Source organism: Salmo salar, chromosome 23, assembly GCF_965601325.2.
Source record: "Salmo salar chromosome 23, fSalSal1, whole genome shotgun sequence".
Lineage (NCBI taxonomy): Eukaryota > Metazoa > Chordata > Actinopteri > Salmoniformes > Salmonidae > Salmo > Salmo salar.
In genome coordinates, this window is record NC_138313.1 from 27,898,545 (window position 1) to 28,022,111 (window position 123,567).

The 123,567-nt window shown below is 43.3% G+C and overlaps 1 protein-coding gene across 7 annotated transcripts; it reads right to left on the reverse strand.

Moving 5' to 3' along the window:
• Positions 1–40,087: 40,087 nt before the first annotated feature.
• On the reverse strand, positions 40,088–121,193 carry LOC106584331 (ELAV-like protein 4). 7 transcript variants are annotated; one of them, XM_014169498.3, is made up of 9 exons: positions 120,693–121,191; positions 119,994–120,125; positions 88,375–88,461; positions 85,074–85,314; positions 71,681–71,784; positions 67,628–67,781; positions 57,380–57,605; positions 54,020–54,058; positions 40,088–44,085 (listed from the first exon to the last, which is right to left on the reverse strand). In XM_014169498.3, exons 1-9 carry the CDS (start codon positions 120,738–120,740, stop codon positions 43,758–43,760), a joined length of 1,359 nt encoding a protein of 452 aa, XP_014024973.1. In that variant the 5' UTR covers positions 120,741–121,191; the 3' UTR covers positions 40,088–43,757. The 7 variants fall into 7 exon arrangements, with proteins under 7 accessions (XP_014024973.1, XP_082824148.1, XP_014024975.1 ...); XM_082968022.1 differs by lacking the exon at positions 88,375–88,461 and having other exon boundaries at positions 120,693–121,193; XM_014169500.3 differs by lacking the exon at positions 54,020–54,058 and having other exon boundaries at positions 120,693–121,192.
• Positions 121,194–123,567: the final 2,374 nt, after the last annotated feature.

Genomic DNA, 123,567 nt, shown 5'->3' on the forward strand with positions numbered 1-123,567 from the left:
TGCTGAGTAATGTTCTGCACATTTCAACAGCCATTCAAAATCCTTGTATGTGTCAAATTGAGCAAAGTGATATGAGAATTTGCCCAAAACTGCATATTTTCCCAACAGACCAGTATTCAAAGCATATGCTCTATTGCTTGAAGCAAATATATTGAACATGCTAATGTATTTGTAAAAGGTATATTTGATGTTTATTTGTCAGTTTAGAAGTGATATACGAATAACAGTTTAATTAATGGTCATATTTATGTAAAGCACATTTTAATTGCATTAGCCCAGGTATTCCCAAACTGGAGTACGCGCAATGCAGTCGGGGGTACGGCAAATAAAAATGTGATTCACATTTATTTTCACATTTTCAAACAGTCCATTTAGTAAGGCCATAAAAACACATACCAGCTCAGCTGGTAGTACTGCTACTACCAGCAGTACTACACATGCACCTGTCCACGACACAAGTTGTTCTGCTTCCACGAGCACATCCAATGCTAGCATCAGTAATTATACATTTGTTGTTAGCCCAGCTAGCATGGACACTGACAGTTGTGAATCTGATGCAGCCGAAGAGCTACTGCCCCCTTACCGGGGAAAACACTGAACAACAGACCGGGACGTTGGACCATCGAAGAGGCGCAAATATGATGAGAACTACATTGGTTTGGGGTTCACTTATATTGGGAGTAGTGCCTTTCCTCAGCCACAGTGTGTTATATGTGCAAAAGTACTATCTCACAACTCAATGAAACATTCACTCTTGCGCAGACATTTAGAAACAAAAAATAAGCCACTGGAGTTTTTGGAGCGAGAATTAAGACCACTTTCAAGTATTAAGACATGTACAAAAGCAACAGATATCATTAATAAGAAGGGTCTAGAAGCATCTTATATGGTGAGCTACCGAGTGGCTAGGACAGGCAAGCCCCATACTATTGTGGATTACTTAATTCTTCTTGCTGCCGCGGATATGGCTGGGACAATGCTGGGGGAAAAGGCCCAAAAAACTATACAGACAATGTCTTCATCAAACAACACTGTTTCACGACACAACAGTGACATGGCAGGAGATGTTTTGAAACGATTACTGTTTCGCATACAAGCCAGTGAATTCTATGTGTTATAGCTGGATGAGTCAACAGACGTGGCGTGCCTGGCACAGCTCCTGGTATATGTCCGTTACGTTTATGGGAGATCACTTAAGGAAGACATCCTATTCTGCAAACCACTGGAAACAGGAGTGGATATTTTTAATGTACTGGACAGCTTCGTGACATCAAATGGACTTTGGTGGTCAAGATGTGTTGGTATCTGTACTGATGGTGCAAAAGCCATGACAGGGAGACATAGTGGTGTGGTAACGTGCGTGCAAGCAGTTGCTCCTGACGCCACTTGGGTACACTGCAGCATCCACCAAGAGGCTCTTGCTGCCAAGGGAATGTCTAACAGCTTGAAGGACGTTTTGGACAGTACAGTGAAAATGGTTAACTTTGTTAAAGCAAGGCCCCTGAACTCTTGTGTATTTTCTGCACTATGGAATGATATGGGCAGTGACCATGTAACGCTTTTACAGCATACAGAAGTGCGCTTGTTATCAAGGGGCAAAGTATTGACACATTTTTTTTAATTGAGAGACGAGCTTAAAGATTTCTTTACTGACCATAATTTTCACTTGTCTGACCGCTTGCATGATGACGAGTTTCTCACACGACTGGCCTATCTGGGTGATGTTTTTTCTCGCCTGAATTATCTGAATATAGGATTACAGGTACTCTCCGCAACTATATTCAATTTGAGGGACAAAACTGAGACTACAATTAAGAAGTTGGAGATCTTCTCTATCTGCATTAACAAGGACAACACACAGGTCTTTCCATCATTGTATGATTTTTTTGTGTGCAAATGAACTCAAGCTTACGGACAATATCAAATGTGATATAGCGAAGCCCCTGAGTGAGTTGGGTGCGCAATTATGCAGGTACTTTCCCCAAACGGAGGACACAAACAACTGGATTCATTATCCCTTTCATGCCCTGCCTCCAGTCCACTTACTGATATCTGAACAAGAGAGCCTCATCGAAATTGCAATAAGCGGTTCTGTGAAAATGTTATATTTCTGGATTGGGCTGTGCTCAGAGTGTCCTGCCTTGGCAAATCGTGTTGTTAATACACTGATGCCCTTTGCAACCACGTACTTATGTGAGAGTGGATTCTCGGCCCTCACTAGCATGAAAACTAAACAGGCACAGACTGTTTGTGGAAAATGACTTAAGACTGAGGCTCTCAATTATGAGCATCCTTTCAAGCATATCCTTCCCATGAACTCATGAGCCCTTCTCATGGTGAGTTATTCACAATTTCCGATGAACAAATAAGGTTTGATATGTAAGATGGTTAAATAAATAGCAAAATTATTGATTATTATTATGTTATTATTTGTACCCTGGTCCTATAAGAGCTCTTTGTCACTTCCCATGAGCTGGGCTGTGCCAAAAACTCACACTCATTCTTATGTTTAATAAATGTATCGTATAGTGTGAGTGTGGCAGGCTTACAATGATGGCAAAAAAACTACATTTGGGAGTGCGCTGACCCTGGTGCTAGAGGGGGTACACAGCTGGAGGTTGAATGTTTGAAGGGGTACGGGACTATAAAAAGTTTGGGAACCACTGCATTAGCCTATCTTTATCGGCCATTTTCTCAAAATGAAATGTTCCCCATGTGCCAATTTCTCAGTCTTCAAAGGACGTATATTCACATTATTCTACACACAGGTTCTTTGGTCTTATAGTCAGACGTTTACAGAAACTTTTTTAATATCTTGTGTCGTTTTGATTTTGTGTCTTTATCTGTAAATATATGCAAAATATGCATCTGTCATACATGTGAATAGTGTTTTTTGAATAATTCCATGAAATAAACTGTAAAAGTCTGACCATTGAGAGTCTTATCAAAATGAAAACATTTAAATGACATTCTGCCATGAAGCAATGTGTTGAAAAACAGATTCTCGTGATATGCATATTAGCACATATTTAAGGAGGTGTTGCCTCATTTGCATATGTAAATAAATAAATAAATACATCTTTTAATACAATAATATATTGTATTTATGTATACTTTCAACTTGTAAAGTTTCAGTCTGATGAGAGTAAAGAAAAAATAAATCCCTATTAGCCTGTGGTGCCTGGCCTTAACATTATGACGATTAAAAATGAGCAACGAATGTAGGTGATTTTTTACTTCTTGTTCTGCAAAATAAAATGACTAATTCTAATGATCAATCATTATTATCAATCACTTTAATAGTTGAACTAGAACGAATACACCCTGGGGTGAATGAGTCATAAAACATAACGATCTACACCGAAAGATAGACTTAAATCAGATAGCATTTAGACTTCTCTGATAATCCAGGCATAGGAAAAATGGTCAAATACTCGTAATTGCTGCAAATGTGAAACTTTACCTAGGAATACATTACAAAGATTCCGAGTGCTGTCTAGGAATAACATTATCTTTGAAAGCGCTCACCTTGTCATCAAACCAAATACGTAGAAATTGCAGATACACTCATACGTCGAACTTTATAACTGTCTAAAAAATCTGAATACAAATCAATTGATCACATGATTTTTCCTGTAGTTAAAAGAAAAAACAACTGAAATATAATACAGTTTTTTTACAATTGCTAACAAGCGTTTACCTATACTTAAGATACTTTTTCTAAACTCTTAACACAGCAACACACCTACATCACACAATTTGCCAAATAGTAAATTTTCTGCTCAAAACCATATTCTGTTAATTAAATACAACTCTACATTTCAAGATGAAAAAAAACTTTCTCTACATACACTAACTATATCAAAACACGACAAACCCGACTCAATATCTAATAATTCTGTCAATACTCTAGCACATTTTTTCTCTCTTTATGTAGTTGTGTTGTCTCTCTTGTCGTGATATGTTTTGTCCTATATTTATATGTTATTTTTTATTATTTTAATTTTAATCCCAGCCTCCGTCCCAGCAGGAGGTCTTTTGCCTTTTGGTAGGCCGTCATTGTAAATAAGAATGTGTTCTTAACTGATTTGCCTAGTTAAATAAAGGTTAAATAAATAAAAGTCCTAATTTTTCCTCCCACATGTTCCCTTTCTGCTTCTGGCACCAGTTGTTGGTGGAGGTCATCTAAAAACAAAAGAAGGCTCTCAGTGTTGTAGGGACCAATCTGGCACTTCTGCAGGACAAAACCAGCACTCGAGATTGCAGCACACATTGTGATATTTGCTCCTCTCTGACCCGGCACATCAACGGTGGCCCTTTTCCCGATGACGTTTCTTCACCCCAACTTGTTTTTGTCAGGTTAAACCCTGCCTCCTTTACATAGATGATTTCATGTGGGGTCTGATTAGCCTCCATCTACATGACTCTGAAAGAAATCAACACAGTATGTGTAAATGCTTTTCAGTATGTCCTACTGTATGTACAAATCAACACAGTATGTGTAAATGCTTTTCAGTATGTCCTACTGTATGTACTGTAACCCATGTTAACATATAGAGTAGCATAGTGTAAAATTCACTATAGAACAAGACATTGGATTGACACCGTACCTGGACGTATTAGTGCCAGAGTTCCTTGACCTGCTCACTGTTCCTTTCAAAAGGAACTGTGTACAACTGTTTCATTTGCACTCTGTGTTTGGTCAGAGACCGAGCCAATGGTAGTCAGGCTGATGCTTTCCACATTGTGAAATACCAGGTTGTCCTCTACAATTCTGATTTATTGCATTGTCAGCAATGACCAATCCTACAATGCATGCTCTTGGTCTTCACTGAGGAGCTTTCCTCTTCCGCCAGAGGGAGGAAGATGTTGCATCCTTTAGAGGAACAAAAATACAACATACAGTGCTTTGCAAAAGTATTCATCCCCCTTGCCGTTTTCCCTATTTTGTTGCATTACAACCTGTCATTCAAATAGTCATTTCAATCTGTCATTTTTATTTGGATTTTATGTAATGGACATATGTAACCGGTGTGAAAAGGCTAGCTAGTTAGCGGGTGCATGCTAATAGCGTTTCAATCGGTGACGTCACTTGCTCTGAGACCTTGAAGTAGTTGTTCCCCTTGCCCTGCAAGAGCTGCGGCTTTTGTGGCGCGATGGGTAACGATGCTTCGAGGGTGGTTGTTGTCTGTGTGCAGAGGGTCCCTGGTTCGAGCCCAGGTAGGGGTGAGGAGAGTGACGGAAGCTATACTGTTACATTGATGCTGTTGACCCGATTCACTGGTTGCTGCGGAAAAGGAGGAGGTCAAAAGGGGGGTGAATGTAACTGGTGTGAAATGGCTAGCTAGTTAGCGGGTGCGCACTAATAGCGTTTCAATCGGTGACGTCACTCGCTCTGAGACCTTGAAGTAGTTGTTCCCCTTGCCATCTCGTGGCTTTTGTGGCGCGATGGGTAATGATGCTTCGAGGGTGACTGTTGTCTATGTGCAGGTTCGAGCCCTGGTAGGGGAGAGGAGAGGGACGGAAGCTATACTGTTACACATACACAAAATAATCCAAATAGGTGAAGGGGAAAAAATTACTTGTTTCAAAAAATTCTAAACGGAAAAGTGGTGCGTGCATAAACTCAGCAAAAAAAAAAGTCCCTTTTTCAGGACCCTGTCTTTCAAAGATAATTAGTAAAAATCAAAATAACTTCACAGATCTTCATTGTAAAGGGTTTAAACACTGTTTCCCATGCTTGTTCAATGCTTGTTCAATTGTTCAACCATAAACAATTAATGAACATGCAAATGTGGAATGGTCGTTAAGACATTAACAACTTATAGATGGTAGGCAATTAAGGTCACAGTTATGAAAACTTAGGACACTGAAGAGGCCTTTCTACTGACTCTGAAAAACACCAAAAGAAAGATGCCCAGGGTCCCTGTTCATCTGCGTGAATGTGCCTTAGGCATGCTGCAAAGAGGCATGAGGACTGCAGATGTGGCCAGGGCAATCAATTGCAATGTCCGTACTGTGAGACGCCTAAGACAGCACTACAGGGAGACAGGAAGGACAGATGATCGTCCTCGCAGTGGCAGACCACGTGTAACAACACCTGCACAGGATCAGGACATTCGAACATCACATCTGCGGGACAGGTACAGGATGGCAACAACAACTGCCCGAGTTACACCAGGAACGCACAATCCCTCCATCAGTGCTCAGACTGTTCGCAATAGGCTGAGAGAGACTGGACTGAGGGCTTGTAGGCCTGTTGGAAGGCATGTCCTCACCAGACATCATCGGCAACAATGTCGCCTATGGGCACAAACCCACCGTCGCTGGACCAGACAGGACTGGCATAAAGTGCTCTTCAATGACAAGTTGGGGTTTTGTCTCACCAGGGGTGATGGTCGGATTCGCGTTTATCATCGAAGGAATGAGCGTTACACCGAGGCCTATACTCTGGAGTGGGATCGATTTGGAGGTGGAGACATCCTCCTCCCTCTTGTGGTACCCTTCCTGTAGGCTCATCCTGACATGACCCTCCAGCATGACAATGCCACCAGCCATACTTCTCATTCTGTGCATGATTTCCTGCAAGACAGGAAAGTCAGTGTTCTGCCATGGCCAGCGAAGAGCCAGGATCTCAATCCCATTGAGCACGTCTGGGACCTGTTGGATCGGAGGGTGAGGGCTAGGGTCATTCCCCCCAGAAATGTCTGGGAACTTGCAGGTGCCTTGGTGGAAGAGTGATGTAACATCTCACAGCAAGAACTGGCAAATCTGGTGCAGTCCATGAGGAGGAGATGCACTGCAGTACTGAATGCAGCTGGTGGCCATACCAGATACTGACTGTTACTTTTGATTTAGACCCCCCCTTCGTTCAGGGACACATTATTCCATTTCAGTTAGTCACATGTCTGTGGAACTTGTTCAGTTTATGTCTCAGTTGTTGAATCTTGTTATGTTCATACAGATATTTACACATGTTAAGTTTGCTGAAAACTTTGCTGACAGTGAGAGGACATTTATTTTTATGCTGAGTTTATAAGATCTGGTGCAACCAATTACCTTCAGAAGTCACATAATTCGTTAAATAAAGTCCACCTGTGTGCAATCTAAGTGTCACATGATCTGTCACATTATCTCAGTATATATATACACCTGTCCTGAAAGGCTCCAGAGTCTGCAACACCACTAAACAAGAGGCACCACCAAGCAAGTGGCACCATGAAGACCAGGAGCTCTCCAAACAGGTCAGGGACAAAGTTGTGGAGAAGTACAGATCAGGGTTGGGTTATAAAAAAATATCTGAAACTTTGAACATCCCACAGAGCACCATTAAATCCATTACTAAAAAATGTAAAGAATATGGCACCACAACAAACTTGCCAAGAGGGCTGCCCACCAAAACTCACGGACCAGGCAAGGAGGGCATTAATCAGAGAGGCAACAAAGTGACCAAAGATAACCCTGAAGGAGCTGCAAAGCTCCACAGCGGAGATTGGAGTATCTGTCCATAGGACCACTTTAAGCCTTACACTCCTCAGAGTTGGGCTTTACGGAAGAGCGGCCAGAAAAAAGCCATTGATTGAAGAAAAAATTAAGCAAACACGTTTGGTGTTCGCCAAAAGGCATGTGGGAGACTCCCCAAACATATGGAAGAAGGTACTCTGGTCAGATGAGACTAAAATTGAGCTTTTTGGCCATCAAGGAAAACGCTATGTCTGGCGCAAACCCAACACCTCTCATCTCCCCGATAACACAGCTGTGGGTATGTTTTTCATCGGCAGGGACTGGGAAACTGGTCAGAATTGAAGGAATGATGGATGGCACTAAATACAGGGAAATTCTTGAGGGAAACCTGTTTCAGTCTTCTAAAGATTTGAGACTGGGATGGAGGTTGGAGCTGGAGCGGTTTCGCCTTGAAGAATGGGCAAGAATCCCAGTGGCTAGATGTGCCAAGCTTATGGAGACATACCCCAAGAGACTTGCATCTGTAATTCCTGCAAAAGGTGTCTCGACAAAGTATTGACTTTGGGGGGGTGAATAGTTATGCACGCTCAAGTTTTCCGTTTTTTGTCTTATTTGTTGTTTGTTTCACAATAAAACATATTTTGCATCTTCAATGTGGTAGGCATGTTCTGTAAATCAAATGATACAAACCCACAAAAAATCAATTTTAATTCCAGGTTGTAAGACAATAAATACGAAAAATGCCAATGGGGGTGAATACTTTCGCAAGCCACTGTATGTATTTGCATTGGGCCCGGTGACCGACAGTTGCTGTGGGACATAGCAACAGTAATGATTGAATAAGCCGTTGTGAAATGCATTACTTACCTGTTGGTTTGTTGAAAATTCCGGATATTGGAAGCCATGGTTGACCGTCTGAGATTAGGCTGGACTCTTTCACCAGCCTCTCAGTGATAGACCCTGGTTTATCACATGGTCTATGATGGTGGCTTTTATTTAATCAGTGACAACAGCTCTTACTCTCCTTTGAACACCACCACACATTATTACTCCTCTCCCCTACCTCTCCTTCTCCATTGTACTGGTCCAACTCAAATCAAATCAAATGTTATTTTTCACATACACATGGTTAGCAGATGTTAATGCGAGTGTAGCGAAATGCATGTGCTTCTAGTTCCGACAATGCATTAATATCCAACGAGTAATATAACCTAACAATTTCACAACAATTACCTTATACACACAAGTATAAAGGAATGAATAAGAATATGTACATAAAAAAATATATGAATGAGTGATGGTGTAGAACGGTATAGGCAAGATGCAGTAGATGGTATAGAGTACAGTATATACACATATGAGACGAGTAATGTAGGATATGTAAACATATAAAATTGGCATTGTTTAAAGTGGCTAGTGATACATTACATCAAGATGGCAAGATGCAGTAGATGGGATAGAGTACAGTATATACATATGAGATGAGTAATGTAGGGTATGTAAACATATAAAAGTGGCATTGTTTAAAGTGGCTAGTGATACATTACATCAAGATGGCAAGATGCAGTAGATGGTATAGAGTACAGTATATACATATGAGATGAGTAATGTAGGGTATGTAAACATTATATGAAGTGACATTGTTTAAAGTGGCAAGTGATACATTTATTACATCAATTTTTCCATTATTAAAGTGGCTGGAGTTGAGTCAGTATGTTGGCAGCAGCCACTCAATGTTAGTGATGGCTGTTTAACAGTCTGATGGCCTTGAGATAGAAGCTGTTTTTCAGTCTCTGCTCTGATGCAGTTGTACTGACCTCGCCTTCTGGATGATAACGGGGTGAACAGGCAGTGGCTTGGGTGGTTGTTGTCCTTGATGAGCTTTTTGGCCTTCCTGTGACATCGGGTGGTGTAGGTGTCCTGGAGGGCAGGTAGTTTGCCCCCGGTGATGCGTTGTGCAGACCTCACTACCCTCTGGAGAGCTTTACGGTTGTGGGCGGAGCAGTTGCCATACCAGGTGGTGATACATCCCGACAGGATGCTCATGATTGTGCACCTGTAAGAGTTTGTGAGTGTTTTTAGTGACAAGCCGAATTTCTGCAGCCTCCTGAGGTTGAAGAGGCGCTGCTGCGCCTTCTTCACCACGCTGTCTGTGTGGTTGGACCACATCACGTTTGTCCGTGATGTGTACGCCGAGGAACTTAAAACTTTCTACCCTCTCCACTACTGTCCCATCAATGTGGATAGGGGGCTGCTCCCTCTGCTGTTTCCCGAAGTCCACGATCATCTCCTTTGTTTTGTTGACGTTGAGTGTGAGGTTATTTTCCTGACACCACACTCTGAGGGCCCTCACCTCCTCCCTGTAGGCCGTCTCGTCGTTGTTGGTAATCAAGCCTACCACTGTAGTGTCGTCTGCGAACTTGATGATTGAGTTGGAGGCGTGCATGGCCACGCAGTCATGGGTGAACATGGAGTACAGGAGAGGGCTGAGAACGCACCCTTGTGGGGCCCCAGTGTTGAGGATCAGCGGGGTGGAGATGTTGTTACCTACCCTCACCACCTGGGGGCGGCCCGTCAGGAAGTCCAGGACCCAGTTGCACAGGGCGGGGTCGAGACCCAGGGTCTTGAGCTTGATGACGAGTTTGGAGGGTACTATGGTGTTAAATGCTGAGCTGTAGTCGATGAACAGCATTCTTAAATAGGTATTCCTCTTGTCCAGATGGGTTAGGGCAGTGTGCAGTGTGATTGCGATTGCGTCGTCTGTGGACCTATTGGGGCGGTAAGCAAATTGGAGTGGGTCTAGGGTGTCAGGTAGGGTGGAGGTGATATGGTCCTTGACAAGTCTCTCAAAGCACTTCATGATGACGGAAGTGAGTGCTACGGGGCGGTAGTCATTTAGCTCAGTTACCGTAGCTTTCTTGGGAACAGGAACAATGGTGGCCCTCTTGAAGCATGTGGGGACAGCAGACTGGGATAAGGATTGATTGAATATGTCCGTAAACACACCAGCCAGCTGGTCTGCGCAAGCTCTGAGGACGCGGCTGGGGATGCCGTCTGGGCCTGCAGCCTTGTGAGGGTTGACATGTTTAAATGTTTTGCTCACGTCAGCTGCAGTGAAGAAGAGCCCGCAGGTTTTGGTAGCGGGCCTTGTCAGTGGCACTGTATTGTCCTCAAAGAGAGCAAAGAATTTTTTTAGTCTGTCTGGGAGCAAGATATTCTTGTCCGCGACGGGGCTGGTTTTCCTTATATAGTCCGTGATTGACTGTAGACCCTGCCACATACCTCTCGTGTCTGAGCTGTTGAATTGCGACTCTACTTTGTCTCTATACTGACGCTTAGCTTGGTTGATTGTCTTGTGAAGGGAATAGCTACACTGTTTGTATTTGGTCATGTTTCCGGTCACCTTGCCCTGATTAAAAGCAGTGGTTCGCGCTTTCAGTTTTGCGCGAATGCTGCCATCAATCCACGGTTTCTGGTTTGGGAACGTTTTAATAGACGCTGTGGGTACGACATCGCCGATGCACTGCAAATAAACCCGCTCACTGACTCAGCATATTCGTCAATGTTGTTGTTCGCCGCAATGCGGAACATATCCCAGTCCACGTGATCGACGCAATCTTGAAGTGTGGAATCCGATTGGTCGGACCAGCGTTGAACAGACCTGAGCGCAGGAGCTTCCTGTTTTAGTTTCTGTCTATAGGCTGGAAGCAACAAAATGGAGTCGTGGTCAGCTTTTCCGAAAGGAGGGCGGGGGAGGGCCTTATATGAGTCGCGGAAGTTACAATAGCAATGATCTAGGGTTTTGCCAACCCTGGTAGCGCAATCAATATGCTGATAGAATTTAGGGAGCCTTGTTTTCAGATTAGCCTTGTTAAAATCCCCAGCTACAATAAATGCAGCCTCAGGATATGTGGTTTCCAGTTTACATAGAGTCAAATGAAGTTTGTTCAGGGCCATCAATGTGTCTGCCTGGGGGGGATATATGCGGCTGTGATTATAATCAAAGAGAATTCTCTAGGTAGATAACGCGGTCGGCATTTCATTGTGAGTGTAACGCCCTGGTCATAGAAAGGTTTTTTTTGTTCGTTATTTCGGTTAGGCCAGGGTGTTACATTGGGTGGGCGTTCTATGTTTATTTTTCTATGTTGGCTGGTTTCTTTTGTTTGGCCGTGTGTGGCTCCCAATCAGGCACAGCTGTAGTTCGTTGTTGCTGATTGGGAGTCACACATAAGTAGCCTGTTTTTTCCTTTGGGGTTTGTGGGTGATTGTTTTCTGTTTTGTTCATGTAGGACCAGACAGGACTGTTTGCTGTCGTTTCTGTCGAGTATTTTGTTTATAGTGGTTCATTTGATTAAATCTTTAAAATGAATACACATCCTCCGCTGCATCTTGGTTTTCTTACGACGACAGCCCTTACAGTGAGGAAATCTAAGTCAGGTGAATAGAAGGACTTGAGTTCCTGTATGTTGTTATGATCACACCACTACTCCTCTGCCTGGTCCAACTATTCCTCTCCCTTGTCCAGACATACATTTTTCTCTCTCTGCTCCACTGTGTTGTTCTGTATCCACATTGAACAAAAATCTATCCAAACAGTCCCCTTTTTACTGTGTATGTCCATGTAATTGAAAGAACTTCAACACCTGGCTATGTCTCCGATTGAGATTGTAATCAGCTGTGGTTGGTCTATTTTACACAACTTACAGTAAATCAGCTATTTCTCAATGTTTCAATGATCTGTTCATTCAAAAATGCTTACCAGGTGTTTCAATATAGCTTTTGAGCTGCTGTTGTTGCAGAAGTAGAGGCTTTCTGGCATGCTGTGTGCAAGCATTTGTTAATAAGACAAGAAAGATCCATCATTTTGCTATTGGCTAAGCGTGTATGTAAATAAAATGTAAGCATTTTAGAAATGTGTTAATTGACTGCATATTCTGTGAAAACAACATGAATTGTGTTAATGGTATGATCCACAACAGACGGATGTTGTGCTAACTGTGTTTAGAGTTTTGAAAATGTGACTACAGATTGGACAAAAGGATATTAGTGATTTAAAAAACTGTAAATAAAAAATATTTTGTTATGCCATGTATAGTTGAAGTCGGCAGTTTACATAAACTTAGGTTGGAGTCATTAAAACTCGTTTTTCAACCACTCCAGAAATTTCTTGTGAACAAACTATAGTTTTGGCAAGTCGATTAGAACATCTACTTTGTGCATGACACAAGTCATTTTTCCAACAATTGTTTAGCGACAGATTATTTCACTTATAATTCACTGTATCACAATTCCAGTGGGTCAGAAGTTTCCATACACTAAGTTGACTGTGCCTTTAAACAGTCAACATATTGAAGCAACATCTCAAGACATCAGTCAGGAAGTTAAAGCTTGGTCGCAAATGGGTCTTCCAAATGGACAATGACCCCAAGCATACTTCCAAAGTTGTGGCAAAATGGCTTAAGGACAACAGTCAAGGTATTGGAATGGCCATCACAAAGCCCTGACCTCAATCCTATAGAAAATTTGTGGGCAGAACTGAAAAAGCGTGTGTGAGCAAGGAGGCCTACAAACCTGACTCAGTTACACCAGCTCTGTGAGGAGGAATGGGCCAAAATTCACCAAACTTATTGTGGGAAGCTTGTGGAAGGCTACCCGAAACATTTGACCCAAGTTAAACAATTAAAAACAATGCTACCAAATATTAATTGAGTGTATGTAAACTTCTGACCCACTGGGAATGTGAATAAAGAATTAAAAACTGAAATAAATCATTCTTTACTATTATTCTGACATTTCACATTCTTAAAATAAAGTGCTGATCCTTACTGACATAAGACAGGGAATTTTTACTAGGATTAAATGTCAGGAATTGTGAAAAACTGAATTTAAATGTATTTGTTCAAGGTGTATGTAAACTTCCGACTTCAACTGTATAAGGTTAGTTCACCCCTGTATTCTATCTTCTTCTAATTACCGTGGAAGATGCCGTACAGGGTCTGCTGCTAGGAAGAATAATGCGAATGGGTTTTTCTCGTTGACGTTTGAGCAATCATTTTCAGTACTCTGATAGACGAATACATCAAAGCTGAACTTTGGTGACTCCACCTCCAAATCAAATCTGATTTTATTATTCACATGCTTTGTAAACAACAGGTGCAGCCTAACAGTGAAATGCTTACATACGGGTCCTTTTCCAACAATGCAGAGTTAAAGATACAACAATTTGAATAAAAAATTGAAATAGTGATATGAGGAATAAATACACAGTGAATAACGAATAAAAATAATGACAAAAAATAACATGGCTATATACTGGGAGTACCAGTACTGAGTCAATGTGCAGGGGTATGAGGTAATTGAGGTATACACACTACATGACCAAAGGTTTGTGGACATCTGCTTGTCGAACATCTTATTCCAAAATCATGAGCATTAATATGGAGTTGGTCCCTCCGTTGCTGCTATAACAGCCTCCACTCTTCTGGGAAGGCTTTCCACTAGATGCTGGAACTTTGCTGCAGGGACTTGCTTCCATTCGCCACATGAGCATTAGTGAGGTCGGGCACTGATGTTGGCCGATTAGTCCTGGCTCACAGTCGGCGTTCCAATTCATTCCAATGGTATTCGATAGGGTTGAGGTCAGGGCTCTGTGCAGGCCAGTCATGTTCTTCCACACCAATCTCAACAAACAATTTCTATATGGACCTCGCTTTTTGCATGGGGGCATATTCATGCTGAAACAGGAAAGGGCCTTACCCAAACTGCTGCCACAAAGTTGGAAGCACAGAATCGTCAAGAATGTCATTGTATGCTCTAGCGTTACTGGAACTAACGGGCATAGCCCAAACCATGAAAAACAGCCCCAGACCATTATTCCTCTTCCACCAAACTTTAAAGTTTGCACTGTGCATTTGATAGGTAGCGTTTTCCTGGCAACCGCCAAACCCAGATTCCTCCGTCGGACTGCCAGATCGTGAAGTGTGAGAATTCACTCCAGAGAACGTGTTTCCACTGCTCCAGAGTCCAATGGCGGCGAGCTTTATACCACTCCAGCCGATGCTTGGCATTGCGCATGGGGATCTTAGGATTGCATGCGGCTGCTCGGCCATGGAAACACATTTCAACAAACAGTTCTTGTGCTGATGTTGCTTCCAGAAGCAGTTTGGAAATCGGTAGGGAGTGTTGCAACCGAGTACAGATAATTTTTAGCACTCGGCGGTCCTGTTCTGTGAGCTTGTGTGGCCTACCATTTCGCGGCTGAGCCATTGTTACTCCTAGACATTTCCACTTATAGTTGACTAGGGTATTTTTTCTTTCTTTTTTTCACCTTTATTTAACCAGGTAGGCAAGTTGAGAACAAGTTCTCATTTGCAACTGCGACCTGGCCAAGATAAAGCATAGCAATTCGACACATACAACAACACAGAGTTACACATGGAATAAACAAAACATACAGTCAATAATACAGTAGAAAAAATAAAACAAAAAGTCTATATACAGTGAGTGCAAATGAGGTAAGATAAGGGAATTAAGGCAATAAATAGGCCATGGTGGCGAAGTAATTACCATATAGCAATTGAACACTGGAATGGTAGATGTGCAGAAGATGAATGTGCAAGTAGAGATACTGGGGTGCAAAGGAGCAAGATAAATAAATAAATACAGTATGGGGATGAGGTAGATAGATGGGATGTTTACAGATGGGCTATGTACAGGTGCAGTGATCTGTGAGCTGCTCTGACAGCTGATGCTTAAAGCTAGTGAGGGAGATATGAGTCTCCAGCTTCAGCGATTTTTGCAGTTCTAGCAGGGCAGAAATTTGACAAACTGACTTGTTGGAAAGGTGGAATCATATGATGGTGCCACGTTGAAAGTCACTGAGATCTTCAATAAGGCCATTCTACTGCCAATATTTGTCTATGGAGATTGCGTGGCTGTTTGCTCAATTTTATACACCTATCAGCAACTTGGTGTGGCTGAAATAGCCAAATCCACTAATTTCAAGGGGTGTCCACATACTTTTGTATATATAGTGTGTGTACATATAGTAGGGGTAAAGTGACTAGGCAACAGCACAGATAATAGACAGTAGCAGCAGCACATGTGGTGAGTGTGTGAGTATGTGTGTGTGTGTGTGTGTGTGTGTGTGTGTGTGTGTGTGTGTGTGTGTGTGTGTGTGTGTGTGTGTGTGTGTGTGTGTGTGTGTGTGTGTGTGTGTGTGTGTGTGTGTGTGTGTGTGTGTGTGTGTGTGTGTGTGTGTGTGTGTTGGGGTGTCTGTGTAAGTATGTGTAAGTGTGTGGGTGGTAGAGTTCAGTGTTTTGTGCATTGAGTCAGTGGACGAGAGTTAGTGCAAAAAAGGATCAATGCAGGTAGTCTGGGTAGCCATTTGATGAGCTATTTAGCAGTTTTGTTTAGCAGTCTCATGGCTTGGGGGTAGAAGCTGTTCAGGATCCTGTTGGTTCCAGACTTAGTGCACTGGTACCACTTGCCTTGCGGTAGCAGAGAACAGTCTATGGCTTGGGTGGCTGGAGTCTTTGCAAGGCACCCGCCTGGTATAGAGGTCCTGGATGGCAGGGAGTTTGGTCCCAGTGATGTAATGGGCCGCACTCACCACCATCTGTAGCGCCTTGTGGTTGGGTGCCTTGCAGTTGCCGTAGTGATAACCAAGAGATACTTGCGTTTCAGGGTCAATGGTGCAGCTGTAGAACTTTTTGAGGATCTGAAGGCCCATGCCAAATATTTTCAGCCTCCTGAGGGGGAAGAGGTGCGGGTGGGCCCTCTTCACAACTGCGTGGGTGTGAGTAGACCATTCTAATTCCTTAGTGATGTGGACACTGAGGAACTCAAAGCTCTCGACCCGCTCCACTACAGCCCAATCGATGTGGATGGGGGTGTGCTCGCACCTCCGTTTCCTGTAGTCCATGATCAGCTCCTTTGTCTTGCTGACATTGAGGGAGAGGTTGTCGTCCTACCACCCTTGTGTCGTCAGAAAACTTGATAATGATGTTGGAGTCGTGCGCAGCCATGCAGTCGTGGGTGAACAGGGAGTACAGGATGGGACCTAGCACACATACCTGAGGGGCCACCGTGTTGATGGTCAGCGTGGCAGATGTGTTGTTGCCTACCCTCACCAGGATCCAGTTGCAGAGGCAGAGGTTCAGTCCCAGGGTCCTGAGCTTGGTGATGAGCTTGGAGGGGATGATGGTGTTGAATGCTGAGCTGAAGTCAATGAACAGCATTCTTACATAGGTGTTACTTGTCCAGATGGGTGAGGGAGTGTGGATTGCAATAGAGATTGTATCATCTGTGGATCTGTTGGGGCGGTATGTGAATTGGAGTGGGTCCAGGGTGTCAGAGATGACCGTGTTGATGTGAGCCATGACCAGCCTTTCAAAGCATTTCATTGCTCTAGATGTGAGTGCTACGGGTTGATAGTCATTCAGGCAGGTTACCTTGGCGTTCTTGGGAACAGGGACTATGCTGGTATGCTTGAAACAAGATGGTATTACAGACCGGTCAAGGATAGGTTGAAAATGTCAGTGAAGACACTTGCCAGCTGGTCAGCGCATGCTCTGAGTATGTGTCCTGGTATTCTGTTTGCGAATGTTAACCGGTTTAAAGGTCTTACTCACATCGGCTAAGGAGAGCGAGATCACACAGTTGTCCAGAATAACTGGTGGTCTCATGCATGGTTCAGTGTTGCTTACCTCGAAGCGAGAATAGAATTCATTTAGCTCATCTGGTAGGCTTGCATCGCTGGGAATCTCGCGGCTGGGTTTCCCTTTGTAATTTGGGAAGTTTGCAAGTCCTGCCATATCCGTTGAGCATCAGAGCCGGCATTGTAGTAGGATTCGATCTTAGTCATGATTTGATGCTTTGCTTGTTTGATGGCTCGTCGGAGGTCATAGAGGGATTTTTTTATAAGTGTCCGGATTAGTGACTCGCTCCTTGAAAGTGACAGCTCAAGCCTTTAGCTCAGTTTGGATGTTGCCTGTCATCCATGCTTTCTGGTTGGTGTATACAGTGCATTTGGAAAGTATTCAGACCCCTTGACTTTTTCCACATTTTGTTATGTTACAGTCCTATTATTAAAAAAAAATTCCCTCATCAATCTACATACAATACCCCATAATGACAAAGCAAAAACCGTTTTTTAGTAACGTAACAAAATGTGGAAAAGTCAAGGGGTCTGAATACTTTCCAAATGCACTGTATATTAAAGGTCACTGTATGAACGACATTGTCGATGCACTTATTAATGAAGCCGTTGACTGATGTGTTAAACTCCTCAAAATTATCGGATGAATCCCGGAACATATTCTAGTCTATGCTAGCAAAACAGTCCTGCAGGTTAGCATCCGCTTCATCAGACCACTATCATGAGGTATTCTAACTCAGGGGAGCAAGCGAACATGCATAGAAAAACCAGTGAGATGTATATTATCTATGTCCTCGTACAGCCACTACTCCGAGAAACAGTTTTTCAGGTCCTGTTGATGGGATTGTCTCAAGTGGAGCTCATCCAATTTGTTCTCCAGTGACTGCGTGTTTGCCAATAGAACAGAGTGCAATGGCGGTCTATTCGGTCGCCGACGTAGTCTTGTCAGAATGCCTTCTCGCCTGCGTCTCTTTCACCGCCGCTTCATCTTTCGAGTCGTGGGGATTAGGGCCTGGTCTGGAGTAAGCAGAACGTCCAGAGCTGCCAACTCATTGAAGTAGAAATCTTTATCCAAGTGGAGGGTAGTGAATGCTGTCCTGATGTCCAGAAGCTGTTTTCGTTCATGGAAAATTATGGCAGAGACATTATGTATAAAAAGTTATGATCAGCATACAAAAACACACAAAATAGCAGGATTAGTCAGGAGCCCGTAACACGGCTACTATCCCCTGCATCGCCATCTTTTTCAAATCCATGCGGCTGTGATTTCACTGATGACAAAATCAATATATTGTTGTGCGTCGCTGGAAAAGCTGCAAAAGAACCAGATGTACTACTTTATCAAATATCATCACAGTGCAGAGTTAGGGATGAACCACCCTGTTTTAAAGGTTTGTTTCCTGGTTGAAGAGACATCCATTTGACTTTTCATCCCAAGTTATTTCTCTGCAGTTGATGTTAAGTTAATAAGGAAGGCCTGGAATTAAAAGGGGGGAAAATTCCTGGGCTGCTGGCTACATGGAGCGAATGGGAGGTTGATGAGGGCGGTTTGTTGGCCCATTGTCTCCTAGTGGAGTTGCTCTATGATTAGTCAGACAGTGTTCTGACTGGAGGGAGACCCCCTGCCTGCAGGCGCTGACTCAGGGAAGCCCACCACATCATTACACTCAGTTGTTGTGCCACTGAGGTAGACTCACCCTTTCATTACAGCCCTGCATTCTTCACACCCACACAATACACTTCAGGAGACCCTGTCTGTCTGTCTGTGTCTGTCTGACTGTCTATCGGTCTGGAGGTAAAACTATCCAGTCTCCACACTTCCAGACATATAGCACATTTTGATGTCCCCTTTACTTATTATAAATACAGGCTTTCTGATCTTATGAGCTTTCATGCTTTTGTGCATTTACAGTTGAAGTCGGAAGTTTACATACACTTAGGTTAGAGTCATTAAAACTTGTTTTTCAACCACTCCACAAATGTATTGTGAACAAACTATAGTTTTGGCAAGTCGGTTAGGACATCTACTGTGTGCATGACACAAGTAATTTTTCCAACAATTGTTTAGAGACAGATTATTTCACTTATAATTCACTGTATCACAATTCCAGTGGGTCAGAAGATTACATACACTAAGTTGACAGTGCCTTTAAACAGCTTGGAAAATTCCAGAAAATAATGTCATGGCGTTAGAAGCTTCTGATAGGCTAATTGACAGGTACCTGAAGGTACCACGTTCTTCTGTACAAACAATAGTACGCAAGTATAAACACCATGGGACCACGCAGCCGTCATACCGCTCAGGAAGGAGACGCGTTCTGTCTCCTAGAGATGAACATACTTTGGTGCAAAAAGTGCAAATTAATCCCAGAACAACAGCAAAGGACCTTTGGGAAGATGCTGGAGGAAACAGGTACCAAAGTATCTATATCCACAGTAAAATGAGTCCTATATTGACATAACCTGAAAGGCCGCAGACTACGGTTTGCAACTGCACATGGGGACAAAGATTGTACTTTTTGAAGAAATGTCCTCTGGTCTGATGAAACAAAAATAGAACTGTTTGGCCATAATGACCATCGTTATGTTTGGAGGAAAAAGGGGGAGGCTTGCAAGCCAAAGAACACCATCCCAACCGTGAAGCACGGGGGTGGCAGCATCATGTTGTGGGGGTGCTTTGCTACAGGGGGGGACTGGTGCACTTCACAAAATAGATGGCATCATGAGGTGGGAAAATGATGTGGATATATTGAAGCAACATCTCAAGACATCAGTCAGGAAGTTAAAGCTTGGTCGCAAATGGGTCTTCCAAATGGACAATGACCCCAAGCAAACTTCCAAAGTTGTGGCAAAATGGCTTGAGGACAACAAAGTCAAGGTATTGGAGTGGCCATCACAAAGCCCTGACCTCTATCCTATAGAAAATTTGTGGGCAGAACTGAAAAAGTGTTTGCGAGCAAGGAGGCCTACAAACCTGACTCAGTTACACCAGCTCTGTCAGGAGGAATGGGACAAAATTCACCCAACTTATTGTGGGAAGCTTGTGGAAGGCTCCCTGAAATGTTTGACCCAAGTAAAACAATTAAAAGGCAATGCTACCAAATACTAATTGAGTGTATGTAAACTTCTGACCCACTGCGAATGTGAATAAAGAAATAAAAGCTGAAATAAATAATTCTCTCTACTATTATTCTGACATTTCACATTCTTAATGTAACGTAGGTCGTATAAAGGGGACCAAGGCACAGCATGTATAGTGCTCATAATTACTTTTAATGAATATACTTTAACAAAACGACCGAAACCAGTTCCGTCAGGTGACATACACTAAACAGAAAACAACTAACCACAAAACCCAGGAACAAAAACCCATACTTAAATATGATCTCTAATCAGAGGCAACGAGGATCAGCTGCCTCCAATTAGAGATCAACCCAAACAATCCCAACATAGAAATAGAAAAACTAGAACTTAAACATAGAAATAGAAAACATAGAACAACCCAAAACACCCCCTGTCACGCCCTGACCTACTCTACTTTAGAAAATTACATCTTACTAGGATCAGGACGTGACACTTAAAATAAAGTGGTGATCCTAACTGACCTAAGACAGGGATTTTTTACTTGGATTAAATTGTGAAAAACTGTGTTTAAATGTATTTGGTCAAGGTGAATGTATACTTCTGACTTCAACTGTACTTAACAACTAATTCCCCTGTTATAGTCTAAGAGCATTTGGAGTGCATATAATTCCCTGAAAGTTTTATATTGGTGGTTGTCAGTTTGTATCCTATGTCATTGTTTTCATTCCCTATAATTTCTGCTTCAATTATCTCAGCACTCTGGCTGTCTTCTCCAGCGCTTGCTGCACTTGAGTTACTTCGCTGAGGATGTATGCCCTTGAATAAACATTACACTGACGGGCTGATATTCATGAGCTGCCACTCCTCAGCCCTCTGTATCTCCACACTCTGTCCCATGGAGCAGCGTCTAGACACCAGACACACTAGACACCCAACATCATCACAGATGCCTGCCTCTGACATCATTACGCATCCACCACTGTCAACTCTGAGCTCTACAGCCATATAAGCCCATAGCTTGTTTGTGCTCCAACATGGATCACATAGCAGGGCCCCTTCTGCCTGCTGCAGCCTGTGGGGGCCCTGGCACGCTGGGTACACTGACCCATGGGGAGGCCTGTCTCTGGGCCCTGACAGTGGCTGCTGCTGCCTGGCCCTGCTGATGGAGTATGCCTGGCCAGCTGCTGTTTCACGCCAGATTAGCCCTCCTGTGGTCAATTTGCTTTTCCTAATGTCAGGTCCCCTCTGCTGCTGGATCGCCTGTCGCATAGCAACGCTGGCTGCAGCCAAGAAGCTCAGCCATGCATGTGAAATTCCACCTGCATGGTAGAGGACGGGAGGGCCGGTGTGAACTGCCTCCAAATGTTGTATGGTGTGCACGCTTTCTACTGCAGGAACACAGAGGTGGCCAAGAAATCACTGGAAACCAGCGATCTCTCTCTCCAAAGCTCATTTCCACTAGACCAACTGGTCCCCCCTCCAGACTAGCAGAGTTGATTTAGTGGGTGTAGGGCTGGTGGTGTTTCCCTCTAGCTGGTGCAGCAGCGCTGTCTGTATCCCTCCCGCAGTCTTTGGGCTCTGAGCTGTGGGCTCTGATTCAGTCTATCTTATAGAGTGTACTGCTGGATAGGTTTGAGGCGCTGGTGGGTTATACATCTTCCCTGGATGTACAGTACATGCCAGAATGGGTTTGCCGGGGAATAGGTGCGATAGCTGCATTTGATTACATTTGCAAGGCATGAGCTCACAGAAGGTCAGTGAATCAGATACCAGTTCAATACTACACACTTTAATGCAGGGCCTGTGGTAGTTGTCTGGGCCGAATGCAGAGGAACCCTTTTATTTATTTACATTTTTTGTAGTATTTACTTACCCTTTTTCACCACAATTTCGTGTTATCCAATTGGTAGTTACAGTCTTGTCTCATCGCTGCAACTCCCGTACGGCCTCTGGAGAGGCGAAGGTCGAGAGAGGGGGTGCATCCCCCGGAACACAACCCAACCAAGCCGCACTGCTTCTTGACACAATGCCCACTTAACCCGGAAGCCAGCCGTACCAATGTGTCGGAGGAAACACCGTACACCTGGCGACCGTGTCAGCATGCACTGTGCCCGGCCCGCCACAGGAGTCGCTAGTGCGCGATGGGAGAAGGATATCCCTGCCGGCCAAACCCTCCCCTAACCAGGACGACGCTGAGCCACCCCATGGGTCTCCCGGTTGCAGCCGGCTGCGACAGAGCCTGGACTTGAACCCAAGAGGAACCATTTTTTTGTGTGAATGTGTTTAAGAATGGGACCACGCCAATGCTTAAGAGCTGACTTTGAGAACTGGCAATCGTCCTCCTCGTTTCCTAAAGAGGAAACATTGTTGCTGAGCAGATTTCAAAGCAGGGTGGTACCATAACAAATATCCTGTCACCATTATGTGGTTGCACCAGCAGACATCTTACTCTGCTAAGTGAATTACATTTAGTAGACTTAAATCAAATAGACTGTATATGTTATCTCTAACTTGTACTCAGGAAGTGCTTCAGGAGTTTCTTCTCCCTGTTTTCTATTTATTACACCATTGGTAGACAGTGTGATCAAGAGGGTCAAAGTTTTAGTGTACTCCAGCGCTGTGCATTCAATTGGATTATAATTGACCCACTGCCTGTGAGTGAAACCCTCTGTAAAAGGTACTAGCATCTAATTGTGAATAATCCACCAGGAGACCAGTTCATATCCATTAGCGCTTCCCCTAGTCTTGGTCAGAAGAGGACTAAAAGCACTGGTGGTCTGACAGCTCTCTGCTCTGCCTAGTGGAGTGGGCTGTTGATTCTGGTGACCAGTGCCATTGCACTCACTCTGCTTTTTATAACCATGAGTGTCCAATTCAGACTTTTTCCTACTGACAGATTATGTAAAAACCCTGTATTTCAATGTGTTCCCACAGATGTCATTACATTCACTGCGTTTCAGTTTCACTATGTTTGTAGCAGGGAAAAGATGAGGGGATTGTAATGTCCACCAGATGAATAAACACCAAACAAAGCAATACCACAAGCTTCAGTGAGGGTCCAAAATCAGTGTAAATGTAAATTGCAATCTAAATTCCTGTAGAGTAGTGATGTGGCCAGGCCAGAACATGACAGAGGGGGCCTACAGACAGTACTGTGGTTAATTAGACCTGGAGGCGAAGATGAGGTGAAATGATGTTGAGTCTGTTGACCTAGAAGGGAAGTGAAGCATTCAGGCAGACAGTGGTGACAGCGGGAAGGAAGAGGGTGCCCACCAGGTGAAATACTACTTGTCTGACCACAGCTGTGTGTGTGGTGACTGTATGAGTGTGAGTATGTGAGTGTGTGTGTGAGAGTGTGCATGTGTGTGTGCTCCCTGTGCTTTTGTGATACTCACAACCTCCTCTTCCAAGGACCAAGGGCCAAATTAAATCCACCCTGTGCCTGACCTGCTGATTTCAAATTATAAGCACAGTGCTGATGATAGGTTCACCTCAGGCCTGAGATAGGAGCCGTTAGAATTCAAGAGCCAGTTCCTGCCAGGCAACTGGATATGTGCAGGAGGGTCAGTGTTTATATCTAATCATAGCCTGTGGCTGGTGCTTGGATGTTTTTATGCCTCTAGCAGCTTTAGACAGCTAGCGGCATGTTTGGTCATCTCAAACACGCTGCCCATTTCTAGAGCTGTTTTCAGTGTGGATGTAACGGCTGTCTATGGAAGAAGTGGACCAAAATGCGGCGGAGTTAGGGTTCGTCATATTTAATGTCACGAACACTATGCATTTACAAAAACAACAAAAACTGACAGCCAACACAGTCCTGTCAGGTGCAACCACATTGACAAGCACAATTACCCACGAAACACAAAGGAAACGTAGGCAACTTATGTGTGACTCCCAATCAACCACAACCCTCTACAGCTGTGCTTGATTGGAAGTCACACGGCCAAAATCAATGAAACAATAAAAAACACACACTCCCTTCTGCCACGTCCTGACCCAACTACACCCTCTACTGGTCAGGACGTGACAGTACCCCCCCCTCAAGGTGCAGACCCCGGGATGCACCTAAAAAAAGAACACACAAGAAAATCCCCAATACCCCAACAAAAAATAACCCCTAAACAATAAGGGAGGGAAGGGAGGGTGGCTGCCGTCACCGACGGCACTGTGCTACACCCTCCCTCCCCAACCCACCTATCCTGGAGGTGGCTCAGGTGCAGGACGTGGACCTCGCTCCACCTTCGGCGTCGCCCACTTTGGTGGCGCCGATAGCTGCGCCGGGCAGACGGGCCACTCAGGCTGACCCTGGCAGACAGACCACTCGGGCTGGGCCGGAGGACTGGAGGGCCACTCGGGCTGGGCCGGAGGACTGGAGGGCCACTCGGGCTGGGCCGGAGGACAGGAGGGCCCCTCGGGCTGGGCCGGAGGGCAGGAGGGCCCCTCGGGCTGGGCCGGAGAGCAGGAGGGCCCCTCGGGCTGGGCCGGAGAGCAGGAGGGCCACTCGGGCTGGGCCGGAGGACAGGAGGGCCACTCGGGCTGGGCCGGAGGACAGGCAGGGCACCCTGGCAGATCCTGGCAGGCGGGCACCTCTGGCAGCTCCGGGCAGTCTGGCCACTCCGGCAGCTCCGGGCAGTCTGGCCACTCGGGCAGTTCAGGGCAGTCTGGCCACTCGGGCAGTTCAGGGCAGTCTGGCCACTCGGGCAGTTCAGGGCAGTCTGGCCACTCGGGCAGTTCAGGGCAGTCTGGCCACCCGGGCAGTTCAGGGCAGTCTGGCCACCCGGGCAGTTCAGGGCAGTCTGGCCACTCCGGCAGTTCAGGGCAGTCTGGCCACTCCGGCAGTTCAGGGCAGTCTGGCCACTCCGGCAGTTCAGGGCAGTCTGACGACTGTTGACTGGCGGGCAGCTCTGACGACTGTTGACTGGCGGGCAGCTCTGACGACTGTTGACTGGCGGGCAGCTCTGACGACTGTTGACTGGCGGGCAGCTCTGACGACTGTTGAATGGCGGGCAGCTCTGACGACTGTTGAATGGCGGGCAGCTCTGACGACTGTTGACTGGCGGGCAGCTCTGACGACTGTTGACTGGCGGGCAGCTCTGACGACTGTTGACTGGCGGGCAGCTCTGACGACTGTTGACTGGCGGGCAGCTCTGACGATTGTTGACTGGCGGGCAGCTCTGACGACTGTTGACTGGCGGGCAGCTCTGGTGACTGTTGACTGGCGGGCAGCTCTGGTGACTGTTGACTGGCGAGGCTGGGTTGACACACTAGACTCCTGATGCGTGGGGCTGGTATAGGACGTGCCAGCCTGGAGACACGCACCTCCATGCTCGTGCGTCTGGCGGGAAACACCGGACCGAAAGGGCGCGCTGGCGGTCTTGATTGCAGGGTTGGCATCCCCCCTTCCGGCTCGATGCTCACCTTGCCCTGGCACCTGCGGGGCGCTGGTACTGGGCGAACTGGGCTGTGCGTCCGTATAGGCGAGATGGTGCATACCTCAGCGTAACATGACGCCCTCCACCTCCTATGCACCTCCCTGTAGTCACGGGTAGCTGGCTTACGGCTCTTCCCTGGCCTGGCCAAGCTACCCATGTGCCCCCCCCAAAAAAAATCTTGGGGCTGCCTCTCGGGTTTCCTAGCCAACCGTGTTCCAGCGTAACGTTCCCGATGGTTCCTCTGTCCAGCTGCCTCCACTCTCCTGAGTGCCTCCACCTGTTCCCATGGGAGGCGATCCCTTCCGGCCAGGATCTCTTCCCAGGTGTAGGCTCCCTTGCCATCCAGGACGTCCTCCCATGTCCATTCCTCCCTTTTTCTCTCCTGTCACTGCTCCTTCCTCTTCCGCTGCTTGGTCCTTGTTTGGTGGGTAATTCTGTAACGGCTGTCTATGGAAGAAGTGGACCAAAATGCGGCGGAGTTAGGGTTCGTCATATTTAATGTCACGAACACTATGCATTTACAAAAACAACAAAAACTGACAGCCAACACAGTCCTGTCAGGTGCAACCACATTGACAAGCACAATTACCCACGAAACACAAAGGAAACGTAGGCAACTTATGTGTGACTCCCAATCAACCACAACCCTCTACAGCTGTGCTTGATTGGAAGTCACACGGCCAAAATCAATGAAACAATAAAAAACACACACTCCCTTCTGCCACGTCCTGACCCAACTACACCCTCTACTGGTCAGGACGTGACAGTGGAGGTGCTGAGCTGTACCTGTGATGTTAGGTGCAGTGGCGGATTTAGGGATTTGGATATATATATATATATATATAAAGAGTAATACATTTAACATTAAAAAATGCATTACCTTTTAATGTTCCATGAACACAATGAATCATCTTTTCATCTGATTGTCTAAGAAATCACTACAAAAAGTAAGTTACATGTGCATGTTAATAAAAAATAATTCTGCATTCGAACAGTGCGCTGTGCACCTGACAACCTTCCTTCAATTCGCAAGTGGCTGAAAATACTGTATCTCACCGGAAAAAGCATCCAAATGAAACAGCACCCCTCTGTCTTACTATATGTAGCCCATGTATCTGATGCTGTCTTGCCAAAAAGTGTATGACATGCCATACTCTTTTTGGCCAGACAGCATCAAATGCATTGGCTACACATACATGTCCTCTGTCTCTGCCTCGACGACAAAGGTAGTATTATCAGCAGCACCTATCTTTTTACTAAAGAATTGCGTTAACTTAGGCAATTTATGTTAAAATGATATTTTCTCTGCCCAGCTCTGAAAGCTCCTCATTGCTGCAGCTTAATTTCAATGAAAGTCATGTTTGCAATCATATGGAGTGAAAACAATGCATGGGAACTCTGTCAGGGTGAAATAGTTCATTATTATTTATCAGTCCATGGGTGAGTAATGACACTTGTTTCTACTATTATGAGAAAAACTTTGAGTATATTAATATTGATACGAAATATATGGAAATCACTTATACATCTTTACTAATTATAATTAGGCTGTATGGAGTAAGTCACTTTATCGACAATGTGGCAACTTATTTATTTACTTTATTTATTTCTTAATACCTTCTGACCTAAAAAAAATATGCTGCTTAAGAGATTCCATGTGTAAGGCTGACACTCTGTAATGATAGTACAGGGCGGGGGAACCGGGGAACCGGGCATAGGTAAGGAGGGGCTGGGAATGGGGGGGGGAATGGTTTACAGAGGGGTTTGTGGGTTGGGAACGACCAATGGGTGGGTAACGCTTAAACAAAACAACAAAACAACAAAACGACGAAAATTTGACACACTGAAAACACTACCCACAAAAGCCAGGAAGAAAAAACCCTACTTAAATATGATCTCTAATCAGAGGCAACGAGGATCAGGCAACGAGGATCAGCTGCCTCCAATTAGAGATCAACCCAAACAATCCCCCAAAGTTGCAGAGTCCGAATGTAACATTATCAAAACAACCACAAAACACAAAGGGAGGGTGACAAAAGTCTATGGCTGCTCAAATGCAGTCCACATAACTTCCAGCATAGGAGGCGGCTCCGGTTCTGGGCGTACTCCCCGCTCCACCCGCTGATCCTTCTGCTTTATTACCACCTGACCGTGGATCGTCGAAGGAACCGGACTGTAGATCATTGCTGGAGGTTCTGGGTTGCGGGCCGCCGCTGGAGGCTCCGGGCTGGGGAGCGTCGGTGGAGGCTCCGGACTGGGGAGCGTCGCTGGAGGCTCCGGACTGGGGAGTGTCACTAGAGGCTCTGGACGGAAAAGCGTTGCCGGAGGCTCCGGACTGGGAGGCGTCATAATAGGTTCCGGACTAGTGAGCGTTGTTGCTGGCTCCATGCCATGGATCATCTCTACAGGTTCCGCGCCAAGGATCATCACTGGAGGCTTCTTACCATGGATTATCTCTACAGGTGCTGGGCCATGGATTATTCTTACAGGCTTTGTGCCATGGTTTATCCCTACAGGCTCCAGACCATTTATAATCCCTCCAGGCTTTTTGCCAAGGATTACTTCTTCAGGTTCCGGGCCATGGATTACCTCTTCAGGCTTCGTGCCATGGAATATCCCTACAAGCTCCGGGCCATGGATCATCACTAGAGGCTTACTGCCATGGATCATCTCTACAGGCGTCGGACCATCGATTATCACTGGAGGCTTTGTACGTGGAGCAGGAACCGGTCTCACCGGACTGGGGAGACGCACTGAGTACCGAGTGCTCAAAGCAGACACCGGCCTTACTGGGTTATGGATGCGCACTGAAGGGAGAGTGCGAAGAACAGGCACAAGACGTACTGGATTCTGGAGGCGCGCTGGAGGGAGAGCGCGAGGAGCAGGCACAGGACGTACTGTGCTATGGAGGCGCACTGGAGAGAGTGTGCGAGAGGCAGGCACATGCTCACCACAAAAAGCATGGGGAATTGGCTCAGATCCCAGTCCTGGTCCAGCCAAACTACCCGTTCTTCCCAAGTAGGCTCCGATATTGCTCAATTACCTGGCCCCAAGTCCAGTCTCTCCTCTCAATCCAATCCTGATGTGACCAGGTGTCCATTTCTTCCCGGGCACGCCGCTTGATCCAATCATGGTGGGTAGTTCTGTAACGTGGGTCGTATAAAGGGGACCAAGGCGCAGCGTGTAGAGTGCCGATTTTTACTTTTAATGAGTAACACTTAAAGAAAACGACCGACAACAGTTCCGTCAGGTGACATACACTAAACAGAAAACAACTACCCACAAAAGCCAGGAAGAAAAACCCCTACTTAAATATGATCTCTAATCAGAGGCAACGAGGATCAGCTGCCTCCAATTAGAGATCAACCCAAACAATCCCAACATAGAAATCGAAAAACTAGAACTTAAACATAGAAATAGAAAACATAGAACAACCCAAAACACCCCCTGTCACGCTCTGACCTACTCTACAATAGAAAATGACATCGTACTAGGATCAGGACGTGACACAAACATACAGTCAATTACACAATAGAAAAAGTCTATATACAGTGTGTGCAAATTAGGTAAGATAAGGGAGGTAAGGCAATAAATAGGCCATCGTGGCAAAATAATTACAATTTAGCAATTAAACACTGGATTGATAGATGTGCAATGATGAATGTGCAAGTAGAGATACTGGGGTGCAAAGGAACAAAATTACATCGCCAAAGTCAAGGATCGGCAGGATACTCAGTTTTACGAATGTATGTTTGGCAGCATGACTGAAGGATGCGTTGTTACGAAATAGGAAGCCGATTCTAGATTTAATTTTGGATTGGAAATGCTTAATGTGAGTCTGGAAGAAGAGTTTACAGTCTAACCAGACACCTAGGTATTTGTAGTTGTCCACATATTCTAAGTTGGAACCGTCCAGAGTAGTGATGCTGGACGGGCGGGCAGGTGCGGGCAGCGATCGGTTGAAGAGCATGCATTTAGTTTTGCTTGCATTTAAGAGCAGTTGGAGGCCACGGAAGGCGAGTTGTATGGCATTGAAGCTCATCTGGAGGTTAGTTAACACAGTGTCCAAAGAAGGGCCAGAAGTATACAGAATGGTGTCGTCTGCGTAGAGGTGGATCAGAGAATCACCAGCAGCAAGAGCGACATCATTGATGTATACAGAGAAGAGAGTCGGCCCGAGAATTGAACTCTGTGGCACCTCCATAGTGACTGCCAGAGGTCCGGACAACAGGCCTTCTGATTTGACACACTGAACTCTGTCTGAGAAGTATGAAGGAATATGAATTGAAATATTGTACCTGTAACCCCCCCCCCCCCTCAAAACAAAAAATGACAGAACAAACAAACATGTGTGTCACAAAAAAAAATATTTGGTCTCATTAACCTGGGCACAGCCATGCTGTATTTTGTTTAAGAATTACTAGAATTCTATTTTTTTTATTGCTTTCGAGGTCCCTTGATGAAGTGAGGCCTGAGGCAATTGTCTCTTCTATGCCATTGATCAGGTGTTAAAACACAGTAAACAGGAGGGGTGAAACCTCTGACAGGAAGGCCTGTGTACTGTGTGCTACATCAGACTGTAGCTAGTCACAGATCACTATGTCCTGTCAACTTCCACTAGAACTTGCTGTCCATTCCCCTGTTGAACTATCTATTTTAATCATTTGAAATACAGCATGAAGTCAGTGAATCACTGTATATCTGTTTCAAGGGTTCATTATCACTGATATTCTCCTCAGCATTTGAGGAGAGGGCAGGATTATGGCACACTCATATTTCAAGGTTTGTTAAATCCTCTTTTCATGACCATCACTTTAAATGAGTCTGTTCTGAAACCTAATGGGCCTCAGGGATTTAGAACCAAGGCAATCACATATTTGACTCTAACCTGTCTCGACCCTCGTCAAAGGTTCGGTGTGCAAATGTATGGTTCAGATATCCAATGAAACATACCACACTGACTATACCATATTGTTGAAAAATGATCAGCATGGTTATATCCATCATGTCATGGCTGTACAATAACTCCATAATATCCTCTGAATTGGTTATCTTCCAGCTGGTCAGGAGAGTATGTTCAGCAGGGTTGCCATTTGGTTGCTCTCTTTGAACTTGTGGTATTGTAAATCAAGTATTTTTTGTGGGAACCAAAGAGAGACAAGTCATGTTTTGAAAGCAGGGTATGTGTATGTGAAAGATGCCTCAATCAGATCAGCTCTGAAAAAGCGCTGATGTGAAAAGATCAAATCAAATCACATTTTATATGTCACATACACATGGTTAGCAGACGTTAATGCGAGTGTAGCAAAATGCTTGTGCTTCTAGTTCCGACAATGCAGTAATATCCAACGAGTAATCTAACCTAACAATTTCACAACAATTACCTTATACACACAAGTGTAAAGGAATGAATAAGAATATGTACATAAAAATATATGAATGAGCGATGGCCGAATGGCATAGGCAAGATGCAGTAGATGGTATAGAGTACAGTATATACATATGAGATGAGTAATGTAGGGTATGTAAACATTATATAAAGTGGCATTGTTTAGCCTCTCTGGGCTAGGCGGGACGAAATCGTCCCACCTACGCAACAGCCAGTGTAATCCCGTGGCGCGATTTTCAAATACCTTAGAAATGCTATTACTTCAATTTCTCAAACATATGACTATTTTACACCATTTTAAAGACAAGACTCTCGTTAATCTAACCACACTGTCCGATTTCAAAAAGGCTTTACAACGAAAGCAAAACATTAGATTATGTCAGCAGAGTACCCAGCCAGAAATAACCAATTTTTCAGGCTAGCATATAATGTCACAAAAACCCAGAAGACAGCTAAATGCAGCACTAACCTTTGATGATCTTCATCAGATGACACACCTAGGACATTATGTTATACAATACATGCATGTTTTGTTCAATCAAGTTCATATTTATATCAAAAACCAGCTTTTTACATTAGCATGTGACGTTCAGAACTAGTATACCCCCCGCAAACCTCCGGTGAATTTACTAAATTACTCACGATAAACGTTCACAAAAAACATAACAATTATTTTAAGAATTATAGATACAGAACTCCTTTGTGCAATCGAGGTGTCCGATTTTAAAATAGCTTTTCGGTGAAAGCACATTTTGCAATATTCTGAGTACATAGCCCAGCCATCACGGCTAGCTATTTAGACACCCACCAAGTTTAGCCCTGACCAAACTCCGATTTACTATTACAAAAGTTTGATTACCTTTGGTGTTCTTCGTCAGAATGCACTCCCAGGACTGCTACTTCAATAACAAATGTTGGTTTGGTCCAAAATAATCCATCGTTATATCCAAATAGCGGCGTTTTGTTCGTGCGTTCAAGACACTATCCGAAGTGTAAATAAGGGTCACGAGCATGGCGCAATTCGTGACAAAAAAATTCTAAATATTCCATTACCGTACTTCGAGCATGTCAACCGCTGTTTAAAATTCATTTTTATGCCATTTTTCTCGTAAAAAAGCGATAATATTCCGACCGGGAATCTGCGTTTAGGTAAACAGACAAAAGAAAACAAAGCATTCTGTCGACGCGGGCATGCGCCTGAGTCTCACAGTACTGTAACCAGCCACTACCCAAACGCGATACTTTTTTTCAGCCAGAGCCTGCAAAGCCACGATTCAGCTTTTTGCCGCCTTCTGAGAGCCCATGGGAGCCGTAGGAAGTGTCACGTAACAGCAGAGATCCTCTGTAATGGATAGAGATAATCAAGAAGGGCAAGAAATTGTCAGACAGGCCACTTCCTGCATGGAATCTTCTCAGGTTTTGGCCTGCCATATGAGTTATGTTATACTCACAGACACCATTCAAACAGTTTTAGAAACTTTAGGGTGTTTTCTATCCAAAGCCAATAATTATATGCATATTCTAGTTACTGGGCAGGAGTAGTAACCAGATTAAATCGGGTACGTTTTTTATCCAGCCGTGTCAATACTGCCCCCTAGCCCTAACAGGTTAAAGTGGCTAGTGATACATTTATTACATCAATTTTTCCATTATTCAAGTGGCTAGAGATGAGTCAGTATGTTGGCAGCAGCCACTCAATGTTAGTGATGGCTGTTTAACAGTCTGATGGCCTTGAGATAGAAGCTGTTTTTCAGTCTCTCGGTCCCCGCTTTGATGCACCTGTACTGACCTCGCCTTCTGGATGATAGCGGGGTGAACAGGCAGTGGCTCGGGTGGTTGTTGTTCTTGATGATCTTTTTGGCCTTCCTGTGACATCGGGTGGTGTAGGGCAGGTAGTTTGCCCCCGGTGATGCGTTGTGCATCTGATGTGCTTCGTCAAAAGACAAATTAGGGGAAAAAATAACATAATTGTGCTGCATGTCTAAATGCAGCCATACTGTTTCATGGTACTGTAGGAAAGAATAATAGCCAAATGACAAAAAAAGAGAGAGAATCCAGCATGTGCGCTGCCTGGTGGTGAGGGGCTTTAGCAGAGGCCTGAAGCTGAGAACAAAACACAGTGGAGTCCTGCCGTCTGTCTCTAAACAAACAAGCAGTATTGGGCACCCAGTGCTCTTGCCAGCCACCTCCACCATGCCGCCACGCAGCCCGAAGACGTCTGCTGCCTGGGGAGGTGACAGAGGGGCGAGGAGAGGGGTGCAGCCACACTGCCATATGGATTTTGATTTGGTCGGAGAAAAAACTCATGTCAAAACGTGTCTCCTACTGAGGCAGCTTCATGCTTTCCTTTAGTAGCTTTGCTCTCTATCTCACCAGAGCAGGACGCTGACATTCTCACGACGTAACAAATGTGAAAATGGCGTGTGAAAATGGCGCCAGAAGAAATGGCAGCAATTTTACGGGCGCCCAACCAATTGTGCTATTATGTGTTTTTTTGTGTTATTTGTAACTTATTTTGTACATAATGTTTCTGCATCCGTATCTTACGGCAAAAAAGAGCTTCTGGATATCAGGACAGCGATCAATCACCTTGGATTAGACTAAGATATTTTCTTCAAAAAGCAGGGCGAACAGGACATTCTCCAATCACCCGACAAGGCCAACATCCCAGTTATTTGCAAGAGGAAGCGACGCAGGTACAGAGGACGCAGAGAGGGATGCCTCGTAAAAATCCGCAGAAGACGAGTGGGAAAGTGGGAAAAATGCCCCTCTAGATTTCACTGCAAGTAGGCTGTTTTGGTATAATATGGCTGAATAGGCTTGTTCAAATTTACATTATTGTTTCATTAGTTAACTAAGTTAATGACTGACTAGGCTAATTCTTATTCATGTTTTTGGTGTTGTTGCATTTCCAATGAAGAGAGTGTCACAGGCATCAGAATGAGTAGACCAAGGCGCAGCGTGTATAGTGTTCATATTTAAACTTTTAATGAAGACACTTGAACCAAAACAATAAAACGACTGACAACAGTTCCGTAAGGTACACTGACAAAACGGAAAACAACTACCCACAAAACACAAAGAAAAAACAGGCTGCCGAAGTATGGTTCCTAATCAGAGACAACGATAGACAGCTGCCTCTGGTTAGGAACCATACTCGGCCCAACACAAAGAAATACAAAAACATAGAATGCAAACATAGAATGTCCACCCACCTATCACACCCTGGCCTAGCTCAAATGAGAAAACACAGCTCTCCTAGGTCAGAGCGTGACAGAGAGTTAGATCACTAGAAAGTAGCATGCAGTCAGACCAGGGCCCGTATTCACAAAGCATCTCAGAGTCGAAGTACTGATTTTAGGATCAGATTGGCCTTTTATATCACAATGAAGGATTACATTGACAAGGGGGAGCTGGTCCTAGATCACTATTCCTACCCGGAAGACGCTTTGTGAATACGGGCTGTTGCTCAAAAAATCATACGCTCTGTGTACTTGTCTGTTTAAATTCACAGAAGTTAGTCCAAATTTGAAAACCAACATCAAATCAAATCAAATGTATTTATATAGCCCTTCTTACATCAGCTGATATCTCAAAGTGCTGTACAGAAACCCAACCTAAAACCCCAAACAGCAAGCAATGCAGGTGTAGAAGCACGGTGGCTAGGAAAAACTCCCTAGAAAGGCCAAAACCTAGGAAGAAACCTAGAGAGGAACCAGGCTATGAGGGGTGGCCAGCCCTCTTCTGGCTGTGCCGGGTGGAGATTATATCAGCACATGGCCTAGATGTTCAAATGTTCATAAATTACCAGCATGGTCAAATAATAATAATCATAGTAGTTGTCGAGGGTGCAACAAGTCAGTAACACAAGAGTAAGTGTCAGTTGGCTTTTTCATAGTCGATCTTTGAGAGTATCTCTACCACTCCTGCTGTCTCTAGAGAGTTGAAAACAGCAGGTCTGGGACAGGTAGCACGTCCGGTGAATAGGTCAGGGTTCCAGCAGGTCTGGGACAGCAGGTCTAGGACAGGTAGCACGTCCGGTGAACAGGTCAGGGTTCCATAGCTGCAGGCAGAACAGTTGGAACTGGAGCAGCAGCACGGCCAGGAGAACTGGGGACCGCAAGGAGTCATCAAGCCAGGTAGTCCTGAGGCATGGTCCTAGGGCTCAGGTCCTCCGAGAGAGAGCATATTTAAATTCACACAGGACACCTGAAAAGACAAGAGAAATACTCCAGATGTGACAGACTGACCCTAGCCCCCCGACACATAAACTACTGCAGCATAAATACTGGAGGCTGAGACAGGAGGGGTCAGGAGACACTGTGGCCCCATCCGATGAAACCCCCGGACAGGGCCAAACAGGTAGGATATAACCCCACCCACTTTGCCAAAGCACAGCCTCCACACCACTGGAGGGATATCTCCAACCACCAATTTACCATCCTGAGACAAGGCAGAGTATAGCCCACAAAGATCTCCGCCACGGCACAGCCCAAGGGGGGGCGCCAACCCAGACAGGAAGACCACGTCAGTGACTCAACCCACTCAAGTGACGCACCCCTCCCAGGGACGGCATGGAAGAACACCAGTAAGCCAGTGACTCAGCCCCCGTAATAGGGGTAGAGGCAGAGAATCCCAGTGGAAAGAGGGGAAACCGGCCAGGCAGAGACAGCAAGGGCGGTTCGTTGCTCCAGCCTTTCCGTTCACCTTCACACCCCTGGGCCAGACTACACTTAATCATAGGACCTACTGAAGAGATGTGTCTTCAGTAAAGACTTAAAGGTTGAGACTGAGTCTGCGTCTCTCACATGGGTAGGCAGACTATTCCATAAAAATGGAGCTCTATAGGAGAAAGCCCTGCCTCCAGCTGTTTGCTTAGAAATTCTAGGAACAATTAGGAGGCCCGCGTCTTGTGACCGTAGCGTACGTGTAGGTATGTACGGCAGGACCAAATCAGAAAGATAAGTAGGAGCAAGCCCATATAATGCTTTGTAGGTTAGCAGTAAAACCTTGAAATCAGCCCTTGCCTTAACAGGAAGCCAGTGTAGGGAGGCTAGCACTGGAGTAATATGATCAAATTTTTTGGTTCTAGTCAGGATTCTAGCAGCTATATTTAGCACTAACTGAAGTTTATTTAGTGCTTTATCCAGGTAGCCGGAAAGTAGAGCATTGCAGTAGTCCAACCTAGAAGTAACAAAGGCATGGATTAATGTTTCTGCGTCATTTTTGGACAGAAAGTTTCTGATTTTTGCAATGTTACGTACATGGAAAAAAGCTGTCCTTGAAACAGTCTTGATATGTTCTTCAAAAGAGAGATCAGGGTCCAGAGTAACGCCGAGGTCCTTCACAGTTTTATTTGAGACGACTGTACAACCATCCAGATTAATTGTCAGATTCAACAGAAGATCTCTTTGTTTCTTGGGACCTAGAACAAGCATCTCTGTTTTGTCCGAGTTTAAGAGTAGAAAGTTTGCAACCATCCACTTCCTTATGTCTGAGAAACAGGCTTCTAGCGAGGGCAATTTTGGGGCTTCACCATGTTTCATTGAAATGTACAGCTGTGTGTCATCCGCATAGCAGTGAAATTTAACATTATGTTTTCGAATGACATCCCCAAGAGGTAAAATATATAGTGAAAACAATAGTGGTCCTAAAACGGAACCTTGAGGAACACCGAAATTTACAGTTGATTTTTCAGAGGACAAACCATTTACAGAGACAAACTGATATCTTTCCGACAGATAAGACCTAAACCAGGCCAGAACTTGTATATGTAGACCAATTTGGGATACCAATCTCTCCATAAGAATGTGGTGATCGATGGTATCAAGAGCAGCACTAAGATCTAGGAGCACGAGGACAGACGCAGAACCTCGGTCTGACGTCATTAAAAGGTCATTTACCACCTTCACAAGTGCAGTCTCAGTGCTATGATGGGGTCTAAAACCAGACTGAAGCGTTTCGTATACATTGTTTGTATTCAGGAAGGCAGTGAGTTGCTGCGCAACAGCTTTTCACATTTTTTTGAGAGGAATGGAAGATTCGATATAGGCCGATAGTTTTTTATAATTTCTGGGTCAAGATTTGGCTTTTTCAAGAGAGGCTTTATTACTGCCACTTTTAGTGAGTTTGGTAGACATCCGGTGGATAGAGAGCCGTTTATTATGTTCAACATAGGAGGGCCAAGCACAGAAAGCAGCTCTTTCAGTAGTTTAGTTGGAATAGGGTCCAGTATGCAGCTTGAAGGTTTAGAGGCCATGATTATTTTCATAATTGTGTCAAGAGATATAGTACTAAAACACTTTAGTGTCTCCCTTGATCCTAGTTCCTGGCAGGGTTGTGCAGACTCAGGACAACGGAGCTTTGGAGGAATACGCAGATTTCAAGAGGAGTCCGTAATTTGCTTTCTAATGATCATGATCTTTTCCTCAAAGAAGTTCATGAATTCATCACTGCTGAAGTGAAAGCCATCCTCTCTTGGGGAATGTTGCTTTTTAGTTAACTTTGCGACAGTATCAAAAAGAAATTTCGGATTGTTCTTATTTTCCTCAATTAAGTTGGAAAAATAGGATGATCGAGCAGCAGTGAGGGCTCTTCGATACTGCACGGTACTGTCTTTCCAAGCTAGTCGGAAGACTTCCAGTTTGGTGTGGCGCCATTTCCGTTCCAATTTTCTGGAAGCTTGCTTCAGAGCTCGGGTATTTTCTGTATACCAGGGAGCTAGTTTCTTATGACAAATGTTTTTAGTTTTTAGGGGTGCAACTGCATCTAGGGTATTGCGCAAGGTTAAATTGAGTTCCTCGGTTAGGTGGTTAACTGATTTTTGTCCTCTGACGTCCTTGGGTAGGCAGAGGGAGTCTGGAAGGGCATCAAGGAATCTTTGGGTTGTCTGAGAATTTATAGCACGACTTTTAATGCTTCTTGGTTGGGGTCTGAGCAGATTATTTGTTGCGTTTGCGAACGTAATAAAATGGTGGTCCGATAGTTCAGGATTATGAGGAAAAACATTAAGATCCACAGCATTTATTCCATGGGACAAAACTAGATCCAGAGTATGACTGTGGCAGTGAGTAGGTCCAGAGACATGTTGGACAAAACCCACTGAGTCGATGATGGCTCCGAAAGCATGACAAACATGCTATGAAAAAGTTATTGCTTTGGAATCTTACAATAAAAAAAGGAACCTTTGGTGTTATAGAGCAGCCAAAGTGCATCGTTAGACATTTTGTTTGCCCTTCCGCTAAACATAGAATCAGGATTTTTAGGCAAAGGTTTTTAAGAGCCATGTTAATAATGAAGACACTTGGAAACACCTTGGCTACTAAATATACATAGTAAGAAGGTTCTAACAATGATTTTATCAGTGCGAAGGCTCTGGGAAACGAGGCCCAGATTATTCCATCAGTAGGCTAAAGGAAGAGACTGAGGGCAACTTTTAAAGGGACTCTAGAGCAGTGGAACAGAGTGACTCACGTTTTCAGAACCCGGCCTTGATGGGATTCCTGCCTCATTAAACCACTAACAACTGGAAAACACAAGGCTGGCTGGACAGCGCTGCTTACATCCATAATCTCCTCAGCAGCCATAATGGCCTTTGATTTTATTTAAAAGATTATTGTGGGGCTGGAAAGTGTAATACATGAAAGGACATGATTGGCATGGCCAGACTACCGCATTTTTGGAAATCATCTATTTTACTATATTTCAACACATTTTGCCATGGTGCAGAGAACGAATTGCTGTTTTTTAGCTCATCTCATGCTTTTTTTCACATTTTGCCATCAGGCTGAGAGAGAATGTGCAGTTTAAAACGCAATTTCCTGCTATTCTATTTTTTTTCCCACATGAGACTGAGAGAACATTTAGCAGTTTTGAAGCGAATTCCCTGCAATTCTACACATTTCACTATCAGGGCCCGTTCGGTAATCCGGCCCTGAAGGTTGGGCTATATTTCTGCAGTTTGTACGTCAGTGTCAACAATGTGAGCTGTGATCATCTCTGATGTTAAAATACTTTAGCAGGTATGCAGGGGGCACTATTATCTCACAAGTGCACTTCTCCACATGCCACCTGACTGGGTATTATATAACTGTCCCAGGTCATCTACAAGTCTATGCTAGGTAAAGCTCCGCCTTATCTCAGCTCACTGGTCACGATAACAACACCCACCCGTAGCACGCGCTCCAGCATGTATATCTCACTAGTCATCCCCAAAGCCAACACCTCCTTTGGCCGCCTTTCCTTCCAGTTCTCTGCTGCCAGTGACTGGAACGAATTGCAAAAATCGCTGAAGCTGGAGACTTACATTTCCCTCACTAACTTTAAACATCAGCTATCTGAGCAGCTAACCGATCGCTGCAGCTGTACATAGTCTATCTGTAAATAGCCCACCCAATCTACCTACCTCATCCCCATATTGTTTTTATTTACTTTTCTGCTCTTTTGTACACCCGTATCACTACTTTCACACCATCATCTGCTCATCTATCACTCCAGTGTTAATCTGCTAAATTGTATATACTTTGCTACTATGGCCTATTTATTGCCTTACCTCCTCACGCCATTTGCACACACTGTATATAGACTTTCTTTTTTTTCTATTGTGTACGCTTGTTTATTCCATGTAACTTTTTCTGTCGCACTGCTTTGCTTTATCTTGGCCAGGTCGCAGATGTAAATGAGAACTTGTTCTCAACTAGCTTACCTGGTTAAATAAAAATGAAAAAAAAAAAAAATGAATTAATGCTTTTATTTTATTACTTTATCAATATACTGTATTTCATGGTATTCAAAATGCCACGGTTTCGAATGTTTGAGAAAGATACGAAGCAGTCATGAATTATGATAGTGACATTTTATATTGAGCAGTGAATAATTCTCTAGGAAATCTATATTGAAATAGATATTTTGTATTACCAAGGCAGCAGTTATGTGAAGCTTTACAGATACATCACTCTGGATCTGCAGGATCTAGCTTCTAATCGTACATGATTCTGCTTCTAAAAGGTGAGTGTGCAATTGATAATGTAATAACGCCATTTACGAGAAGAAACAACAAAGCTCTTCAACACCTCATTTTATTGTCCCAACATTCAAAAGTACAAATAATTCAAACACAACAGTTTTATGAGAAAAAAAAAAAAACATTTACAGCAAGATTTTTATTTTGTTTCCAGTTTCAGAAATTACCTAAACTAGCAAGGATAACATGAAGTCATTCATCGCAGTAATTGGATTAAGAATACTAAGAATAACAGCAATAATAATAATAATAACAATAATCAATAATCGATAATTGATAAGTGATAGCATAAGTAAGAGAGACCAGTAAGGCCCTGTGAACTTTTTTCTTATTTTTTGTCTTTAAAGATAGTTAATAGATTTTCAGATAGTAAACAAACACATTTTAGGAGAAAATGAAAAATGACAAGAGCCTTGTTCCTCTCGTTACCTTCCCTCCTACACTACTGGCTGTTGATTTCCTATTGGCAGGCTGCCACTATAAGGCGCTACAGGGGATGGTGTGAGCCATAGGGGTTGGACATAGACCGAGGTGACACAGCCCCATGTTTTAAACACCCTTACAAACACACACATACACACACACACACACACACACACACACACACACACACACACACACACACACACACACACACACACACAAACGTTTTCACAAACACACACGCATGAACACACAGACGCACAAGAGGGTCTAGACAGAACACAGGCACACATCATAAGAGTTCAAAAGACATAGGAAATATGTTCACACATCAGAACGACATTCTACTGGGGTTGTTGCATAATTCAAGCTCCCAACAGCTCTGGAGCATGAAAAGGGGTCCGTTGGTGTTCTGAGGTCAGAACCGTATAGTGGTTGGATGATGTCAGATGGGCTGCCTAAGACGTGGTTATGAGAGAGTATGAATATGCATGTCAAAGTGTTTATAATTTCCCTACACCTCATGTTTTCTGGCTCAACAAAATCCAATTCAGTACTTCTGGAACCATTCCCTACCTTTACCTTTCAAAATATATATAATATTATAGTATATAAAATATAGAATGGGTACAATCCATGAAATACCTTCAGTCTTTTTAAATTGCAACAACTGCCATAAGTACAGTTAGTGTGCAATGTTCAAGATCTCTTTAAAGAGATGTTCTTATGTAACTTTCAAACATGACGATTCTCTAAAAATAAGTTTGACTCTTAGGTGAGTTGACTGATTACTCAAGTGCAATGAATGACCCTCAAATACAATGGACATTTATTTGCTCATCAAATTCATGTGCCCGAGTCTCCAAAATTGGATGTTATAAAATGTTTGAAAACTGAAAACTATGCTTCAGACCCACATTTTTGCATAAAGTTTCATCACAAAGCGGTAGTGTGGAGGGAGGGTGCGGAGTGGCTTTAAAACGACACAAACTTATCACAGGTTATATTGAACCAGAACAACTGTTATAACATTCTATTAAGACTAAACTGTATTGAAAAAGATTTAAAGATTTTGTTTAACAAGACAAGAAAAAAGCAATAGCAAATTTAACTATCAACTAGGTTATGCATAGCGAGTAACTGTTTCTAGTAATAAGGGAAGAGCGTCACCAACCCTCTTGACATTTTTTTTCGTTTTCAACTTTTGGATTTTTTATATTGTAATTTTGATATATCGGTACAAAGCACAAACGTACTAAAAGTTCTCAGTGCAGTGGACTAACGGAAGAGCCTCTCCCCTAGTCGCTTGGTTCCCTTTTGCTCAGAAACGTCCTCCCTCCCTGTACCAGAATCACGTAAATACACAGACCGAACAAATAAATACCAAAATAAATAAATAATTCATATAAATAAATAGTTGAAGCAATGAAACAATCAATAAATAATGAATAAATACGTTATTTTATAAGCTTTTGTTCAATTTCTTTTGCCGCGGTAGTTAACAAAAATGTAATCCAAAACGTTTTTTTTCCCACAAGCGACATGACAACATATTAAACAGGATTCCTCACGAGTTTTCTAAATAACTGAACCATCACTTCATAAAGTTGTCATATGAAAAAGACAAGCTAAAACAAAAAACAGTGACAACTCATATAGATATAGATATTGTAAAACAAATGTAGACTATATATTATCTATTTGTACACAACAAATAAAGACACCGTTGTAATAGATCCTTTGAGGAAACAAATATCTAGACTAACATAACTAGCTAATTATTATAGAATTTTGACAATGCTTCACACTCAGCAAGTAACCTAAAAGTCAGCAAGCCAAAGAAAACTCTTTAAGTGATTCTTACATGGCCCAAAGTCCGTCATCTGGTTTTTCAGCAAGGGATAATCTAACCAGATGGGGGCCAACAATAAAAATAAAAAAGAACAGCAGCTCAATTCAATGTCAGCATCAAAGTATTTTTTTCCTCTAAACAACACATAGAACAACAAACTTGGATATTTAAGATACGTGAATCATGTAATATAGCACCTACTGTTGATCGCTAAAGGACGTTCTTTTCAAATTCCACAAAATGATAGCAAAGAAATCAATAGATAATGTAGGTTTTCTAAATGGATAGATGTGTATATAGTCATTACTGATATCCCATAGACTGACAAAAAGAAAACAAGTGGACAATGCTTCTTGCTTTGGGCTCCGGACTGTGAGGATGGTTAGGCCTTGAAAGACCTCTTTCCCTTCCCTTTTGGGTATCGCTGTTGAATAATTACGCACTATGAAAAATTACGAAGATCACCTGCCTCAATTTTCATCCCTTGACAAAACCTTTCATCTACAAAATCATCGCCAATCAATTTCTCCTAAAAACAAACAACCTTTGATCCTAAAAAGTACCACTGCAGAACGAACAAGACAAGGTGGCGCACATCCCTCCCCCCACCCTCTAATTAGCCAGTCAAAATATTTTTCTATTTTTTCAAATCCAGATTCTTGTAAAAATTCTTCAATAATTCTTATTTTAATTATCATATTATAAAAATAGATTTTCTTCTCTTTATTTTTTATTTTTCTAAATGCATTTTCAAGCAAAGAGATTCTCTCTTTGGCAATAGTGTTTTTTAAATCACTTAATGTGTCACCAGGAAAGCTAACCCATCCCCTCCCTCTCCCGATCTCCCAAACCCCAGTGAGGAAAGAAATGTTTTGTTTGCAATACAAAACATATTTTTTTTAAATAATTTTTTCTGCATCAGAGAAAACAGGATTGTGTAATCCCTTAGAATTTATAGGGGTTTTTAATATACACAAAAAATGAATGAATGGTCACCAATTTAAAAAAGAGCCCCCTCTCTTCTTCTGTCAGGGAGGCATAATTCTAACGACAGTGGATCCGGATTTAAAAAAGAAAGAAATCCTGAATCAAGACCAAGAAAGTTCAATCTAAAAAGGATATTCTCTTCTTTGAAATAAGGGGACTGGTTTTGCTACTGTTTACATAGAAGAGAAAATCATTTAACAATCACAAGAACAGAAAGGATATACAACAGGAATCCTGTATTATCACAGGGATTCCCAAATCATGGATATTTTTATCTTTCATTTTGTAATACTTAGGCAACATTGGCTTATAGGTCCAAAGCTATATTATAAGCCGTTTCTAGTTCTTTTTTGTTTGTTTGTTTGCTGTGTTCCTGTTGGAGAGTTGATGTGTTGGGCGACTATAAGGGTGATGGTGGTGACAGGGGATTTGGAGTGAGGAGGGGTTCAGGACTTGTGGGTCTTATTGGTCTTGAACGAGACTTGCAAGACGCGGTCGCCCAACCGGTACCCATTGAGACTGGCGATGGCCATAGCCGCCTCGTCGTAGTTCGTCATGGTGACGAAGCCGAAGCCCTTGCACTTGTTGGTGTTGAAGTCGCGGATGACCTTGACGTTGTTGACCGCTCCGAAGGGCCCGAACAGCTGCCACAGGACGCTCTCGTCAGAGTCTGGAGACAGGTTGTAGACAAAGATGCACCAGCCAGTGCCTGTGTGGCCAGGGATGTTCATGCCCACCAGGCTAGTCATGCTGTCAATGGTGATGGGAGAAAACCTGCACCACAAGATAGACAGGGAGAGAGATAGGGAGGGAGATAAAGAGCACAATGTTAAGTGAAACAAATGTCAAATTGAGAGAAATAGGAAACCCACTGCGTGTGCATGGATTTACAAGCTCTGAGCTTGTAGGACAAGCCATTTCCCTATACACTCAAGTTCCCCTCCAAGTGTCCAAAGTGAAACCAAACTCTGGAATCCCAAGCATCTACTGTATTGGTTTTAAGGCTTTTTAATATAACTAGCTCCAACCAGCCCTCAGTACATACAGTACCAACCAAACAGCTCTAGCATTCCTATCCATCCAACATGGATTATTACCAGTGCTACCCAGTGCACAATGCACTATGGGTATATCTGTCTGTGTACAGTATCCTCCTGCTAGACTATCTCCCCTCTATCGCTCCTCGCTATTGACTGAGCGGCTTCTTCTCAAGGCTGACTGCTCTGTGGGGGCCTGCTGGGAAACATCTCCAGCAGCAGCATACGAGGGAGGGAGGCACAAGGGAAGCTTTTCTCCTTCTGTCTCCCTGAGTGCCTCTATTGGGAACTAAATTGCAGGAACTTGCTGAATTAAAACATTTTTAAATTCATCAGATATTGAGTATGCAACCAAGTAAATCTGCTCTTATTCGCCCTGTAATCTTCTCCCTTTTTGCAATACAGAGATTTGAATGCTCAGTTGACTTCACTTACTGCCTTTCCGCTTAAAGGAAATTGCCACTTTAAATAAAAGGTAAATTGGATAAAAGGTTAATTTCTTATGCCACCTCTGTAGGAATGACTATAAGCATTATTGGGTATGCTTTAATTGAGATTTCCGCTTTACTGCAGCTGTCTCAGAGAAGCCTCCTCCTTATTCAGGAAGGAGAAAACTAAATGGAAAATGGAAGCCCTTTACAGCCCAGTACCAGTAGCAATACGAACAAAGTGTATTCCATCCACCAACACTGCAGTCATATGTTTTGGGGTGGATGAGGATGACAGTGATCATAGTCTTGTATCGGCAAGAATCAGTACTACATGAGCTTTAACATCTTTGCCATCACAATATTCTTTTAGGTTATTGTTTGTGTCTCATTACAGTCACTCTATCAACTGAGCTCCCGAGTGGTGCAGCGGTCTAAGGCACTGCATCTCAGTGCTTGAGGTGTCACTACAGACACCCTAGTTCAATTCCAGGCTGTATCACAACTGGCTATGATTGGGAGCCCCATAGGGTGGTGCACAATTGGCCCAGTGTTGTCTGGGTTTGGCTGGTGTAGGCTGTCATTATCTTGTAAATAAGAATTTGTTCTTAACTGCCTAGTTAAATTTACGTAAAATAATATATAGATTTTTAAAATACATCACCCTGTGTCAAATGAATATTTTTAACAGCAAGTCTTCCATTCACTAGAGGTTTTATAACATACAGTTATGAATATAACTACTGTCCCCTGAAGGAGGGAACGAGGTATAACATACTATGGGCAGTCAACGACCCATAATACTCACCTGAAAACTGAAATCATGCCCAACTGGCCAATGGATGCCAAGCCCGCCCTCAGAAGCCCCGCCTTGCTGGCTATAATACCGGGGCCCGCATTAATTTCCTCAATTCAGTAATGCTCTTTAGCGAGCCCAAACCCCATGACGGCGCGATGCCAAAATACAGTACCAGTCAAAAGTTTGGACACATCTACTCATTCCAGGGGTTTTCTTTCTTTTTACTATTTTCTACATTGTAGAATAATAGTGAAGAGTCAGTGATGCTTTACCCTGGTCTCCTGAAACATATTGTGGCTCGCATGTCATATTACAGGGTATAGAGACAAAAAACGTACCTGTACCATTACACTGGGTCCACTTGGTATCAGGACGTTTTCGTGTTGGTGTAGTGCCTACACTGCCAGTAAAAGGAGTCACATTGCTACTAGGGAACGATACTGCTGGTGGTAACATCACTCTTGTGTTAGAAGTAGTAGACAACCCAGAAATCAAAACTGCAGATGATAAATTGGTTTAAGCATTTCCACGTTTTCCCTGCTTGTGTGTTAACGAGGGCACGATCTCGCAAGCTGGGAGATGTGGGGAATTTGTCTAGTTCCATTTTTGAGAATGTTGAGGTAGAAGACAATGCACCGAGTATTCCTTCTGCAAGGCCGACAGTTTTTACCCCCGTAAAAACTAAGGCAGGGGAAAGTGAAATCGCGCCCCAATTACATGACATTCCTTTGTCTGTCACCCCCGAGAAGGTGATTAGATGTCAAAAAGGAGACACCAGTCTTTGCAAGTGTTTTGCTTCGGTAATTTCCACTGAGGAAGCTAAAACTAAGGAGACTGCCTACTTTATGGAAGCAGGAGTTTTGATGTGTAAATGGGCAGCTCATGACACCGTTAGTGACTGGAGTGAAGTGTGTCAAGTGGTTGTTCCTACACCGTTCCGACAGCAGATGCTCTCACTCGCCCGTGACCAGGCGTGGTCCGGATATTTGGGGATCACAAAGACTTATAACCGAGTCCTTCAACATTTTTTCTGGCCAGGTTTGAAGTCTGACGTGGTCCAATTTTGTAAAACATGTCATGTATGTCAACTCACTGGGAAAGTGATTCAAACAGTTCCTCGTGCGCCGCTCTGCCCGATTCCTGTGGTGGGGGAACTGTTTGAACGAGTGATAATCGATTGTGTAGGCCCGTTGCCGAAAACCAGGTCAGGTAACCAGTTCTTACTAACAATAATGTGCAGTGCTACTCGATACCCAAAGGCTATCCCTCTCCATACTATAACGGCTAAGACTGTGGTGAAGGCACTAGTGAAGTTCTTCCCTATGTTTGGACTCCCTAAAGTAATCCAAACTGATCAGGGAACCAACTTTATGTCATAACTGTTCTCAAATGTGTTAAAGACACTGTGTATTTCCCATCAGGTCTCCAGTCCGTATCATCCGGAGAGTCAAGGGGCCCTTGAACGCGGGCATTAGACGCTAAAGGCGATGCTACGCAAATATTGCATGAATACCAGTACCGATTGGGATGAGGGCGTGCCCTTTGTCCTATTTGCTATCAGGGAAACAATACAAGAGTCCTTCGGGTTAAGCCCTGCGGACCTTGTGTTTGGACACACCCCATAGGGTCCGAAAAAGGTTTTTAAGGAGCATATCCAATCTCCTACACCCAGTAGCACCCCTAAAAATGTGTTGGATTATGTCAGTAAGATGCGGGAGGGACTGCACGCCGCATGTGCGTTAGCCCAAAAGTCTCTCTCCTCGTCTCAAAAGCGCATGAAATGACACCAGGGGATCAAGTCTTAGTTTTGTTCCCAATCCCTGGCTCATCTCTGTTGGCACGTTTTTCTGGGCCATATCTTGTGGAAAAGAAACTACGTGACACCAATTATGTGATAAAGACTCCAGATCGTAGGTGTTCTTCCCAGACAGCTCCTCAGGTAAGCAGGTCCAGCCCGCCGTCTCCAGTGTGGCTGCGGTGGTGCTGAAGCCTGGCTGGGACCTAGAACAGGATAAGGAGGACGGGTTGGAGTTACGCCATACGTTACAGCAGTGTGAACGCTTATGTAATTTGGAGATGCTGAAAAAGTTACCCTCTCAAATGGAACATTTGGATAACAATCAAACTAATGATGTTATCCTATTGATAAATAGTTTTCTCAATGTGTTTCAGGACGTTCCAAGTTGCACGTCCATCTTGGAACATGACGTGGATGTGGGGAATGCTGCTCCTATACGTCAACATCCGTACCGGGTTAATGCGAAGAAAAGGGAGGTAATGAAAAGTGAGGTAGCTTATTTATTACAGAATGCCATGGCAAAACCCAGTAACAGCTCCTGGAGTTCCCTGTGCATTCTTGTTCCTAAGCCTGACGGTACGTCGCGCTTATGTACGAACTATCGTAGTGTAAATGCAGTTACAAAGTCTGATTATTTTCCTCTACCTCACTTAGATGACTGCATTGATAGAATTGGCTCTGCTGCTTACATTAGTAAGTTAGATTTGCTAAAAGGTTATTGGCAGGTGCCTCTGACCTCTCGAGCTTCTGACATCTCGGCTTTCGTTACACCTGATAACTTCGTACAATACACTGTGATGCCCTTTGGAATGTGTAATGCACCTGCTACTTTCCAGCTCCTAGTTAACATTGTGTTCGCGGATGTGCCAAATTGTACTGCTTACCTTGACGATGTGGTGATTCATTCGTCTACTTGGTCTGATCATCTCGCCACCTTGAAAAGTGTGTTTCAGCGGTTGGAGAATGCTTCTTTAACCCTCAATTTGGCCAAGTGTGAGTTTGGGAAGGTTACTGTGACTTACTTAGGGAAGCAGGTGGGATGAGGTCAAGTGCGCCCAGTAACTGGCAAACTGGAAACAGTTGCTTTTCCTGCTCCCATGACTCGCCGCCAGTTGCGCAGATTCCTGGGGATGGTAGGGTACTATCGTACGTTCTGTAAGAATTTTCCGACGGTAGTAGCTCCCGTTACATCTCTGCTTAGTCCCAAAGAACCATATAAGTGGTCCCAGGACTGTAACTATGCTTTTGAGTCTGCCAAAGCGCTACTTTGTAGTGCCCCAGTGCTTGCTGACCCCAACTTTGACAAACCTTATAAGTTGGACGTAGACGCTAGTATAGTGGGGGTTGGTGTGGTTCTCTTGCAGGAAGATGAAGAGGGAATGGATCGGCCCGTCAATTTCTTCTCCCGTAAGTTCAACTCGTGTCAGTCAAGGTACTCCACTATTGAACAAGAGACGCTGGCTTTATTGCTAGCCTTACAGTTCTTTGAGGTATATGTGTGCTCCAGTGCCTTGCCTGTACTGGTCTTCACGGACCATAATCCTTTGGTGTTTTTGAAGCAATCAGAACCGCCGATGTACAATCAGGTGGGCTCTGATTGTACAAGGATACAATGTAAAGATTCACTATGTGAAGGGTTCGGCGAATGTGGTTGCCCGACGCTCTATCACGGGTTTAGTAACTGGGGATGCGTGTTGGGTTTTGTTATTGCAAACTGTAAGTTTGCAGGTTTTGGGGTGGGCGTGTTACGTTCCCCAGTTTCTGTGTTGTTGTTGGTTTGTATGTATGTGTATGTATTTCAGGAAATGGCTTCCTGGATTCCCCCAAGAAGCTGATTGGTCGGCCCCATTGCAGATTGGAGCTGACCCCGCCCTCTCGTCAGGGGATACAGCTGTCTGCAATTACAGACTCCTTCTCCAGCTGTATAAAAGCCAGTGTTTTTGCTCAGAGAGAGCTTCTTGGTATGTCATGTGTTGGTTGTTGCTCAGATAGAGCTTCTTGGATGTCCTGTGTTGGTTGTTGCTCAGAGACAGGTTTTGTCTACTTCTGAGGTATGTGGGTGTCAATAGGATGCAGTGTTTTTGATTATTGAAATTGCTTGTATTATTTTGTTTCATTTGTTCCTGGGGGGGAAGGGGAAGGCACCTTGGGAGTGCTTAGGCAAGAGGCCTGTGGGCATACATGTACCCGTCGTATGTACTCTGTCTATGCACCCTAGGTAAGACCGGGCGGACCATCCCCTGTATTTTGGTTAGTGCGCCAGGTGGTGCTAGTTAGGTAAGTTGTGGGTAGGTAGGAGATGGGGCTCTTTAACTTTAACTTTCTTTGCTTTGGTTCCGTCCAGCCCCTTTTTCCCAAAATTACCGCGTGAAGGAATAAATTCCCTGTTAACGGTAAAATTCTCTGTCTCAGTCATCCTTACCCGCACCTACAGTCACATACCTCTTTCACCCCACGGGGAGTTGAGTGTAGCAGGGTGTTGCGTTTCCTCCTCCAAGAGGCGTGCGTAACACTGAGCAACAGGAAATGCACACTGCTCCATAAGAGCAGATAACGGCCGAAGAGAGGGACCACGTCCCCACTGCCTGCTGATGTACGCCAGCGCCATCCTGATGTCGAACTTTACCAACACATGTTGTCCCTCCAACATAGGAAGGAAATGCCTCAGCAATAGCAAAACAGTCAGTAGCTCTTGTTAATTGATATGCGTTGACCAAATCCCTATTTCTAAGTAGCCCACACACAGCCCTCCCCATCCCAGTAAGAATGCGTCTGTCATGATCACCCTGCGGGACACTACCATGCCCATGAAAACCCCCTGCAAACAGTAGTCACGGGTGACAGTAGTCACAATGTCCTTAGGCACGACGGGAATACCTTGAGAAATCGATGTGGCGAGATGTGTCCAGACGCGTAGCAATCACCCAGTTCTGAAACAGACACATAAACAGAAGTCCCAGAGGCACCAAAGCTATCACAGAGGCCATCAGACCCAATAACCACAGGCACAAGCGAAAAGGCACAGAGTTCACCAGCTGAAACTGTGCCAGACAGAGCCGGAATGCGATCCTCTTCTGTTGGGACAAACTTTTCTTGTTATCCACTATGAACCCCAGAGACTGAATATGGGAAACCAGTGTGGCAGTGTGGGGCTTCACCTATTCCCTTGACTCCACTACGATCAGCCAATTGTCCAGATAGGCCAATACTCTGATCCCCAGGCACCACAAGGGCTCAGAGTATTGGTGCGGGGTGATAGGGAGAGCACGAAAGGCAGGACCAGAAACTGTTAGGCTACACCCTCGAAATGAAACATCAGAAACGTTCTGTGGAGAGGATGTATAGCCACATGAAAATACGCATTCCTCAGATCTATGGACGTGAACCAATCGCAGGGACGCTCCGACTGCAAAGTGTGAGCATTTTAAACCTTGTCCAGGATGGGATGCCATGTTGCATTGCTCTTGGGAACTAAAAAGTACCGGCTGTACCAACCACTCTGTACTTCTTACACAGGGACCACCCGAAAAGCCTGCCGCCTCAAGACAGGCGCTAGGACTTTGGGGACCATTGACGTAATGACGCCACGAAAAGGAGGATGCAAAGCATTGTGACCACATTCAAAGACTGGGCTGCCACACCCTCAGCCTGGTGCACTTTGTCCAGCTGATCCGCTGAGAACTGGCACTGTTAATTCGGAAGCATGTGCTAGGATTAGCCTCATTGTTAGCCTCTGGAGCTAAGTAACTCGCCAGCTTTCAATCCATCGGTAGTGTTCAAATGAGCCCCGCCTCCTCCATACCCTCTACATTCCTTAACTCACCATAACTTGGTAGCACCAGTCTGGCTGAATGAGGGTAATCCCAGGTCGACTTTAGCTCATCGGCAAAATCTTTAAACAGGGGTAAGCAACACTTCACCGCTGCAGTGACAGGAAGTAAATACCTCCCCCCCCCCAAACCTGGAGGAACTCCAGTGCGGGGGAGAAGAAGGCAAATCCACCCCCAGGTGATCTGCCGCTCTACGACACATCTACATCAAAGGCGCATTAACCACCAATGGTTCACTCTCCCCGCCGAATCCAAAGCCATGGCTTTAGGCTGCCCCGGACTGATGTCATCCGATTTACATTGAAAACCCTCCAGAGCCAACCAGGGATAGTATATCATCCCCGGAATCTGGACTCTGACCACTGCCAGAGAAGCCAGAATGAGCCTAAATCGGCTTGAATGTCACCCCAGGAAACTCAGACCACCGCTGCTACTCTCTCCTGACCTCAGACAACCACATTCCAGAGATCGCTTCACCGGAAGACCCTTCGCCAGCAGCCCCAATTTTTCTCACAAAGTCAGCTCGACGGCCAATGGAAGTTGAACCCAGCCGGAGACAATAGTCACATGAACTGATCCGAGCCAAAGCCTCCTGAGCGTGTTTCCACCCCAGGCAAACAGGACAGCACTCATGAGTATCTTTAATTTTCATTGTGAAACCACATGCCCTACGGAAAGATCAGAGGTCCAAACTCGGATGGTTAGCCTTTTTGAACGTATTCTAACCAACAGCCATCTTACTCAAGCAAGGAAGTGGCTACACAAGCAGAGCAGAAAATCGTGTTTTTTTTAGCAAACACAAATCCTACCCAAGCAAGGAAGCATTAGCTACACAAGCAGAGCAGAAAGTAGTCCGCTTTTAGCAAACAGAAAAACCAATACCAAGACTCAAGACGTGCAACATCTAGTGGGACGAGTACTCTCTCCCCACTAACAGACATCTAAGTCAGAGCTGAATCTCGTAGTCTTCATGTGCTTGAAAAGTTTGTAAATTGCGTGACATGTTCTTCCAGCAAGCGAGCTGAAGAGGAAAGAATTGAGGAAATGAATGCGAGCCCTGGTATTATAGCCAGGAAGGTGGGGTTTCCATGGGTGGGCTCAGCATCCATTAGCCCATTGGGCATAATTTGTGTTTTCTTCAGGTGAATTTGATTGATTGTTGATTCCCCATAGTATGTTATACTATAGTCACTTCAAGGCCTTTCTAACACATTCAATTCTGATTTCTTTGTCTGGGAGAAATAACACCTTCATGGTCATTTGGATGTTAATGCAGTTGTGTGTGAGGGTGAGAGACAAGCAGGCTGGTTAACAGAGCCACAGAGGAGACTACAGTAGTGTCTTCCAGTGCAAATACAAACACACTGTTGTTCTTCTATAGAGGAGTTGCATAGCAACAAGGAGGCTGACCTGCAGTGATCCCACCCTCCCCTAGCTCCCACCTCCACCGTGTACTGCTCACTTCTAAAATACACTGACTACTACTACTACACTTGCCTTTGTTCATTAATCACCACTTCAAACCATGTGCTAAGCAGGCAAGAGGCAATTCTCAAGGCATGGCTTGTTGGATTTCTGTATTCCAAATACTACTGCTTTGACAGTTTGTACATATTCAATAGTTTTTGCCTTGGTGCTGTGTTGTTAAACCAGCAGGCACTGCAGCATATTAGTAAATATTATAAGTGTTTTCTCTTATTTTTGTGGTAATTTTCTTGGTCAGATCATTTGCATCCCCCTTCAACTGAATTCATTGTTTCCTGCCCCCGTACAAATATTGCTGTGTCTCCCAAGGAATGCTAGACAGACGAGTTGCTGCCTGGGACATTGACGGAGAGCTAGGTGTTAAAGATTATTTCCCATGCATCATTCTGTCACTGTGTTATAGTTGAGCCTTCGCTCCCTGATTCTGCCGAGCAGAAATGAATGCCTCATCACTTATGGAAACCGAGGAATTCAGGGGATTGGCCCTCATCACAGAACAAGCCTTTTAATCATTCCATTTAAAAATGGAAAAAAGAAAATGCTTCTTTTTTTCATGCTACATCTGGGATCACAGCCTTTTCAAAGGAACTCACTGATTACTGTAACATGCAACAAAATGTCATCAGCTGATATCATGTCTCAGAGCCGCTTCACTTTATGTAACATCAACAGTAGCAAAAGCAAAAGATATGAGCAAAAGGAGGTGATCAGAAGTCGAACTGGCTTCAGTGAAACAGCGTTTCCTGCAGGGATCCAGGTGTCTCCAGCCTCGCCCCCTACTGACCCCTGACCCCTTAACCCCAACACCCATCACTACTTGTGCCTGATGTTATAACCTATTGTAATACTAATACATGTATTATTACAAAAATGGTGGCAAAATCCTATTGAGTTGGGTGGTTTGAAACTGTGAATCCGATTCACAGCTTTAAAATGAGGTGATTCTAAACTGAGCTTGATCCCAATGTAACATATAGATCTGGACAGAGGTTAGGCTAGAGTACCTGAATCCGGTAGAAAACAACACCTGAAAACAAGAGCTACACACAAGAGAACAGAAATATACACATAAACTATCCAAAGCATCGAAACGTAAAAGTCAGCAGTCATCATACAAAGCAAATTGAACATTAGAAAACAAAAGACCATTGTTTTCCTTTTGGACTAGTGGTTGGTGGATTCAAATTAAACAAGGCTAAAGAAAACCAAAAAAATCAATGCAGAATAACCTTGAACTGAATCGAATGCAAGTGACTTCCAAAAATGAAGAAAACAAGAGAGAAATAATTTTGTCAACATGGACATCTGGCATTCAGTGAAGTTTTAATTACCTCTTTACGCCATAGGCCATATTAAGCAAATTGTCCAGCCTGTAAAGAGAAGGAGGGTTCTGGGGTTAATGCCAGGCAGATGGTTGACTCACTCAATGGAACTAATGCTACATCCCTGCCTCAATCAAAGAAGAAAGCCATCCAGAGATGGACCATTACACTGAGGAGCCACACCAGTCAGGGTTGGTGTCATTCACACAGTAACTAAGTAGCAGGCTAGCTAGCAATAGTACTGTACAGCGCTATCACAAGAGGTCACTCTGACGCCCAATCAGCCAGCACAATGAGAGCCATTTTCACTCTCCACACATTCTTATGCTACATGTGGCTTTCAGAGTGGTTCCACTGTACATCTCTGCTGTTGTGTTGAGGTCAAATAATTGATAAGTGATTTATAATTGTGAGTTAAGCCATAGTACTTACGTCAAAGAAAATTTAGAAATCTTGTCTTTCTCATTCAATTCAATGTCGATCCTGAGTCTGGACAGCATAATGAAATAATGATTCTTTGCATCATTATTCCATTTGCCCTTAAGGTACTTTGGCATTATGTTTGTAATTTTCAAGAAGGTTGTGAGACAAATTGAGTACTAAATAGCCTACAATAATAATTCAAAAATCTAGACATGCCCCCTTCTCCAGAGTTCTGTCAGTGTAATGGTCAATTTGTGAGAGATAGTAAAGGTTTTAAGAGGAAGTTGACAGGAATAAAGTTGCATAGTAAAACAACAACTGACCAAAAGTAACAGTAACTGACCAAAACATTTTGTTTTCTGTTGACACCTTTCCATGTGGAAAGGGTATAACATTTCATATGGGATGGTGTGTGTTAAGCCCAAATCAAACTAAACGTTTATTTTTTTTATGCACGTGAACATGCAGGAATTAGAATGCGCGGTAGTGAAGGATAGAAAACAGACGGTCCGCGTGTGAGCGTCAATAGCATCATAGAGCGTTAAATTAGAACGCAAGTCTATTTTTCTCGTGTCTACGCAGCTACGCAAAGCAATGCTGGTAAAATGATTGGATAAATTGCCAGAAAGTAGGCATTGTTATGTCTGGAATTGTGACATGTATAGATAAAACGTGTCTATTTATTGTTGATAATAATACTGCCAGTGCCAATAATACATATTTGAAAACAATAATGTTATGCCTAGATGTGTTGATTTCGATCACAGGCATATAGACTAGGCAGGCTACGGCTGGGAAACTCCAGGAACTCCCATTTCAAGAGAGAATACTGTTAGTAGAAAGAACGAGACTAGCAAAATCCTTTATAAACTGCTCAGGTTTATTCTCTACAACTGTCCTCACGAACATTCGTGAGCTAACATAACAATTGTTTAGAGCAGGCAGGTTCAGTGGCTCCCGTAGGACATATAAGGTGAGTCAAAGGAACACAACAATAATTCACAAGGGCTACATAGCGAACTTAATAAATACAACTGTTTATTAAGGATTCTTACGACAATTAACTTGGCATACGGTATGCAGTGTACGTGAATTGACACTATTCACTCTTTAAAAAAAAAAATGTTTTACCCCCTTTTCTTCCCAATTTCGTGATATCCAATTGGTAGTTAGTCTTGTCCCATCGCTGCAACTCCCGTACGGACTCAGGAGAGTCCCTGGCCGCACCAATGTGTCGGAATGCGCCTGGCCCGCCATAGGAGTTGCTAGAGCGTGATGGGACAAGGACATCCCAGCCGGGCCAAACCCTCCCCTAACCCGGACGACGCTGGACCAATTGTGCGAACCAGGATCTGTAGTGACACAGCTTGCACCGAGATGCAGTGCCTTAGACCGCTGCGCCACTCGGGACGCCCGACGCTCTCTACTCTTGCGTGCAAATTTGGACGCCGTTGTCGGCGTCTCTCCGTGTGATTTGGGCTTTAGTCAGTGCTGCTAGCTGGCTGGGAGGAACAATCAGGCTGGTCATGCAGACAGATAGTCACTGTGCTCAGTGGGCCAAGGATGGAAGCCCCTCAGCCACATAAATCAGAGGCTTTTTGGATGCAGCCTGCTTGGCCACTCAATGACCTTCATGTGTCACATGGGTCTGCACTGTCTCATGTCTTTATTAAGCCCTTCAGCCTAATGGAAGGGTTGGGAACTTGGGGCCATTCTAAAGTACTTCTCCTCTTCAAAACACACTGTCTGTCTGTGCTACAGGTCATCAGTGGGCCGAGATGCTGTCTGTGAACCTGACAAAAAATATATAAACAAAGCACAAAAATATGTTGACTCATTAAGGCAGCAATTAGGCCATTATGTGGGCTGGGACTGAGCAATCTGCTTTGTGGGTAAATGAGTCAATTGGACTGGAAGCTCTAAGGAGGCGCTTCAGGACGCTGTGCTGGAGACATCTGCTGGGCTGCTGCTGCAAAAACCAACCTGCCTTGGATGCCAGCTTTTCACACAGCCTCTCCAAGCCCTCAGCACACAATAGGGCCTTTGTGCTGCCTCTCAATGCATGTAAATGAGAAAGGTCCATTTAAAAAATCTGTTCAGTTAAAACCTGCTCATACCTTAGATATAATAAGCATAATTTACTTATTACTGTAATTAGTAATGTGGAGAATCACTAATAACTGAAACCTACTGTTTTTCAGTTTTTTTGTTTGCTTCTTAGAGGAGGACCAGACAAACAGGCATTATATTTAATGGTGGAAAATGGCTGACATTGACAGGATAGGTGATGCACTGTCTGAGGTTGTGGATTAGGTTTAGTCCTGTGGCTGTTGGTTGTAATGGTGAGGTCTTTGTGTATTACAGGCAGCTAGCTAGCTCTTGATCGCCTAAGAGTGCTCAGACCGAGGAATCTGCAGAACCAAAAAATTAAGTTATTCCTAACTTTGTTGGTCTTACTTTTCTGTAATCTGGGCCAAAATCTGAAATACAATTTTCGTTCAGATCATAATTTGAATATTCTCATTGGGATTATCATGAGTATCATGGGGTATATTTGATTTGGGAATGAACCGTGGATGGTAAGAGGGGATAACAGTTTGTTTCATTATGGAATAAGGAGAGTGATCTGATGAGGTGATGTGATGGAGACATTGTGAACGACAGAACCCCACTCTCTTGTGAACAGTTCTACTCTGATATGGGTGGAGCGTCAGGAAACCCACTCTTTTGGAACAAAAATGCATTCTTGCTTGAATGCACCAAGAATCAGAGATCGCATTGGTGATTGATCACTCAAAAGGTTGTTGATCGTTGCAATTAGACATAAAAATCCCATACTCAACTTCACAGTACATATTACAGTAAAAACATCTCTCTGAACCAATAACTCAATGGCTGAACCTGACCATGACCTCCCGACCCTTATTGTGAGCCCCAGGTGTTTACCTGAACCTCTGGGCCTGGTGGTGGAGGGGGCCTGGGTACCGGCGGTTGGGTGACTGGTACAGCTGGGACAGAAGGGCTTGGCTGGTCTTCTGGCTGGGGTTGTTGGCGAACTTGACGGTGATGGGCTCGGCAGCTCCAGAGGGTTTCTGTCCATTCAGCCCCTTGATGGCCTCCTCAGCCTCTATCCTCTTATCAAAGCGAATGAATCCCACACCCCGCGAACCACCTGTGGGGCCAACACATCACAAACAGGAGGGGCGTCCTTTTACTTCACGTGGTTCCGGTTAGATCACACACATCTACACATACATACTGTACATCTCACAGCCCATGTTCTCTGTTTCATACATGGCACAGAGAGGATATCTGTCTTTTTAGTCATGTATAAAGCAATGTTTTGTAAAGGGGTTACAATGAGTTGGAAATGATTTGTTTTCCATTCTGGGAGGGATTGTTTTATGGGTTACTTGAAGAACACAGAATAGAGCAGAGGGAAAAGCGAAGGCACAGCCGTGATTTCCTGTGCTGTCAAAGAGACAGTTAATTTGTCTTCCTCTCTCACAAAGAGCATGAGAGCTGATGCAGAAATGGTGTTATGTTGTTGGGTGCTAGCTGCTGTAGTGCTGTGTCTCCTCAGCTCGTTGAGGCTACTGCGTGAGGCACTTTGGACTCAGCACACACTGCAGCTCTCCTCCTAGCTGAAGGCCACACACTCAGACCTCACGTCATGTTGCCGGTGACATTTGAGTCGTTTCCAAGGCAATGTATTTTGACCGCCACCTGAAAGTAACATTGAGAGACGCACTGCCCGGAAGGTCTCCATAAATGCGTGCTTCTCATTTTTTAATGAGGCTCGCTGACTGGCCCTGGGGACGCTCGCTCAGTGACAGCACGCTGCCAGGACTATTTGCATAATACTGTGTGTACAGACTGGCATCTCTACACCACACACAGAAACACTTTTTATTGGCATTTCGCTCTCTGCTCTCAAAACGTTGCTTGCGCTTGAGGTTTTTCTGTTCCGCTGTCTCATTGTCTTCTTGAATCGGACTCCTTTGACATGTGCAGCCCTGAACAAATATTTACACACAATCTCTCCAATGCCAAATGCTTTCATTCACTCTAATGCTGTATTATTTTCACTGAGGGTTGCTGTCGCTCTTGACAATCTCTCCAAATCCCTTCCCTGCCTTCCCTGTATCTGTAATTTATAATTAGGTTGTCACAGCTAGAAAATAATGAACACATAGCCTGTTATTCCAAAGGGGTTTGAATTGTTGGCATACAGCTCTGGCTCCGGTGTAAAACTAGGGTCAATGCTGCTTCGGGAGAAAATACTGTCATACCGGTATTCCTAGGTGGTAACTAGTGAATACTGTTTTTGTATATTCTGTTGATTTGTTTGTCACAAAACATTAGGAACACCTGCTCTTTCTATGACATAGACTGACCAGGTGAATCCAGGTCAAAGCTATGATCCCTTATTGATGTCACTTGTTAAATCCACTTCAAATCAGTGAACAGTGCATTTGGAAAGTATTCAGACCCCTTGACTTTTTCCCCATTTTGTTACGTTACCACCTTTATTCTAAAATGTATTAAATAATTTCCCCCCCTCATCAATCTACACACAATACCCAGTAATGACAAAGCAAAACCAGGTTTTAGACTTGTTTGAACATTTATAAAAAATTTAAAATGAAATATCACATTTACATAAGTGTTCAGACCCTTCACTCAGTACTTTGTTGAAGCACCTTTGGCAGCAATTACAGCCTCGAGTCTTCTTGGGTATGAGGCTAAAAGCTTGGCACACCTGTATTTGGGGCATTTCTCCCATACTTCTCTGGTTGGATGGGGGGCGTCGCTGCACAGCTATTTTCAGGTCTCTCCAGAGATGTTTGATCGTGTTCAAGTCCGGGTTCTGGCTGGGCCACTCAAGTATGTTCAGAGATTTGTCCCGAAGTCACTCCTGCGTTGTCTTGGCTGTGTGCTTAGGGTCGTTGTCCTGTTGGAAGGTGAACCTTCACCCCAGTCTGAGGTCCTAAGTGCTCTGGAGCAGGTTTTCATCAAGGATCTCTCTGTACTTTGCGCCATCTTTCCCTCGATTCTGACTAGTCTCCCAGTCCCTGCCACTGAAAAACATCCCCACACCATGATGCTGCCACCACCATGCTTCACCGTAGAGATGGTGCCAGGTTTCCTCCAGACGTGATGATTGGCATTCAGGCCAAAGAGTTAAATCTTGGTTTCATCGGACCATAGAATCTTCTCATGGTCAGAGTCCTTTAGGTGACCTTTGCAAACTCCACGCGGGTTGTCATGTGCCTTTTACTGTCGAGTGACTTCTGTCTTGCCACTCTACCATAAAGTAAAGGCCTGATTGGTGGAGTGCTGCTGAGATGGTTGTCCTTCTGGAAGGTTCTCCCATCTCCGAAGAGGAACTCTGAAGCTTTGCCAGTGTGACCATTGGGTTCTTAGTTACCTCACTGACCAAGGCCCGTCTCCCCCAATTGCTCAGTTTGGCCGGGCAGCCAGCTCTAAGAAGAGTCTTGGTGGTTCCAAACTTCTTCCATTTAAGAATGGGACCTTCGATTTCTGGGACCTTCAATGCTGCAGAAATGTTTTGGTACCCTTCCCAGATCTGTGCCTTGACACAATCCTGTCTTGGAGCTCTACAGACAATTCCTTCGATCTCATTGCTTGGTTTTTGCTCTGACATGCACTGTCAACTGTTGGACCTTATATAGACATGTGTGCCTTTCAAAATCATGTCCAATCAGTTGAATCTACCACAGGTGGGCTCCAATCAAGTTTTAGAAACATCTCAAGGATGATCAATGGAAACAGGATGCACCTCAGCTCAATTTCGAGTCTTATAACAGAGGGTAATACATTTACAAAAATGTCTAAAAAACTGTTTTCACTTTGTCATTATGGGGTATTGTGTGTAGATTGATATGGGGGAAAAAAATCATTTAATCAATTTTAGAATAAGGCTGTAACGTAATAAAATGCAGAAAAAGTCAAGGGGTGTGAATACTTTCCGAATGCACTATAGATGAAGAGGAGGAGACAGGTTAAAGAAGGATTTCTAAGCCTTGAGACAATTGAGCCATGGATTGTGTATGTGTGCCATTCAGAGAGTGAACGGGCAAGACAAAAGATTTAAGTGCCTTTGAACGGAGTATGGTAGTAGGTGCCAGGCACACCGGTTTGAGTGTGTCGAACTACAACGCTGCTGGGTTTTTCATGCTCAACAGTTTTCCATGTGTATCAAGAATGGTCTACCACCCAAATGACATCCAGCCAACTTAACACAACTGTGGGAAGCATTGGAGTCAACATGGGCCAGCATCCCTGTGGAACACTTTCGACACCTTGTAAAGTCCATGCCCCCAATGAATTGAGGCTGTTCTGAGGACAAAAGGGAAAAAGGGAAGGGGTGCAACTTAACTAAATGCTCCTAATGGTTAGTACACTTAGTGTGTAAAACCATAGTTGGGCTTTGTTTTACTAACTTCACTTTATGCATACCCACTGTGCAAAAACTGGTCGAATCAATATTGTTTTCACATCAATTCAACCCCAAAAATCTATGAGACGATGTTGAATCAACGTGGAAAACGGATTGAATTTGCAAAAACTCATAACGTATGGGACTACGGGCTACGTAGTTAAATAAAGGTTAAATAAAAAATACTTTTAACCTAAATCCAATGACATGGTGAATTTTGGGGTTGGTTGAATTCACATTAGCTGACAACTCAACCAAATGTAAATCAAAACTAGACGTTGAACTGATGTCTGTGCCCAGTGGGTAGTTTTGTTTGTTCACTTTTTTCTACATAAACCCACTAGCTACTACTGTCAAGAATGTCCCTTGTGGAATAGGAGGGGTTGCATTATAAGACAACATTATTTCACTGTTTCAGAGCTGTGAAATACATGTTGACACCCTGTGGACTCTTCTCCTGTGGGGATATGATCACACCTCATTGGAAGAGAAGACAAGCACCAGTCCTCTAAGCCCCTTGGCCTTGAACTGCACCAGGATGCAGATGCTTGAAGAGGTCTACACACCAGCAGTGCTTGGCATAGAGATGAAGGCTGCAAACACATTCATGGTGGGATCTGAGGAAAACACCCCAGCCACTTGAATGAAGTGATTAACTGAAGTGGTGTCTTTAAGAAAGGGGTGTGAAGGGTAGAGGGCTACTGCATTGGTATCTGGGACTAGCTCTGTCCTTGTGTATGTGGAGAGGTAGAAGGGTATTGTGCCTATACACTAGTACTGTGGAGAGAGGTGAGAGGGTATTGTGCCTATACAGCAGTGCTGTGGAGAGAGGTGAGAGAGACTTTGACCCCACTAACAGTAACACCTCTCATTTCTCCTTTCACTGCTCCATAGACATTCTGGGCATGAAGAGAAACACTGCTACTGCACTGCAAGGTCGGCTGGCCTAATGCAATTACACCACAGCAGGTTAGGTGACCATGACCTTTGACCCTGCGACTGTGATACAGTGGCAGAGAGACTTCATACAAGCAGTTTTGTGTGTCAGACTGCTGACAGCTGGTGCTTCGGAGGACAATCTAATGTAGGGTATCATTTGGATTCCATCTGGGGTTCCTCAAGCAAGGCAGAAACCGAACAAAACGATCCCAGAAGTAATTTACCTAATAGTAAAAAAAATAATGAAATGACTGTCTTAGTGTTGAGACATTTTTTTTCTTCAACATTAACATAATGAGCTTCCAGCTTTTTTTTTAAATTTTTTATTTTTTTTTACAGCATACCGAAACAAAGCAAACATGCAGGCTGAGGGACTCTAGGAAGCAGCCTGTACCATCAGCCGGTTCCAGCACTTATCACAGACCATACAGCATTAGGCCACAAATGCACAACGGTCTACAGGCACTTTCCTCCTCAGAAATCAACTGGGCTTATGTAACTCTCTACCTGTGCTCATCTATTCCCAGCACACATGAACACGGAGAATGGCTGGTTTATTAATAACCCTAACCAGAACAAGGGAAGACAGTAGCAAGGAGCTGCTGGTGCCCTGACAAAGATTTCTGCATGCCCACTGCACCTGGGCGCTACCAGGGCACTCCCCAACACTACGCTCTCAGCCCGGGGACAATAAGACAAACATTCCACTGGGAAATCTGGAGATCTGATCATCTGGCCAGATGGCTGATGAAAGCCTTTTGCTCTGCTCTCCAAACCTGAGCATTTTGCTGCCGTTTCTCATTCCACTCTTTTAAGTGGCTATGCCAACTGTATGGAACGTTTATTAAACGGTCACATTAAATACATTGGAGGAAGAAAAAAAATATCTTACCACCTCCTAATCAGAGAGAGCGAGAGAGAGAGGAAAAAGAGAGAAAATGTACTTGTTTTAAGTAACTTAGTTTGTGGGGATAGATACATATGGACTTTGAAAAGGCAGTGGGATAGAAACCTTTGAAGAGCTTAGGTGCTCTCTGCTCCGCGCAGTAAAAGCAGAGTTAAAGCCATCTGTCTGCTTCTATGTGTGACCGCAGGACAAAGTAACCATGTAATACACCCCATGTTATGGAGTCTGGTGGGTTATAGACACCAGGACAGAGATCACTTGTACAAGGTCTTATTTTATCTGTAAATATATCAGGTTTGCACCTACGTAGCCTTGATGTTTAGCCACACATGATGGGGATTTTATACGAGCCAGAATGTACTACACCATTTATCATCAACCTCCACTGTAAGAGTGTAGACGTGCATATGGAGAGGAAGTCACATACTGATTGATAAAGTAGAAATTCAATAGGGGTTGTATGTACAGTACCAGTCAAAAATGTGGACACACCTACTCAATCCAGGGGTTTTCTTTATTTTCTTTATTTGGACTATTTTCTACATTGCAGAATAATTGTGAAGACATCCAAACTATGAAATAACACACATGGAATAATGCAGTAACCAAAAAAGTGTTAAACAAATCAAAATATAAATGTTTAACACTTTAACACTGTAAGTAACCACCCTTTGCCTTGATGACAGCTTTGCACACTCTTGGCATTCTCTCAACCAGCTTCATGAGGTAGTCACCTGGAATCCATTTCAATTAACAGGTGTGCCTTGTTAAAAATGTATTTGTGGAATTTATTTCCTTCTTAATGCGTTTGAGCCAATCAGTTGTGTTGTGACAAGGTTGGGGTGGTATATAGAAGATAGCCCTATTTGGTAAAAGACCAAGTCCATATTATGGCAAGAACAGCTCAAATAAGCAAAGAGAAATGACAGTCCATCATTACTTTAAGACATGAAGACATCAAGAACTTTGATGAAACTGGCTCTCAAGAGGACCAACACAAGAAAGGAAGACCCAGAGTTACAGAGGATAAGTTCATTAGAGTTATCGGCCTCAGAAATCGCAGCCCAAATAAACGCTTCACAGAATCCAAGTAACAGACACATCTCAACATCAACTATTCAGAGGAAACTGCGTTAATCAGGCCATCATGGCCAAATTGCTGCAAAGAAACCACTACTAAAGGACACCAATAAGAAGAAGAGACTTGCTTGGGCCAAGAAACACGAGCAATGGACATTAGACCGGTGGAAATCTGTCCTTTGGTCTGATGAGTCCAAATTTGAGATTTTTGGTTCCAACCGCTGTGTCTTTGTGAGACGCAGAGCAGGTGAACGGATGATCTCCGCATGTGTGGTTCCCACCGTTAAGCATGGAGGAGGTATGATGGTGCGGGGGTGCTTTGCTGCTGACTCTGTCAGTGATTTATTTTTAATTGAAGGCACACTTAACCAGCATGGCTACCACAGCATTCTGCAGCAATACGCCATCCCATCTGGTTTGCGCTTAGTGGGACTATCATATGTTTTTCAACAGGACAATGACCCAACACACCTCCAGGCTGAATAAGGGCTATTTGACCAAGAAGGAGAGTGATGGAGTGTTGCATCAGATGACCTGGCCTCCACAATCCGCCGACCTCAACCCAATTGAAATGGTTTGGGATGAGTTGGACCGCAGAGTGAAGGAAAAGCAGCCAACAAGTGCTCAGCATATGTGGGAACTCCTTCAAGACCATTGGAAAAGCATTCCAGGTGAAGCTGGTTGAGAGAATGCCAAGAGTGTGCAAAGCTGTCATCAAGGCAAAGGGTGGCTACTTTGAAGAATCTAAAATATATTTTGATGTGTTTTAACACTAGTTTGGTAACTACATGATTCCATATGTGTTATTTCATAGTTTTGATGTCTTCACTATTATTCTACAATGTAGAAAATAGTACAAATAAAGAAAAACCCTTGAATGAGTAGGTGTGTCCAAACTTTTGACTGGTACTGTATGTGTGTAGTGCATATGAATGTTCTGCATGCTCATTATTGTAATATATACTAATAATATCTGATCAATAGTAGTCTGTGTGACTAGGGGTAGACAACAACCCTCCGTAACATAAGAGAAACAGGCATTTTTCCACTTAAGAGTTTAACTGGTAAAAGCAAGCTCTCCGGCTCAATTGTATTTGCTCTCATTGATGAGACGTGTATTGACTGACTGCTGTGTGCCTGGGCCCTGCAGAGATGTTCAGAATATTTAACTATTGATCAAAGCCTCTCCATATTATATTTCCTTCACATTGATGTTAGCTTAAACCAGCTGTTCGTATTGAACATCATGATCTGACAACATTCCCTAAAGGTTAGTGAGAGTGATGCGGTATAAAACTGCTGCTCCACAATATTTCTTCCAATAGAGAGAAGATATATATATATATATATCCATTCTGCAGGGATCAATAGAAAGAGAGGGAGAGAAGAGAAAGAAACAAATATTGATAAAACACTTTGGTTACATGATTGATGTGTTACGCAATGGCTGCCAGGCCTGCATCAGAGAGGTTGAGCCAAAGGGCTCGTTTGTGATGTTCTGATTGTGTTGGAGAGAAGAATCTTCATGATCAGGACATTGCCACTCATGTGCGCTAAGGCCCTGTAATAACAGAACTCCCCATTCCGGACTTATTGTCAAGTCAATGTGAGTTCAGTCAGAAATACTTGGACTATTTGTAACAGAACATTGTCTTCAATGACTCTATGAACGATGGAAACTGTGACTCAACAAAGTTATTTCTGGACGATACTGAGCAGGAGACTGACTGCAATTTGCATCAGGTTGATTAAGGTCTGTGAAAATGAACTAAATCTCCCCTTCAGTGGGTTTTAGTACATTTGTTTATACCAAACTTATTCGTAGATTGGGCTTTGGAGCTTGTGGCTCACTCTGAACCACAGTCATGTGGGCTTGGCATCTACTGTCAGAACAGACATGTCTGAAACTGAACATATGGAGTGAAATTCTGATTTGGAATACGACAATTTGTTGATGATATTGGATATTTGTGTGTGTAATGATGTTGAAATCACATGATTAACTGTCCTATACTGTACATGTTAATGGTTAACCACTAAAAAGTCAAGCACAAAGGCAAAGCTTTTAAACTTTCTCTTTCTCTCTTCCCCTCTGTCTCTCTCACCCACAGTTACACTTGTGCGAGTAGCAGGAGAGTTTTAATTTGCGGTCCATTCCTCTTTATGGCGGTACTTGTGAATTGGGAAGATGTGCCAGCGCTGAGCTCTCGGGGTCCTCTAAAATCCTCCTTGTTTCTTAATCACCAGCAACTAAAATTTAATTAGTCATTAAAATTCTTCCAGCGGATCCCCCTGCCTCAGGGGAGGCATTTCTGGGCTGGGCCTGCATGTGCTGCTGGGCCAGACACTGTGTGTGAGAGAGAGAGAGAGAGGGAAAGAGAGAGGAGAATAGAGGAGAATAGAGTAAAGGAGAGAGAGGAGGCAGAAGCTTTGCCTGTCTCTCTGTGGAGTGGTTCTGGCACTGTGAGACATGTAAAGTTATGATCCTGCCTACTGTTCCCTTCAAGAGTGTGGTTGGGAAACAATGGACAAGCAGAAGAGACTATTGGCAGATCAGCAGGATGAGTACTGGGCTTGTGAAGAACCTGCTTGGGAAACTGTTCTGCTTCTTAAGACTGAAACTGTGCGCAAGCATGGTAATACCATGAATTATTGAGACGCAGAATGTGTCAGACATTCTATTCCATGACAATTTAGGCTATGCCGAGGTTGATTTATTTATGACGGTGGTTTGTGACAAAAAAAAAAAAACTGGAGTCTAATTAGAATTATAATTAGATCGCTTTTATTAATCAAAATCACTGAGTTTAAGCTAGAGACTTCTGGGTTTTTGCATGTGCTGCGTCTCAATCAGCTGCATCCGCCAGTGTCGGCCATTATGCTCTGCGGTGGAAGGCACCTGAACTACAACAGTGTTTATGAGACCAGGAGACATCCTGGAAACGGTTTGAGCTAGAAACGATTTGGACCCAGTTCTGAAAGCTGAGATTCTCCCAAACATGAAAGTGTCATCCGTTTTGCTCTACGAAGGCTAACTGCATTATGGCCAATGTTCCATCAAATATTTTCTTTACATATATTTTTTTAGCCCTACAGGGGTCCTAAAATTCCCTAATCAAATAGCTAAATAGTCCATCTTAAGACAATCTTATTAAAACAATTCTATATGTTAGCTTATTCCATATATCACCATCTAGAGGATTAGACTCTATGGGGTAGGAGAATATCAAGCTGGCTAGCTAGTACTGTTGTTTTATGAACAGATGTGTTTTTCACAGCCTTGACTTAGCGTGTTGTTGTTTGTGATCCCAGAGGGCTGTGTGGAACAGGTCTTGTGGAAGCATACAGTAGTTGCAAATAAACCGGCATGCTCTCAACTTGATCCTGCTCTGCTATGCTATGCCCCAGTACCAGGGCTGATGTATTCTGCTTAGGCAAATGAGTGTGGCTTACAATGTGCTGCACTCATTCTGCTTCATCAGTACACATTACACATAACACTGGAGCCTGCCGCAGGCAGACAAAACCTCTGAAATGGATCTAAGAGCTGTGCAATGGAAGTCATGCTGCATGATTCTGCATCATGACAATGGTTTAATCTAGTTATGTGCCTGCGCTCGGGTTGTGAGTAGAGTGTATTAACTCAGATGAACATACGTTTGTGTTTTTATGTATGTGTGTGCGCGCATTTGTGTGTGTTTAGACCAATGCATGTGTGCTGTGCTGGCTAGGGAGTCGGTTTCTGTGGGTGGGTGCGTGCGTATGTGCATGTGTGTATATAAATGAAAAGGCGACCCATGGATACCTGTGACCTGGTCCACCAGGATGCGGGAGGTGATGATGCGTCCATACTGGGAGAAGAGCTGCTCCAGGTCCTTCTGAGTCAGGGTCTTGGGCAGACCACTCACATACAGGTTAGCGTCTCGAATGGAGGCTGAGCTGGGCCGTGCATATGACACCTGAGGAGAAAGGGAGAATGGGGTAGAGATGGGTATTAGATATAAGAGATGATGGACATGAGGAGAAAGGGGGAATGGGGCAGAGATTGGTATTAGATATAAGAGATGATGGACATGAGTGTAGCATAGCTTTAGGTTTACTTCTATGAGAACATTTGAGCCTACAGCATTGGATTGTATTTTGTCCATAGCATTGGCAGAGATGTCTATGTAACTTGTTTTTAATGATTTGAATCACAGGGCTTCACCTGACTGAGCTTGTTTGAATTAGCACATTAGTTTTCATCTAAAATCCATTTATACATTAGCCTTGCAGACCCCACGCAGGAGAGGTGTGAGGAAAGGTAGGTAGGCGCCAATTTATCTTCTGTTTCATTTGTCGTTTTACATTTTATTTGTGTACTGTAGTGAAAGGCTCACACATGAACCCTCACCCCCCCATCAGCCCTCCTCCCTATCATTAATATGGAAGTATTGGACATAAATATATCTGTCGCTATCTTGTTAATGCTGACATAAAAACAAATGCACTCACGCATACATTAGGTGTGTGTGAACGGGAGAGAAAGTGTGTTTACAGCCTGTGCATGAGGGTGTGAGAGAGAGAGAGCGCGATGAGAGTGAAAGAGTGCGAGAGATGGAGAGAAAGAGGGCGAGAGACAAAAAGAGGTGGTTTGGCAATCCTAGTTTGGTAAGGGGGGTTTGAATGGGGATGGCTTGTGCTGACTCGAGCTGAGCGAGGTGGGTGCCTTTGACAGATCCCTCCACAGCTTTGTAACACCCTCTCTTCAGTATGCCACACTTACCAGCACCTTGGACAGCGCCTCTCTCTCACACAGTCACACAGTCCGTCACACTCCCGCTCTTACACAGATGTCGAAGCTTGTCTGTCATCTCTCCTGCTAGCCTGGGTCACAGCACACACTCACCTACCTGTCTCATTCAGAAGCTATCATTTTGTTAACTTTTATTTTCAAAGGCCATATAAGCTGTATATATACACTACATTGGAAGCTAGTATTTTAAGGAGTTATGCAAGACCTTGATGTTTAACTTGTGCCATCTTAGCTCTCTCCTGAAAAAGTCCCTGTGCTTTGTCGAATGCTGTTCTAATTTCTCGATTGTGATCTGGTTTTACTCTTTCAAAATGTTAATCCGATTATCATTGCTGACTGGGGGAGCTTTTCTATCCAGGGTTTTCATTAGGTTTGACATTTAGAGGCATTAGCCATCAAACACTGTTAAAATATGATGGATATGCAAAACATCTCGGCATAATCACAGGATATCCAGTTTAACTCTGAAGGCAAAATAATCGGATCACAGCAGTTCGCTTCCCCTTTGCCCGTCTTTCCTTTCAAACTGTCTTTCCTTCTCCCATTTTTTTCCTTCTTTCCCTTTTGCTTCTAATCTATCCCTTTATTTCCTTGGCTCCCTGTCAGCCAGCCCCAGATCCATCAACACCTTCACTAGCTGTAAGAAGTACTTGTGTGTGTGTGAGAGTGGAGTGTGTGTTGGAGTTTGACGAGCGTGTTTGTGTGTGTGTGTGTTCTTTCCCAGTGTGTAGCCCTGCTCTTCTCACCTCCAGCGGGCTCCTTCCTCTCACACCTCCACAGGGTAGCAGCACCAGAGATGTGCTGAGAAACTCTGAGGTGTCATGGAGGAGGAAACCACATGTTTTAAAAGACAGAAAAAGACTGCAGAAAGACACCACTCGAGTGTGTGAAACTCTGTGACGAACTGAGCTTCTCCTCTTTGTCTTCACCCTACAGTGAGGCAGTACTGTGAGCAAGTGTTACGAGGGTAACAGAAGGGAGAAGTGTGCAGGGACTAGGAAGCGATGTGTCTGTGAATATTATGTCCACCCACAAATGGCTTACTGTACACTACCACGAGAGCCTACATATTAACTACAGTATTATACTACATCAATAACACGTTTCATCAGTTGAAGCCTTGTGTGAAACTGGAAAGTCATATCAAAGACACTGAGCTCTTTAACTGTCTTCTTTAAAGAGGGCTCAAAATGTTTCCTCTGCACATCGGCGTATCAACTGTAGTTCAGTGGCACCACAAGCAGCTCTCTCTTCTCCCCCACCAGAGAGCCTCACACTGGGCTGCAAGACAGAGCTGTCTGCTGCTATTAGGGCGTCTGTCTTCATTTTCATGGCAGCTTAAGATAACCTCTGGTGCAGAAAGAAAGGCCCGTAGCACTGAATGGATATTTCAAGAAGATAATGACCTTGAACACACTTACTAGAAGTTGTAAAATTTGCCTTTTTCTTCAGTGCTACTCAGAAAAGGCTTATTGATATAGGTAGCACAGTCAAAATAATGGATTTCGCAGTGGCAAGAAATAAAAAGGCCTGGCCTTACTCTCTCATGCAGAAAGGGACTCTGTTGCTATAACTGAGAGCCAGGGTGAAGTCTAGATGCTGCTCCGTCTGACTGGATAAGATGGACAGAGGGAGCTGTACGATGTGGAACGCTGTGTGTGTGCGAGAGAAAGAGAGCAAGAGCGCTGTGCGTGTGGCGGAAGCGGACGTCACTTACTGGTGTGCTTGCTCTTTGGAATGTGTGACTGCTCCAGTATGATAGACACGGAAGATTGCTCCTGCTTTATTACACAAGCTGTGGGAGGAAAGAGGCTGTGCTAGGGCGGGAGATGGGATGAGAGCGTGAGGGTGCGTGTGCTTATGTTTAGCTCTGAATATGTTATGGTTTTTGACAGCGTCATCAAGAAAATAGGCAGATGGCTCTTCTCTCTAGCCCAAGGGGACTGGCCATGGCATGCGTGTGATTCCTAAGTTAGCTGGCTTCCTAAAAACATGACTGGTGTATGGGGACTGGGGAGGACTGAGGAGCATCACTGGTACAGTAGCGTGGGTAGGGAGCCTGGGTGCTAGCTTGGGCCCTCTGGTGCCCCATCTCAGCAGAGTTCATTAGTGAGGGAGAGTGGCAGAGGGACGCTACACACACAGACCCTGTGACTCATCCTAACTCCTGTCAGCTACACTCAGTGGGTGAGACCTGCGCTGGAATAACTGTGGGTCATGCTGACTGCGTCACACTGACACGCACACGGATGTGCGCAGGCACATACACACACACACAGCTCTGGTTGGCTGTCTCCCCATGACCTTGCCTCGCAAAGCACTGTGCTGGATTGAAAACAGGCCGGGCTGTGTTGATCTGGTGTGGCTGCTTCCCTTCACAATGTTGACCTATCATGTTCAAGGCTGTCGAGGGATTGGGGATTCTGTATGGGCTTTTCCCATTCAGCTCGGCAGGGTAATCCGATCTGATTAGATTTAGAAATATGTTACTGAGAGGGTTTGGATTATGGTAGCAGAGCAGATTACAGTATGGCTTAAAGCGAACAGCATAACGGAGCTATATGAGAGAATATAGTTTTTCTGCTCAACAAGTAGAGATAAAGTAGGCCTACTATATAAAATGGATGTTGAGTACACTAATAAAACCATACTACTAATTAAATTATACTCTCTCCATTTACCCTTCATCTTTATTTGACGTCCCGACCAATGTAATATAAATTTGAGTCCTCTATTTAACTTTGGGCAGCATTTAATAAATGTGTTTTCCTTACTCTGTCTGAAAACCTTTCTAATTTCACCTTCACATTTTGACGTTTATAAATTAATTAGCATATCAGTTATACCTCACGGCTTTTAATGCTCCTGACTCTTTGATTCAGGCACTCTTTCATTTATATTCTCTCTCTCTCTCTGCATGTATGCAAATTAGTCTGAATCGCCTCAGTCACTACCCAGAATTCCTACAATCTACATGGGAACTGAAGCAGTGCAGTCCTTATCACATGAACGCTGGGTGAATTGATATTCAGTGTACAGAAGGTGTTTTCCAATCAGACTTACCTTAATAGTTTTGGTTTGAAGTCTGAGTCCGTTTAATGTGTTGATGGCTTTCTCTGCATCCTTTGGGTCGATGTAGTTAACAAACCCATAGCCTAGACTCTGCCCTGTAAAACAAGAAGAGCATTTTTACAATACAGAATTCTACCCAGTATGTATTAAATTGGTACAGATACAATAGTGTCATTAATACCATATTTTCTTTGACTCAATATTTTCCTGACATCTCTAGATATTTCTTTCAGGCATTGCTTGCTTTCATGAGCCAGTTGACTTTCAACAGATGCCCAGAGCCGTTGTAGCTGTGTGATAGTGTCTGGCAAGTCCAAGTGGAACATCGCACTTATAGCCATTAAAAGAAACAGACAACAGTAAGTCCACAGTGGATAGACAAAGTGAATCACAAATGTAGAACAGCGCTGCTCTAGCACCAAATAAATAGGCAGGCAGGCTGCAGCTTAGGGACAAAATGGAGCTGTACTCCTCACATGAAACACGATGCTTCTCTCTCACTTTCAGTGGATTACCCTGGATTATCATTTCCCCATTGTTTATTAAAAACCTTGTGTCCTGGAGAGAATCTCATTGGTTCACAGCAATTTTTCCCGCTCATCTCGCTGACACTGATCTGACAGCACCCTTCGGAAAGTTAGGACACTAAAATAGAACTACGCCGTTAACGCCAATACATCTGCGGGCCTGTGGATATGTGTTCAATATCAAAGTGCCTTTTGCAAAGACTTCTCTTCTCATACTCCTCAATGTGGGTTGGCAATAATTAGCCAACACAGCCAACTGCTGAGCGGCTCCCCACTCCCTGTCACCTTCCTCCTCCCCCTTCCACTGCTTCACAAGGAGAATTTAAGGCTCGACAAGCGTAGCTTACAAAGGGTTAGCAGAAATGAAGTGTGCTTCCGAAGCGCACTCATGCAGAGCTGCCTGGATGTGCTGGGTTGTGGTTAATGATACAGTCCCACAGTGTGTGCGTACATATTTTGTGTGTACACATGTACTGTATGTACTGTATGTACACTTTCCCTCCGTTTCTGGTGGAGTCCACAGTCCAGTGTGTCTTTGGGAGTTTGCACCAGTCACTGTGTCTTGGCAAGGCTGGAGGGCAAGGCTGGAGGGGAGATTGGGATGTGTCCGCACCCCCAACTCCCTGGCACCACTCCCCAGGTGAGTGGAGAGATGGGGCGAGGCAGCTGCTTTCAGCACGAGGCAGCTCCAAGAGGGGATTCCACCCACCAGTAAGAGAGCAGACCACAGCAGGCGGCCATGGGCTGGCTGCCTTCCGGAGACAACGCCAACGCACAGACAAACACACTCATACTGTATGCATACTGTACATACAAGTTAAGAACATTTTGAAATTATCGGAGCAAACTATGAGCTGCGGGAAGAGAATACACTGCTCAAAGTTATGCAATGAAGAGAACGTACACACACGCCTCACACACACACACCCTGACAAGGTCAGAAAGCGGCGGTGTTCTGACTGTGGGCCAACATATGCAGGCGAACTCATCCAGGCCTGTTACAACAACGGCTCGCTCCGCACGCACGCAGCCCAGCAGATTCAACCCAGCATGCTGCCTGCCTGAAATAAACACGCAGGTCTAGCACAGCACAGCACGGTACAGAACAGCACAGATCAGCCAAGCACGGCGCAGCATAGCATACAGCATGCCTTAACACAGTTCTACACAACACAGCAAAGCTACTACTCTTAAGATCACTAAATAGCAGTACACAACAAGATATTCACAGGTATTTTAGCACAAGCCTTAAATGTTTTATATCTTTATACAAAGGCGTATTTTCTGGTTGTTTACTGTGTGAGATATTTAGGAATCTAGATCAGTGTGTTACTAGAAAGGCTGAGTGCCATTTTGAAGGATTGTACAAACACCATTAAGGATATTATAGACAAACAGCTGAAAAAAAATGCATCTCAGGAAGCTGAAAGAACCCATTAAGATAGCATAATAAATACCCTTTAATGGAGGAGTAAACCGAAAATGATCCCTATGCCGTTTAATTAGTCTAATGGACACATTAATGTATATATATTTTAACTGTCAATTAAATCTGCAAACTGAAATGATGCATTGCTCTTATAATGAGTTTTTAATGATGAAAGATCTTCATTTTCCTTGACTTTCCGTTCCTAACCACGGCATTTCCATCCATCCTCAAATCTGGAGGCGTTTGAACAACATGTACAAAGACAATGCTTAACATCCATTAAAGGGATATTTTTCATAAATAAACAGCTTAGTAATGTCAGTGGTGGGATCGTGCCCAGCTCCTTCATTAGGATGAGTCGAGCTGAAAGCACAGGGCTAGTAGTTGTGTGTGACATAGTGGATTCCCCCCCCGCTCTTCGTGATCCAGAGTGGTGCGTTGATTCGTAGCGGGCGAGCGTGGGGGTAATTGAGCTCATTAGTTGTGACATTACCACAGTAGTGCCATAATGCTTCATAACAGCTGTCCCATTATAGCTCAAATCACTACTAACGAGAGAGAGGGCCGGGGTAATTGAGACCACCTCACCAGGTCTTCACCGCTCCCTGTACAGTCAAAAATAAATACAAGAGGGAAATAGGTACAAGTGTACCAAATGTTTTTCCTTGGCAAATCACTGCTATTTCCAGTGAGTGGCTCCTCTCGGTGGTGCTACAGTATGACTAAGCCATTATTTGTTTCATGAAGAGCAGCAGGCTGCCGAATGTGTGAGATGAGAAACTGGGTGTTTTTCCAGCAGGTGTCCTGACTCTCCCCACGTGGTGACTTATAGTGCCCCCCCCCCCTCCACACACACACACACACACACACACACACACACACACACTCACACACACACACACACACACACACACACACACACACACACACACACACACACACACACACACACACAGAGTTGCCTACTGGGGCCTCCTGTGTCACTGCTTTCATGCACTTATGGTCTTCTTTTGTTGTGTATGACCTTACCCTCTAGATACTAACAGTACCTTCCATTCCATTTATTGACATGCATGACTGTCCACAATATAGGATCCAACCTAGCAGCAAACAATATCCTTCTGTGATTGTGCCCTTAATCAAAATAAACATGCATTTCCTGTCCTTAATATTTCACAATGGTTAAGATAACATTGTGATGTTCTGTATTAATATGACAGACATTATTATATCCTAACCTGACCTCTTCTTTCTAAGTCCCCATGTTCTGTCCCTGAGTTCCCACTCCCTCCCTGTCAGTGAACATGGCTTCAGTCTGTCATATAAGATGCCAAGGGATGAGAGGGGAAAAGTGCACTGTGCACAGGATGACAGTGCTATGAACAGCTGACGATAACATACCTTGATAGCACCAGGTTCCTAAGGTAGAAACAGGCAAATTGGTTTGGTCAGTCTTAAATTTAGCTACATTTAAGATATGGCGGAACAAAGAACCTTTCCGTTTGTCAAAACAGATGTGTATCATTGTGTTGGTTCCTTAAGAATTTACCCTCGCTGCAGTAGCAACTTCGGATGGTGCTATTTCTGACGGACCAGCACCCATCAAAGTATTTGTGGGAGAAGTCACCAACTAATATGCAGATGATAAAATATACACTTTTACAAACTTATAGAAGTTCCCAGTTCAGTATTATGTTTTTAGATGGGAGGAGAGTACAACAACTTTCGTTTGCTAATCTCCTAAGTTAAATGACCTAATGTGCAGAATTATGATATGATTGAATATACATTCACAATTCATACTTTGAATCTACATAAACCACTTACTGGTTGCTGCAGTAAGTGCTTTTAATAAGAAAAGCTGACAGAGGCTCAGTTCATTCTGACTGGCCGTAAATAGCAAAAGTAATTTAATTATAGCAAACGTGGACTCAGGGCTATTAAGCACATTTTGTATGCCACTATTTACCATTGCCTTTTTGGATATGTTTTACTGTTTTTCTCTATTAGCTTATAGCAACAGTACAACACTGTACAATTTACAAATATTAGGTCATAATATATTCAAACCTTTGACTATAATGGCATTCAAATGCTAATACAGCCTTACTGTTGCTTTATGTGCTTACATTAGTATGACTCAAATGCTGACCACATAAACGGTAGCACACATACACTGGCTCCACTCAGATGTCTGTTCTCTGGGGTTGGCAAGGTAGCAGCAACTGTAATATGCAGGAGTCTCCCACCCACCCCGAGTCCCTGCTCCCCATCGGTGGCTGCTGCCTGAGGTGAGTTGGATGGAAGCCTGAAATGTGTGGGATGTCTGGGATGATAGCAGCGTAGCAGGAGAGAATCTGGGACACCCCAGGTCCGTGACGTCAGGCCTGGATGTGACAAGAGTGACAGCAACAGCCAGAGCCGGGGGAGTCCTGCATAGAGGGAGGAGACCAGTGATGAGCCAGCCTGGCCCTCAGGCCCTCCAGATCTGAGGCCCACAGGGGACTCTGGCCCACTCTCTTTCCCAGGTATGGGCCACTCAAACAGCACAGAGAGTGGGGGGAGAACGGAGGAGAGAGCAAGGGTGTTATTAGGCCTGGAACGCTAAAACTTCCTGCTGGTGTCTGCACTTATGGGCCTGTCTAGTCTGCAATACCTGGCTTTAGGGAAGATGTCAGATGATAATATAATAATAATTTTACCAGCTCATGCACTTGACACCCACCCCCCTCCCCCAGCTCTGACTCAACTGATAGCTAAGTTATTGAGGGAAAATGTACTTTCTATGCTTGTGATATGTGGTTGTCCAACCTAGCTATCTTAAGATGAATCTACTAACTATAAGTCGCTCTGGATAAGAGCGTCTGCTAAATTACTAAAATGTTAAATGTAAAGCACCTTTCAAAAAACCCAAGGACAGTGTACAGCAAAGAGTAAAAACAAAAACAAGAATAAAATAATAAAATAATAAAAGCTACTTAGCTTAGCTAGGGCTGAGTAACAGGGAAGTTTAGTTGAGGGGAAAGCCAGACTGAAGAGGTGGGATTTGAGATTGTTTTTGAAGGTGCAATAGAGTCAGAGTTGCAGGATTCTGGGACGCTAGGGGGAGAGAGTTACAGAACTTGGGGGATGCTAGGGGGAGAGAGTGTCACGGCTGTCAGAAGGATCGGACCAAAATACAGCGTGTTTGTAGTTCCACATCTTTATTTATTCGTGAAACGTAATGCAATACACTAAATACTTGAACTAACAAAAACAACAAACCATGACGCAGAGAGAAAACACACTACTCAAAATATAATCACCCACAACAACAGGTGGGACAAACATCAACTTAAATAGGACCTCCAATTAGAGACAACGACGACCAGCTGCCTCTAATTGGAGATCATACCAAACAAAACCAACATAGAAATACAAAACTAGAAACTGAACATGGAAATACAAAACATAGACAAACACCCCCTGTCACGCCCTGACCTACTCTACCATAGAAAATAACCACTTACTATGGTCAGGACGTGACAGAGAGTTCCAGAGTTTGTGGGATGCTAGGGCGAGAGAGTTACAGAATTTGGGGGATGGTAGGTGGAGAGAGTTCCAGAGTTTGGGGGATGCTAGGGGGAGAGAGTTCCAGGGTTTGGGGGATGCTAGGGGGAGAGAGTTCCAGAGTTTGGGGGATGCTAGGGGGAGAGAGTTTCAGAGTTTGGAGGATGCTAGGGGGAGCGAGTTCCAGAGTTTGGGGGATGCTAGGGGGAGAGAGTTCCAGGGTTTAGGGGATGCTAGGGGGAGTGAGTTCCAGAGTTTGGGGGATGCTAGGGGGAGAGAGTTCCAGGGTTTGGGGGATGCTAGGGGGAGAGAGTTCCAGGGTTTGGGGGATGCTAGGGGGAGAGAGTTCCAGGGTTTGGGGGTTGCTAGGGGGAGAGAGTTCCAGGGTTTGGGGGTTGCTAGGGGGAGAGAGTTCCAGGGTTTGGGGGATGCTAGGGGGAGAGAGTTCCAGGGTTTGGGGGATGCTAGGGGGAGAGAGTTCCAGAGTTTGGGGGATGCTAGGGGGAGAGAGTTCCAGGGTCTGGGGGATGCTAGGGGGAGAGAGTTCCAGGGTTTGGGGGATGCTAGGGGGAGCGAGTTCCAGAGTTTGGGGGATGCTAGGGGGAGAGAGTTCCAGAGTTTGGGGGATGCTAGGGGGAGAGAGTTCCAGAGTTTGGGGGCAGCACCGCTGAATGCCCGGTCCCCCATGGTGCACAGTTTGTTTTGGGGATGGTGAGTAGTCCAGAGCCAGAGGAATGGAGACAGCGGGAGGGGGTGTGTGTGGAGGAGGTCAGAAAAGTATGAGGGGGTGAGGCCATGGAGGGCCTTGTAGGTGAGCAGTAGGATCTTGTAGGTGATGCGGAGTATGACAGGAAGCCAGTGAAGGTGATGTGTTCTCAGGGTTTGCTGCGTGTGAGGAGCCTTGCACCGGAGGTCTGTAATATCTTATGGTTCACCGAGTCGTGGCTGAACGACGACATGAATAACATACAGCTGGCGGGTTTACATTTTTTCGGCAGGATAGAACAGCCGCCTCTGGTAAGACAAGGCGTGGTGGTCTATGTATATTTGTAAACAACAGCTGGTGCACGAAATCTAAGGAAGTCTCGAGTATCTCATGATAAGCTGTAGACCACATTATTTACCAAGAGAGTTTTCATCTATATTCTTCATTGCTGTCTATTTACCACCACAAACCGATGCTGGCACTAAGACCGCACTCAATGAGCTGTATACAGCCATAAGGAAACAGGAAGACGCTCATCCAGAGGCGGCGCTTCTAGTGAACGGGGACATTAATGCAGGGAAACTTAAATCCGTTTTACCTCATTTCTACCACCTTTTTCAATGTGCAACCAAAGGGAAAAAAACTCTAGACCACCTTTACTCCACACACAGAGATGTGTACAAAGCTCTCCCTCACCCTCCATTTGGCAAATCTGACCATAATTCTATCCTCCTGATTCCTGCTTACAAGCAAAAACTAAAGCAGGAAGCACCAGTGACTCGGTCAATAAAAAGGTGGTCAGAAGAAGCAGATGCTAAGCTACAGGACAGTTTGGCTAGCACAAACTGGAATATGTTCCGTACACCACCTCAGTCACTGGATTCATCAATCTGTGCATCGATGACGTCGTCCCCACAGGCAAAGCATCAATACAGGACTAAGATTGAATCGTTCTACACCGGCCCCGACGGACAAAATTAAATAGCAACAATAAATTGCAGGAAATTAGCTTTAAAACAGCAACCTTGCAGCACACATTTGTTGACAGCGGCTAGGGGGGAATTGGAGTTCCAAGGGACACACTGCTTTCTGTCAGCCAGGTAGGCCCGGAACCAGCTGAGTGGATATTGATCCAGATAAGTGTTCATTTCGTCAAATGCCAGCTATATTCACACTTTTCTACTTTTTTTTCCTACATTTTCTACTTTTTTCCACCCCTGACTGCATGTGCTGCTAGAGATATATAATGAATTAAGTAGGCATCCCTATTGAAGTCAATGATGGCATAAGTGGAAGTGTACCCATAAGAGCAATGTTAAAAGTAAGGAGCAGGAAGTAAAAGCAGGAAGTGTACCTAGGGCTGTTATGTTGACCGTATTACCATACTGTCATGAAGGCAGTCAAATTCCACGTTTCGTCATGGTAAATAGGCTTCTCCAAGCTCTGATGCTGCTGATGGTCATTAGTAGCCTACCAAACTTGTTAACTGCCTGGTACTCAGCACTCTATTGTCCCTCTAATCACTCTGACCTCAACGCAAATGTAATCTAAAATCTAATGAAACACTTCATGAGAGCCCATTAGCTCATGATGCGCAACATTTCTATAGGCTATGCAATTGTGTGAGAAAACAGAGTGATGGCCTCTATTCAAAAGAGGAGGATCCCATCAGCTTTCTATAGCCTAGGCATGCTATATTTATTTCTCAACTTTCCTAATATTACGCACATTGCTTCTCTTTACAACAGGAGTATAGCCTACCTGGCTGGCATGAAAATGAACCACAGGAAAATCGTCCTCCATTCGCACATTTCTTTTCTTCGGGAGCCCATTTAAGTGTATAGATGACATGTATTTTGTCCAACTGCCCCTATTTGGAGACAGGTGCATGATAATGGTCCATTCTAAATCAAAACAAATTTCACACATATATTATTTAGTATATGTTATGCCAAGATTAAATCAAGAATAGTCTGATGGGTGACAATATTAGCCTATCACTTGTGAATGATATATTATCACTTGTGAATGCTGCCCAGCGTAAGGCAAGAAACAAAGCATACCTTTTTTTTGTGACTTTTTCAAATCATAGTCGCACACCTCATGTAGCCTAGCCCATACATGTTGGCCTTCATGTTTTTATAAGTTTTGTATCACAACTAAAGCGGCCAAATAACTTCTTAAAATTAAGAACATTAATACGCTTTACGGCGGGTGTAGAGCCTAACTGGCAAACATACGCAGCGCATGAGTTTGAAGTTTGGGGAAGATAATTCTAACCATAAAAACGCACCTTTATATTTAAAAGCATTACATGCATAATCACATTTGCGGTCACTTTTGATAATGGTGTTTTCCCACTAATGGAACATTTGTGCTTATAGCCTACTGCCATGTGACCATTGCTGTGCTTTTAATGTGAAGAAATAGCCTAATAGTTTATCAAAATGTTAAACTCAACGTTCTGATCTGTTTTTTGATGCTAGCGGTTGTATTAATTTGGGATCTATCGCATCCCACAACTGTCCCAGACTATATTTGGAATAGTTATTTTTCGCACATAATAGAATAGGTCAACTTTTGTTCTATGGGGATAGTATATTGACACAGGCTAGTGCTTTTGATGTTCATTAGGCCTACTCATCTTGCTGACGAAATATCTTCAATATGCCCTCGGAATTGGATAAGGACGTGCAGTTGCGTCCTCGATGTGTCTGTTTTCACTTGTAGCTTGTGAGAAAGACCCGATCACGTGATGGAGAGCCATGTGAGTGAGAGGTGCTTTGGAGCAAGCAGCACGAAGGGAGAGGGGAATTATAATTATTATATTCAGCCCAAGAGCACAACGGCCACTGGCCGCAAAAAGCATGTTTTTTTTTAGAGGGCATTACAGCCACACAAAGGGGATGCCGCCGGAAATTTCGAGGAATTATCAAGTGCTTGTCAAATTGTGAATGAGAGACTGATGAAGTGTGTACAGCCTGTGCAAGAAACAAAGCAGAGCTCATGCCTTTCATGCAACTTTCTTCAAATCATCATTAGAGTTGCATCATGCAGCCTTAGAATGTGTAAAAAATGTAAACGTATAGCCGACATTTGTATCACAACTAAAGTTACATAAATAACTCTAAATTAAGCATATAGGAGTACCTGTTTCTTTGTTCACCGCTCAACACAGAATAGCTGCATGTGCGCACTCCCTCAAATTGTTTGGAGAAAATATATTTTGTTTTATTCAATTGTATTCTTTATACTATAAAATAATGCCACAAAATTCTAAGCAAATCTTGTCTGCTAAATCAACTAACAACTCAGAGTATGCTATTCTGTTCTTCTGAAATAGACTACATTTTCTTCATATCATGTTTCTTTAGACCTGTCTAAAAGAAATAATTGATTAATTGTGAAGGTGTAGGCTTTATTACATTAATTTATTAGACTTTTTCAAATGTAGATGCTCCAAAGGTCTGCGTCAGTGGCTTGTAGGCTATGTGTAGAAGCCAGAAGATGCTAAATGTGTTGATGTTAATTACGGTCAATTACCGTGAGAGTGGCAGTTATTTGCTCGACAATCACCGGCTGACAGAATTTGGTGACTGCCACAGCCAGTCACAAAATGTACCCATCAATATGTGCTGTGATTTGTTGATACAACTCTACTGACATTACAAAAAACACATTCCATTGCATTTGCCACATCAGTTAACATAATTTGAATGAACATTATACATTACCATGGAAATGATTAGCGTCACAATACCAGGTACCATTGCGAGTGAACCCATGAGCTTACCAGTCAAATTGCCAGGGTTAGAGGTTTCAAGCCCATTCTATTCATCGTTTGCTACAACACCTTGCTTACGTCACCTTGTTAAGAGTCCATGTTATCGCAGAAACGGACTCAACCGCTCTTCAATCCCCCCCCAATTGTTTTTAAACGGTTGTTATATTTTCATGACTGTCTTCATCATTACCATCGGTTACACAGTTATACGGTAATGGTGCCAGCCCTAACCTTCTATGATTTCTGTCTTACAGTGTATTAAAATATTCTGGATTCAACAAACGGAAGCTGATTTGAAAAGAAGTCAATAACGGAGTTTGCTAGTATGTTTAAAGTGGCGCAGAGTTTCTGCTTTCTATCTTTCACTTTGGTCCAATGTAAGAGCTACCAGCCTCACTGTCATACTAGCTAAGTTGTTTATATCACACCGTTTTTCTCATCAGTGTTCTACGGAGGAAGCTATTTTATGCATGCTTGCATCATATTAATTGTTATATGAACCAGTAAGATTCATGTGAACTGGAGGAGGACAAAATAAACACTGTGTTCCTCTCTGTGATACGCAGCCATTAATTCCTGATGCTCATCACTATGGAAGGTTTGATTGTGCCAGAGCTTGGTAAACAAACAGTTCCAGCAACAAACCAACAATACAAACCATGTATTGCCTGTAAATAAAACAGCATTGGATTTGACTGTGTACTCAATCTGAATATATATTTTAGTATCAACAAAGAGATGAGGGTAAACTGAGTGAAAGAGTGCATTTTTTATTTCCTCCCTGTCAGACCAATAAGTTAGCTGTGTGTCACACAGAGGATTGGAGAGATTCCACACACGCCTGTCTCAAACACAAGTTCCACACGCTCTCTGCTCTCAGATGCACAGCGATGTGTTTCAGGGCCTACTATGCCATAGCAGACATCAAGTAGGATGAATATTTCATACACTACATTTGCTTTTTGTTTTGTTGCATTGTCAGAATCATTTGCATCAGTTGACCCATAGTGGTAAAACTAAGGGAAGGTGACTGCATTGATTTGTACAGGGATCATTGTTGTCCTTGGTCAATCCTTACAGACTGTGATATACGCTGTATCTTAACATAGTGTGCCGTGACACAGCCAGACTCAAAATGGCACCACCCAAAAGAGTGGGGATAACACAAAGGACAGTGTTATCACCATAGGACCAAATGGAAAACCAAAACGTGAAGAAAATCTTTGAACAAGATGGGTCTTGTATTACAGTGCAGTAAGCATTTTCTGTCTGGAGAATATGAATAGATGATTGTCTCAGTATGTAAAAAGTTTCTCTCTTATCAGCACCCAAATCACAAGCACATTCAATTCCTGTTCCTGCATGAAAGCCATTTATTTTCTGCCATTATGAATACACATGCATTCATTTTCCTAAAGAAATGCAGCCAGCGCAGAAAATTATCCAGTAAAATGGGCAACTGACGAGGAACCTATTTCTGCCTTGGCGGCGCCTGATCAGTCATTTAGGCCAGTGAGAGCTTCCTGTTAATCAGTCCTTCTCTGTGTGCTGATGGCCAGAATCACTAACACATTCCTAATATATTCCATTAAAAGGTCCACAAGAAAATGACCAACTCTCTCCAAGGCTGTATGTTTATTTATTTTATTAGAGGCAGATGTATGCATTTTGACTGAGGATTTTCATGTTAATAGCGGTCTTAAAAATATACACAAGATATAGTTGGAGAATCCTCTGTCAACTCCTCAAACATACCCTGTCCTTCACTTGAATAATTACATACAGCTTCTCCCTTCCCAGAGAAAGATGGAACCTACTACCACTCAATACAACTCACTTTATGTCTCTCTCTAGTTTGGTCGTTAGCCTGAGAGAAAGTTGAGGGGGTGATGTGCCAGTGAGGGCATGTTTGGGCTCTAGCGATGTGCATGTAGGTTTGCCTTCAATAAAAGATTAACCTGCAGGTCCCTGGTGTATTACATGCACAGCAGGAATGCGTAGGGAGCAGGGTAAACAATCTGAGGTGGCACTTCACTGAGCTGAAGTCAGCGGGCCTGACAGACGAGCGCAGAGTGGCTGGGCTGGCTGGTACCTCATGCCGCTCTTGCTTCATCAAAGCTGACAGCACCCGGTCCGGAGAAAGGAGAAGCCTGTCTCTTACAGCGCTGAGGCTTAGGTAGCTCACCTCACCTTGTCCACAAAGACATCCTCCTTTCTTTTGAACTGCCGTGTAAAGGAATTTCACATTCTGTACTTGAAAAATGGACAGTCAACTGAAAGGGCAGGAGGGTGAGGTCTAGAAGCATTATTGTCCTGTATGTGGTGCTTGAGAATGTAGTGTTTTAATGGTGTTCTGGTCAAATGTCTAAAAGGGGATGTTTGGAAATGCACAAGAGAGGGCTCATGGCCCGTATCCAAATCATTGATCAGCGCTCCTACTTTGAGACTCTTTGTGGATAGGGGCCCTAGTGCTTCAAAAATAGTCCTCCCTGAAACCTAGCTAAGTCAGTTAATGATGCCAACTGGTTTGCATGCAGCCTCCTGGCATTCCCTCTACTGAGAGGGAGAAGCGCTTTGTTAGTCTAAAAGTTTGAACGATAAAATTGCACCCATGGGAGCACAACACAGACATGCACCGCAGGAGGGGAATATTTATAACATATTTTGTTTTCCTAAGTCATACGAGACCTTGTACGGTAGAAAATAACTTTCAACGTTAACAGAAATGGCCTCACTTTCCCATTTAGGCCAGTGAGAGCTTCCTGTTTGTTAATCATGTCTCCTTTTACTCTCTCTAATATAAACTATTAGGTCTCCCTGTCTACTGTGAATCACACATATGGGAAAAATAGATGAAAAATGAGTGTAGTGTGGTTTCCAGGTGCTATTCCTGTATATACTACATATTACCTTCCTGCCAGTTCAGACCCATTATTGTAAACGATGGCCCTGTACTTCCACCAGCCTGAGCCACTGTCTAGCCTGGCTGCATCTCATTGTCAAGAGTGGATGTTGCTCTTCAACACTGGCCCCTTTTAATGAGATTATCAAGAAAGAAGTGTCACTAAGTAGGATCTAAAATGAAAGCCATTATCTGACATTATCTAAGAGCAGCCTCCCTCATTCCATCTGCTATGCCACCCACACAGCCACTGGTCTGGGATTAGAGGCATGACTAGCTGGAAAACACCTCTGTGCCACTCACCAGCCAGCTCCAGCCCCAGCCCCCTGCTCTGTGGTAACCAGCTGGAGTCCTGTCCGGGATCATAGGCCTTCGGCACCATGCCATCCCACCCTGCACCACATCCCGCCCACCAGGCCCACTTCTTTACACTTGCCTCTGTGTGTCATTCCCCCAATCTTCCCATGGCCTGTGTGTGTCATCGTACCTGTGATCTTGTCGCGAACCAGCTTGCAGGACTCGATCTCTCCAATGCTGCCGAACAGGCTGCGGAATTCCTCTTGGGTCATGTTCTGGGGCAGGTAGTTGACGATGAGGTTGGTCTTGCTGTCGTCGGTGGGGCCTCCAGTCTGCATGGGTGAAGGGCAGCTGCGGCTGTTGCAAGACGGCCCGTTGGCCGTGGTGCCGTTGGGGCCGTTCGTCACCTGAGGCTCCATGTTGCTGATTATCTGAGAGAGGGAAGGGTCAAGGAAGAAGAAGACTCAAAGAGCTGGTAGGAGATAGGGCTTCTCAATCTGAGAACCAGGATTCATTATTGTACTTTGCATTTAATCTACATTCCAGGCCATCAAAACTCAAAGACAAAAGAAAGACAATGTTTGACTCCGTATGAGACCATAAAATAAACACAATACAGTACGCATGCAACTTAAACAGCTAAATATTCATGCAGACATGACTGTTAGAGACATATGAGTGATCTTTTTTTAGTTCCTTTCTGTGCTTTGATTTCTGGTGCAGTTAGAGAGGGGTAACAATTTGAGCCCTTCAGCAGGGCACTGCTGTCTGTCACATAGAACAATAGTCTTTGCGGATGGATTTGCAGTGCGCTTTAAGAGCAGTGATTTGAAGTAGAGCTTGCTGGCCCCTGAGGGAGGAGGCAGTGAAAAGAAGGCAGTCTGCTGTGCTTATCTACCGACAAACACTTACTTCCATATCCCTAGACTGCCACCAAATGTATTCCATTAGCATTAAATGTGTGTGTGTTTAATTTCATTATTTGAATCTCAGTTACAGTCAGTTGATTTCCATCATCCACTTACAAAGAAAAGCTGAGCCTAAGAGGTTTATGGAAGGTGTGTGTGTGTGTGACGTGTTTTGTGTTCGGAGATGTGGGGTGACAGGATAGGGACTTCAGGGTGCCTGCTATTAAAAGCATCATCCCCACATAGGGGTGAAAACACCCCAAACAAGGTCTTCTGGTGTGTACATCAGACTTTTCCGTGTTTTACTGAAAGTCTGTACCAGACAGAGGCACTGGGGGGGTGGGGGGTGGGGGGGGGGGGACGGGCTGTGTAGCCTATCAGTTAAATCTGTCAATGTCTGACTTGAAAAAATGATACAAAATCATTAACAAAGGACCTTGGAAAAAACAGAGGTCAACACTTCCAGAGGAAAACCCAATTAACTACCGGTATTATAAAGCTCACTTCTGAAATGACTGACTGTGGTTAATTTGGTATCATTTAAATAAAGATCTAAAATATGAAGAAAATAAGTTACGTGTTCCTACTGATTCAATCAAAAGTGCAAAATCATAGAGCAGAGTTTTGGGCATATTTATTTATAACTATTCAAAAATACATTGTCTGCACTTCAAAGTTTGTCCCTCTCTATTTAAAACCAGCACATTTAGCAAGGTTAGCAAAAATGTAACACATCATAAACCTCTTTATTTCCCATCTGACTTACTGTAAGTCAATGTTTGGATAGCAATGAAGTTGCTGAAAACTGGTCTAAAAACTAAAATAGACAATATTTTATCACAATATTCAGAACAATCATTATCAGTCACGTAGACAGCAACTCTGTAGTTTTCTCCATTGGTTTTCTAAAACTATCCTCAAGCCTATGTCAGAACTGAGACATATCTACAGTGGAGGATGGTATATCATAAATGTCAGACTTGAATGTGAATTGTCTCAGTAGCTTCTTATTCCACACACACAGTCTTCTCTACAGTGGAACAACACACAAGACAATGCCTGGAGCCCACAGCAGAATACAAACAGAAAACTGCCTGTTTAAAAGCTCTCAATATCTATTTTGCATGCAAATTGTGCTTTTGACAGTATCCTCACCACTCCAACAAAGAGGGAGCATGGTGACAGTGAGGAAGGAGGAATAAAGTACCTAGCAGTAACCAAGTTGATTGGGGGGCCTTATTAAATCTGTTGACACGTCCTGCTGAGCTCTATTCTGTCAAAAATACTTTCAACTCCATGGGACATGTTTTTTGAGTTTTCACCAGAAGAATCAACAAAATGGCTACCTTTAATCACCCAAGACCTGCCGATTCAGATTGACCAATTATAATTTCTTCCCCCTGCCACCGGCACTACCCGTGCTCAGCTGTCCATTGTGCCTCATTGGCTAGGTATCTATGCTCTCCCACAGAGTAGCCCAGTGCTGAGGAAGGCAGTATCTCTTTGAGTTCCTTCCTGGCTGAGGCACAAAAGCACACAGGCAAAGCCTTCAGAGAAGCTCTAGTGTCAGCCTGAGGACGGGGCCGACTGATTCAACAGAACAATATCTAGCTATCTAACACTAGCTTCAGATTACAGCTTGTTTCCCCTGACCTGGCTGAAACGCTGGATTTACAGCCTCCATTAATGCAGCTGGGCATGGTGTGTGGGAGGGACCCGCTTCTTCTGGACTTAAATGGAGGCCTTAATGGGTTCCGAGTGGAGGAAATAAATATGGGCTCATGAATCTAATGTGTGTGAGTCATGCAAGGAGTGAGTAAGGCAGTGTCTCTGGAGGCTGTGTGTCTGTGGGGAGGAGGACAGGGGAGATAGAGGCCCATTAGAAGAGGTTTTAAAGTTCACACCCTGGATGAATGAGTTGACAAAAAACAACGATTACTTTAATTTAATGTTATTGGTTTGTTGTGTTTTAAAAAATATATTTTATTTATATTTGACGTAAGATTGTATTTACGTGGCTATGAAACAGTAGTTCACGTTGGGAGCAAGGTAAGAAGTGATTTGTAAGGCTGGAATATTTTCCTCATACCAGACATCACAGCTTGACAAAATGCATAATTTCTTCCATTACCTATACTGTCTTCATTATTCAATAAATAACACAACAGATGCAAGAATACAATTATGTAAGGGGAAATATAACCTACTACATAAAAACATTTGGATGTGTATTTTAGAGCATTTATATTGAACAGATAAAACATGTAAATGGTAAAAAACGTAAATGTTAAGGTTGATGAAAAGTTAAAGTATAACAACTTTTTGTAAACATCAAAAAGTATACATGAAGCTACATTTACTCTGTCTTTTTCCCATTCAGAGTAAATGAATCAGCATCCTCACACCACACAGTACATTAGGTTAGCAGAAAAAGTAGCTGGCATAGAGTGCCTTCCCTCTCAGCTGTCCGGCATCAGGGCCCCAGCCCTCTGGCCCAGCAGACAGACAGCCCTGCTCCTTCAGCAGCACTGTCATCACCATTGGTAATGTTGGGTAAAAGGCAATTTGTGGCGGTCTCCTTACCATCTTTGGCTGTGTCAGCAATCCCTTCTCTGCCCAGCCCTGTAGCTGTGGGAGTTCTGCCTGATGCCACTGTGTCTCTGTCGATCCCTAGGAGGTTTCAGGGTCAAGATTTAACATGCTTGTTTTTCTACAGAGGCCTTACGGTCACCAGCCACACTAAAACACACAGGTGGCTTGGCTTTCCTTCTAGGTAGGGGTTGATTATTCTAGTGGAATACTGCTTATTGAGACTGTTTGGAAACGGGCATCATTCAGATAGGGGACAATTACTGTAATGTTGGTGTTGAGTATGAAGTGGTTGAATTAGGGAGAACAGGGTGGAGCTGACGTGGGAACTACGATGCCCTCTGTAGTGGTAATGATGTGGTATCCCTCTCACTCCTGGGGAGTAAATAAGGCCCTTAACAAAGACAGCTCCTCAAATGAGCCACGGGCTGCAGGCAGCAGCAGCTGAGGATGTAACGCCGATAGGTAAAACAGCCCATTTAGGAGGAGAGAAGAGGACTTTGAGGATGACCTCTGGCTTCATTTACTCTCTCAGACAGAGGGATGAGAAGGTAGAGGAATGCAACAGGAGGTATCCAGTCAGGGCAGGGCGGTGGAGGAGACACTTCATCTTCTAGGAGGGTTAGGAGGAGGGAGGGAGGGTATGTTACTGTTGCCCATACATCTTAACAACCTTAATAAGGATGTATAATTGGGTTCTAAATTGACTGTCAGCTGGAGAGGGGAATGGGGAGAGGGGAATGGGGAGAGGGGAATGGAGAGAGGGGAATGGAGAGAGGGGAATGGGGAGAGGGGAGAGGGGAATGGGGAGAGGGGAATGGAGAGAGGGGAATGGGGAATGGAGAGAGGGGAATGGGGAATGGAGAGAGGGGAATGGGGAGAGAGGGGAATGGGGAGAGAGGGGAATGGGGAGAGAGGGGAATGGGGAGAGGGGAATGGGGAGAGGGGAATGGGGAGAGGGGAATGGGGAGAGGGGAATGGGGAGAGGGGAATGGGGAGAGGGGAATGGGGAGAGGGGAGAGGGGAATGGGGAGAGGGGAATTCGAGAGAGGGGAATGGGGAGAGGGAATGGAGAGAGGGGAGAGAGGGGAATGGGGAGAGGGGAATGGGGAGAGGGGAGAGGGGAGAGGGGAATGGGGAGAGGGGAATTCGAGAGAGGGGAATGGGGAGAGGGAATGGAGAGAGGGAATGGGGAGAGGGGAATGGGGAGAGGGAATGGAGAGAGGGGAATGGAGAATGGAGAGAGGGGAATGGGGAGAGGAAATGGGGAGAGGGGAATGGAGAGAGGGGAGAGAGGGGAATGGGGAGAGGGGAGAGAGGGGAATGGGGAGAGAGTGGAATGGGGAGAGGGGAATGGAGAGAGGGATATGGGGAGAGGGAAATGGGGAGAGGGAAATGGGGAATGGAGAGAGGGGAATGGAGAGAGGGGAATGAGGAGAGGGGAATGGGGAGAGGGGAATGGGGAGAGGGGAATGGAGAGAGGGGAATGGGGAATGGAGAGAGGGAAATGGAGAGAGGGGAATGGGGAATGGAGAGAGGAGAATGGAGAGAGGGGAATGGGGAATGGAGAGAGGGGAATGGGGAGAGGGGAATGGGGAATGGAGAGAGGGGAATGGAGAGAGGGGAATGGGGAATGGAGAGAGGGGAATGGGGAATGGAGAGAGTGGAATGGAGAATGGAGAGAGGGGAATGGGGAGAGGGGAATGGGGAGAGGAGAATGGACAGCTTGTGTCTGCTGACAGGTCGGAGTGTGTTTGGATGTTTGGGTTGATAATTTGAGGAATATAAATTGAGCCAATTCATTATGGGTACCTTTCCTTTACCAGACGCCACCTCAGTTTTAGTTTAGGTGAAGACCGAAGGTTATAACAACAACTTCTTACAGCTTTAGAATATAAAGAAAACACACTGTATTACACATTACTCATCTATTGGGGGATTAATACATATGTTAATATGCATTTTTGATGTATATTTTTCAATTTACAGTGATTCATAGGGAACAACAATCTGCCTGAGTCAACCAGGCCCACCATATGCACAGGCGTTGTCATAAAGAATACAGGTATATGACACAGACCACTATTGTATCCAATAGAACCAGCATGGGCTGGACAGAGCATCAGACAGATATGCCCCCAAGGCTTGGATACCCAGTGACAATGAGAGGTCCCCCAATATGGTGGACCAACGTCCATTTTAAAGGACGTTTTTTATAAATCTCATTTAAACATTTCAAAGCTAACCTGGAAAAAGAAAGGTTAGACAGAGGTGAAACATCAAATGCATTTTTCACCCCATCTGTTATGGTTAGCTTAACATAGGCTAGTCTGAAAAGGAATGGTTTGCCGAAGCAAGCATAATATGCAGCATGTTCAAATGAGCTACCAAAATGTGGTGAAAAGCAGCAAGCAGGTGTAGGACTAAACATTGGCTATGGTTAAGGTGATATCTCAGCAACTCACTGTACTGAGGGGTTGTGGGTAGTATTGCAGCAAAAGGGTAGTTTGTGTTCCTTTGTATTTACATACTGTAGCTTCAATATTACTAACTCTACGCATACAAAGATATCAATTCTAAATCCAATTTCCAAGCAAGTATAAACTTATCGAAATATTGAAATATTTTAGAGGAGATGAGATAGTGGTATGGTAGCTAGAATCTACATACTTTTGTTTTATAACCAGTACCTTAACAGATATTCAGCCAAGTGTATCAGTACCAGCCTTTAATAACCATTATCTCCCTCTTTCTAAGTCTGTCTGCCTCTCTCCAGTATGAACACACACACTCACACACTTCCTGATAACATCTCAAATAATATTTGAATAAAGGGACAGTGCAATTACGTTTAAAAAAAACCATAGAGATGAGAAATCGCTCATGGGTACAATTTCAATTATTCAGAGAATACATTTCGGTTGTGCGCAGCAGTCATTAGACAGACTTATTGTATAATCAATATTCTCTGTAGTGTGCCATAAATATTTGACACCCAGTAAGCGTTCCCTCACTCCTTGAACTCCCGAGGTTAGCGGTGTGTGTCTGGTATGGCAGTCATGTAGGACATGCCATAACTGCCTGCAGAGAGGACATGATCTTCCTCCCAGCCTGCATCCTCTAGCAAACCTCACATGACCAGACGCCTCTCCTATGCCACGGTGACACCGTAAAAACTGCCGCTTTGCTGCCAGCCAGAACTCCCCTGCCCAAACGAGCTTAGACAATCAATTTCCCGTGGCTTTGCTGGGATGGATGCAGAGACGAGACACTGCAGTTTATCACAATGCGGCAGTAGTATCATTTAACTGATAGCGCCTGACACAAAATGGAGGTCAGATGGATGGTTGTTTGTGATTTCAATGTCTCGCCACATCCCAGCATTCTGCGCTGTGCCGGTACAGAGGATGATCTGATGACCCCAACAGGATATTATACCCTGAATCCTCAGACTACCAGTAGAATGATCCTTTCAGATTTCCTGTTTACTGGGTAATATTCAATCATGTAACATGGAATGAAATCCAATCTGTCAGCTAAATGTTTTAAATAAATGGGTTGTTCATCGTACAGTATTCTGTAAACCTGTCCTCTAACAAGCACATTCTAGATACAGAGTGTCCTCCATCCATTAAAATGGTAATTCCATGGCTCCAAGGAGAGGGTAGGTCACAAACCCAACCCTTTAAACCACAGCATGCCCCAACTCCCTCAAAGTGCTTCAGAGTAAGAGGATACTTGAGTTATCAAACCCATTCAGACAAATGGATTTATACGATTGTTGTATATTAACTCCTGGTCAGTGATGTTCCCTCCATGCTATCGGTATGTTATTTTTCCATCTTTTTCTGGTTGCCTCTCCACCTCCATCAGACACATCTTGACTTCACCACATCCTGCAGGTCAGACGGAAGCTAGGCTGGATCAATCAGGAAAGTAATCTGGGACACCTCGCCCGCCTGCCTCCACCAACATCGATTCGCATCTACTTTGCCAAATAGATTTTTTTCTCCTCTTCTCTGTGTGACTCAGAATAATACATGTTTATATTTTTTTTATTTCACCTTTATTTAACCAGGTAGGCAAGTTGAGAACAAGTTCTCATTTACAACTGCACGGAATTCTTCATTTAACTTTGCTTCACTTTTTTCCCTTATGACGTCCACTGTTTCATTGAATCGATGGAACCTTCCCAGAACCCCCAGCATGCCTCAACCCCCTCACAGTGCACTCCACACTTCCTAGGGTCAAAGGTCAGGAGATGATAAGGCAGCCCGTCACTTTTAATTGCAGATGCGGAGGTGAGCATCAAAATCCAGCTCTTTAAATATCTACTCTAATCTCAGACTACTTTGGAGACGTCAGTCCTACATTTTGATGAATTCCCTATTTTATTGTCCAACTGTAGATTCTTATATAAATCCCAGAATATATCCTCAAAACAAACGTAAACTATTCACTGGTTATACAATAAATATGATGTGAGTGTATCCAAGGTCTGCTTTCTTGAAGGTCATGCCTGACATTCTTTGACCATGGGCTAAATCTCAGATAGACAGCTATCTTCGTCTGTCTGCGTAACTCCACTTCTTCTGGAAGCACCATGTGCACCAAACAGACTTCTCACGCTAACTCACTGGCTGTTAAAGCTTTCTGCTAGCACCTGAAATCACCCTCTCCTTCTCCCAACTCTGATCATAATGGAAAATACAATTTATCTTTTTTTTTTTTTTAAGCCAATGCTAAAGCAGAAGTAAATGTCAGCCAGACTATGTTCAGGAAACGTACCATTTTAAACAAAATACCACTTAATAACCACTAGAAGGGAAAGGTTGGGAGAGCCTGAAAGTTTTTCTTACGCAACTGAATTGTAATTAGGCCTGAATTCAATCAAAATGTAATCTAGTTTCTCTGTAGTGCACTTTCTTCTTTATTGTTTTCATGGTATTGGAGTAGTAAACGGTCTTAGTCAAGAAAATGAGCAGCCCATGAATAGAGACCGTCGGTACCTACACAGGCTGCAGTCCCCTGCCACAGCCAAACCCAAGGTGGACTAAAGCCATTTGTACATCGGCTAAATCCCAACTCTGCACCAATGCATGGAAGCAGAAAATTGGTGAGCATCTTGATTCTGAGATGACACTTCAATTTATGTGGCTTCACTGACCTGTGTTATCCTTCCCCTCCCCTGCAGTAGTGTGAGAATTCCTGGCCACCTGCCTGGCAGCTTGGCCATACCCTGTACCTAGAACCCTGCATGTTTGGCCCCAGCCCTGGGCCCAGGGGACTTTGGAGGTCTTGTCCATGAGCCAGCATGGGGACAGACGATGTGATCTCTGCAGGCTGCCAAAGGCCTGCTGGAACTGAACTCTGAACACAGTGGTCCACTCAGAGGGCCTCACAGCCTCATCACTGACTAAATCATCAATACTACATGCAGCGGACTAATCATACTGCTCATATGAATGATCCCTTAATAGGTTATTAAGTCTTCACGACAGATTATGTGATGTCATTTCAAATAGTTTAACTAAAGCAGATAGTAACTCAGAACACATATTCTAGAGAGAGAGAGAAAATGAGAAATTCTGTCAGTCTGTATCACCCGATGTCATCTTACCCCAGTCCTAAGGCTGATTCCCAACGACAGGGCCAATACACTGTCACCCCTCACAGCACACACGCACGGCACTCTATCGCTACTACATCCGTGATTGGACCCTCATCTACACGAGTGGGATACTTCTGAATTAAGGTGACATTGCCTTTGGAGGACAAGGAAAGCTACCTTTGACTACAGTACAATGCAACCTTGGTTTGTATTAGTTTGCATTTCAAGCGAAACCTCATTTTATTCTCGAGGTTGTTTTTAGCCAGTGTAGAAGCCATGCACGGTTCCACTGCATCAGCACCAGGTGTCGTGAGGACGTCTCTACAGGTAGCTGGCAGGCAGCCATGTTCCTGATCAAGCATCCTCTCATCTCCTTGCTAACTAAGTAAGGTCTAAAATAGAAATAATATGTAAAAACCTCAGCCTAGTCGTAATGAAATATTTAAATGTTTTAGTTCAAATTAGAACAAACTAATGTACTTGGGACTCTAGTTCATCAAACCTTTGAGCATGCCTAAAGACCTTCCCCTGATTGTACTTTTAATTAATGCCGATTTGAAGCTAGGATGAGTCATATTTGCTCAGATAAAACAGGTATTTAAAGATGTACAAATAGCCTGTAGGTAAAAGACCAGAAAAGAAGATGCAGCAGGGCAAAGCCTTGTCTACCTGCCTGTAAGACAAAGAGGGAGAGGAAGAGTCTCAGGCACGCACGCACGCACGCACGCACGCACCACACACACACACACACACACACACACACACACACACACACACACACACACACACACACACACACACATTAGGAGCAAGACTCCTCCTAATCTAATCTAATCTAATCACTGCCTCTGATCTCTTTAAAAAAAAAATTAACCTTTATTTAACTAGGCAAGTCAGTTTAGAACAAATTCTTATTTACAATGACGGCCTACCCCAGCCAAACCTTCCCCTAACGCAGACGACACTGGGCCTATTGTGTGCCACCCTGTGGAACTCCGAACCACGGTCAGTTGTAATACAGCCCAGGATCAAACCAGGGTCTGTAGTGACATCTCTAGCACTGAGATTCAGTGCCTTAGACCGCTGCACCATTCTGCTTCCCCCTCCGCTGCTTCTCAGGCTGCCTGTGTGTGTGTGTCTCCAACGACCAGAATGTGAGACAGTTAGAGACCGTTGAGACAGTTAGTTAATACATAGAGCAGGAGAGACATCGGATTCATTAGAATACCCTTGTATGACAGTTTAATGTACATTTCTGTATTAGTATCCATTATTTTATGGATCTATCTATGTGCAATACATTTCATCATACTGGTACCTATCATACAAGTAGTGCAAACTCTATTACGCATCTAAACAGTAGTATTCCACTAAAACAGGTATATCTGTGAAACTAACCCTCTAATTATTAGTAATATTATATACTAACTTGGAGCATATTAGGTCATTAGAAAATTGGAAACAGATTGAAATATTTTAGGTCCAATAAAAATCGACTCCGTGTAGATTCGAAAAGGGTTCCATCATAGCTTCTGCTGCAGCAAGAAGACAAAAAGCCTAAATGTATACTCACAGCTAAAAGATTACCCCTCCTGCATATCAACTAAACCATAAAATGTGGCATGCATTCAAAATAGAAGATTAATCTCCTTCTGCCGTGGTACAGTGTAATTGAAAATGCCCACAGGAGACTATCTATGTTAATATAGTATGTGCCATGGAAAATTCTGAAACAGAGTTTTATTTCAATAGCATGCCGGGGAGACATGTATTTGGAAGATAGTAGATCACATCTATCTCTCCGGATCCCAACTTGCCGGTTCTATTTATTGCTTCCTATGTTTATCTGTCTTTATAGATATCTGCAGTACAATTCCTATTTCCATCTAGTTTGAGGAGAACATGTTACAGTTGATATGAAGGGAATAGGCATATACAGGATGAATCCCTTTCCTAAATATCTACTCTACTGGCAGTGATCAAATCTCACGGCCCTCATGCTTGCCTCAGCTGTTGATGGAGATAGTAACATAAAGGTATGAGCCATATTCCTATTCATTCTTGAATACCTTTAGGTAGTAAAGCTTTCCACATGTTCTTAGTAGGGAGTTAAGGAAGCTACTGTCAGTTCTACAGTCATGACCCCTTGTCAGTGGGTGCTCTGTCCTCTACTGGTCTGTTGGAAGGATGACCTTGAAACATCCTTTAACGTCACAGTACGAGGCCACTTTACTTGGCAACGTTGAACAATGAGACAGAGCAACTGCTAGCGTCACCAGGCCTGCTGCTGCCTCAGCTGCTGCTGCTATCTTTTCTCCTTTTCCTGGGATGCAAAATGGAGATCAGAGGAGTGTGCAGTTTGTGCACAGTCTCAGGAGAAACTGCCACTCAAACGCAAACGTCTGTATGAATACCAAAACACATGGAATACAGAGGATGAAGAAAGAGAACCGTAGAAATAAGGAAATCAGGGTTCTACTTCCATCTATGAATGAACAGAGATGTAGATAGGATATATGAATATATATTCCCTGATTTTCCTTTAGAATATTTACTCAGAAAAGCAGGAGCAAAAAAACAACAAGAACATGACCCTGTGTTTGCTACCAGGTTGTGTGCGCTAAGAATTTGCAGCTGATTATTGTCTGTCTGTGGCAATTTGAATTTCCGCCAAAGGAATTAGTCTTGTATTATTAAAGCATTTTCCCCTCACAGCTGAATTCCTTCGCCTCTGTAGAAGCCTATTACATTTTTTAATAAACCATTTTCTTGATATTCATGTATGTTTAGTCTTCGAACAAAAGGCATTTTTAAGAACGAAGCCATATAATTGAGACAATGGTTCAGAGCGGCTTATTCAAATAGGCATTAGCTCATTACTTCTTGCTGTTTTGGGTATAGGCTAAGGTATGTTGAAAAGGAGTAAATACATTCACTAGAAAATGTTTGTGTTTTTTGCTATTGCATTAGTATTATTAATACCGCCAAAACATTTATAGGGACACACTTAATTCACTGCTTTCAAATTCATAGTATTATCAATAAAACAAACTGCTTTTTAAAATAAATTATACACAAGCGACATTTATGGCATAAGTTGGAAGTTGAAATGCAAATCTACAAAGCTAATTTTCTACTTGCATCCATATATATGCGACTTATCATCCTGCTTTAAATCTCACTCCAACTGACTTACTATAGATCCCCTTCAGGGCATAAATAATCTAAACATGCAATTATCTAACAACCGTCACTTTGATTCAGATACTCCCATGTTAGTGACTACGCCTGACCACAAGCAGGCAGGCAGCAGATAGATAGCATGAGACGATTGAGTGGACACAAACATGAGCGTGTCATTTCTGCTGGGAGTTGCATGTGAATGTCCATCCACAGCTGTGACTAATTACCCACGCTGCTCAGGGACTGGAGACTCAGTCCAAGTCCTCTCCCAGAGGCACCTCAGCATGTCAACAGCAACAACACCATACCATCTCACACAAAACATTGGAGAGCTGCAGGGCGTTTATGGGTGATTTGTCCACATCTGGCTATTCAACGGTTTCTACGGTACGATTTAGTTGCTATGTAAGGGTGAGGCTTGGGGTCAGTTATATTACTGTAATTAATGGTTAGATGCCTCTATGATAGGCATGGTACTGAACATTGATATCATGTATTGACTACAGATGGGTAGAAACTGCCCTGTGGAGTAACGGAGAAGTATTCCACTGTCCGTTTCAGTCAGCCTTACTCCTCTCTTAATTTGACTAATAGTAACCTTTTACTGCAGTGGGCTAAATCAGGGTCACACAGAGTGTTTATTGGTAGTCTTAAACAACCCACTTTGAAACAAAAGTATGCACCTCACACACATGATTATGGGCTTAAAAAAAGAAGACTCCAGTACCATGTCAGATATAGAGTTGAAATGTATTCCATTTTGAGTTTGCATCCAAATATTACACTTAATATACATCACAGAAGACTGAAACATAACAAAACCCGTTGACATAGAAACACCGGCAATTTGGCTGTTGTTTTAAAATAATGTTGATTAACGATGATATTATGAAAAAAATGTATAGCATTCCATCCATGAGGCCACTAGAGGGCGATTTGGTCGTTTGACTGCAGGAAAGGGGTCTGGCTCTAATTTGCAATGTCCATCTACATCTGTACACTTGTCAGTTTTACTTGATCTTAGCTCTAAAGAACAACTGCATCAGCAAAGCATAGGAGAAAAGAAATACATGAACTAACAGACAGCCATGACAAAACAGATATTTGAAATGGTTTAGCAGTTTGTTATTTGTAACTATCATGTAATCCTTTCAAATACTTGTTTTACACATGTAACAACGGTAACCATGATATTTAATACCTGATTGGATAGATGGAAACAGCACTCAGCGAGTTGAACTTTGCCTGTTCATGTTTAATTGTAGTACAGTATTCTCAAGAGCACAGATTCTAAGGCGGAGCAAGAGAAGCTAATTTAATCACCACAAATCATCTCCACTGTTGTTCGGCTGACCCTCTACAAGCTTTAATACTCTTCTAACACCCACACGTATATCTCCTTCAACCATGACTTGATTCAGGTATAAATCATTATTTCTTCCAGGTGGACCTTGCCTCGCCTAGATCCTATCTTTGACTGAACTCGAGGCAATACAGGTCAGTTTTATAATGACTTCTCTTCACAACAATGGACACCTAACCAAAGAGAACACAACCTGGTTTTATAAAATATTCTTTACCCTCTCTCCCACTCAGAATCTGAGAGCCCTGTTGACACGCCACTGTGTGTGTTAGCACCGTACAGTCAAGCGCAAACTCTCCTACCTTCAGGGTCACACTCCCCACAGCTCTTTTCTCACCTCTCTACCCCAGTTCTCCCAATCGGAGGTCAGCAAAGTTAACAAGGGGTATGCTATGTAGGGGGGGGGGGGGGGGGGGCTTCGGCCTAAGCAAGCCTAAGAGCAGGGTGGAATTAAGATGAAATTAAATCACAGATCACAAAATTAAAAACTTGACGACTTGGTTTGAAGCACTAAAAGTACAAAACCAAATACTTAATGTATTTCAACAGTATTTTCTCATTTTTATGACTTAAAACACTGTTCAAGACATAAAACAAGCAGTTGCACCGGCAAAACGGAAGAAATTGAATAATAGAAGACATACGCAGATTAACATTAGTGTTCTTGCTGACAAAAGCACACTAATTATTACCCTGTATTTTTGCCAATTGTAAGGAATGAGAATTGTTCTACTGACTTATATTAGCTATTGTGAAAGATTAAATATGTTCAACAGATATGTGAAAAATGTGAGGTGGTCATTCCTTCGAGGCAAAAATACTGAACGGATTGTGTATTTGGGCCTATTTGTTTTTATTATTGTTCATTGAGATACGTTAAATATACTACCAAAAGTGGGTTTTGTTTAATTCAGGGCCCTAGAGATTGTTTGTTGTTTTGAAGCTAATTTCCTGCAATTCTACATAGTGTAACATTCTACATAGTGTAACATGACTCATGACATCTTTTGCGTAGGCTATTTAATTATAATTACATATCATATTTAATATAATATGTATAGGGAAAATAAAGCCTAGACTATTTTCACAAATGTTATTTCACTAACAAATATGTCAAATATGTAATTTAATCATGTTAGTTACAAATATTTTCAATTGATAGCAACAGAGTCAGTCACACATTAGATACTTCTATAAGGATGAGAATTGGATGTTCATGAATGTGTCTATAAATTCCTGTTTGTCACGTGAACTAATTGAGATGGTGGTTGCCTAACTCAGAATAAAGTCCTGTTGAGCTTCGTATGCTGTCTCATTTCCAGGTCTTATCTTTCATATAGCTGATGTTCCACTCCCATGGCGCGTACCACTTCCAAAGTATTATTTTTCTTTTTTCTTTTCTTTAGAAGGTCGTAACTCAGCCTCATAATGCCATAGAGACGAATCAAAAATGTGCATCGGAGTCGCGTCTTTCTTGTGGAACGTAGAGCTTGTTTCTATCCTAAAGCGCCGTTATATATCGCTTTTTTACCTTTTTCCCCCCTAACAAGGCATACCCCCTCGATTTCAGCACTGCCTACACCCCTCTGTGCCATGCTCACCTGCTCACAAAACCCTACTTCATATTCATCTGATCAACTCGACTTATTAGCATTGATATATAAGCTTGATACTGAACAGTAGACTGCACCGTGGGTGTTGTAGCTCTGCTGGAAGACAGTAGTAGTCTAGCTCTGACTGTGGTGACACTGCCCAGTGCTTGAGCCCCACTGACAGACAGCAGGGTGCTGCTCAACGAGGAGCATGCTCAGTTCCACACCATAAATACGGGATATCTCCCCCTATCTCTCTCTCTCTCTCTCTCTCTCTATCCTTCCTCCTCCTCCTTTAGCACTGAGTTACTGGCATGTCCCTCCATCAATACGCTACAGCGAGCAGTTAGGGAGACAGGATACTATCACTGTCACCATGGTTGGGAATTGCGTTCTTTTCAATTAGCATTTTGATTGCACGGGAATAGCCCACACACAAACAATCATATATTCACTTCCAAAAATGAATAATGCTTCCCACATTCAAGATGCTAATACAGAAGCTGGCAAATTCCCTTTATAACAGGGACAACATTTTAAAATCAGTATAAAGCCATATTAACATTTTATGAAACGTATTATTAACAGCATACAATAAGAGAACGTTTGATATGGATACGGGAATTTAGAGATCAGGGAAGATAGCCTCTTTGTGTACGCAGAAAGATAGGTTTAAAAAAAGTTAGTCAGCCCTGCCATGTTGTTTTTGATGGATGAGAATTAAAGTGAGTCCCTGGCAGGCACTGCCTCCAACCAGTTGAGGAACAGCCTGGGGAAGCAGTCACTCTGAGCCTTTAGTCAACAATGGACACACAAACAAACACATCCACCATGCAGCACAGACAAGCGCTACCAGCAGCATCAGAGGCAGAAGCAGAGGAGACACAGGCGAAAACCCTGTCTAAGTGAAGGGAAATGTACACCAGTGCAGGCATGCGCATTACAGAGCCACTCACACACACACTCTATTTCTCTCTGATACACTACACATTTACAAATGCAAGCTCACGACTGTAGTCCTACATTACATACACTGTCAAACATTACAAAAATAAAACCCACCAAAATGTGCACTATAATGCTTTGTATAGATACATAAATATACCAAGTATTATCTACTATTTACAATGCACGACATGATAAAGAGATTTAATGCAAGCAAAATATCAGACTTAAAACCACACAATGTACTGTACATTTGCTGTGTGCAGCTAACATGAACAGTTATCTAAGACTTGTGCAAAGCGATACCCATCGCCTTCTCCCAAAACTGGATGAACAACACCCCATTAACTGTTAGGGAAGGAAGGCACACTGAGTGAGGCATGGTGCTACTGCTACTGCTGCAGGCTGTCGGATGGATGCAAGGGCACAATGAGCGGCTGGCAGGCTGCAGCCTCCTTACCATTTTAAACCCATTCCACTCCATTTGTGAGCCGGCAGACGTTTTCTCTCCCCAGCGCCTGAGCAAATTTCCCCCTGACTTGGAGCTCTCTTTTTCTTTCTTTCTCTCTTAGTGGTGGTCAGACAGTAGGCGGCTTGTGAAAGCAGGCATCCCCTTCTTCCAGAGACGCTGGGTGAGAATGCAAAAGGCTTCAGCGTGAGCTGTGGGCTGCAGTCCCCTCCCCTGTCTCCTCCTCATCTGTGAGGTCAGAGCTCCCCTCTCTCTGGAAGGGTGTGCCGCAGCTTTCTCACTGGCTCCTGCGCCTGTCTGTCCAGCACTCTCCTCCACAAAGTTAACATCTTCACTCTGGCAACCTCGCCGATTTAAGGAGCGTTTGTCAATGAAAAGCTTTTTGGTACCAAGAAAAGCTTTTCGGTACCAGCAAAGCAATCAATCACTGCTAAGATCTTTGCTTGATTGAGTGCAAAGAGTGATTGTGCCAGTGGCGCAGGCAGAAATCCGTTGATGGCAGGGCCAGAAAAAATGTAGGCGGGCCAAAATTTGGGCACTCAAATCATCATTAAATTATCAAAAAAGCATAGCCTACCCTATACCCTACTGTAATTGATTGCACACAACAAACCATCTAACGTGATTTTGCATTACAGATCAAATAGTCTTGTATGCCTACGTAAATCCACAACTCTTGTATTTAACATGCGACTCACATAGACCTACACATAATAAACCATTTTAGTATTTTACATTTACATTTTAGTCATTTAGCAGACGCTCTTATCCAGAGCGACTTACAGTAGTGAATGCATACATTTCATACATGTTTTTTTTCTTCCCGTTCTGGTCCCCCGTGGGAATCGAACCCACAACCCTTTATTTTATTAATAGACTATAAGACTAGAACATAATGCCCTAATATAACAGTAACGATCACAATAGGCATCCATAGCCTTTATAGACAAGAACAGCGGTCACCAACCTTTCTTAGTCGAGATCACTTTATGATTAACAATGCAAGCCGAATGCAATTCTCTGCTCGGAACGAGAGATCAAGTGCTCCTACAATATATTGTGTGATATCAACTACATTATCAATAGCATATAGGGCCTAACTATAGTGCATGGGCGGGGAACACAGGGTAAAGTTATATTTTCAATTCAATTAAATTCCTAAAAAGGACTGGAAATAACTATTGTTTCATGCATTTTCCTATTTTCATATATAATAAGAGAGGTCTGATTTTCTCCATGTAGGCCTTCCCCTTATTATAAATAACGTAGTGTCCCTTATATTTCAAAACTCGAGTCTCAAGCTAGGCTACATGATAACACTGGTAATGGGTCAGTTGCTGTAGCCAATTACTTGCGAGGTACATCGGAGCATAAATTGAAATAACTTGTTTTTTTTATTTCACTGGACTGATGGTGACGTCTCATCGGAGGGTGGGAGAGAGTGCGAGTCGAAGTGGTGAAGCGTTTTTCGTGATTTCTAAAAGTGTTGAATAAAAACAGCGTTGTAGTGTTGATCATTGTCTCTGAATGTACTGGAACTGTCTTTAAGACCCTCGCTTAGATCAATGCAATACATTTGATTTGAATTATTTCTTTTATTTTTTATTTCACCTTTATTTAACCAGGTAAGCTAGTTGAGAACAAGTTCTCATTTACAACTGCGACCTGGCCAAGATAAAGCAAAGCAGTGCGACACAAACAACAACACAGAGTTACACATGGAATAAACATACATACAGTCAATAACACAATAGAGAAAGTCTATATACAGTGTGTGCAAATGCAGTAGGATAAGGGGGGTAAGGCAATAAATAGGCCATAGTGGCAAAATTATTACAATTTAGCAATTAAACACTGGGGTGATAGATGTGCAGAAGATGAGTGTGCAAGTAGCGGTACTGGGGTGCAAAGGAGCAAAATAAATAACATAAATAACAATATGGTGATGAGGTAGTTGGATGGGTTATTTACAGATGGGCTATTTTCCGGTTGCAGTGATCTGTGAGCTGCTCTGACAGCTGGTGCTTAAAGCTAGAGTGAAGTATCCAGCTTCAGTAAGTTTTGCTGTTCGTTCCAGTCATTGGCAGCAGAGAACTGGAAGGAAAGGCGGCTGAAGGAGGAATTGGCTTTGGGGGTGACCAGTGAAATATACCTGCTGGAGCGCGTGCTACGGGTGGGTGCTGCTATGGTGACCAGTGAGCTGAGATAAGGCGGGGCTTTACCTAGCAACGACTTATAGATGACCTGGAGCCAATGGGTTTGGCGGCGGATATGAAGCGAGGGCCAGCCAACGAGAGCATACAGGTCGGAGTGGTGGGTAGTATATGGGGCTTTGGTGACAAAACAGATGGCACTGTGATAGACTGCATCCAATTTGCTGAGTAGAGTGTTGGAGGCTATTTTGTAAATGACATCGCCCAAAGTCAAGGATCGGTAGGATATTCAGTTTTACTAGGGTATGTTTGGCAGCATGAGTGAAGGATGCTTTGTTGCAAAATAGGAAGGCGATTCTAGATTTAATTTTGGATTGGAAATGCTTAATGTGGGTCTGGAAGGAGAGTTTCCAGTCTAACCAGACACCTAGGTATTTGTAGCTGTCCACATATTCTAAGTCAGAACCGTCCAGAGTAGTGATGCTGGACGGGTGGGTAGGTGCGGGCAGAGATCAGTTGAAGAGCATGCATTTAGTTTTACTAGCATTTAAGAGCAGTTGGAGGCCACGGAAGGAGAGTTGTATGGCATTGAAGCTCGTCTGGAGGTTAGTTAACACAGTGTCCAAAGCAGGGACAGAAGTATACAGAATGGTGTCGTCTGTGTTGAGGTGGATCAGAGAATCTCCAGTAGCAACCAGCAATGACTGATATAGAATGACTGATATAGAGGGGGACTGGAGGCCCTTTATGGTGAAAACTTGGCAAATGCTCCAACATCCTCTTCTATACACGGTCTCTTGACATTTTTTTACAGAGCTTTGTTTGGCCATTAAGTTTTTGCTAGCCAAGCTGGCTAGTCTGTCTTAGCTAGCTAGCTAACGGTGAGTAGCCTACACACTGTAGCCTAGCCTACACAGCGATAGCTACAGTTTACTGCACATGGTATCAGTGCAAACTGACACGAGCCAGAACCTGCTCATTATTTTGAAATTGATAAGGATTTTTTATATTTTTGATGTTTTTTCCCCCAGCATATAATCAAGCATAATTCAAATGCATTGCATAAGCCTAAATTAAATAGATTTTATATATAGCACTAGATTGTATGTAAGATGTCCCCTGAAAGGCATTGCCAAATAAAATGTGTTATTATTATTATTGTCAATATACACACAGTTTAATAGGTACACCACTCCATTCACAAAAATGGTTTGCTCCTATAGACCGCAGCTTGCTATATAAAGCAGGCAGACAGGCATTCGAGGCATTCAGTTACTGTTCAATTGAATGTTATAATGGGTAAAACAAGGGGCCTCCCGAGTGGCGCAGTGGTCTAAGGCACTTCATAGTAATGCTAGCTGTGTCACTAGAGATCCTGGTTCGAGTCCAGGTTCTGTCGCAGCCAGCTGCGACTGGGAGACCCATGGGGCGGCACACATTTGGCCCAGCGTCGTCTGGGTTAGGCAAGGGTTTTGCCGGCAGGGATGTTTTTGTCCCATCATGCACTAGTGACTCCTGTGGCGGGCCGGGTGCAATGCGTGCTGACACGGTCGCCGGGTGTACGGTGTTTCCTCCAACACATTGGTGCGGCTGGCTTTTCCCACCTCCTAACTACTGCTTGCTATGAATTCTATCTGATGTTGTATGCATGTTTAGGCCAGTGTTTGACTTGGACTGAAATATACTGAACAAAAATATAAACACAACATGCAACAATTTCAACAATTTTACTGAGTTACAGTTCATATAAGGAAATCAGTCAATTGAAATAAATTAATTAAATCTATGGGTTTCACATGACTGAGCAGGGGTGCAGCCATGGGAGGGTCTGGGAGGGCATAGACTCACCCACTTGGGAGCCAGGACCTGCCAATCAGAATGAGTTTTTCCCCACAAAAGGGCTTTATTACAGACAGAAATACTCCTCAGTTTCATTAGCTGTCTGGGTGGCTGGTCTCAGACGATCCTGCAGGTGAAGAAGTCAGATGTGGAGGACATAGGCTGGCGTGGTTACAAGTGATCTGAGATTGTGAGTCCGGTTGGACGTAAGGCCAAATTCTCTCAAAACAACGTTGGAGGCATCTTATGGTAGAGAAATGAACATTCAATTTTCTGGCAACAGCTCTGGTGGACAATCCTGCAGTCAGCATGCCAATTGCACAATCCCTAAAAACTTGACATCTGTGGCATTGTGTTGTGTGACAAAACTGCACAATTTAGAGGGGCCTTTTATTGTCCCCAGCACAAGGTGCACCTGTGTAATGATCATGCTGTTGAATCAGCTTCTTGATATGCCACACCTGTCAGGTAGATGGATTATCTTGGCAAAGGAGAAATGCTCACTAACAGGGATGTAAACAAATTTGTGCACAAAATTTGAGAGAAATACACTTTTGTGCATATGGAACATTTCTGGGATCTTTTATTTCAGCTCATGAAACATGGGACCAACACTTTACATGTTGCGTTTATATTTGTGTTCAATATAGATGCCGTTACTCATTTTAGGTGAAGGTACCGTTTATATTTAGGTGCAGGAGCTCCTCAATTCTTTTGAGCTAATATTCTATAGGAGGTGCAGGAACTCAAGCAGAAGAACATTTGAGGTGCCGGTACTCAGTTCCGGTGAGCTCCTGCCCAAGTCAAGTACTGTGATTAGGTAAAAATACAAATGATGTCCCGCTGGGAACACTGACAAGTAGAGCAAAAAATATATCGATTTTTTTTGTGGCTCAATCTGATTGGGTGGGTCTGCCTCCCCAGTGGGTGGGCCTGCGCTCCACCCAGGGCCACCCCTGCCTACGCCCCTGGATTCTACCCTCAGGCACTACAGGATGCCTGAACAACACTATGTATATAAATTTGCTATACTGCATGCATGTTAAAACCTGCAAATATACACTAGTTATATACATTGATACATGCTCATATGTGTTGCATGTATCTTGCTTATTCAAAGGAAAATCCAGTTAAAATGTAGATAATTTACAAAACACAATTCATTTTGCAGTTCACCCACATAATCACAAATTCACCAACACATGTTTACTAAATAATAGATTGGGCTTGGCTTATCAGACACAAGCTACTGATATGAAATACTCACATCAAAAATGTACATTTCACACACAGATGTACCGACGCACGGACACACACCTGCAGGAGCATCACGACTATGAACAACAAAGCGCCAAAAAATGGGATAGCTCGGATTAAAACGCAAACCGAAGTTTATCACCTGGCTAGAAGCTACTGCTGCGGAGGTGCAATAATGTAGGTGGTGACACAAAGCAGTTTATAAAATGTAGACAAATAATAACCTAAGCTAGACAGAGCCTATAAAACAGATGCGCTTAGCATAGGCTAAATTGTTCCCTACTCACCATGACCATTCTTGTTTAGGGTTGAGCAGGATAAAGCGAAAGGGGAGATGCAAGTGCTTAGTCTTCCTGTGGTTAAATAAAATCGGTTGCTATCGAGAGTCGATCCTCGTTCCGGGGAGCGCGTGGTCCCAAGGACAATCGGATAGATAAGGCGCGTGTGAGTGGATGAATGAGCTTGCCGCGTGTCGGAGGCTGAGAGCCGTGGGTGGAAATCTCGTTGTTTCTCTTCGGGAACGTCGGAGGAAATAAACGGTCCCAAAAAAAGAAAGCGAAAAAACTAAAAGGAGAAGTCTTCACTGAAACGAAACAGCTAGTGCAAGCAGCTATTTTTCCTACAACCGATTTATGGGTTATTCAGTCTGTCGGGTGTAGAATCTCATTGGCTGCGATAGAGCAAGGAAGGGGTGGTGCGCTAGTGGATGAGAGTGTTGGAGGAGGGCTAGAGCGAGAAGGGGAACGGCTGGGGGCGATGCTACCAACGTAAGGTGCGATTGATATTATGCACTACAGCATCGACAGTGTTGATTTGACCTCCAAATCACCAAGCGAAGACCAATATAATTGACAACTGTAACATAGAGCAAGATAACCAATAACCAGCTCGCACTACCACATAAGGTGTGACGAGGTATTGTTGCCTACATGGATGGAGACATACCACCATCATCATTGTATAGAGAAGTAGCTTAATTGTTCCTCTTCGTGACATTGCACAGTCGTCTATCTGGCCTTTTGATGTTGGTGATGATGTTGTTCATCACCCACCTCTCCACTCTATCTCGCACCCTCCTGTCTTTTCTGTGAGCTTCAATCACCTGTGCTCCCCTTCACAGCTGCACGCAAGCATCATAAATAATTAACATGAGGCCCCTCAGCTCCATCCTCTGACAAAACCCATTTCAGCGCTGTGGTTGTAGTGCTCTGGTGGGGGGTCTTTTGTACCTGTATAGGAAGAGATGCATAACATCCCATACCTATAAGCCTACTACTGAAGTCCTCTCAATTGTACCCTGCACAAGCTAAGGCATGCCACATCTCATAAACATGAACTTCAGTAATGCCAGCTGACCTACAATGCAGCCTTTGCATTATAAGAATGCCTCCTTAAATGCATTCGATTTTGCCTCCAACACACAGAGGTGTGATTCGAAGAATACAACAATTCAAAACAATTGTTAGGATCTTTTACAATGTTAAAATAACAATGCATCTTCCATACAGCATTTTAGATGCAATAACAATGCATATTTGACAGTATCTCATATACCTTATATATGTTGAAACCCAGCAGCCACATCCCATTGGGGCAAGTCTGTTTTGATTAGAATAGCTTTGGGTATGAGAGAGCAGCAGTGACCAGAGAGGCCATAACATAGGAAGCAGATATACACTAGCTGGCCCCAGACTCAGAGACAAGGAGAGCAAGCACCTGCGACAAGGAGAGCAAGCACCTGCATACTCTAATTTACTTAGTTGTCATGACACAATATATTACTGTTTGCTTTGTGGTTGTTTTGGTACGGCCCAATGTTTTGTTACAGCATGTGCCTAGCAGCAGTAAGCCTATTTTATCCATTGTTCAACACTGCGTCATTACAGTACATTGTTTTATTCCAGACATCAGAGACAGAGAGACATATAGCTGGTCCTCTCGTTCACATGCTGGTTTTTATTCAATTAGGAGGAGGCTCTCATGGCAGGCAGACTAACTTGAGTAAGTCCATTAACCTCCAGCTGAATGAGCACTGATAGGAAATCCCACAGTGCTCTTGACAGCCTACAAAACACTGCAGCACTGTTAAACTAATCCATAATTTGCCCCAAACATTTTCAGGAGTTTTTTTGATGTGGATGTGAGCTCGGAATGACTCAGCTGTTAATTTCTCAATATGTAAAGTGGGCCTATAGTACGGATGTAACAATGTATGTATTTTCTTTATGAATGCATGCTTTACATTCAGTTCAGTATATCTGCAAGGTATATGTTTGCACTGTATTTATATTCGTATATGTACAGTAGCATATTGACAATGAGAAGAGACCAATGCATTGGTCAGCTTTCACAGGGCACAGAATTTGCCCGCAGTTGCATGCATTGAATAAAAAAGCGAGAGACTGAGCTTTGAAGGTCTCCAATCTCTCCACTACACCTCTGGCCCCTCCACCTCACTGAGTATTAAAGCCATGCACAGCAATATGCTTGAAATACTAATGAGCGTTAAAGCCATGGCTAAAGCATCGCCAACCTCAATTAGGAATCAACAGGACTTGGGTGTTTCCTGAATGGATGTGTTTGCTGGAGTTGTTTTAATAAGGTGTGGTATCTTCTTCCGCCCCTTACTGCCAGGGACAACACAGATACCACCTGCCTTTTGTTTGGGGTGCGTTCTGGTACAATGCTTCTCAGTCTAGAAACCTGCAATGAATACCAGACCTGTTTTTTCTATCACTTTTATTATTCTGACTTGACCTTTTTGAATTCATTGCATTCTGTGCAAGCTTGGGAAATAATTCTCTGCTTCACTGACTTTAATATTCTCTCTGGTACCATGTTTTTATTACCACCTTTTAATTCTTGGCTGTAAATAATAGAACATAACACAGATGAATAACAATCATTTTTCTTTTTGATTGCAGTCAACTTTAACTATTGGATGAATAGGTACGCAGTTAAGAAGAGTTCCAGGAAGCAGAAGATTCTTATCTATGGACAACATCCTCAAATACTTCAATAGAGTTTTCTTAATGGGATTTCATTTGAGCAATCCATATCCTCTTCTGTACTTGCTTTCTTTTACCAAATTGTTTTCCTACGTTCTTTTAATGAATAGAAAGTGATGAAAGTGAATGGGGTCTTAAAGCAGTGTTACATTTGGCTCTCTCCTGCCTTGTGTTGTCAGATGGGGAGGTTGGCTGCCTGCTGGGAGATTTCAGATCTAGTCACTGGAGTTGCTGGGCAGGAAGGTTTGCCTCCGTGGGCTTTGGCTCTCCGTACACACTGTGTGTGTTTTGGGGGATTTTGTAAAATATTGCATAAAAATTATTTGGAATTTAGCTTTAGCCTTATGTACTGGACGGGCTAATGTATTTTGACTAAAGACTATGATAGCTATTTTCAGGAAAGTATTTGTTCATTTTTTTTATTTTTCTTAACTTTTTCAAGTGAAAAGCTTTACTGGCTCTAACCCAGGAGGATTTCCAACGATGCAGTCAGCAATGTAAAGCCCATCTCATTGATTGTCTCTGCCTGGATAGGTCCTGACACTCTCTCTCACCCACCCTCCTGAAGTACCTATGACCTGATGCACCGATTGCTGTAGCCCCAATTATAGAGCCCCACCGGCATGGCTCCTGCCTCTGCTGAAAGCCTGCTAATTTTGACACCAGAATCTGGCTAATTGTCATGGCCTGCGCCTGCTCTCTCGTGCCCTCCCTACTTATCCAAAACCCCTCCCTCTCAAAAGCGCTCCACGGATTAACATCCAGTGAATGTTTTTTTCTGCTGATGAAAATTGAGACCCGTCCTTAATGCTGACTTGAATTTCAACTAAGAATTTTAAGGATTTCCACTGCTGACTGCACACATACACACTGTGTGGGTGATCTCTCTCTCTCTCTCTCTCTCTCTCTCTCTCTCTCTCTCTCTCTCACACACACGCACACACACACGCGAATACACAATTTGATATTACACTTAGATGTAACACCATTGTAAGATAATATCTCTTCTGTATGTAGCTAGTATGAAAGTAGATATGCAGCAGACAGTCTTATAGAATCAACTTAATCTAAATCAGAGCAATCTAACCGTTAGATGCAGTGTATTCGCACCCTTCTCATGTTTCACTCTGAATAATCACAAGTTTATTTAAAAGTAGCAAAGTGTTGGTGTCACCTGAAATGTGTGAAGTGTGTAAAAAACTGTTAACATTTTAAGAAGTTTTAATTTGCCACGCTCAGTAAATATACATGTAATCTTCTGTGAACATGTATTTTGAATAAACACAATATAGATTTTTCAGATTATGTTACATTCATCCATGGGCTCATCTGCCAGTATTTTACTCCGTGCCATATTTGAAGTTTCACTGATTGATATGTTTTTATGAATATATGTATTAAGTTATCTGAAATTCCCTTTGATTTTACAGAACAATAAAAAAGTTATCTGTCATGAAATGGTAACTTTCACAATATGGTTTGTTTGAATGACCACCAGACAACCAGGTCAGTGAAAGGTCAACGGCCATTGATTAGCATGTCACACAGGGCCTGTAGTTAGATCATTTTAGCTTTGTTAACAGCAGGCCTCGCCTCTCCCAGCTCACCTCTGTATTTCCTATTAGGGACACTAACCGGATTGGAAGTGTCATCCCCTGCTTGCTTTTATAGCCCATTTGTGCCTGATCTGGCAGAGAAAGAGAGACCTCCAAAAAATGATGTTCATCATGCACTTTCCATGGAACTGAGCCTATCATGGAAAAATCCCAGTACAGTATGTCCCTGACTCCCTCATAAACAAACAGACTATTCTTTATGACACCCAGGTTTGTCTTCTCAGGAGCTTATTTGGAGGAGCTTATTTGGCTCTCTTTGATTTGCCCTTGAACAATCCATTTACTTCCTGTATAGAAGTTTTGGCAGCACCTGGCCGTGCAACTCAGATTGATTATCATCACTTCTCTGGCGTAAGTCCATTCTCCACCCATAACAATCAACAAATTGGTGTCAGACCTTTTGTCTTGATACAGAGTGACAAACTCAGCATTGCTTACTCCGAGACATCAGGCATCAATTACAAATCTGCATTTAGCCGAGGACAGCAGTAGTTGTCTTTCGGGACTGGCTTCTGTTATTTTTTATGTTTAAGATGACTGACAAGCATTCTGCCAAATCCTTACTCAGCTCCTTAAACCGCAGGAGAAACATTTCTCCTGTAAATACCTATCTTTCCATGTCATTGGAAATGAATCACGGCCATTTCAACTCATGCTCATGTCACCACCTAAGAGAAACTTCTCAACAAGACATTAATTCTTCATGGCGACTTCAGGACAAGGCTGTGCTATATTTGTCACAGGCGTTTGTCATTCCCTTGAACTCAAATCCATTTTATATAGATGGAGCAATTGAGAAGTGGCATGGCTTATCTAACTGCGTAAGCTATTCCTGTCTATGGGACAGAATGTGACAGGAGAAAACCACATACTGCATGTATGGAGAGATGGCCACCTTTATCACAAAATGCAGTACTAAGACAGTTATTACAATTCAATAGCGGTCGTAGAAGCAGTGGCTGCGCCAAAGGAAAGTGTTTCATAAATACTGAACCCAGCAAGGGAGCCTAGATCTGAAGTATAATTAAACAAATACCATGGTAGAATAAGCATATGTACATATAACTACCTTTGTTTGCGAGCAAGGACTGAGGCTCCCATAACCTTTAACAGAAATGAGAGAGCTGTAAAATTGCACAGAGGGGTTTCCATGGTTGACATGTATTCTAGCACGGAGGGTTTCAGTCACAGCAGGAGACTTTGGATTACAGTCCATTTGGATTACAGAGGTGTTGCCACTTGATAAATGACATTCAACCGCAACAATACTTTGCCTGCTCCCCTTGTCATTACCAGTGTTGTCCCTCATCGTTATTGGCGTCTGTGTTGCCACTATGAGTGGTGAGTGCTGCCATGGTGGTGTAGTGGTTGGCTGTGGGGCGGCCTGCTCTGTGTTTGATCCCAGTCGGGGTACCTCCATGCTCTGAGGGTGACCGCTGCGGTCCATCTGGCTGGGGCTTTAATCAGCACCTCCCCTCAGAGAGGGGATGCATTCTCCTGCCTGGCCCCATCCCTTCGCTGTGCTGCCAGCCTGCCTCAGAGCACTAGAGCCCTCCTAACATGCTAACACTGGACATTTCATCTTTCTAAATGTCACTTCATGGTTTACTGCTCCTTCTTAATAAGATGCTAGTAGGAAAGCGAGTGCACAATGCTACTCTGCCATATTTTAGTTTAACAGCATATATGCTTGGCGAATAGCTTTATCTCATGTGTGTTGTATTAGCTGTTTATTTTTGTTGATCAATGTAACATTTTCTGTTTAGGTAGGCATAGATTTATGCTTGACAAAATGCAATGCATTAATAAAGTATGTTGTGTTTCTCCCTGCCCTTGACCACTGTAGCTATGAAAGGAATGAATGCAGTGTTCTGTGTTCCGTCCATCTCTCTTTTTTTACCCCCTCCCCTCTGCACCCTCAGGAGGAAATAGAACGAGATAGGGAGAGTAAAGAAATCAAGAATGGAGAGAGCAGCAAAGAAGGATACCTTAAGGAATAATTACCATACATAAATATGCTTTTCTCCTGCTGTAAATTGTGCTATTTTAGTCTTGTCACTGATGTCCTAGCCATCTAAACCTGAATGCTGCTGTTAGAAAGGATTCATTATTAATGGCTTGGAAAACTAGTGGGGATGATGCTTTCCCAGGGCTGTGAAGAGAACCGCTATGTCTCTAAGGAAGTAATGCCTGGCCTCGCAGGTCTCCCTCAGTAATGCACTCATGTCAGGCACATATCATTTATTCATGACAACAGCCGTCACTTTTATAGCTCCCAAACAATTAGTAAATCAATAAAAGTCATTGGCTAAAAAACTACAAATTCTGAAAAACAGTGTTGTTCGTCAAGATGTCACGATTCGGCCACAGCCTATCGCTCAAGTGTTGGCCACATTTGTCACTTCCTACCAAAAGGCAGTAAACTGTGAGCTAAAGCATTCGCTAATCTCTTTTTTTAAGATGGCGGCCCGATACTGATGGCTCTCGAATAGCAGGTGCAGCCATTTGACTGCCCTTTTTTTATGTCATATATTTTTATGCGTCACAATGTGCAATTTGAATATAATTATGTGCAATTTGAATATAATTATATATATATATACATATATATACATATATATATATATATATATATATATATATATATATATATATATATTTATATAGATAATCTTGACTATAGCATAATGGTTATTGTTATTGTTATTTTGAGTTTAGTCAGCTAAGAGAGATTACAATAGAACTACACTGGTCAGTGGGGGTAATGCCTCCTTTGAAATGTCTGGAACTGAGTGTATGGAAACAGTTGACTGAAAATGGCATAAAACTGTGGCTGTTTTCTTCAATACCCTTTCACCGTTCCACTCTAATTAACAGTAACATTCATTACTGTATGTACACAAACAAGAATAAACCTCGCTCTCAGGCAATAAAGACACGACACAGTTCCGTTTTTTTCCTCCAACATGATTCCTTTTCTAATTACTCTGTTATAAGCCGTGAAATAACTGTGATTGGATATAAAACAATGGCCACAGTAAGCATACAGTATATAAATGTGTCTCTAAAATTAAATTCCGGTTTAATCAACACAATAGAAGTGCTCTTTGCGGTTGTAAGAGGAAAAAGCACTTGTTAAGCGCTCTTACATAACGGTCAAAAAGTCATGGTTTTCAAGCTATCATCACAATTGTATGTACATTCTTTTGTGTTTTATCACATGCAACTCTCAGTCGATAAATAGACCCCTGTCATATACGCACACAGAGCAACGTGAGTGGCTTCTCCTCCGAAACCTTGCCATTTGCCTCTCTATGGGTGAAATCACAGGCTGTTACTTCCAGGTCAGGGTACGTGTATCCAGAAAGCTGACCCTTAGCTGGGTGTAAGCTTCAGTTCTTTCTTTTGGGTGGCTATGTTTTATGGATCACAACTACCTCCCCTTGTACAGTGCTTTCAGAAGGTATTCATACCCCTTGACATATTTCACATTTTGTTGTGTTATAGCCTGAATTCAAAAAGGATTAAATATGTTTTTTTTTCTCACACATCTACACACAATAACTCATAATGACAAAGTGGAAACATGTTTTTTGACATTTTTGAAAATGTATTGAAAAGGAAATAGTATTCACACCCCTGAGTCAATACATGTTAGAGACATCTTTGGCAGTGATTACAGCTGTGAGTCTTTCTGAGTAAATCTCTAATACCTTTGCACACCTGGATTGTATAATATTTGCACATTATTATTTTTTTAATTCTTGAAACTGTCAAGGTGCTAGACAGCCATTTTCAAGTCTTGCCGTAGATTTTCAAGCCAATTTAAGTCAGAACTGTAACTAGGCAACTCAGGAACATTCAATGTCATCTTAGTAAGCAACTCCAGTGTATATTTGGCCTTGTGTTTTAGGTTATTATGCTGCTGAAATGTGAATTTGTCTCCCACTGTCTGTTGGAAAACAGACTGAACCAGTTTTTCCTCTAGGATTTTGCCTGTGCTTAGCTCTATTCCATTTCTTTTTATCCTAAAAATAACTCCCTAGTCCTTGCCGATGACAAGCATACCCATAACATGATGCAGCCACCACCATGCTTGAAAATATGAAGAGTGGTACTCAGTGATGTGTTGGATTTCCTCAAAGGGGTATTCAATGTCTGCTTTTTTTTTACCTGTCTACCGATAGGTGCTCTTCTTTGCGAGGCATTGGAAAAACTGGGGTTTGTGGTTGAATCTGTGTTTGAAATTCAATGCTCGACTGAGGGACCTTACAGATAATTGTATGTGTGGGGTACAGAGATGAGGTCATTCAAAAATCATGTTAAACACCATTTGTCATAACAAAGGGGTTGAATTCTTCTTGACATTTCATATTTGTATTTTTAAAACATTTGTAAAATAAATAAATAAATAAACATAATTACACTTTGACATTATGGGGTATTGTGTGTAGGTCAGAGAGGCTGTAACACAACAAAATGTGGAAAAAGTCAAGTGGTGTGAATACTTTCTGAAGGCACTGTACTATATATCCATCTGGTACTTCAGCACCATGGACAGCAACATTGCTAGCTAACATGCTAATGTGATCATTCTGCAGACAAGATACACAATAGGACGGCTTGGTATGCAATGACAGCCCCTGGAGGAGGCATTGAGAAGTATACTCACAGAGTGTGTGAGAGAGAGAGAGAGAGAGAGAGAGAGAGAGAGAGAGAGAGAGAAAGAGAGAGAGAGAGAGAGAGAGAGAGAGAGAGAGAGAGAGAGAGAGAGAGAGAGAGAGAGAGAGAGAGAGAGAGAGAGCCACCTGTCCTCTGCGGGGCACACAGAGTCATGGCCGGCCCTGCCTCCTCTCTTCTCCTCTGGCTTAGGGAAGCTCTTTGCCTGGCTGGAGACACCTGCTCCACTCAGCAGTGACGGCTCCCAGCGGGACTCTGGCTCAGCTGCTGCTCACCAGGCCCCCCCATGCAGCACTGGCCCCCTCTTAGTGTGACACTGCCAGCCTGCCCTCTTGGCCCTGCCTTCCATGCAGGCACACACAGTACAGTAGCTACCACACCCATCTCAGGAATGAGAGAATCATGCAGGGTGGCTGAGAAACTATCCTATGAATTGTAACCCACAACAGACAGTCACCCCTTTTAATGTGTGATATCTGAAATGAATTGTTATATGATGGCACTGACTTGACATGGTCAGGGTAATTGGCATTCATTGGATCTTTACTGGGTTCTTTACAAGAAGCTGACAGAGCATATCCTATGCCACACAGGCCACCCAACAGCTATTGTTTTTTTATGGGCGTAATCAGGATGTAGTAAGCAAGTAACTACTCAGTATATTCCCCTCAACATATTCTCTAACACCCTTTTTGTTGACATACACTACAATAATCTATGATAAGAGCTTCTACAGCCTATATGTATTTAACAGTTGTACTGCAGTGTGAGATGGGCTGTTCTCTTGCAGCTGTGTGCAGGTGACCGCTGATTGACCTGCGTGATAAATAGCACTTTCGTGTGCCATCCTCCTAAAACTGATGATTGAGCAAGGTTCTGGTACCTCGTGTGTCTTGGCTCATTCTTACTCATACTGATGTTTTTTCAAAGTTCAATGACTCATGTTGGTATTTGCATGTCATGAATTGGGATATCTTAGATCAATTCACTCAATATTGGTCCAAATCCACCGTTCAACAAATCCAGGTTACTTCATCATTTCATTATTCATAGATAGTAAATCCTAAAATGATGCTCCTGTCAGTTAATCAATATCAATCTATGGCCTTTGTATCCAAGATATGATTTTGTGTCGCAGTTAGGCTGGGGATTCTACCTCCTTGGCACAGTGCGCTGCCTCTCTCAGAGATGATACGTGCCTATCTTTATACTGCACCTGTTTGTGCGTCAGCAAAGGCAGGGTTGTTGAGCATAAATGAACTAATTTCCTGGGGTAGATTATCCAGAGACCCACTGCAATCAGGGAAGGAGGAAGTGATGGAAGTGGCAGATGGAAAGAGCTAATCATTGTTGTGCAATAGAGATGACCCTTACAATTTCGGGGGTGTCAATATGCCATTGCCAATGCTTCTGATTGTTGTGATGATGCATCAAATGAGTTTGAAGTAAAATCTAACCTTTCTTTGTTGAACCCGAAGAATGGAGTTACCAAACAAAGCACAACATTCTAAGAAAAACAACAGCTGTGTGATGACAGTAATCACAGGCTCGCAACAGCATTCAGAGCAGAACAGACACTAGGTTCTGATAGAGAACTCAGTAGAAGTTGTTCGGCATCCTTTCAAACACAATGTTCTCTAGGTCCCCTGCAGCCTGACAAATGGCAGCCTGGACTCCAGGGACATTGTTCAAGACTGCAGCCATTTAGCTAAGTATGTATCTTGTTCAACCAAGTGATGTCTTTTGCTTCATCACTTTGCTATACTGGATTCCCTTTAAATATACTTGAAGGTGTTCAGTATCATACCAGTAAAATAATAGTTTTTTATTATGGCTTTTGATTTAAGATAGATCATCATTTCAATTTTGTCAATCCTACTGTTGTGATAATATCATACTGTAGCACAGCCATAGCCATACAGTGGTACCATGCAGCTCTCACACCGTACACATCTCAGACATCTAGGACTCAACATTTTGGTCTCTAGTATTATAATAGTATGCCTCACATCCACCAAAAGTATAAACTAATCCTGCTCTCCAACGGCAAAGCCTCAACATTCTTCCAGCACATGTATCTAATGTATGCAAATGATCTAGCTGTGCTTAATGAAGGTACCATTAATCATTGTAACGATGGTCTGTTTTAACCAGGGTAATCATAATCCCAGTCACGCCTCATATATTCTGACTTACATACAACTAATATAGTCACATTTATTTTAACAGGAAGTAGAATAGTATTTGTGGGTTTTCAGGGTCACCTAGAAACAGGGTGATAAAACATTCTCCCTGGTTTGTGCGCATTCCAATCATAGCTTTAGAACGGTCTGCATAATCATTATCAGATATAATGAAAATGCATACAAACATCCACATCAAGTTCTTTAGCTCACCCAAACACTACATACTTCTTTATGTGTTGCAATTAAAAGGCTTGAAAGAGTTGATTTAATAACTTGCCATAACCTCTCACTACCCATTATTACAATCTACTATTCAATTTTAATTTCAGTAGAAATGAAGGCACTGTGTGGTACTATTATTATGTGAGAGAGAAATTACAGCATCAAGCTACTTGTCATCTGCAATTTAAGTCTATTTCCTCTGTAGTACAACACTAGGATTCTTCACAGGCAGCTAGTGAGCATGACTGTGTAGCCTATGTGAGAATAGTCTGTATGAGTGAATAAGACGGTTCTGCCAGGTGAATAACAACATTAAGTCTTTATAGATGACCAAACATTTCCTCTGCAATCGTGTACAGTTAACGGAAGACTTCAATGCTGTCAGCATTACAACGATTTCTGAAAAATTCTGGAAAGCTCTAGGGTGGGAAGCTGAGCCTGTTTGAAGGGAAGCCGAATGAGAGCCCATCACAGATTAGACACCCACAGTTTCATGTCGATTTAATGCAGGTTTTCTCATGCCTCTCTTCCCCTTGAACTACACTCTACATTAGAAACAGCACATACTGTAGACTCAAGTTCTAACAATGAGGAGGAAGACTTGAATAAATTATCTCAAAGATAATGTCTCTAATGGTTTAACTTCAGGTTGACTTAGTTGCCTGCTTTACATAATGGCCATCAAGAGCAACTATCTGCATTACATAATGAAATCAGATCAGTATCCTGTCTAAACAAATCTCCTATGTAAAAAGTGAAACAAATAAACTACACCATATCCATACTTCTAAATTCTCTCCATACAGAGCATCAAGTATTAATGGTAACATTCATATCTTACAGTATTTCATCATTGTGGCATGGTTTCAGTGTATTGCAGTAGCCCTGTATTTCTAAGTTTCCGCACATCACATCTGCCAGTTATGAGTGTCCAGATGGTAAATGTACCCAACCCCACACTTTTCAAAGAAAAACTATTACCTGACGCCATATTACATACTACTTTCCATATTCTAATTTACTCTCTGTTTCAGATTCAAATGTAGTTTAAAAAGAAATAGTTTAGAAATATTGAGGTAACATTATTTCCATGCACATACAACACATAAGCCATAAGCGCCCACACACACGTACAAAATGCACATAAAGATGCAGGCATTGGCAAACTATGCATGCAGTGAGCCTGCTACACTGAATTCATACACACTTCACATGCACTCTGCCGCTCTTACTCCCAAGATAACGGACTGATTGACAGAGGGTTAAGGCAGAGTAGGCGGTTGTAATTGAACACACATAAGCATGTTAATAGCTGCTAATACAATTCCTGGGGATACAGTCATCTTCCTAAACTGATCTATTATTTACTGCTCTCTCTCTCTCTTTCGCTCTCTCTCTCTTTCGCTCGCTCTCTCTCTCTCTCTCTCTCTATCATTTTTTCTCCTGTTTGTGTTATAAGAGATGGAGATATTTCTGTCTATCCTCTTACCAAAAGTGACCTGGACCCCATCTGGGTGGATGGGAGATCCCTGGGAAATAGCGGCGAGAGCCTCTCAGGGACGGAGCCGTCAGCAGTGGCTAGTCCCGAGAGCTGGGGGTACCGCACCATCATCTTGAGATGCTGCTCACAGAGTGCACGCTCACACACAGATAGAGAGAGGGGGAGAGGGAGAAGAAGGAAGAACAGAAACAGGAAAGTAGGAAGGACAGAAACAGAATGGCAAAGGACAGCGGGAGTGAGGGGGAGAGAGGAAGAGGAGGCAGAGGGCAATCACAGTACACTATGCACACACACAATCACACACACACAGACATGCAGACACAGGCATCAACCACACGCTCACACACATATGCACACACACACATGATGGGCGATTCCTCAAGCAAGCTTAGCAATGATAGCCACCTTGCTTTGGGGAAATTAGGGGAAATAAAACAGTTGTCACATTAATCAGCCAGCTGCCTAGCCTTCCATTTGTTACTGCAAGCAGGAATGAGTGAGAAGCGTGTGATCCTTTTTCTACTAGCATCCATCGAGCTTGGCTAATACGCTAAGCTCTGGTCATTAATCAACCCTGTGTCTTTACACTTTACACAGAAATGTACACACACAATAATACACAAGACAGAATGGTAGGCAGCACATACACTGGGGAGGTGAGAAAAAACGAAGCCAATTTTTCTTTACCTCATTGCTCAACAAAGCAGCGTTGAGTGTTCGGCTGATTTCGAACATCTTGTAGTCAATGCTTTTTCTTGTCCTTTTCTTATTTTCTAAGGGTTCCCCTTCAGTGATTTTCTCCCTCTTTCTACTGGAAATGAAAGTCAGTCCCAGGAAAAAAGAAAGAAAAAATTAATCAATTAAAAAATGGGAAAAAATCCTCTATAATTTCTTTTGTGTCAGATTTTTGTCCCCTTTTCCCCCTGCTTTGGTACACCTCTGGTGGATGTGGAGCTTGTGCCCAGGGTCTCGGCACACAACTGAAGAGTCAATTTTTTTTATCTCCCCAGAGTCAGCACATTAAAACAAGCAGTCGGGCTGGCGGGCTTGTTCCCTTATCTGTCCCCCGCACACTCGCTCACACAATGCGCTCCGATCCTCACACTGCTTTCTGGCAGATTAGCTTGTCCCAAAACATAGCTCTTGGTTTAAACTCCCTCTCTGTCTCTCTTTCTCTTTCTCTCTCTCTCTCTTTCTCTCTCTCTCACCCTTTCTCCCTCTCTCTCTCTCTCTCTCTCTCTCTCTCTCTCTCACCCTTTCTTTCTCTCTCTCTCACACTCTCATTCCATTTCTCTCTGTGTCGCTCTCTCCCAACTCACTTGCTCACGCTCTCATGCAGGCAGCTACAGTTCACTGTGCTACCACAAGGTGGGAAGACTGTTCTAACAACAACAGCGACGCCACCACATCTGCCTGTTCTCCCTGCTTTCTCTGTGTTTCCCATCTCCTCTTTCTCTATGTGTATAAGACATGAGACATAGGGATCAGGCTCATTCCTTCTCTTTTTCTGCCCAGTCTTCATCTCAATAGGAATACTTAGTAGTAGGACGATGGAGCACCATCATCAATTACAGGGATTCTTGAAAGACGAGGCAATCCCAACTTTTTTCCCCGCATATTTTTCTTAATATTAACCAAATTTGAAATATATATTTTTATAGACCAACGTATCAGCTATCTCGCCCCCTCTTTTTTATGTATCATAAAATGCAACTAACTGGATTAATGTAAACTCCGTTGGACACCATAAAAGGCATTTAATTTTTACATTTACTGTCCAACAACTGTTTAAAGGCCTTGATTGTTCAATTCTAATGTTATATTAATGACATACGTAATACAAATCTTGTAACTTTTTGTTTGGTTTATACCACTATATAATTCTCCAGGGCTAATTTCATTAGCATTTTGGCATGTTTTTCTAGATTCAGAATATAAAACAAGATTTATAAAGGAAACACGATCCTTTATGTCTAGCACAGCAAATATTTCAATAGTTTAAGCAATTATTGCAGAACAGTGATTAACATATTTTTTCAGAACATTTACTAAAGAAAATATCTTAAGGGGGTTAACAATGACTTCCGGAGATGACAAGAGGTATTCAAATGAGACATATTCGTGCCTCTAAAAGTAAAAGCTCAATACAAACATTTGTAAAATATGGAAAATGGTTCATTTGACAATCCTAAACAAAAACATAACCATTCTATAAGATCTTTCAGCACTCTGACGAGGGTTGACGTGAGACAAAAATTTACGTTTTTACGGAGTTGCTCAGGTGGTATACAAAGTAGCAGTTTAGTTTTTCCTCAGTTGCTTTATGACTATAAAAACGAATTAAAATGAACATATTTGAACAAAAGGGAGACAGAGTTGACAGGTTATGGTTGTGACCATGGTGATATCAATAATGTTTGTTTAAATCTATCAAGAGTAGAAGACTTTAGGGACCACAGGTTGTCTTGCTGCAGTACATGTCAGGAGATGGTATAACTGACCCTGCTCATTTCTGATTAATTTAAGATTTTAGACAAATCTGAGTTAACCAAAACTTTGGACACATTTTTTTAGGAATCACAGTTTTGAGATAAATATTCCTTAAAGTCAGAGACGGCTATTGCAAGAAACTACGAGACCCTTTTCAGTAAATATTCATTTTGCCTGTTTTTAAACTTTTAAACACTTTTCTGGAGAGTTTGAAATTGTGATCCTTTGCTCTGGACAAGGGCATTTCCTGGCACATAGCTGGCAGTGCATTCCTTTTCAGCATGACATGTGGGAAATAGCCACATAGAGTAAGTCAAGAAATTGATGTAAGACATGTTATTTGTGATACATTCACCTGTACCGTCTCTATGGAGTCAGATTCTTTAGGTTTGTACTGTATGTCATTCACGGTTTGGGATACAATACCTACTATGTAATAGCATGTTTATACAACCCTAATACAACAGGAACTCCAGTGTTACTACACAGGTGTAGGAGAAACAGTGAAAAGTGGTAAAGTGTTACCCCTCCTCCTGAACATAACAGGATGTAGGTCAAATCAATGGTCAACGGTCAAGGTCAGGTGATTGATCATTATCACATTATTGTCGGCATCACATCATGCTATTTTCCTATAGTTTCCTGAAGATGTACAGTATTTCTACTGAATATAATAAACTGTGTGATGATACCGTTCATCAGCTTGGTGTGACTTCATCTTAAAATACATTAAAAAGGTAAAAGTATCAGTACCTCCACAAGCAGCATGGCTTGTCTTTGTCTCCAGTGCACTGTATGTGCTTTTTCTCCTGGCCCCAGGAGAGGACTGTGGCCAGTTAATAGCAGCCTATTGACACCGGACCATCTGCTGGTATGGACCACAGCCAGCAGAGAGGAGAGAGTCACTGCAAGCAGAGAGGCGAGAGAGAGTTACTTCAATTCTCCCCTAATGCTGTTAATGTTGTGCATTTGAACGTGTGATTATGTGCATATGTGCACAGATATGTAAATGATAGATAGAGAAAGAAGGGAGAGAGTGAGAATATGGCTGAAATCTTACTCACATAGAGAA

What these genes read in the sequence shown, in the direction of transcription:
- LOC106584331 (XM_014169498.3), bottom strand. Translation starts at nt 120,740, where the DNA reads ATGTTCGAAATCAGCCGAACACTCAACGCTGCTTTGTTGAGCAATGAG. An exon ending in GGTTCGCGACAAGATCACAG is followed by an intron (nt 71,785 to 85,073) that starts GTACGATGACAC and finishes CTTGTTTTACAG; the next exon opens with GGCAGAGTCTAGGCTATGGG. An exon ending in CACCAGGCCCAGAGGTTCAG is followed by an intron (nt 54,059 to 57,379) that starts GTAAACACCTGG and finishes TTCTCTTTACAG; the next exon opens with GCTGGACAATTTGCTTAATA.